Source organism: Lampris incognitus, chromosome 14, assembly GCF_029633865.1.
Source record: "Lampris incognitus isolate fLamInc1 chromosome 14, fLamInc1.hap2, whole genome shotgun sequence".
NCBI lineage: Eukaryota > Metazoa > Chordata > Actinopteri > Lampriformes > Lampridae > Lampris > Lampris incognitus.
The window spans coordinates 27349959-27471854 of NC_079224.1; the positions used below are offsets into that span (position 1 = coordinate 27349959).

Genomic DNA, 121896 nt, shown 5'->3' on the forward strand with positions numbered 1-121896 from the left:
TGTGTGTGTGTACATTAATGACTATGGAGTTTATAATTACCATACATAGATGTTAGAAGGACTTGGAGTCAAATGAGAAGCATCATTAGGATGTGTGTGTGTAGGTGGATGACGTGTTCCTGTAAGGATGGGAACACACACACACGCACACACACAAACACACACACACACACACACACACACACATACACACACCTTTTATCTGCATCCTTAGCTTGTGTGAGATAGCTCTGAGAGGCGACGGGGGGGGGGGGGGGCAGGGAATGATCCATGGTGTTTTCCTCGGTATGAAAGATTGCTCTACCTCCTTGCCTCACAGCAAGAAGGTCCTGGGTTCTGTGTGGAGTTTACATGTTCTCCCCATGTCTGCGTGGGTTTTCTCTGGGGGCTCCGGTTTCCTTCCATCATCAAAAAGACATGTGTGGGGTGTCCAGGTAGTGTAGCAGTCGATTCCATTGCCTACCAACATGGAGATCACCGGTTCGAATCCCTGTGTTACCTCCGGCTTGGTCGGGCATCCCAACAGACACAATTGGCCATGTCTGCGGGTGGGAAGCCGGATGTGAGTATTTTGGATTTTGGATTTTCAAATACTTTATTAACCCCCGTAGGGAGATTACATTCTGCATTTAATTAATCCTAGCTGTGTAGCTAGGAGCAGTGGGCAGCCGCTGTGCAGCACCCAGGGACCAACTCCAGTTCGTCTTGCCATGCCTCAGTCAGGGGCACAGACAGGAGTACCAACCCTAACAGGCATGTCTTTTTTGATGGTGGGGGAAACCGGAGCACCCAGAGAAAACCCACAGCAGACGCAGGGAGAACATGCAAACTCCACACAGAAGATGACCTGGGATAACACCCAAGGTTGGACAACCCCAGGGTTCAAACCCAAGACCTTCTTGGTGTGAGGCAACAGCGCTAACCACTGTGCCACTGTGCCACCTGTGTGTGTGCCTATGTGTCTTGGTCACCACACTAGCGCCTCCTCTGGTCGGTCGGGGTGACTGTTTAGGGGGGAGGGGGAACTGGGGGGAATAGCATGATCCTCCCATGTGCTACGTCCTCCTGGCAAAACTCCTCACTGTCAGGTGAAAAGAAGCAGCTGGCGACTCCACATGTATCGGAGGAGACGTGGTTGTCTGCCGCTCTCTCTGGATTGGCAGAGGGGGTGGAGCAGTGACCGGGACAGTTTGGAAGAGTGGGGTAATTGGCCAGATACAATTGGGGAGAAAAAAGGGGGGGAATCCAAAAATAAAAAGACATGTATGTTAGGGTTAAATCTCCTTCCTCTACCCCTGACCAAGGCAATGGAATGAAGAACTGGAGTTGGTCCCCGGGCGCTGCAGCTGCCCACTGCTCCTATACAATAGGGTGGGTTAAATGCAGAGAATAAATTCTTTAGAATACAATTCATGGGGCACCCTGGTGGCTCACCTGGTAGAGCGTAAACCACATAAGGCAGAGTCCTTACCGCAGCAGCCTGGGTTGGAATCTGGCCCAGGCCCTTTGCCGCATGTCATCCCCGCTCTCTCCCCTGCCTTTCCTCTCTCTCTCTCTCTCTCTCTCTCTCTCTCTCTCTCTCTCTCTCTCTATCCAATAAAGGCGGAAAATGTGGAAGAAAAAAAAAACGATTCGTTGTAACAATACAAATAAAGAGGCTTTCTTTTTTTCTTTTCCCAGATTTTCCTGACCCTTTCCAAATACAAGCAGTGGGGTGCTGGAGGCCACAAGGTCAAGTTAGCAGTAAGCATGTCAACCCCCACTCTGTTTAAATGAACCCTGTCCATTCTGAAATGGTTTCGTTGCTCCCAGAACAGGTTGAAGTTGTCAGTGAAGCCCAGTTTATGAGCAGTGCATGTGGAGGAAAGCCAGGTATCTAATGCCAGCAAGCGGCTGAAACATTTGATTCCTTTCCCTAAAGTGGGGATTAGACCTAACACAAATAGCTGAGCTGGGACTTGTTGTAGAATGTCCATTAGGTGTATGAAGTCTGTTCTTATCAGCTCTGATAAAAACAGACTTCATGCACCTAATGGACATTCTACAACAGGACGACTGTCATCTACAACAGGACGAATGTCATTTGTTCCAACATGCACAATAAGTGTGTCCATGCCTGGATGGTCAAATAACACTTGCTGCAGTGTTTGGACCATGTCATTAACTGTAGCGTTGGGTAGACAGACAGTTTTCAAAACTTTGCTTTTGACATCTCTTAATAAATAGTCACCTACCATCAGAGTCTTTGATTTGATGTCTTGTCTAGCTTGGTTAACTTCTTTTTCGAATGTCCAGTGCATGTTCTGCTGTGATGCTGTCTTTTTTGATGATGTGACATTAGCTTTAGTGACTACTGATCTGTTGTTTACCTCTGGGTGCTGCCGAGAGACGTTCCTCAAGGGCTTAGCTGCATCACGGGCTGTGGCTGTATGGGTCTCAGCGTTAGCTTCTGAGCTGGCGGTGCTAATGCTATCTGTGGCATTGCCATTGTGCTCACTGACAGACAGATATCCAAAATAATAAACCTGTTCCCCTGCCGAACCTCTGGTGAAACATTAGTGGAACTGTCCTTGTTGTGTCTGACTCTTCTTTTACTCCAAACAACGTCTGTCCAGAGCTCAGGGTTTAACAAGGCGTGGGTAGAACAGATCTTTGGTCTTGCTCCCTGGTTTAGCCAATAGCACATAATCCGATCCGTTGTGGTGTTGGTCTCTTCTCCTGGATCGCCACCTTGCCATGGTGGAGAAGCTTGCGGGTACCAATGATCCCAAGAGCTATGCCGTCTGGAGCTTGGCTCCTGGTAGGTCACCCAAGGCAGATACGTCAAGGGGGAGGTTCCAGATGAAACACGATCCAACAAAGACCTCAATTGCGGAACTGGTGGAAGATGTCTCCAGGTCACAACGGCAGTGAAGGTGGATGAAGGCTGCAACAGAGGGTGGTCCCCAATTGTCTTGGTTCTCCATGCCATTGGACTCTGGCCACCCCCTGCCAAGGACCATGTGGTGGCTGCAGGCGCATCAGCCACTCCGCATAAAAAGCTGTCACGTGCAGACGTCCTCCCATTACGCGGCTCCAGGATTGGCCTCTACGCCCACCTGAGGACCCAGAGGGAGGGCGGTCATACTCGACCCCGAGTGACCACCGATGATGATGATGGTGTCGGTCTCAAGCAGGTTCAGGCTGGACCAGGGAATAGTGTCCACATAGTCATCAGCGTGGGGCTCATTATGCCCAAAAACCACTTAACAACGCGCTTCATGTCCCTGATTGACTGTCACCCGGTCCCAGGAAATCAGCTTGGGAAGCAGCAATCAGAACGTCAATAAGTTATTCATCCTCTTGTATTTGGTAGAGCATAGAGATTCTTTTTTCAAGCTCTGTGATTTTCTGGCTGAGCGTGGCACAGCTGGTGTATTCAGTAGAGGGAGAAGAGGGGAGGCATTTTTCCCAAAGCAAAACAAAAGCCTCCAGCTGTAAAACAATCTCTACAAAGTAAAGCCAGTATGGTTCCCAATAGCAGCGGGACTCATTGTGTTTCAGCCTCAGTGCCATAGACAGACAGCCTCTTCTCTTCAAAGAGATGAAATCTGAAAACTCAGTGAAAACCATGGTAACTTTTACAAATAATGTAAGTACTGCTGTTAAGTACTGCTTGTGGAGAAGTAGCAAAAAGTAACAAGAAAGTAGGAAAACTTGGAAAATCAAAGAGCAAAGCAGAGAGCAAGTGCAAAAACATCTGCACCGTAGCGTGAGCAGGAGCGTAGGACAGAATGTAATTTAATGTAATTCATCCATTTTTCATAAATACAAAAGCCCGAGTGAGATTAAATTATTTAGATTTCATCCAAGTCTTATTTTCACCCTAAATGTGATATCAGACTCTGGGATTACTGAGAATACATTAACCTGTAATAAGCTCTGTGAATCACCCACATTCATTTTCAACATAAACAATGTGACTGTTTAAAGGGAAATTTCACTACAATGATTAATACATAGAAATAAGCCTGAAAATCGGTGAAATTTCCCTTTAAATATTTGCCAGTTGTCTCTCCCGATGAAGCAGCAGGGAAATGGGTTGATTGCCGGGTCAAATGAGTAAACTGACTGGACCAGTTATGGGGCTGGGCACGATTAGGCTGTTCTTTGATTCTGTTACTGGTCAGGAATTATCTAGACCAGTGGTTCCCAATCATTTTTCTCATCGAGCTCCATGTGTATGCAGATTTTCAATCCAACCAGACACCCCAACAACACATTTCACTAACTGGCACATCAGGGTGTCCGGGTAGCGTAGCGGTCTACTCCGTTGCCTACCAACACAGGGATCACCAGGTCGGGTCTCTGTGTTACCTCCGGCTTGGTCGGGCATCCCTGCAGATACAATTGGCCGTGTCTGCGAGTAGGAAGCCGGATCTGGGTATGTGTCCTGGTTGCTGCACTAGCGCCTCCCTGGTCGATCCGGGCGCCTGTTCGGGGGAGAGGGGGAACTGGGGGGGATTAGCGTGATCCTTCCATGCACTACGTCCCCCTGGTGAAACTCCTCACCATCAGCAGAGGGGGTGGAGCAGCGACCGGGACTGCTGAAGAGAGTGAGATAATTGGCCAAGTATAATTGAGGAGAAAAAGAAAAATCTAAAAAAAAAAAACCTAACCAGAGAGGGTAACCAGTTGATGAAATCAGATGGTGCAGTGCCCAGCGGGCAACAGAATATGGGACTAACCGTTGTCTAGAAAGGGGACTGGAATATCCCCATTTAAGATGACAAAATTCAGGAAAGCAGCCATAAAAACAGCTGTTTCAGTTTGATGAAATGCAAAACTCAAGTAGTCACACTGGCACACATGTAATTACAAGAGGATATGGGAATGAACAGGGATTAAATTCCATATAGGGTATAAATACTGTGACGAATTGCTGTCCCCGTGCCTCCCCAACAAACACGTCCCCATGCCCCATGTCTTCAGTGCTGGCTAGCAGAGATCAGGGGCGGCAACACTGTTAAAAGGTGTATCAGGAATCTCTCATGTTGCTCCTCATCATCTTATGGAGGTTCAATATTCCTGTGTTTCTGCCAGAAAACAGACAGAAAACACTGAACCTTACACAGGAACTCATACAATGATATAACTCGGGGCAACAGCACACCTGAATGTGTCATAACCAGTCCACTGTCATTCCAAGATAATCATCACAATATTCTTTAAACTATAATCTATTGCTATTACCAATTAACACATCATTGCTATCTTTACCTTCCTCTTTTTCTTTGGATGTTTTTCTTTCTGTCAACTTATTCTCTGTCCCCTACTTTGTCTCTCTGCTTTTTTTTTTAATCTATCTGTCTGTCCACCAGATTCCGGTCTAAAGTTTGGTTTCTATCTTGTTTCTTAACTGCATTCATTAACCTTTATGCAGCCTGAAATGAATTAATGTTGCACGATAGTACGTATAGTCTTATGTCCATTCGTTTCAGGTCGATTGTGTTTGAGGTCCTTTTTTGACACCTGTTTGACACCTGTGTCATGTGTGTCAGTAAGTGTTGCCAGTTAATAATTGGTTAGTTGTAATGCCGACACCAATCTCACCAAAAGGACAACTCCTGTTGGTTTATTGAATTTAGTGGATAACTGATTTGGACTGGTGGTCACCAGGGCCAGGTGACAGCAGACAGACCCGACTGTTATGGCAGATGTCAGGTGACTCCACCAAGATGAACAACCTGTTTTCTCTCTCTCTCTCTCTGTTCCCATCCATCTCTGTCTCTGCCCCTCTGTCTTCTCCATCAGCCCCTTCATCCTCGCTGCTCCCCCCCAAGGAGGAGTCATTCATCAACCTCCCACTCAAGAAGAAGAACCAAACACGCTGGTGGGTTTCAATAGACTCAAACAGGATTTAAATCTCTGGGCAAATTAAAACAAAGCCAAATCAAGTTTTATCAAGAACAATCAGCACTTTATGTAAATAGCATTTCTTTAATAATCTCCTAAAAAACAAGATATTAAAAGTACCATGTGATATGTTCAGTATTGATTTTTTTTTTTTGCCCCCTTTTCTCACCAGTTGTACCCGGCCAACTACCCCACTCTTCTGAGCCGTCCAGGTCGCTGCTCCACCCCTTCTGCTGACCCGGGGAGGGCTGCAGACTACCACATGCCGCCTCCGATACATGTGGAGTCACCGGCCGCTTCTTTTCACCTGACAGTGAGGAGTTTCACCAGGGGATGTAGCACATGGGAGGATCACCCTATTCCACCCAGTTCCCCCTCCCCCCCGAACAGGCGCCCAGACCGACCAGAGGAGGCGGTAGTGCAGCGACCAGGACACATACCCACACTTGGCTTCCTACCCGCAGACACGGCCAATTGTATCTGTAGGAACCCCCGACCAAGCTGCAGGTAACACGGGGATTCGAACCGGTGATCCCAGTTTTGGTAGGCAACGGAATAGACTGCTATGCTACCCGGACTCCCAGTATGGATTATTTTAACATATCCTATTCAGATTTTATTTAGCCCTCAATGGTTAGCTTGATTTGTTTGTTAATCTGACAAAAGCAATATTTTCCTAAGGAGGACATTTGGTTTAAATCAATAAATCAAAAGAGTCTTTACATAAGGGACATCTGGGTGGTGTGGCGATCTTTTCCGTTGCCTACCAACATGCGGATCGCCGGTTCGAATCCCCGTGTTACCTCCAGCTTGGTCGAGTGTCCCTACAGACATAATTGGCCGTGTCTGCGGGTGGGAAGCCAAATGTGGGTATGTGTCCTGGTCACTGCATTGGCGCCTGTTCGGGGGGGATAGCGTAATCCTCCCATGCGCTACCACCCGCTAGCGAAACTAACCACTGTCAGGTGAAACGAAGCGGCTGGAGACTCTTAATGTATCGGAGAAGTCATGTGGTAGTCTGCAGCCCTCCCCGGATCGGCAGAGGGGGTGGAGCAGTGACCGGGACAGCTTGGAAGAGTGGGGTAATTAGGCAAATTCAATTGGGAGAAAAAGGGTGACGAAATTATTTAAAAAAAATGTTTTTAATCATTACATAATAAATAAAAAATGTCAGTTGACAAGACCAGAGAGGAAGTCAGTAACGTAATATGGACCAAATAGAGTCACTGATTCAAATACCATATTTTCATACAGACAACAGGTTTCATCATTAGGTGCAGCAAATAAGCAGAGTGCAAAGGTCAAAGCAAAAGTTCACAGATATATAGTAAACAATATTACTGCATCTGCTACAAAAATCTATGAATAACAGAGATGCTAGTCATAGCCATTTTCATAATTCATATTCATCTATCAGACATGGTGGGTTTTGACCCCACGTTTGAGCTGAATTTGTTTTATTCAGGTAATCACAGGAAATGACAATCAACACAACCGTATATGAAACTCAAATTCAAACTCAGCATACAAACAACCAATGAGTTCAAGGGTCAGTAGTGTCAATAGAATACACAAGTATATGAAAAAGAAGAATAGTTTGATGATTCTTTTAACAAACCATAAGAAGTGAGGCTCAGCATGACCTTCTAGTCTGTTCTGAAGGTTTAATCCCATTAATTATGATGATAAACACACCATCTCATTCCCAGCGTAGATGCCTCTCTAAAATATTCAGTGTGGTGTCATTGTTTTCATCCAAACTCCACTATCACAGCCCGGCTGGTGAAACCAACTGTGGACGGAGAAGTTTTTAACTACTTAATATTCGTCAGATGTCGGTTTCACTTTGACCTTTCAGTTGTCTTTTTACCTCAGTGAATCATAAATGATGGACAGCATGTCATTCTCTGAGTAGACATGGTAACTCTCTGTGGATCCACTTTATCTCCTGCACTATAATGGATGGTGAATAAAGAATTCAATACAGCTGTTAACTAAGCAGCAACACGCCATAGTCTCTCAAGGTTTAATTATCAGCCGTGTAACAAAGGGAAGCATCTTATTTTATCTGTACATTCTTGCTGTCTGTCTGTGCATCCTGTCTTCTCATTTCTTTTCTTCCTGTTTGTCTCAATAGTCTGTCCTCTTAAACAGATTCTGATTGACTCTGATTATTCTCCCTTACCTCTCCTTACCTGTCTGTTTGCACATCTCTCTCAGTCTGTTTGAAACTCTCTTTCTTCCTGTAAGGACATCTGTCTGTGAGACTGTCTAATTGTTTGTCAGTCAATTAGTCAGTTTGTCTGTCTTCATACAGGTGGTCTGTTTACTGTCTGTCTGTCTGTTTGTTTGATCGGATCATGTCATGAAACCCCAGTAGAGTAAAACTAACTGTCCTGTTTAATCCACTTCTCAGTGCTGCTGACACTGAACCACATGTAGCCATGAACCCAGTCAAACATGTTGACATATCTGAGCACACAATAATGCAGAGAATGGAGCTCAGCTGTGTTGTGTGTTGGGAAGTTTACAAAGGTCTCTCTCAAATTAAAAGAAACTTTTAAGCACCTCTATTTCAACATTCCTCCAACGCCACATATCAGACTTGACCCATCTCTCTCTGCTGTGTTATTGGTGGTGTATATTTTGAGTTATAATAATAATAATAATCATCATCATCATTACATTTATGTAGCACTTTTCTAGACACCCAAAGTGCTTCACAGTGAAGGGGGTAACTCACCTCAACCACCTCTAATGTGTAGCACCCACCTGGGTGATGCATGGCAGCTATTTTGCACCAGAATACTCACCACACATCAGCTTGAGGTGGAGAGGGAGGAATCACTGAGTCAATTACCTTGGTGATGATTAGGTGGCCAGATGAAGAAAGCTAGGTTGGGAATTTGGGACCCCCTCCTCTTTGCGATAAGTGACATGGGATCTTTAATGATCACAGTGAGTCAGGACCTCAGTTAACGTCTCATCCGAAGAACGGCATCTCCTACAGCACAGTCCCCGTCACTGCACTGGGGCATTGGGATTTGATATTTGTTGTTTTTATTAGGACCAGAGGGAAGACAGCCTCCTACTCGCCCATCAACACCTCTTCTGGCAGCAACTCAGTTTTTCCCGGGAGGTCTCCCATCCAAGTACTAGCCAAGCCCCTACCTCCTTAGCTTTCATGAGTTGTGTAACTCATGTTCTTACAAGTTTTGTATTACTACCTACATTTCTAACATGGGCATATGAACCAGCGAACCCTGTTGTTATAAGTGTTGTTATGAATTGAACAGAATTAGTTTTATTGTTATCCTTTTATGGGGTCCTCAGACCCTTTTAGGATGTCACACAGGAAGTAAATGTGTTATGTCCGTCAGTCTATTGGTATGTGCCATGTTAGTGCTTGTGGACTGTTAGTGCACCGCAATTCGGCTATGTATTGGTCCTATCCAGTTAAGTAAAGCGTTCTTATTATAAAGTAGGCGTGTCCTTCAACTTACTACACCCGTGTTGGTAGGCAACGGAATAGACCGCTACCCAGATGCCCACAGGCTCATATTGGTAAGAACACTATCCTGAAATAGTGGCATATTTTGGCCACAGATCCAGTCCTCACCCAACGTTTTAAGGATCCATATATCCATCCACACACACACACACGTGTGTGTGTGTGTGTGTGTGTGTGTGTGTGCACGCGTGTATGCTTGTCTACATCTCATGACATGACAATTCCTAACAAGGCTATTCCTTTTTATTTTATTTTTTTTTTTTAAATAGGCCTAGGTATATCCCACAATTAAGTATATGATTGGGTTGGAACAGTTCCCAACCCAATCACTGAGTCTGGGTCATGTGAAAAAAAAAAACTTTGCATTTCATTAATACTGTTATCATTATTATCATATCACTACTATTATCATTAACACTACACATCTACAAGAAAACTAAATGCAACCATCAACATTTCCGTTTTGTTTAGTTTGTGTTGACATAGGCAATTGCATGTTCTGATATACGGTATGCAGTGGAGAGTTAACTACACTCACCAGTGGGAATAAGACAATCCTATCCCCTCACTGCTGTGACAACACATTCAGAAATCACACTGCATAATTTGAGTTAATTTTTTTGTCATGACAGTAAATATATAGTCATTTCTCTCCAGGCTTTCACAAATACAGAAACCTTTGAACACTTCGATTCAACCAAATGAATAAAAATTAAACTAAGAGCAGATTTTCTTTGCATTTACTCTTTTACAACAGCGCAGCACTATATCTGCCCCACCTTATCTTTCAAAAGTTGACGTTTGCTTCCTAAGCTGCTTTCTCATTCTTGCAAGTACCATAAGAATATGCAGAGACAAAAAATATTAGAAATTTATTTTGCATTATTACTCCTTTTGCTTCATTTGACTTTAAGTGTCACAACCTCTAAATGCAATCTCTGACACATTTGACATTTGGGAAACACAATAGCATGTGCTTCTTAGCAGACCTTGGTTTGTATTTATTCCATAGTTCAAGGCATTTTGCCATATAGGCTAAATCAGATTCTTGAATCTCATAATGAAGCCGATTAATGTCCTGAGATTTAAAGCTATCCTTAGACCGTTTTAGTTAGGCAAAAAGAAAGATATACATAGTCAATATTATAAATGGCTGTCAACAGAAAAAACGATATGTGAAAACCAAGACTTAACATTACACTGTTTCCTAATGAGGGTTTCTTAGACTTCAGCCTTCCCTTCAATTAACATAAATGCTTGGATGAAAAAAGAAACTGAGACACAAAAAATGTTAAATTCTACTAACCTGGTGGGATGACTAACATTTTGATTAAAGCGTATAATTATCAGTTTCAAACAGTAACAAGTGTTTCAGTCAATGAAGCAAGCATTTTGTATCTACCCTCAGTGGAGCTAGCCCTGTAGATGCACTTTTCAGGAATGATGTCTGTGGCTGCAAAAGCAAGTTGAAAAACTGCTTGTTACGCCCCTGCCCATTCTGTCATCTGAGGTGGTGCCTGAGAAGGCGGAGCCAGTGAAGTGGTGCTGATTGCTGCACTGATTGCATATGGGCAGCACCTGAGGTCTTCCCCTACTGACTCCTATAAAAGCTCACAAGTCCATGGACATGGCGAGGCTTCTTCACATTTCTGAATGCTGTTTGTTTGATTTTTGTAAACTTCCTAGCTAACTTTGGCTTGGCACTCATGCTTATGTTCTAGATCCTTTTTTGATTTTGGGGTTCATACCTGCCTTTAATTTTTATTTGGCTTTGCCAGGCAGGGCGGTGAGTGTTGTTTCCCTTGTCTGTTTGTGTATTCATCTTTAGTCATCATAGTTTGCGCTTATCACCACCCTGCCTTAGTTATCCATGAGTTTGCTGTTTTGTTTGTTTGGGTTTTTTTTTAAATGCACTGGCTAAGTTGTAATAAAATGGTAATAGTGGCTCTGACCGTTTTCTTTAGTGCTTTCTTATGGTAAAGCTCTTGCAGCACTTTTTTTTTGGTCTTAGTTCAGCTGTAACACTGCTGAATACTGGAGGAGGTTTGTGCTGTCCAAGTGCCTTCAGTTTCTGTTAAGACAGCCCCAGAGCATTGGTCCTGTGTTTTGTGTCTTGCAAGTCCTTGGTGGGTGGAGCTGAGGTGCCAATGATGATCAGTTGCGACCGGCTCATGGGCCACAACAACGAAGGGAGACGCGCACTGAATTTAACAGTAACAAACTGATTTATTAAATTAAAGAACAATAATAATTAAGAATAATTGCAATGTGTGGAAGTCAGTCAGTGGTGCATGAGGGCAATGACTAATGTGAGATGTGTGTTGTCAGTGTAAAACAAAATGAGGTTACACAAAAGAAACATGCACGCAGAGCTCGGTGAAGGGTGACTGTGTTTTGAAGTCTGGGTTTAAGTAACTCGTATCACTGGCCAGGTTTTCCCAGTTATTGTGATGACACCTCAGCTCCACCCCACCAAAAACCTGCAAGAGACAATACACACACAGGACCAAGGCTCGGGGGCTGTCACACTGCGTAGTTGTCAGTTAGACCCTCTGGTTCTATTCACCCATCCATCTAACCCACACAGATAACCACAGAGATGTAGATATATTGAATTAAAACATTGTGCTAGGTTGAGGAGGAATGGTAGGGGAAACATGTTGACTCTGTCATTGACGATGTCTTCAAGATGGTCATGGAGCAGTTTAGGTCAAGAAGGAACCAAAGATCTAGAAAAAACAGGGTGAAGGTTACAATGATAAATGGGGAGAACACTGCTGAAAAGAACTATCTGCCAAATCCATAAACCCTCAGAGCAGAGACATTGAGGTGGGAACCTCAATCACTTAAAATTCACTATAACCACTAGATCTGGCAGTAACACTTGTATAAAATGTCATGAGGATTGGTCTGATGGCAAATTCCATTTCAAAAGGGCATATGCCACTTTGTAAAGTGATTAAAAAAATTACTTCAGATCAGTTATCACATTTGTTAGTATCTTGCTTGATTTAAAAAAAAAAAAACAACCCTGTTCAGTTCACTCCGGTGTTACCATAAAGAAACATTCCTAGATGACGTGTCTCCAAAACTGTGGGGGGGGGGGGATGCTAATAAAATACTAAAGTTGCAAACCCAAAAAATTAAATGTCAGTATAATGTCATTCAACATTGTGATGAAACTGTTGAAGTGTTATCTGCAAAGTTGAAATGCAAGGATTTTGACAGGCTGGAGCCAAGTTGAATCGCATGCAATCAGTGAACACACAAACCTGTGCAGCAAGTGTGTACATGTACTCGCGTAGTGTAAGCAAATACAAATGTGTCTCAACATGACAATATGTAAAACATAATCATATACATTGATACACCACCTATGTATAGTGCTAATTCCACTGGCAGTGGCAGGTTTGGGCTTCCTGTAACCGCCCTGGGAGGATGAACAGCCTGAACCGTCAACTCTGCTCTGTTCAGTCTCCTTATGGTGTGGTCTGTGGTAGCACCAAACCATGCTGGAGCTGTACAGCTCAGCCACAGAGCAGTTCTCTGGGGGAACCAAGAGATAGCTAGTGGAAGTCTGGCTCTGGTCTGATGCTGTGGTCAGGATGGTCCTGGTGGGGGTGTAAGGGTACTCCTCGTGCTCTGCTATGTCTGGCTGGACTCAGGTCTGAGAGAGAGGGAGGTGGAGATAAACAGTAAGTTTGAGAAATCCCCTTTTTCATCTAGGGTTGGCTTTAATCTTCTCATTTTCCTTTAAATTCAGGAAGTTTTCTCTCTTAAATGATCAAAATTATAAGACTTTAAAAAAATATGTATCCTAAATTTAATGAATATGAAGGAACAGAAAATCCTGGGTGTGTGTAAGACTCATAATATTGGCCATACATGAGAACAAGGCAGTTGATTTTTGTTGTGATTACGATAGACAAGACACTGAAAATGTCTTAAGTTTTGCTTACAAAGACACATTTAAATTGGGACTTGGGAATTTAAAGACATCTGACAACTCACCCAGGTCTTGTCAAAATGTTTTAAAAGTAGACTGCTGATTATAATGACAAACATTTTCTGTATTTGATAACAACATTGAAATATAATTAGACCCGAATAGTGACAGATGTGACCAAAAACAAGAATTATTTGCCGAAGCACCACAGCGTCATAGAATTGGAGGAAACGCTGATCCAACTTCCTCACCTCTGTGTATTGTCTAGCGGTTCTGTAATGAAGCAGAGACTGCTCCTCAGCGAGGTCAGCAATGTATGTGTGTGTCTGTTTGAACAGTTTGTGTGTCTGTGCACGTGTCTGTGCGTGTGTGTTTGTGTTTGTAAGATCAGACTGTGAGCAGGTGTGTAGTTTGTAGTTGTGAGTTATACATGCTTTTGTCAGTCTCATTTTGACCTGAGGGGTTTTCAGCACTGTAGTACCAAAGTTCCTCCTAGCTTGGCGTCTACTGCAGTACAAGCCCCGCACTACCTGCACCGCTGCTGTCTTCCCTAATGACCCGTGTTTCACTTTATGTGAATTACCTTCCCTCCGTGGCTGACTTGACTCTAATTGTCGCTGGTTACCATTACACCATTGTGCCATGCAGGCTTGATAGCAAATTGGCATTTACCACTCCTGTGGTCTATACACTTGTGTTAATAATGTGACTACATGCACAGTCTCAGTTCAGGACAAACAGTCAGATTTTCCTGGATAATACAGGACAGGTTTTACAGGTTACCAATGCAAACACGTTATAGTAGCTTTATATAATATATTTATATATATATTATAATCCCACCTGAGGGCAGCACGGTGGTGCAGTGGTTAGCGCAGTCACCTCACAGCAAGAAGGACCTGGGTTCGAGCCCTGGGGTAGTCAAACCTTGGTTATCCTCTGTGTAGAGCTTGTGTGTTTTCCCTGTGTCTGTGTGGGTTTCCTCTCACAGTCCATAGACGTGTAGGTCAGAGGAATTGGTCATACCATATTGTCCCTAGGTGTGTGTGTGTGTGTGTGTGTGTGTGTGTGTGTGTGTGTGTGTGTGTGTGTGTGTGTGTGTCGGCTGGCCCTGTGTTGGTCTGGCGGCCTGTCTAGGGTGTCTCCCAACCTGATGCCCAATGACTGCTGGGATAGGCTCCAGCATCCCCGCGACCCTGAGTAAAGAGAAGCAGTTTGGATAATGGATGGATGAATGAATGTAAATTCGATGTGCTTAGTGTTTCTTGACTTTGTCCATAGACACTGTGTCTTTAACTTGTAGTTCACTAGGACTACAATTCCCTTGGTGTTTAGTCACACAAGTCCAACTGATTGACACAAGTGTTCTGTATTAAGGCTAATCGAGTGATGTTCTCTCAGCCCTTTATACTGCTGTATTCACGTGCTATCTGTTCATGCCTTGAAGAAGGTCGCTGACCGAAAGCGCGCAAATAGAAAACTATTCTTGCACCGATTAGAGTGTGCGGATGCTTTTTTCATTCACTCTGATTTTTTTCCCCTTTAGCTCCAGTACCTCTGCTTACTCTGTTACCAAGTGCATTTTTCTCTATTTTTGATTCTAATCTAAAAAGTATGTACTGTCCAACATCTGCACTGATGCAAAACATAAACATTAATCCAGTCAGTCCTTTCCTAAATTCAAAACCATGCATCAAAGTTATAAACTAGTATCCATCCATCCATCCATCCATTATTCGAACCGCTTATCCTGCTCTCAGGGTCGCGGGGATGCTAGTACTCATATTTCAATATCCATGGTTCATAAGTTTGTTGAGCTTTGTGTGAGCTTTAAGCAGACAAGTTGAACATAATATAATTATATGCTTGAACTAAGAATAAACTGAGAAGACTGAAGTGAGAAAGGTGAACTTGATGAATGTTTAGAGGAAAAATGGGGGGAAAAGAGAGATTTGATTCATCAGTCCAATCCTATCTCCTTCATAGCACTGTCGCATGGCTGCCTCACGCCTCTAGGGCCTTGTGCCTTGCCTGCAATCCTTCAGGGTTTTTTTTAAATATATAATTCTTTTATGACTGTTCTTAAACCAATGTGCCCCTGAAATGAAATTCCTGTGTGTCAGTTCCACTATGCATAGTCAAAGTAACATGAAAAAAATCTTAACAAATTATTCAGTTGCGTTTTTTTTCTTCATTTTCAACCATGACGTAGTCCGCGCTCCATCTCACTGCTCACTGCAAGGAAGAAGGAGAAGGTGAAACAATGTTGGCTGCACGAGAGGGCGGCTGATTTCGTGAACACTAGTTGGGTGTTGAGAAAAGGAATAAAATTAAAAAGAAGAAAGAATTTCACAAGTCACTGCCAGGATCACTGGATAAATTTGTCAACAGAGATGTGGTGGCTGAGCAGGTGTCCAAAGCTAGTGGGTGCATGGGACTGTGACTTTATGCTACATGTAATGACCGGTCTGAAAAATGATCTAAAATATGAATGAAATGTAGGCTACAGACCTGAAATATTGAATTGTAACATGCTGTCATACGCCAACATGCCAAAATATAGGGACAGCTGAGCTGACTTGATGAGTTAAAGCCAATACTTTCACAGTTGATTTTTTTCCTTTGAAAGACTGTCATCTCATCTCATCTCTCACCGTCAGCTGCTTCTCCAGGGTCGGGTCGTGGAGGCAACAAGCTAAGTAGGGCACTCCAGATGTCCCTCTCCCTAGCAATGCCCTCCAGCTCCTCCTGGGGGATCCCAAGGCATCCCCAGGCCAGATTGCTCATGTAGTCCCTCCAGCGAGTTCTGGGTCTACCCCTGGGTCTCCTCCCACTTGGTCCTCCTGGACCATCTGCGATGACAGAAGTCGGCACGCCCCAGTCCCCGCCTTTGCCTGCTGCCGGCCTGCAATGGACCCTACCCCAATGCTCATCCCCATGGGTGGTGGGTCCATGGGGTGGTAGCTCTGTGTTGTTTTTTTTCGGGCTGGGCCCGACCTGGCCCCTTGGGCCAAGGCCCGGCCACCAGACGCTCGCCGGCAAGCTCCCTTCCCAGGTCTGGCTCCAGGAGGATAGACTATAACAGCAAAAAGTAAAAGCCTTGACTGTGCATGTTGATGCTGTATTGTTCTACTTCTTAAAAATGTATTGCACTGAGATTACATGCGCAGCAGAACTAGAATAGCTACACGCGTGACCATGATTTATGAGCATGTATGTCAATGAGCAGGACCTCGCACCCCCGCCCCCTGCACCTTTGCCTTTCATAACTGACATTTCCAAACATTTGTATGTGTGAGTGTGTGTGTGTGTGTTTCCCTGTCTATGAGGTGTGACTGGAAGCTTTAAGACCTTCATCTATTTCGTCACTATTGGGGGAATATTTTTTCCCTTCTCTGCTTTGTGTTGCTGCCCTTCAGCTTGCTATTTCCGTTAAACGTTGCCTTGTGGTGGACAGATCGTGGCCCTAATGTCTCATTACATGGAGATCAGCTGCGGCTCACAGCGGCACTCAGCAGCACAGCTACTTGAACATTAAGAGCTGCTTCAGTTTAAATATTGTATAAGAATCTCTGTGTGCTGAAATGCAACAAGCAATTAATCATCTCATTTAAACATGCCCACTGTGGGTCCATCTCCTTATAAATATAATCAATGCCAAATTATTTAAAGGTTAAGATTTAGCAGCCTAAAAGCATGGCTGAAGGTTGTGGAGGTCAAGGGAAGGTCACTCTGATTGTGGTTTTGGATTAGGCCATTTAAGCTCCAGCGTTAGTATTCAGACGCTCAGTCTTGTCATTGGCTTCAACAATCTGTATTTTTGAAACATTAATGAGAAACGATTTCTCGCAAATAAACTCCCAGTGGAAACCAATGAGAATTAACAACTTGGACCTTCAAAAGTTTCATAAAAGATCACCTCAAATCTGAGGGAGCGGAAACTAACCTTACTCTGATTGGGTTGAGGTGTTAAATCTGTTTACTTTTTCTTGTTTCAAACATGTTTAGACAGCCCACAAAACGAAACCATTGTTTAGATAGCAGTTATGGGATTTCAGTTTTGTCAGGGTTTTGTTTTTGTGGAAGGGGAAAGAGGGTTGGCGTTATAGCCTATGCCTCCTCCGATACACGTGGAGTCGCCAGCCACTTCTTTTCACCTTACAGTGAGGAGTTTCACCAGGGGGATGTAGCGTGTGGGAGGATCACGCTATTCCCCCCAGTCCCCCTGCCCCCGAACAGGTACCTCGACCAAACCGGGGAAGCGCTAGTGCAGCGACCAGGACACATACCCACATACGGCTTCCCACCCACAGACACGGCCAATTGTCTGTAGGGACGCCCGACCAAGCTGGAGGGAACACAGGGATTTGAACCGGGATCCCTGTGTTGACAGGCAACGGAATAGACCACTATGCTACCCGGACGCAAATATTCTGATTTTGTCAGGCTTGATTGGCGACATTTCCCTTTTGTGTTTGTACTCTATTTGCACCTTACATGGATTTCCCCCTCCCTTTATCAGATATTTACATCCTCTTCTCTTCCTCTGCATGTCGGTGGTTCAATATTGGCAGTGGTCTCATGCGCTGTAACTAGTAATGATCTTTGTAGCCTTCGGGTATGGAGAGCAATCTAATCTCTACTAACCAGATGGTTTCTCTTGAATAGACATTGGTCATGATAATCTGTATCATTAGCCTTCAGGAGCACATCAACACACTCCATCCATCGCCCCAATATAATTTCTAAGCTCTCCTGAAAGATACTTATCTCAGAAAGTGAATACTTCCATTGGTCACCATCCCTTGTCCAAAAAAGGTTAATCTATATAAGGAGGAATAATTATGCCTGAATTTGGTGAGAAGTCACTCCCATGTTGCCATGTTAATCAAAGATTTGTTCAGAAAACCTCAGATTGCTGAGGAGGTCATCAGAAACGACTGATTCATTTCCTCCTCACATTTCTCCACTGCCAGGAGCTCATTTAAAATCTGTCATGGTCAAATCAACATTCATATTGGCTTTGGTCTCATGCATTAATAACCTGTGATGATAGTAGCCCGTAGCCTGCAGGAGAACAGAGAAATGTAGACTCTTTTTCTCCATGTATTACAAATCTATGGCTGCTGGAGGAGCCTTTTGTGTTTCTCATTTCCTGGCCAGCTGGTTTCTCCATTAAAGATGCATTAACAATGTTGATTACTATGCATTGGGCATGCTATAATGAGGCAATTTTTGGCAAGGCCAGCTTTTGTTATTAGGGTTTTAGTAGAGCTTAGGTCTTGTTGCTGAACTTGTCACCACTTTCTCTTAAGAAGGCCAAAATATTTTTGTCAAAAAGTTTCAACTGCTTCCATCAGCGCTAGTGTCCAATCTTCATCCTGTTTAAACTGTTTCCAATGCAGGTAGTGAGGAAGTTGAGAAACTGGGTGAGATGGAGACAGCGAGAGGGTCAAGGAATGGCTGCTAGCAAGAAAAAAAATAGACAAGACCATACTTATCTTCTTTCATCTAGTGAGAGGTGCCGGCAGGTCCCTGCAGAGAAAGGGGTGGGGAACCAGAGAGGTCCCTGTAGAGTCTGAGACAGTTAGTCAGTCTGTTTCACACCTCTTAGTGGCTTGGCTCTCTGCCAGCCCGGGACCCATTCTCCTCCTTCAGACCTCTTTATTCTGCAGCTCGGAGGAAGAAGACTATCGCTTACATCAGTGGATACCTATTCAGCTGGGTACCCAGAGTCACCTGAGCAGCCCTCCCCCCAGTCTCCACAACTCTCTAACAAACTATGACAGAGCAGAGAAGAGTGCAGGTGAACTCTTGAACCATGACATGAAAGCAGAGCTGGATCAAAACAGGAGTTAACTCTGACAGGACTCCGCTGCCTTTCTGGATAATGACAGTGGGATGAGTGAATTCATTTTACAGAAATGTGTTTTAATTTAACGAGCATACATTTCCTCATTAATGTCCTTGTTCGTACAAAAATCTTGAAAACACTCTTGAGTCCACCTACGTCCCGAAGAGCGTCCAGGGAGCTGAACTTAAATACCCAGCTGCCGCCCAGCACTGAACTGGTTTCCAAAAGAATACATTGTTGTAGTTTGTCATTTCTAAATAAAGAAAAGTAGTCACAGACATATATATAGTATATGTATAAATATGTATGTATGGTAGCGAAGTTGCTACCAATGTAGCGAATTCGGGGGGCAGTCCGAGATACCGTCACCACAGCCGGGACGCGAACCCTTATCTCCTGCACCGCAAGCGACAACGTTAACCAGTCAACTAAAGGGTCCGATCCGTTAGTCAAGGACCAACGTGTCTTCTTATCCATGCACGTTACACTACCCCCCCTCCTTCGGGAAGCGCGTCCCCGCGCTTAAGCATATCAGCTCCTTCACGCCTCAGGGCGCATACGCCTCCGATGGCCTTACGGTAACTCCATCCCACTTCTGACACCAATGTAGCGAATTCGGGGGACAACGCAACCACAGGAACTGCCGCGGCGCGAACCCGTATCGCCCGCACCGCAGGAGGCATCGCTAACCGCTAGACTAAAGGGTCAGACCCGCCAGCCAGCGGCCAGCGTGTCTTCTTATCCATGCATGTTACACTACCCCCCTCCTTCGGGAAGCGCGTCCCCGCGCTTAAGCGTATCAGCGCTTAAGCGTATCAGCTCCTTCACGCCTCAGGGCGCCTACGCTTCCGATGGCCGTACGGTCGCTCCATCCCACTTCTGACACCAATGTAGCGAATTCGGGGGGCAGTCCGAGATACCGTCGCCACAGCCGGGACGCGAACCCGTATCTCCTGCACCGCAAGCGACAACGTTAACCAGTCAACTAAAGGGTCCGACCCGTTAGTCAAGGACCAACGTGTCTTCTTATCCATGCACGTTACACTACCCCCCCTCCTTCGGGAAGCGCGTCCCCGCGCTTAAGCGTATCAGCTCCTTCACGCCTCAGGGCGCCTACGCTTCCGATGGCCTTACGGTCGCTCCATCCCACTTCTGACACCAATGTAGCGAATTCGGGGGGGCAGTCCGAGATACCGTCGCCGCAGCCGGGACGCGAACCCGTATCTCCTGCACCGCAAGCGACAACGTTGACCTTTTAGTCACACAAGTCCAACTGATTGACACAAGTGTTCTGTATTAAGGCTAATCGAGTGATGTTCTCTCAGCCCTTTATACTGCTGTATTCACGTGCTATCTGTTCATGCCTTGAAGAAGGTCGCTGACCGAAAGCGCGCAAATAGAAAACTATTCTAAAAGGTCCGACCCGTTAGTCAAGGACCAACGTGTCTACTTATCCATGTACGTTACAATATATTGTAGCGAAGTTGCTACCACGTCAGAATTGTGCCAATTGTCCTGTTTTACCCATCAGGCACTGCGTGCAGATTGTCAGTTGTTATTAAATGTTTTGTAAGTGTTTTATGTGGTTTTATTTGTTTATGTGATTATTTGTTATGGTGTAATTGTAGTTGTCATTCTGTTGTGTTGTGTAACCTTGTAACTGAAACCCTGAACAACTTTGTTGTTCGAGTTGATTACGTCCATGTATTGTGTCACATTTCGGAAAGTTTTTCTGTGTGAGTTCAATAAAGAGGCTGCAAAGTTAACTTTGTCGTCGCTTCTACGTTCGCCGATATATATACATATACATACATATATACATATACATATATACATATATACACATATATATATATGTGTGTGTGTGTGTGTGTGTTAGTGATAGCAAATTCGGGGGCAGCCAGGAATCCGCCACAGCTGGGATTGACATTATTTCTATGTTGTAGTATCATAATATCCATAGCTGTTCGCTGCCTGCGGAGGGCAACCTCGCCTTTTGCAGGAAGGAAAGGTGCACACGTGACATTAAACCGGAAGTAAATACGTACCGTCGGTGGGTTCCCGCGCAGTCAAATCGTATCCACTACAAGACCGAACTACGCGATGGATGACCTTTATTTAGATAACATTGACGAATTCATCAACGACCACAATAAGATAGTAAGTCGGCTTTTGGATCAGGAGACGTCTTGTGACTTGTGCTAGTTCGCTTTTTAACAGGTTATAATCACGCTAATGTTACTAGTTCGCTAACTAGCCTAACGCTTTACAGCGAGACCATATTTATTGATGAATAGCGTGACAAGGTTCAAATAGTTATCGTGTGCAAGTAACATGTATTTGAATCAGAGAAGATAGAAATGTTTTTTGTGTCTTGGTCGTAGTTTATTTTGGTGGCTTGTAAGAACAACTAACAATGGTGAAATGTTAACCGTCTTGTCTGACTCAAACAGGTGACGTATAAATGGCTAAGTCTCACTCTCGGGGTCCATGTCAACATAGCAAAACAGTGAGTGACATTTATATCTTAAATGGGAATATAGTCGTTAAAGAAGCATACTCAAAGCTGGACTTATTAATCCTAACTAATCAGCTACTTTGACTTCGGTTGGTGCTGCTCACTTTCACTTTGACAAACATTTACGCTAGTAATTCCTCTCTCTCCTCACATTCATTCACATTGCTAAGAAGAAAAAAAACCTACACGATTATATCCAGGCCATGTCTCTGCAGGGACAACTTAAATTTCACAGAATCTATAAATGTCCCACAGTGTAGACTGGTAACCACGGTGCAGGTAGAATAGTACACCTACATATAGTACTCGATACTGTGAATGGCAGATGTGCAAAGTAATTATACATAACTGTGCATATCTTGCCCTCACTGTTCAGTATGAGAGAGAATATAGTGTTGTTTCCTTCATCACAGATAGATTAAATAAAATCGGAGATAAACTGATTTTTTTTTGTCTTGTTTTCAGAATGCTCTTCCATTACCTGGATCACAAGCGGAAAGAAAGTTCAGCTCAGCTTCATGCCACATATCTCGTGTCTGGAAAATTTATTGAGAATGGCCAAACGGTAGGATTAATGAGGACCATTTCTGCACTGTTTCATGTCGTGTTCATGTATCACTGTTTTCAGTGTTTCTTCCATGCTTCTTTTTCAGACTCATAGGGTGTCAGTTGTCAGAGAAGAGCAGTTGGAAGGTTGGTTGATAGAGCATGTCGTCCTGATGAGCTGTTTCGTCTTTTTTTCCCAATTCAGGCAATTGTGGGGAGTTTTTTTTTAATTATTATTATTATTCCACATTCTTTCCCCTTTAAGCTCTAGCCCAGTCTGCAGGGGTAAAACTTCTGAATTGTAGATTTGAATTATAAAGGTGCAGTTTCTGACCAGTTTGTTGTTCATCAAAAAGGTGAATTGCAGTTTTATTAATCTCAGGTCATTGGCAGCAGTCATGGTGTAGTTCTTTATGTGGTGGTGCACATTTGCTGAATGTAAAGACTGTAAAGAAAGCTCCTCTGAGAGGTCTGGAGCCATCAATTGTTAAATTGTGAGCAACAACTTGACACTTGTTTTTAAGAGAGGTACTAATAATAGCTTTTCTTTTGATCGGAAAATGATCAAAAACATTTTTGCATGAGCATATGGTAGAAGATAGATATTTTTTATATCACATGCCTGATGCTCTTAGTGAATCAAAATTACAAAAGAAGTCAGTGCGCTGAAGAGGTTGTCCTGGGTAATATAATCATAAATGCATTCTTTTGCAGATGTAAAGTCCAAAATGAACTTAACCGTCAGTGTTCATGTGTACAGCGTGCAGAAAGCTGTACTGAAAGACAGTGGTCCTCTCTACAGCGTTGATTATGATGCTGTGAAAGACAATCTGAAGAACTGCAGCAGGTACAACTATGTGTGCATACAGTTTCCTAGCCTGGGTTCACATGCTGGTCGGCAAAGTGGAACATTTTGCTAATTTCTAATTCATTCTGAGTCTTAAGAAATAAAAGAATTGCTGTAAAAGGCTGATAATATTTAAACTGGTACTATCTCAATACTATTATGACTAGAACTAACACATTGTAGAGCAGTTATGGAATAATATGGGGCATACATTGATAGATTCAGCATACATTATAATGACACTAATTCTAAATTTCCAAGAATAGCAATGAAACTTTGAAATTGAAAAAGTCATGAGGCATCATCATCACATGAATTTTTATAGATTGTTTAAAATTGTTTACAATTGGGGAGGGGAAAAAACAAACTGAATAAAAAGGGGAAAAAACAAACAATAAAAAACACCCCTAATTTCAGGTATTGGTGTAATGAGTAGAGAAAAGCATCAAATGATCTCAGGTGATTTTTTTTCAATCCATTTGCAGATACAGTGCCATACAATGTGCAAGTGCAGTGCCCATGTCCTCGGCAGAGGTGGAGCAGGCGAGGGAAAAGATGCAGACTCCTGTACCAGAGCCTCAAATTGTCAAATCTGGCACAAACGGTCATGCCAGTCTGGCCTCCAAACCCTCCACCAAGCAGCCTAAAGGCATCATGGGAATGTTTGCAAATAAAACTACCACCAAGAACCAGGATGGTGGTAAAGAGATAAAGCTTGAGTCAAAAAAGGATGTACCTGTGGTATGTTGTTGTTGTTGTGTGTTTGATGTCAGGTTGGCTTTGAGGTGCTTGAGTAATACCCATTTCAGAGTGAACTGCAATCCTAGGTTTAACAGGGATCCGCTTTTGGTCTGAAAGGGTCAGTGGCCCCTGAAAAAACGGTCCAGGATGAGCCACGGCAGTGTCATTATTCTCTTAGCAAAAGCATATTTTTGTTTTAGTATTTTCACATATTTTCTTTTCCCACAATTTCTTCTTCTGATTCAATACTGTAGGTTGAGACACCCAAGAGCAAACCAGCAGGGAAGACCAATCCTATGATCAACTTCTTTGGAAATCAAGCAGCAAGTAAGTTATACCCAGATTATGGCAGCCCTTTGTATGTTTGTGTGTGCGCATCTGTGTGTTTGTATTGTTTTTATAATACGCACAGAAATGTTTTAAGTCACAGTTAGAAAATGCATACATTAAAAACAAAGCATAAGCACTAAAAATTATAAAACAGTAAATAAAATGATTGAATTGAACTCTGACCACTGGAGTGGTCAGAGTTCTGCAGACCACTTTCATTTCATTTCATGTACTTACGTTCATTTCAGATGTACTTGCATTCTACACACCCCTGTGCATGAAGTGAAATGACAAATAAAGTGTTCCTGATTCCTTCCTATATCTGGTTTTAAAGATCAGATATCGACATGAGCCAAAATCCAGTGTTTGGTCTTCCTGGCATGATCCTAAGTGATGAAAGTTGCATTGAAACGAATGAAATCGTAACCATGGCTTGAATTGGAATGTCGTTTGTAACCATACTCCCTGTCCATCCCATCAGAGAAACCTGAAAAAACTGTGAAGAAGGAAGAAGTAACCCAGTCATCCCCCTCTGTGGAGCAAAGACCTCCAAGGTCACCGGTGGGAGAAGTACAGGAGCCTGTGACAGAGGATCGACAGGAGGGGAAAAAAGACACACGAAGGTGTGTGTGTGTGTGTTTCCCTGTAGGTTACAAATTACCTTCATGGATTGCACATTTCAGTAAAGGTGATGGCTGAATTATAAAATAACGATTCAAATCTTGTAGAAATAATCGTCATTTAAGCGAGTACACCTCTGACGGGAAGTTATGAGCAATCGTCTTTCAGCCTTTCGCTTTTATCACAGGCATTCAGAATTTATTGTATTCCAGCTCTCATCAGTGATGGTCTAAAGCAGACACAAGTACATACTACCTGCATATATTTTTTCTCCTTGTGTTTTACATGTAATTTTACAGAAGGTTCTGGGGGGGGTTTTTCTTTTTTTTTCCAAAACGAATTAAGACTCCAAATTGGAGGTTCTCAAAGCTGCCACTTCTGGTGCCTGACTGGTCATAAACTCTTTTAGGAGCTACATGCATGAGAAGAATGCATTTATCCTACTAAATCCATTGTCACTTTCAACTTAAATAAATCTTTTTTTTTTTTTTTTTTTTGGAAGCAAAACCAAGCGAACAGACGATTTTGACAGTGAGGAGGAAAAAGTGGGGAAGAAAAAGAGACGCAGGATTAGGAAGCCTCAGCCAGACAGCAGTGATGATGAGGGTGAGTTCTCCTCAGCCCCCTTGTCTAGCTTCATCCTCTCACTACTTCTTCCCAAAATGATTTTCATGTCAATAATTTTTGGAAGTGTTGAAATATGATTCTACAGCTTAAATAAAACTACCTGATCTGTTCTTTGGTCCTCATACCAAACCCCCCCCCCCAAAAAAAACCTTTTTCACAATTTTATGCTATACTGTCTTTTCCAACAAGGTTATAGTTGCTAGGAAGAATAACGCTCAGCTGTAGACAATTTTGGTCTTGTTAAGTAGTGTTCAGCCAAAATTAACAAATTGCAGTCTTGACAAGCATGGAATCGTATGATGTAATATGTGTAATGCAGTATGGAAAACTCCTGGTAAAAAGACTTTTTTTTTTCTTGCTCTAGTCATTCCAGATTCCCCGCTACAACAGAAACCGAGAGAGCCATCACCAAGTCCTGAGAGAGAAGGGAAGAAGGAATCTCTCCCTCATCCTAATGTAAGTTTTGTGTTTAAGTGTTAAAGTGAACATGCAGACTTTTGGAGTCTATTGTTATTTTCTACTCGCTGCTAATGTTGTCAATCAGTAGATTCAATTTTCATGTTCATCCAGCCTGTACTTCATACTGGACATGCAACTGCAGCTCCAGTGCAATGCAAGTCAATGGGGAAAATTCTCATGTAGTGATCATGCTGTGGCAGTTGGTCATTGTCAGTTCAAGTGGTTATTTGCTGGATCGATTGTCTTTGCTGAATATTTATATACAGTGGATATAAATAGTCTACACACCCCTGTTGAAATTGCAGGTTTTTGTGACGTAAAAAGAAAAGGAAACTAAGACAAGTCATGTCAGAATTTTTTTTTTTTAATTGCAACCCATAAAAATATAGTGAAAAACAATCAAAAATTTTAAGGGGAAATAAAAGAAAAATACAAAACTTACAATAGCCTGGTTACATAAGTGCACACCCTTTCATAATTGGGGATGTGGCTGTGTTCAGAATTAACGAATCACGCTTTCAAACTCATGTTAAATAGTAGGTAGTATCCACCTGCCATCAATTAAAGTAACCATATATGCAAAATACGAAAAGGGTTATCGCAACTGGCTCACCGTTACAGGTACTCACCCCTGACCATCTGTGAGCCAGTGGCATTGCTTTGTTCTTTTTTGCCTCCCTCATGGCACCTCCCTCCAAACTGGGCTGAGCTGAGTGGCTTCTGCAGGTTTTCAAATGGGTACCCCCCCTTCTGCAATGTTTTGTCAATTTAAACCCATGACATCTTGGAGGCCTCGATAGTAGTACCACCACTCAACTCTGATGTTGTTAGCCCGTCACCAACTTGGTTCTGCCACCACTCATTCCGCTTTATCCAGCTCCACTGGGTTGCCGCCTCTGCCTGTTTGGTGATGTTGGCTACCAGCTGCTTTCTAGCTAGGCCTTCAATCCCAAGCAATCCAAGAACTCTCCAGAGCGACTGCCCTGCAAAGCCCCTGCAGCTGACTTCCACTGGCAGATTCCAGGCTTTCCATCCATTCCACTGGTTCTTGAAGATGAGGGCCTGATATTTCTTTAGCTTGCGCTCGTGCACTTCCTCTATCCTCTCTTCCCATGGCGCTGTAAATTGGATAAGAACCACCTGCTTGGTACCTTTAGACCAGAGGACAATATTGGGTCTGATACTAGTATGGGTTATTGCCTCTGGGAATTTGAGCTGCTTCTTAAGATCCGCCCACATTTCCCAATCGCTTGCCATGGCCAGGACCCCTTTGCTCCTCATCTCTGCTGCTGCACTCTCCCTTTACCTGAGGAAGTGGATGAAATGAAGGCCATTAGAAAGTTGTTTTTGCTTCTTCCTTGCCTGCGCCGCACCAGCACCCAGCTAGTATGTTAGAATCTGGTCGTGTTGCCACTGGAATTTCCCATCTGCCAGACTTGACCAACACATGGAGAGGGCGTGCTGAAGGTTGGCTGGCCTTCCACAGAATGTGCAGCCTTGGGCTCTCTGCCAACCCCCATGTATGGAGGTTTGATGGAGTAGGCAGGACATCATACATGGAACACAACAGATTAACCCCAAATAAAGCTCAGCTGTGCCTGTAGAATTTTCCTGACATCTTCTTGGTTGCATCCAACTATAATGCCATAATCCAAAAAGAGCTTACAAAGCATAAATGGAATGTTATGGTTGAAAGGTATCAATCAGGAGTGGGGTACAAAAGAATTTCCAAGGCATTAGATATACCACGGAACACAGTGAAGACAATCTTCAGTAAGTGGAGAAAATATGGCACAACAGTGACATTACCAAGAACAGGACGTCCCTCCAAAATTGATGAGAAGACAAGGAGGAAACCAGTCAGGGTGGCTGCCAAGAGGTCTATGGCAACATTAAAGGAGCTGCAGGAATTTCTGGCAAGTATTGGTTGCTCCCTACATGACACCAATCTTCCTTATTCTTCATATGTCTGGGCTATGGGGTAGGCTTGCAAGATGGAAGCCTTTTCACATGAAAAAAAAAATCCAAGCCCAGCTAAATTTTGCACAAGATACATCCAGTCTCCCAAAACCATGTGGGAAAATGTTATTGTCTGTTGAGACTGCCATTGAACTTTTTGGCCAAAACTCCAGAAGGTATGTTTGGCACAAAAACACAGCACATCACCAAAAGTACAGCATACCCATGGTGAAACATGGTGGTTGCAGTATCAGGCTTTGGGGCTGCTTTTCTTCAGCTGGAACTGGGGCTTTAGTCAATGTGGAGGGAGTCATGAATAGCTCCAAATAGCAATCAGTTTTGGTCAAAATCTTAAGGCATCTGCTAGAAAGCTGAAGATGAAAAAGAATGTCACCTTTTAGCACCACAACGACCCAAAGTATGTATCCAAATCAACAAAGGAATGGTTTCACCAAAAGAAGATCTACATTTTGGAATGGTCCAGACCTAAATCCAATTGAAAATCTGGGGTGACTTGGAAGAGGGCTGTGCACAGGACATGCCCTCACAATTTGATGGCTCTAGAACGTTTTGCAAGGAAGAGTGGGAAAATATTGTCAAATCAAGTTGTGACAAGCTGATACTCCTATCCATAAAGACTAAGTGTTGTAATGAATCAAAACCCTTCAGTAGTAGGTATGTGCGCCCATAACCAGGTAATTTTTTAACCAGGTAAGTTTTGTATCAAATAAGGTTGAATCAGTTCATCTGGATACATTTATTGACAGATGTGTTTCGTCACTCAACTAAGGGACATCTTCATTCTGAACTGACTGCAGGTATCCCCACCCCTTATAAACAAAACAGTACAATACAGTTGCCTAATGACCAGTTTCATATGCAAATATGGGTGTGACCTTTAATTAGAGTTTCAAAGAAAACTCTAGTTAAAGGTCAACTAAAGGAAACTCTAGTTAAAGGCCACACCTATATTTGCATATGAATCTGGTCTGTAAGTTTTGACTGCAAGTTTTGTATTTTTCTTTTTCATTTTATCTAAAATGAAAAAATGGACACGCCCCCCAAGGTGAGGAGTGTGTCTGTTTTGGGAACCTCAGAATTGCATCTCTGCTCTTCGCAGATTATGAGGTTTTGTTGGCTTCATCAGAACGCGACCTCCAGCGCGCACTGGGGTGGTTTGCAGCTGAGTGTGAAATGGCTGGGATGAGAGTCAGCACCTCCAAGTCTGAGGCCACGGTTCTCTACTGGAAAATGGTGGCTAGCTCCCTCCGGGTTGGGGATGAGTTGTTGCCTCAAGTGAAGGAGTTCAAGTATCTCGGGGTCTTGTTCACGAGTGAGGGTAGGGTGGAGCGGAAGATTGACAGGCGGATTGGTGCAGCATCAGCAGTAATGTGGACGTTGTACTGGACCATTGTGGTGAAGAAGGAGCTGAGCCGGAAGGCAAAGCTATCAATTTATCAGTCAATCATCGTTCCAACCCTCACCAATGGTCATGAGCTTTGGGTAGTGACCGAAAGGGTGAGATCGCGGATACAAGTGGCTGAAATGAGTTTCCTGCGTAGGGTGTCTGGGCTCAGCCTTAGAGATAGGGTGAGGAGCTTGGACATCCGGAGGAAGCTTGGAGTAGAGCCGCTACTCCTTCGCGTTAAAAGGAGCCAGTTGCCTCCTAGGCGCCTTCCTTTGGAGGTTTTCCGGGCACGGCCAACTGGGAGGAGACCCCAGGGTAGAGCCAGAACTTGCTGGAGGGACTACATGTCCAATCTGGCCTGGGAACGCCTTGGAATCCCCCAGGAGGACCTGGAGGGCATTGCTGGGGAGAGGGACGTCTGGAGTGCCCTACTTAGCTTGCTGCCACTGCAACCCGACCCCAGAGAAGCGGCTGATGATGAATGAATGAATTTTATCTAAAATGTTTGATTGTTTTTCCACTTTATTTTTATAGGTTCCAATTTAAAAAAGAAAAAGTGGAAAAAGTTCTGACATAATATAGCTTGGTTCCTGTTTTCTTTTTCTTTTTACATCACCAAAACCTGCCATTTTATCAGGGGTGTATAGACTTTTTATATCCACTGTATGTCTTTGCTGATGGGCTGCTGTAGCATTATGTTAGCTTTGGGTGAACTTTGGGTGCTTTGTGGAACTGAATGAGAAACGTCCCCCATGACTGGCATTGAACTGTAGCTGGCTGGCAAGAACCACATTTCCAGTACAAAGTAGAGAATGGATATGAACATAAAAATAAAATCTACCAATAGACAGTGTTAGTGGTAAGTAGGAAAAAAGGAATAAAGTAAAAAAATTCTTAACTATATTTACTGAACAACTCAACAGCTGCTTTCAGTGTCCTCTGCATCTGTGCATTCGCCACTTTAGTTTTTAGTGTGAATGCTGGGCATTCACACAATAGCTTTGCAGTTCTTTATTTATTTATTTTTCATCCGCCCATTTTTTGACACTTTGTAGCTCCTTCATACTTTTAGCTACTGAAACCATTCAACTATCAAAATGTTCAACTCATTAAGAACATTAATGCTCCCCTTTCAGATTTTTCATACCTTTTGAACTTTTTGAAATATTCAACTTTTTTCAGCCATTTTTTGAATGGGAGTCAATGGGGGACTTTTGCAACCTTTCCACCTCTTTTACTCCTTCATACTTTTAGCCACTGAAACCATTCAGGTATCAAAATGTTCATCTCTTTAAGCCCATTAAGGCTCACATTTCGGTTTTTTGAAATCTTTTATACTTTTAGACATATTAAGCTTTTTCTACTTTTTCAAAACAGTGGAAGTCTACTGGGAAAGGTTGAAACCTTTATCACCTTTGAACTGTATCTCCTCCTTCATTTTTTGAGCTAGAAACCCCATTTAATGCTTAAACAGTTCAGGACATTCAGCTCTTTCAGAATCCTATTCAGATTTTAAAAATGTTTTATAGTTTTTTAACAATTCAGCTCTAGCGTTTAGCAATTCTGCCATACACTTTGCCTGTTAGAATGTTCAGTCCTATTGTGACATCACATATCAATTTGAAACTCAACTGCCAGCCTAATTACTGTCAACTCTCAACACCTGGTAGATTTGATCAGCTTCTGCCACTTCTTAACTGCTCTTCCTCCCTCTTCAACCTTCCTACCTTCCTTCCTACCTACCTTCCTTCCTTCCTACAACCTTCCTACCTTGCTTCCTACTGTCTTTCCTACCTTCCTACAACCTTACTACCTTCCTTCCTACAACCCTCTTACCTTCCTTCCTACCTTCCTTCCCACAACCTTCCTGCCTTCCTACCTTCCTACAATCTTCCTTCCAACCTTGCTTCCCATCATCCTTCCTACAACCTTCTTACCTTCCTACCTTGCTTCCTACCATCCTTCCTACCTACAACCTTACCTTCCTTCCTACAACCTTCCTACCTTCCTTCCTACAACCTCCCTGCTATCCTACCCTCCTACAACCTTCTTACCCTCCTTCCTACCCTTCCTCTTCATCACTACTCTTCATCTTCACCACTACCCTTCCTCTTCATCGCTACTCTTCGTCTTCATCACTACCCTTCCTCTTCATCACTCTTCATCTTCATCACTATCCCTCCTCTCATTCAACCCCTCCTCTCATTCTACCATTCCTCCTCTCATTTTACCCCTCCTTTAATTCTACCCCTCCTCTTATTCTACCCCTCCTCTCATACCCCTCCTCTTATTCTACCCCTCCTCTCATACCCCTCCTCCTCTCATTCTACCCCTCCTCCTCCCATTCTACCCCTCTGTGATTTCTTTCAGCAGCTCAGCATTCACACGCTTTTTCTGTGGAAAAGCATTTTTCTAGTTACACTTGCACCTCATTCACACCTGAAAATGAGGCTTCCACATAACACCACAAAATAAGATTTAATGTTATGCTTAACTGAGGCATTGGTTTTAAGTCCTTATGAAATGAGTTTAATAAATGGGACTTTGGGGGAAATTGTAAGAAACAGACCCCCCCCCCCCCACACACACACACACACACACAATTTAAGCTGATTCCTGAGGTCTGATGTCTTGGGGATGGTGATAAATAGCCTTGTTTGAAATTCCTTTTGTTACTTCAAATTAAAATTAATTATTTCTTCAGCAGGAGAATTCTCAAGGCAAGATTAGGAAGAGGAGGCGTGTCCTGAAATCTCACACCTTTTTGGATGACGAAGGATGTATAGGTACCGCCAGAGCTATTTTATGTTGATCAACTAAAACAGAATTTTACCAAACAACAGGCTAAGGTTTACAACAAATTGTGTCCACAGTGATTGTTGTGTTGGTGGTAGTGGTGGTGGGATAGAAAGGCCAATCTATCGTCACCTTGGATTAAAGCTAGCATGTTCTGCGGTTGATTTATAGCTTTATCTTCATTTTTAACCCAATATGTCCTGTTTCTTTTAGTGACAGAAAAACGCTATGAAAGTGAATCATACTCTGAGTCGGATGATAATGATTTCCAGTCCAAACAAGCTCCGAAGGCCACTATTCTGGCAAAGCCACTAGCAAGCAAGAAAGAGGAGAAGAAAAGCCAAAAGAAACCGGCAACAAACGCAAATAAAGGAACCAAACAAGCTTCAATTATGGGATTTTTCCAAAAGAAATAACTGAAGACTGTTATAGACACCTCGACTGGCAAAGAGGAAGAACAACATGTGTTATGTTGCAGATTTACTGTACTGATCTTCTGGACAGAATACCACTGAGCTGAATACACACATTACCTGAACAAGTACAGTCAACACATTGAGATTATTGTACTGCTGAGAAAAAGCTGTGCTGTTTTCCAACACAGCAGTGTTTTGTTAACAAAAACAAGCATTTGCTAGTTTTTAATACATTATTTGCAGCACATGCTGTATTGGAAGGTGTCCTTAATATCTGGTCTTAAGTGTGGTGAATGGTACATCCTTATGTGTGTTCAGTGCCAAGTATTTGGTAACGTGAGAATTCTCAAGTTCTCTCCAGAAAGAAACTTTCAAGGGTTTCAGTCCATCACTGCTTTTCTGTTAAAAGCTGCTTTGTAAATGGCATGTTAACTAGTCTTGTGTTTTAAGTTGGATCCCTGGGCAAACAAGGTGTTTTTATCAAATGCGTTTACCATCAGTTTAAATTCATTAAAATATTTTGTATGATCCCTTATGTGTTTCTTTGTTAAATGTCAAATTTATGCTGGACAATCATCAATTTTTTTTTTCATTGACAATATTTCAAGACATTTTATTCAATGTACCCTGGAGTGAAAATATTTTTGCACCGGTGGCCCTTTGGAGAAACAATCCTCCAGAGCTGTCTGTGTCTGACCCATTCACCCTCACACACAGGACCACAATTGTGTGCATAATTATGTTTATCATAATTGTGATTGGACTGACAATTCTAAGAAGTGTAACAAATTTACAGAAGGTGAAATAATGTATGTCAAATGTATGATTTTCACAACAGCAAAATCCATTACTTTTGCTAAGTTTTTTAAATGCAACTTGATTTATTGATTGATTTTGCAATTTCCTCATCTTGCTATGGCACTCGTTAATGTGATCACAATAGCTTCAGGTGTAGAGCACACTTCTAGCAAGGAGGGATTACTCTCTCAATATATAAACATAGTATATATCAAATTTTTTCCACACTTACATGTAAATGAAAAATGTCTGAGGCATCAAATGTCGAGTTTCCCTTTAAAGTCAAACTATATAAATGATTGAATACATGTAGAATTCCCCAAGTAAACCAAAAGATAAAGGTGCTTTGCTGCAGCAAAGCACCTTTATCTTTTGCAGTGCAGCACTATGATACGCCTTAAAAAACAGCAGGCAGCTTAGATAAATATTAATCCACAACTTGTCACTCTTGAAATAAAACATCCTGGACTTTGACAACTTGTAAAACACTCACTCGGCTGGTGGAGTGTAAAGGATATTTTTAGGGTTGTAATGTCTCTGACCTCACATTTTGTGTTCATGCCAATGTCATCGTAACGCACTCCTTGAGAAAACATGGCAGTTTGATGTGTGTCAAGAGTCCAGCAGGTGTCAGTAATACACTTCACTTCCTGGTGTAACTTTGAAATATGTCTGGATCGTTTCCCCTATCTGGAAATGAAAGCTCAATTGCATTTAACTGTATGATAAATTACTTGGGGTCTCAAGCATGTGACAGAAATCCAATGAGAAAAAATACCAGAAGAAAAAGCTGCAGTCAGTTAAGACTGTGCTGTAACTTTGGAGGTCAAGTCAATTTTATTTGTGTAGCCCATTATCATAAATTTGCCTCAGTGGGCTTTACAGCAACACAACATCCCAACTCCCTGGTTCCTCAGATAGGGACAACAGTCTTGAGATATTCTGAAGCCAGAAAAAGAGAGGAGCAGGTACATGTTATTCATTTGAAGACAGAAAGACGGGAGAAAGGTTGAAGACTGCAATAATAAAATAGTGCAGACTGAAAGTTAAAGGAAATGTGGTTGGTGTTGCTGGTGGTGGAGGTAAACGAAGCAAAATTACATTCAATGAATGTGGGGTGTTGTAGTGGGGTGTTGACACTGGTTACATACTATTGGAATCTACAACATAAACTGTCAGTGGATTACCATTCTCGTCAATGATCCCTGTATCAAAAGGTATATATTAAAGAGTGTGCGTGATCTGCAGCCATACCAACATGTACACTGGCTCTGCCAAATGACGTAAGCTAAGCAGGTATGGGCCCTACTGGCCAACCAACACCACTTCCGGCAGCAATTTTCCTGACCTCCCGGGAAAAACTTGAGTTGCTGCCGGAAGTGGTGTTGGTTGGCCAGTAGGGGTCAGTCTTTCCTCTGGTCTTCATAAAACAACAACTATCAAATCCCACTGCCCCGGTGCAGTGACGGGGACATTGCTGTAGGTGAGGTCGTCCTTCGGATGAGACGTTAAACCGAGGTCCTGACTCACTGCTGTCATTAAAGATCCCACAGCACTTATCGCAAAGAGTAGGGGATTCCCCGGTGTCCTGGCAAAATTCCCAACCTGGCTCTCTCCATCTGGCCACCTAATCACCCCCCCCCCCCCCATGTAATTGGCTCAATGATTCCTCCCTCTCCACCCCAAACTGATGTGTGGTGAGCGTTCTGGCGCAAAATGGCTGCCGTGCATCACCCAGGTGGGTGCTACACATTAGTGTCGAGGTGAGTTTCCCCCCTTCACTGTGAAGCGCTATATAAACGTAATGATTATTATTATTATTATAATATTAGCTTAATTATAGAATTATTATTTATTCTTGCAATAGTTTAAAAACCCCTTTCAATCACCCCATTTACTCCTGGTATTGCCATGCCCTCTGTATCCGAAGGTGCTATCTGGATAATAAACAATCAAGAGTTTGAATCTCGTACTTTTCAACAGAGTGAAACGATTGTCACAATAAATATCTAGTAACACAATAAATGTGTTTTGTTATTTAGAGACAGTTATGAACTATCTGAACTTTTATGTGAATACAGTAAAACTTGTTTAACGTAGTCGCGTCATGCTAGTTGACATTGTTCCCCCATCACGTCTACACACCAGCGTGGGTAGCAGTAGACAACGAAGAGTTTCTGATGCTTTTATTTGTTTAAGTCTAGGCCCTGCACAGCTTACTGTATTTAATCATGCCTACATGCACTGTGTGTTTATAGAATTTGCTTGTGTAAATGGCTTTAGGTCATCAAAAAATTATATTGTAACGTGCATGGATAAGGAGACACGCTGGCCGCTGGCTCGCGGGCCTGACCCTTTAGTCGAGCGGTTAGCGACGTCTCCTGCGGCGCGGGCGATACAGGTTCGCTTCCCGGCCGCGGCAGTTCCTGTGGTTGCGTTGTCCCCCGATTTCGCTACATTGGTGTCAGGAGTGGGATGGAGCGACCGTAAGGCCATCGGAAGCGTACGCGCCCTGAGGCGTGAAGGAGTTGATATGATTAAGCGCGGGGACGCGTTTCCCGAAGGAGGGGGGTAGTGTAACGTGCATGGATAAGAAGATACGCTGGCCGCTGGCTCGTGGGTCTGACCCTTTAGTCGAGCGGTTAGCGACGTCTCCTGTGATGCGGGCGATACGGGTTCGTGTCCCGGCCGCGGCAGTTCCTGTGGTTGCGTTGTCCCCCGAATTCGCTACAATATTTTAGGCTGCATTGCAATATTAAGAGTGATGCCACTTAGATATGATTTGAGTCAAGTTTTATTGATTTTGATTACCTTTGACCAGTTGCGGACAAAATAAACTTTTACAATGATATGTAATATTTTTTATAGTTCATAGTTTATTATTGTATATCCCAAAAAGAACCAAAGAACGAAACCGGTGGTTCTCTGAGCTGTTACAAATGTCTCAGAGGTGACGTTCATGAAATTGTCTACAATGAGGAAATTCTGCTTACAAGTGGATTTTCATAGACGGATTGTTTAGTTGCATGAGCTATGTATTATTGCATCATTTGCATGAATTGTTAGTTTTTATCATTTTCCCTAACTGTATTTTTACAATGCGTTTACTTTTTCTTTAAGAGACAGAGATAAGATTTACTTTATTGATTCCCATGGAGAAATGCATCCTCTGCATTTAATCCATCCCAACACACACACACACACACACACACACACACACACACACACACACACACACACACACACACACACACACACACACACACTGGACGCTGTGAGCAGCCATGTAGCTAGGAGCAGTGGGCAGCCACCATGCAGCACCCAGGGACCAACTCCAGTTTTTCTTTCCTAGTGTCTTGGTCAGGGACACAGACAGAAGTATTAACCTAACATGCATGTCTTTTTGATGGTGGGAGGAAACCGGAGCACCTGGAAGAAACCCATGCAGACACGGGGAGAATATGCAAACTCCACACAGAAAGGACCTGGGATGGCCTGGGGTTCAAACCCAGGACCTTCTTACTGTGAGGCAACAGTGCTAACCACTGGGCCATTGTGCTGCCCATTTAGTGCAAGAAAGGCCTCTTTTCTTAAAATCCTACCATCAAGGTTTAGTACATTAGTCTGTAAACCCTGTGGTACTTCATTTAGAACAATGGCATCAACCCATGTGCAATTAAGAGCAATGCATGTGTAGATTTTCACTCCAAACACTTCACAGGCTTATTTCCTACAACCTTCAGTCAGAGAGGGTAAAGCCTATTTGCAAATAGCAGTTGGTGTAGTGTTTAATTGGCATGAACACCTGCTTACATATGTTTCTAAAAGACAAATGTTTGGACACCTTGAGGTCAAAAGCTAGACTCTTTAAAGTCAAATACTGTTGTATTGATCATGTGTGTCTTAGAAATTAACTCAAGGCATTAACAATTTAAATATGGCTTAGTGTAAACAGGATACAACTAAGGGGGACGAACCAGGAGAAAAGCAACAGGATACAGGGATTTATATCAAAAAGAGTGGCAGCAGCATATGCAGAAAAATATCTTTTGAAGATGAACAGACAGAAGGAAAGACAGGAGAAGAGTTAAAGATAGAGGACAGTGGTACAGTAAAACAGAGTATATTGTAGTGTTTGCAGGAAGTGAGCTTGGTCTTGGCAATGTGTGGCGATTCCCGTACCTCTGCTATAACAGTGGAGGAAGTAAATGATACGAATTCATAAAGGAAGTAATGTAGTGATTTTGTGGTTTTCTAGGGTTTATAGGGTGTCCGTTCTGAAAATAACAGCTACAACCTACAGGCTATAAATATTGTTTTTTTTTTAGCTTGCTTTTTAAGCTTAGCTTAACTTGATATTTTATCATAGGGGCATTTCTGATACCATATGGGGTGCTGGCTTTGGTGTGTGGCATACCTTTGTTTCTGCTGGAATCTGCAATTGGTCAGTACACCCAGGAAGGGACTGTCACCTGCTGGAGGAAAATTTGTCCACTGGCGCAAAGTGAGCAGATTTGTGTTGGACTGCAAGCCATAATCACTATTGAGACTATTGGTAAAGATGCTACATGTACGGGTGGCATGGCGGTCTATTCCGTTGCCTATCAACATGGGAATCGGCTGTTCGAATCCCCGTGTTACCTCCGGCTTGGTTGGGCATCCCTACAGATACAATTGGCCGTGTCTGCGGGTGGGAAGCCGGATGTGGATATATGTCCTGGTCGCTGCACTAGCGCCTCCTCTGGTCGGTTGGGGCACCTGTACAGGGGGGAGGGGGACCTGGAGGGAATAGCGTGATCTTCCCACATGCTACATCCCCCTGGCAAAACTCTTCACTGTCAGGTGAAAATAAGCAGCTGGCGACTCCACATGTATCAGAGGAGGCACGTGGTAGTCTGTAGCCCTCCCTGGATCGGCAGAGGGAGTGGAGCAGAAGAGTGGGGTAGTTGGCCAGATACAATTGGGGGGGGAATGGAGGGGGAGGGGGTCCAAAAAAAGAGGATGCTACATGTATAAAGTTATGATTTTAAAAAGCATTAAATCTGTATTTGTAATTCCTTTAGGGATTGGATATGAGCAGCTGCTGATCAGACTGTATGGTTTTAGCTATGTTATAATTGAAGCCTGAGCTCTCCTCTGCCTGGTCTTCTCCTTTAGAGCGAGGCTCCCCTGGGCCAGCTGTGAAATAGCTGGAACACAGGTAAAATTTGCTCATCTCATGATATTGTAAAGCTACGTAATTACCTGAGATAAGATTACAACTGTCACGTATCGGGAAAGAACCCAAAAGCAGACGGGACAACAAGGTAAGGGAAGAATCAAGTCTTTATTGAAGTGACCGATCTCGGGGGTAGAGCAGGAGTTGGCTCTGTGGCAGGTAGGCAGGCAGGCAGAAGTCCATGAATGGCGACGTTCCAGCGAAGACTGGAGGCTTTTTAAAGGTGAGGGCGATTGCTTGATGGCTAGCTGGCGTGCCGGGGTGAAGGGGGGGTCAGCAGGTGTCAGCTGGTGTAGCAGGTGTCAGCTGGTGTCGCAGGTGTCAGCTGGTGTAGCAGGTGTCAGCTGGTGTAGCAGGTGTCAAGGGTGATCGCTTTGATGTCAAGGGCGAGAGGCTGTGACAACAACCATAAATTGGTAAGAGCTTGAAAAAAAATGCTCATTGATTTACCAGCACTTGAAAATATTGAAATGGACTCTCGAAGGTACAATGATAGTTATAAAAGGCTTGAAAAGTTCTTGTAGCTATGATTAAGTCATTTCCTGACAAATGCAAAGGTGCTTCTGTAGGTTTATGTTTCTATGAATAGTGCAGAGAGTTAGCTCTGTAAGGTCTTTGATTCCTCTTGTGACATCTTATTCATTTCAATTGACAAAAAAACAAAACAGCCAATTGTGGGGATCCTCGTATGGCTCCAAATGAGACAATATTGGCTCCAAATGAGACCACATTGGCCAACACTACTTCAGCTGCTATTGAGTTCTGGCAGTAAGTATATGTCTTCAACTTGAGACTCTGGAGAACTGAGATGGTATTAGAACTTGGGTCTGACACAGTGTTGCTTTACTCCAGCACTTAATTATATATATTTCCCTACTAAGGAAGATCATATCACATTGTATCTAAAATTCATCTACAACGCAAACGCCATGTGCTGGCCATTTCTGGAGGAATTGAGGAACTGGGGAACATAAGATGGGACCTGGCCTTGTGTCTTCTGGCCTGCTGGGTGTTCTGTTACTGTAGTATATGGAAAGATGTCAGATCCTCAGGAAAGGTCCTGTGGTAATATTTTATCTATAGGAACATAAATAGACCAGACATAGGAATCTACAACATATCTACTGTATTATATATGTCATCATGCATTTTCATCCATGTAACATTAGAAATGAAAGAGTTGCACAAAATGTTACATAGAATCTTTAATCGGCATGTAATGTTGAATTATTTAACATCAAAATAATTAATTCCACTACTGTTTAGGTAGCATACTTCACAGCCCTTTTTCCATGTGTATTTCTCCTGGTACTACTGGTGAGGGCATTGATTCTACCTGGAGCTTGGGGGGGGTTGCTTCTACCTGTATCCAGACTTGGATCGCCTGGCTGACCCTGCAGTACGCTGTTTACAAATACATACATTGTCTAAATTCTGAATCCACCTTAAGAAAAAATTTTCAACATTAAAAACAATTGGGCATCTGGGTAGCATAGCGGTCTATTCCATTGCCAACCAACACGGGGATCGCCGGTTCAAATCTCTGTGTTACCTCTGGCTTATACGCAACATCCCCCCCCCCTACAGAAATCACCAGAACAGTGAACATGAATGAACTGTATCACAACTAGGTAAACTGGGTGGACTACCAGTTACCAGCGTAGCCATGTGGATTATTCTGCCACGTGACAGGCCACGCTCTAACTAACCTAAACGTCAGAAGTCCGTAACATAGTCTTTCAGATAGCCTGGTCGAGCCTGAGCTCGAGCTGGCTGGGCCTCATGATCAGCTGCGGGGCCCTCACCCTCAGCTGGGTGTCCCTCTGCAGGTTCTGGCTGTGCTATGGGAAAGTCACAGTCTGCCGCCATGGAACCCCAGTTCTCCGAGGCATTGGGGTGTGTGGTGTTAGGTGGAGTTACCTCGTGAAGTCGGCTGGCATGCCACCGTGACCCATCAGAGAGGCGGAATGTCGCTGCACCTAGCTGACTGGTGACCTGCAGTGGTGCCGACCAGAAGCAGAGCAATTTGTGACCCCGGTGCGGCCGACGGACCCGGACCCAGTCCAGAACTGTGAACTGTGGCGCACGCACTTTACTCCTCCTGTCAAACCGCTGTTTCATCTGACATTGACGGCCAGCGACCCTGCTGCTGTGCTGGACCGGCATTACCGATGCAGGTGCGGTAGCCAGCTGTGCTTGCAGGCGATCCAGAGGAAGTTGGAGCTCCCGGCCTATCATGAGGTGGGCTGGTGAGCTGCCTGTGGTTGAGTGTGGTGTCGCCCGGTAGTGCAGCATGGTGTGAAGTAAAGCAGCTGAGAAAGGTAGACCGTCAGCCAGATGTGCCCTGATGCCGTTTTTTAGTTTTTGGTTGAAACTTTCCACACCCCCATTGGCTTCTGGGTGGTAAAAGGCAGTGCGAATGTGGTTGATCCCTTTGTCTGCCAGGAAAGCTGCAAACTCAGCTGAGTTAAACTGCGGGCCGTTATCCGTAGTGATTCTGTTAGGGATCCCCCATCTGGCGAACAGAGAGGCGAGGAAGGCAGTGACCACCTGGGACGTGACCGAACCTGCAGTGATCACTTCGGCCACTTAGAGTGGAGGTCATATGCCACCACAAGGAAGCGCTGACTATGCGGGACACCGTGGAGTGCCCCACAGTTATCCCCCTGGATGTGCTCCCAGGCAGTGGCAGGCCAGTGTACTGGTTGTAGTGGGGGTGGGGCCGGCGGGCCGGTCTTCCCACTGACCAGGCAGGCTGTGCAATCTTTTACCATGGCCTCGATGTCCCTGTCAATGCCCGGCCACCACACAAGGCTCCTGCAACGCTGCTTCACCTTCACAATGCCCAAATGACCTTTGTGGGCCATGGCCAGGATACGTGCCCACAGGCTGACAGGGACCACTGTGCAGAGCCCCCGAGCCACGCAGACATCATGCCAACAGGACAGCTCCTCCCTGACCCTCCTGTACGGTATCAGCTCCTCAGGGACCGTCAGGGGCCAGCCCTCCCGGATGAAGGTACGCAGTTGGGAGAGGAGGGGGTCCGCCTCCGAGGCAAGTTGGAGGTCCTGGAGAGAAACTGCAGCTTGGAGTGGGGCGTGCAACATCTGAATGAGGTCTGGCTCCGTTAGGTCTGGGCCTGGGTCTGGTGCGGGGCCAGGGCTAGCTCTGGAAAGAAGGTCCGCCACTACGTTATCCCGACCTGGGGTGAACTGAGGAGAGAAGTCGTACTGCTGGAGCCTCTCGGACCAGAGGTGGACCCGCAGCGGTTTGTGTCCTGACCCCGACGAAGCTAGTAGGGACGTGAGGGCCTGGTGGTCAGTCCGCAGCGTGAAGTGCCTCCCATACAGGTACATGTGCCAACGCTCACACGCCCACACACATGCCAATACCTCCCGCTCCCCCACGGAGTATTTCTGTTCAGCCGCAGTGAGTGAGCGAGAGGCGAATGCAACAGGGCGCTCGATGTCGTGCTGGAGCTGGGACAGCACAGCGCCCACTGCTGTGTTGGAGGCGTCACAGGTCACTATAGTGGGGCTATTAATGTCAAAATGTGCCAGCACTGGGGGAGATGTAAGTTTCACCTTAAGCTGGCGCACAGCTGCAGAACAGGCCGGGGTCCATGTCCAGGCCGCATCCTTTTTTAGGAGTTCCCGTAGTGGGGTTGTGGTTGAAGAATACTGAGGCAGGAAGCGCAAGTAGTAGGCCATCATACCCAGGAAGGAAGCGAGCTGGGTCGAGCATGTGGGTTCAGGGAGGCGTTGTATTGCCTCCACATCAGAAAGGAGCGGGCTGACGCCATCAGCAGTCAGGCAGAAACCCACAAACTCGATGGCGGGTACTGAGAAGGTGCACTTCTCGCCATTCAGCGTGAGATTGTGGCTGGCGAGGACATTGAGCACCCTAGTGAGGCGCTCATCATGGACGGCTGCAGTCGGGCCGTGCACCACAATGTCATCCAGGTAGATGACCACCCCAGGAATGCCGGCAAATATGGTGGACATAAGTTTCTGAAAGCAACTGGGGGCAGAGCTGAGGCCGAATGGCATACGTGTGTAGCGGTAAACCCCAGTGTGTGTCACAAAGGCAGTGAGGTCACGGCTGTCTGGGTGTAGTGGGACCTGCAGGTAGCCCTGGCGGAGGTCGAGTTTTGAGAAAACGGAGGAGCCGTGAAATTTGGCCGTCAACTCCTCTACTGTCGGTAGTGGGTACTTATCCGGAATCACCGCCTTGTTCACTGACCTGAGATCGATGCATGGACGCAGCCCTCCTGACTTTTTCTTTGCCACCACCAGGTTGGAGATCCAGGGCGATGCGTCCACGTGCTCGATTATGCCTGCGTCTAGCAGCTTCCCCAGTTCAGCAGTTAAGTCGTCACGCGGGGCAAGAGATAGGTGGCGCAGAGGCTGGATGACTGCGCGCACCTCAGGATTCAGGAGGGGCTGGTGGTTAAAAGCAGTTAGGCAGCCCAGGCCACTGAACAGAGAAGGCCAGCACTGCTGCCATGACAGGCCCACAGCCAGGATGGTACAGCCAGCATTGTCCATGAGAGAGAACCCTAAATCACAGAACAAATCCAGACCCATAAGGTTAGCTCCATGATGGGACACCTGGAAAGTGAATGAGGTGAGGGCTTTGGTCCCATGCCGAACTGAAAAGTCTACGGTACCCACCATACCAATCTTGGAATTGGCATAGCCGTACAGGTCCTCTGCATCAGTCCTGATGTGCCGCAGGGGAAAAAGCCGTCGGACTGTGGACACGTTCAGTAACGTCTTTGAAGCCTCTGTGTCTAGCAGGAGCGGCAAACACACCCCGTCCAATTCCACAGCGCACCACTTGAAGGGCCGGGCCTGGGAGCTTACTGGATGGATGGTCATTGGCGCCGGTGGGCGGGAAACACTTTGCGTTTGAGGGGAAGCAGCAGGGTTGGAACGACAAACCCTCGCAAAGTGGTTTAACTTGCCGCAACGTGAAGATGTCTGTCCTTTGGCCGGGCAGGTAGGGCTACGGGTGGGGTGATTTGAAGAGCCGCAATTACTACATGCCGTGCGTGTTGGTGCTCTCTGGCGCCCAGCAAAATTCACCTCTGCGTTGCTCACCTCGGGTTCGGGTGGAGTCAAGGCGGGCTGTACAGTCTGTGTTGCCAGCATGGATAGTGGGGAACATGCTAATTGAGATGCTTATCCAGCTGCAGACTCCACCTGGAATGCTATTTCCACTGCCTTCGACAGAGTCAAATCATCAGGGGACATGAGCAGTTTCTCTCTGACTTTATGGTTATTGGTGTGTTCTGCCAGCTGGTCCCTTATTAGTTCATCTTCCAGAGCCCCGAATTTACAGAGGCTAGCCAGACCCCTCAAGTCAGCTATGTAGTGATGTACTGACTCACCCGCGCGCTGCTGGCGCTGACGGAAAACAATCCGCCGGAGTATGATGCTCTGTGGAGCGGCAAAATGTCCAGCGAGCTTAGCAACACAAGCCGCGTATGTAGGAGTGGATCCGAGCATCCTAAAGATCCGCTGACCCTCGCTGCCCAAGTTGTGTATCAGCAGGGCTCTCTGCCGTGAGTCTTCCGCGTCCACCAAACCCGCAGCCGCGATGAATGTCTCGAACGATTCATGCCAGCGAGTCCAAGGAACCGGTGGTTCGACGGGTAGAGCCAGGAAGGGAGAGAGAGGCGTGAGTGAAAACTCCATCTTCGTCGCCAATGTTGTGTCCAGCAAAACTCGGACCACGACTTTGAATCAAGTTGTGTTTATTGCTGCCACAGTAAACGTTATATACACGTACAGTAGAGTATCAACAACGTCTTGTATCACTGCCGTAAACCGACTGCCGTAAACCGGCTGTAGTAAAACTTGGACCCGAAGATCAAACTGGCAACCCTCCAGTTTCTAGACGACCTACTTTACCGTCGAGCCACTATCGCCCGAAAATTCGGGAGATATGTTCCTTTTCAGGCATCTGTGGCTATCCATAATTGTTTAATCTGATTTTTGATTGTTTTATGTGGTCATATATTCAGCAAGCTGTGAAACGATATCCAATCTCACAGTCATTTAGTCTTGTGGTTGCAGGCAGGGTTAAAATTCACCAAATATTTTATCATAATAATTTACTATTTTTTTATGAATTTGCAACTTAACAAAGTGTTTTTCTCCCTTTTAAGTGATTATTAAAGCTTATTTAGGTAGCTTCAACCATTTTTAGGTAATGGCTGGCCTGCACCGTCCTTTGGAATGACTGCTGAAGAGGCCTTTGTTGACTTCATCAAAGTGTTACACTCATTTTCTCATCATTTACAGTGGCCGTATGCAGAGGTGCAAAAAGGGGGTATGCAACACATGCAGCGCATGGGGGGCTACGCGAAGGGGGCCGCCAAAACAATGGGGGGGGATACATATACATTATACGAAAATTTGTCTTTTTTAAATTTAATTCATTTTATTTTTTTGCTCATTTAAAATAGGTACAAGCTGTCCATCCATCCATTATCCAAACCGCTTATCCTGCTCTCAGGGTCGCGGGGATGCGGGAGCCTATCCCAGCAGTCATTGGGCGGCAGGCGAGGGGACACCCTGGACAGGACAGGCTGACTGTATTATAGACATTTTTGAAGTTACAACCAGGTCTAGGCTGATCACACGGACAAGACAGGCTATTTATTAGTTACGGCTGCGGTCCAATTACTATCGATCATGAGAGTTCAAATGTCATAAAAGATACCACAGCACGAGGCTTTGCGGCACCCTGTGATCTAAGGCCGATGGCACATGACACTTGTTCACGCAACTTAGTACCATGCAATTGAGTTTCACCAGAGTTGCACTGTGTATCAGCTCTTGCAATTAACTGAAAAGTTGCGACAACCAATCAGAACATACCTGTCGTTTTAAGTCACGTCACTCCGCAAATCTGACCCGTTCTGCTTTCAAAACCCGGCGTTAAAACCGCGATGGCAAGACTGCTAACCGGGGCCGCAAGGTCGAACCCAATAGGTCATTTTCCACCAGCGGAACTACCCGAACCTCTTAGGGCCCGGCAGCTTTGCTCGTGTTTCCACTAGAGGAACGACCCCTGACCGGAACCCTTCCTGGACTTTCACGGGAACGTCTGTGGTCCCTACTCTGAGGTAGGTACTTCTGAGCGGCCCTGAAAATCTGCTGGGCGGGGCTCGACGCTGATTGGTTGAACGTCGGAAGCAACCAGCCTACTACTTCGGCGTTCAAAAAGCGCCATTTTTACAAGCCATCAACCAACGTGTGTGGTAGCAAGCGCCGGAGAATTAGCCGAAAAATGGACAGACGAGGAGGTGCAGGCTTTGTTGGCTTACTACGCCACCGACGAGGTTCAACGGGGGTTCGAGTCCTCGAGGAGAAACAAGAATATTTACCTTGACATTTCTCGCCACCTGGATGGGCTAGGGATACAGTAATGTGCAGTGAGGTCCATGGCTGGGTAGGCAGTGAACTATATTTATGCGTATGATAGTGTTGTGTATAAGTCACAACAGTGTGACCGTAGTCTAGGACACTGCAGCTTTAAGTTTTACTACAGCCGGTTTACGACAGCCGGTTTACGGCAGTAAGACAAGACGTTGTTGATACTATACGTGTATATAACGTGTACTGTGGTAGCAATAAACACAGTTTGTTTCAAAGTCGTGGTCCGAGTTTTGCTGGACACAACAGATAGTCAATTAACGCAGCAGCCAGTGCTCAAATCGCATAGCGCTTTGAAACGTTATAACCTCACTGATTGATTCGATAATGTCATTCTGAATCCTATTCGAAGTGCCCATAAATACAGTTGAAGAATTTAAATGTGTGGCTAATTTGTCATCTTTTTCTGCCATCAAATGTAAAAGTTCAACATAATTCCCACGATTGACTCTCATCTGTCCCTCGAAAGGCCAACTCTTGTTTGGCAAGATAGCATGTAGCGTCAATGAGGCTTTTTAATATCTCCCTGTCAGCCTTTACTTTTTCATTATGTGCAGTAACATTCAGCCTGTGTCTATGCGGCTCTTACCAAGCGTTTTCAAGGCTATCTGAGAGCAGGCGCGGATCTACGGGGTGGCAAGGGGTGGCAGCTGCCACCTCTGGGGACACAGTCTTGCCACCCCTGTTGCCACCCCATTTATAAATAAGATTATGTTTTTAAAGTATATTTTATGTACATGCATGGTGAAGGTCAATGAGACCCACACCAAACTCATCTCAAACAGAAGTCGCCGATTTAGAATCCCCCTCCCCCTCACAGGCGCGGATCTACAGGGTGGCAAGGGGTGGCAGCTGCCACCTCTGGGACACAGTCTTGCCAACCCTTTGCCACCCCAGGAAAAAATCTCTAGATTCACCACTGTCTGAGAGTGTATATGGGACGTGGAATTTTCGTGCTTCAGCAAAGCCCTTGGTAAATTGTTCAAGTCGCAGTAACCCCCTTTCACCCACACGCTGTCACTGGTCGAGAACAGTAGACACGGGAAACAGAACAGCTTGCTAGCCTGGCCACAAAGCCAGTCCTTCTTTGATACTGTAGCGAATTGGGGGGGGGGGCAGCCCGGGAATCGTCACAGCCGGGACGCGAACCCGTGTCTCCCACTCCGCAAGCGACAACGTTAGCCAGTCGACTAAAGGGTCCGACCTAGTAGCCAAGGACCAATGTGTCTACTTATCCATGCACGTTACAATACCATTCCGTTTGAAAAGTCCGTATTATCTTCTGTCCTTTTTTTTGGGTGATTTCCGTCAGGTCAGGTGTTGGCTTCCCATTTGCGATCACATTCCTTTTTTCTTCAAAAGTAAATGCTGAAAATATTTTTAAGTAATATTAATTTGACAGGTGAAATTAGACTGAAATAATAGCTAGCGAAAACGTTACGCGCGCGAACAGCAGAAGACGGCAAGCCAGAGGGTGGGAGGGAGTCAAAACACATCCGTTCACAAAACGCGAGGCAGGTTAGCGATGTGCCTCATCGTTGACACTGTAAGAACAGACTACGCATGCGCAAAACTACGAAACCATTTGCTTTCATTCCACACGCCAGAGAGGCGCAAGCAGACTCTGCTTCGGCAGCCTGCATTCACGAATGCTAGCTTTGGGAGCAAGCCATCCTGAATAGGGCATGCCTTTTATTGCTAGAACAAGTTTTACATGATTTTTAATTATTTTTTACAACAATCTTAACAAATTAAAGTTAATTTTTTTTAACTATCATATTTCTTTTTTTTTATTATTAGCCTGTGTGAGGCACTGCCTACCCTGTCTCCCCTGACTGTCGGGATACATCATACAGCCAAGCAGTGCCGGGAGAAAATAAAGAAGCTACTGCAGTTGATCTGTTGTTGTCGTAGGCACCAGGGCGCGCTGTAATTACGTCGCGGTGAAAGCTGTCGCAAAATGTTGACGTCAACTCATGAGCCCGGTGGTTCCTACATCGCTGTGGAAACACTTGTGACACTCGAGAGGGCCGACTACGGGGTAGTTCCACTTGTAGTTTGCGCCAGCCCAGGAGTTCGTGTAGTTCTTCCTATGGAAAATCGCCTAATATAGCAGAAAAGACAGAATCAAAGTCAGGGGTTATGTAATGATCGCTGCCTAGGCGTCCATTTTGTGACGTAATACTTCCGTTGCGGGACGCTCGTGCGAACCGTCGTCACCAAGTTTGGTCATAATCCCCTTTTCGGTGCTGAAACCATGACCTGTATCACAACAACTTCTGTCGTCAATAAAAATATGAAAAGTTTTGTCGGGTGTTCATCCATTCCACTGTAATGTCTCCGCGGAGATCACCCCGATCTCTACAAATGGCGCCCGAACTGTGTCGTGATCACATGAGTAAGATCGGACTGTTAAAGTTCAGGTGGATTCAGCGTGTTTACCAGAGACTGTTATGTCCATGCTGCGACTGTCACTAAGTGGATATACACTCACCGGCCACTTTATTAGGCACACCTGTCCAACTGCTCGTTAACGCAAATTTCTAATCAGCCAATCACATGGCAGCAACTCAATGCATTTAGGCATGTAGACATGGTCAAGACGATCTGCTGCAGTTCAAACCGAGCATCAGAATGGGGAAGAAAGGTGTTTTAAGTGACTTTGAACGTGGCATGGTTGTTGGTGCCAGACGGGCTGGTCTGAGTATTTCAGAAACTGCTGATCTACTAGGATTTTCACGCACAACCATCTCTAGGGTTTACAGAGAATGGTCCGAAAAAGAGAAAATATCCAGTGAGCGGCAGTTCTGTGGGCGAAAATGCCTTGTTGATGCCAGAGGTCAGAGGAGAATGGCCATACTGGTTCGAGCTGATAGAAAGGCAACAGTAACTCAAATAACCACTCATTATAACCGAGGTATGCAGAAGAGCATCTCTGAACGCACAACACGTCGAACCTTGAGGCAGATGGGCTACAGCAGCAGAAGACCACACCGGGTGCCACTCCTGTCAGCTAAGAACAGGAAACTGAGGCTACAATTCGCACAGGCTCACCAAAATTGGACAATAGAAGATTGGAAAAACGTTGCCTGGTCTGATGAGTCTCGATTTCTGCTGCAACATTCGGATGGTAGGGTCAGAATTTGGCGTCAACAACATGAAAGCATGGATCCATCCTGCCTTGTATCAACGGTTCAGGCTGGTGGTGGTGGTGTAATGGTGTGGGGGATATTTTCTTGGCACACTTTGGGCCCCTTAGTACCAATTGAGCATCGTGTCAACGCCACAGCCTACCTGAGTATTGTTGCTGACCATGTCCATCCCTTTATGACCACAGTGTTCCCATCTTCTGAGGCTACTTCCAGCAGGATAACGCGCCATGTCATAAAGCTCGAATCATCTCAGACTGGTTTCTTGAACATGACAATGAGTTCACTGTACTCAAATGGCCTCCACAGTCACCAGATCTCAATCCAATAGAGCACCTTTGGGATGTGGTGGACCGGGAGATTCGCATCATGGATGTGCAGCCGACAAATCTGCAGCAACTGCGTGATGCTATCATGTCAATATGGACCAAACTCTCTGAGGAACGTTTCCAGTACCTTGTTGAATCTATGCCACGAAGGATTAAGGCAGTTCTGAAGGTAAGAGGGGGTCCAACCCGGTACTAGCAAGGTGTACCTAATAAAGTGGCCAGTGAGTGTATACTGGGCTGCGCTACATTTTCATTAGCCGCTAACGAAAGGGGCTTCAATCACGTCCGCTAGCGGGCTGTTTTTCGGTAGTTGCTGGATCGGATGGGAGTGAGGGGTTACTGAGTAACTTTCAGAGTGGATTTCGAAAAGGAAAAGGACGATCCACAATAGATGCTCTTGTTAGAGTAAGTAATGAGGTGGAGAAGACGCTGAAGATGAAAGAGTTGATGACAATAGTATATTTTGACATTGAAAAGGCATATGATTCTATATGGAGGGAAGGGTTGCTTATCAAATTAAGTAAAATGGGTATTGGAGGGAGGCTGTATAATTGGATTATGGACTTTTTAACAGGCAGGAAACTTAAAGTCAAGGTTGGACCAGATGTATCTAAGCATTATGGAATAGAAAATTATATTCCCCAGGGGAGTGCAATCAGCACTCTATTGTTCAACATAATGATTAATGATATATTCACAAATCTAGATGGATGTGTCAAATCAGCACTATATGCAGACAATGGGGCCATATGGATGAGGAGAAGGAATATACCATATGTGTTAAAGAATACAGGGAACGCAATAGAGAAAGTGGAGAAGTGGTCATATGAGTCGGGGTTCAAATGATCAACAAGCAAGTCTTGTTATATGATGTTTACAAATAAGTGCAAGATTGATGCTGAGAAGTTAACATTATATGATCAGCCGTTGGAGAGGATGGCTGAATTTAAGTACCTGGGCCTACGGCTAGATAGCAAATATACATGGAGAGCATCTTAAACACCTGGAAACAAAATGCAAATAAAGTCATAAATTTATTACGAACTGTGGCTGGCTGCGACTGGGGGGCAGATAAACGGTCATTACTTGACATTTATAAGGCAGTTATGAGGTCAACAATGGATTTTGGTTGTGTTACTCACTCTGATGAGATTCTAATTCTTGGTGATGTCAATATTCATCTGAATAAGGCTGCTGATCCTCTTAAGTAAAGCCTTTCTGGCACTAGTTGATACTTTTGGGTTCACTCAGTTTGTTTGAGAGTTGACTCATTGCAGTGGTAACACCCTTGATTTGGTTTTATCTAAAGGGATAGCTGTTTCTGATCTGAATGTCTTGCCAACCACATCTGCTGTGTCAGATCATTTTCTCATCAAATTTGAAGCAGTATTGGCCTGTCCAGTTAATGTCAACACAGATGTTATTGCCACTCGCCACATTGGTCCCTCCACTGTAGCTGCATTTGGCCAGCACCTGCCTGAAGTCTTGGCTCCTTTCACTGTGGTAACTGACTCTGTTGAAAATGTCACTACTGACTTAAATGTGGCCCTCTCTAGTCTCCTTGATTGAGATGCACCTCTCACTACCAGAGCTAGGTGACTAAAGAGGCCTACACCCTGGTTTAATGATGAAACACGTGCTCTTAAGCAGACCTGCAGGAGACTGGAACGTAAATGGTGCAAATCCAAATTGGAAATGTTTTACCTATCATGACATGAGTGTTTATTGAAATACAAGTGTGCTTTATCTGCTGCAATAACAGTGAATCTCTCTCACTTAATCAATATTAATAAACATAACCCCAGATTTCTCTTTGACACTGTATCTAAACTTACTAAAAAGCAGCCGCCTATTAGCTGCTCACCATTCACGGCCCATGAATTTCTAGATTTTTTCTGCAATAAGGTTGATGAGATCTTAAACAAAATTAGTTCTTCAACTCCAGCTACTCCTGCAGATCCTGTCTTACCAAATTCATATCTATACAATGAGTCACTGACAGTCCCAGTTATTACAGCTTCTGAGACTATCTCTCGATACTTTGACTAAGTTCATGTCAGCTTCTAAACCAACTGCTTGCCTGCTTGACCCCTTACCAGCAACACTTTTTAAAGACCTCTGACCTTTTCTGGGACCTACAGTGCTAGACACTGTTCATCTATCACTTATTACTGGCATTGTTCCCAGCAGTTTTAAGACAGCTGTGGTTAAACCTCTACTTAAAAAAACACCTCGATCCAGGGTCTCTTAATAACTATCAGCCAGTCTCTAATCTTCCATTCTTTTCTAAAGTACTAGAGAGAGCTGTGTATCAACAATTTTCAACCCATATAAAAGAAAACCATCTATATGAACCTTTTCAATCAGCTTTCAGACCCTGTCACTCCACTGAAATTGCTCTGACAAGAGTGGTGAACGATCTTTTACTGGCTATAGACTCTGATTCCACTTCGGTGCTTCTACTACTGGACCTCAGTGCAGCCTTTGACACCCTTGATCACTGTATGCTATTAGATAGATTAAATTGTAATTTCGATGTCTCTGGCTTTGCTCTCTCTTGGCTTAAGTCCTACTTATCTGGAAGAACACATTTTGTCTGCTATAGTAATATATTTTGGTGATACACGATGGAGGATAGATTCACCAGGGGCTGCTGCTCCTTTAAGGAAGACGTTCAGAGTTCTGACGTAGGCACTGTTTAGAGTTCCCCAGGAGGTGGAGCCATGTTTTCGACGGCCTAGCTGTTAGCTTGTTGCCACGAGAGATTGTGCTGTGTCGGTGTTGTTTTGTGTGGCGAGTTAACAGAATTCGCTCAACTCGATCTCTCCATCTCCTCATTCCTGCACTCCCACAATATCAAATTTTTCTGACGTTAAATATTGTGTGCCTGAGGGCTCAGTTCTTGGCTCTCTACTTTTCTCTCTTTACATTACACCTCTTGGCCAAATTATATGCAGTTATGGAATAAATTTCCATTGTTATGCTGATGATACTCAGCTGTATGTGCCTATAAGGGCTGATGATCATACTCAAATGACTAATTTAGAGGCCTGTTTGGCTACTGTGAAAAACTGGATGTCACTTAACTTTTTGCTTTTAAATTCGGATAAAACCGAGATGCTAGTCATTGGCCCTGCTAGACACAGACACCAATTTGATTAAGTAACGATAACAATTGACAACTCTGTGGTTTCACAAAGTGTGGAAGCCAAAAATCTTGGTGTTACATGTGATCCCAGCCTTTCCTTTGATAAGCACATTAAAGAAACCACCAAGACTGCCTTTTTTCACTTACGTAACATAGCTAAAATTCGGTCTTTTCTCTCCATGGCTGATACAGAGACTCTAATACATGCATTTGTTTCATCCAGACTTGATTACAGTAATGTTCTGTTTTCAGGTCTGCCACATTCTAGTACTAAAAGTCTTCAGATGGTTAATAATGCTGCTGGTAGAATCCTAACTAAATCTAGGAAATTTGACCATATTACACCAATTCTTGCCTCCCTTCATGGCTTCCTATCCATGTTAGATCAGAATACAAGGTGCTTCTGCTGACTTATAAAATCCTAAATGAGCTTGCCCCATCTTACCTGTCTGATCTCCTTAAACCTACATTCCATCTCGAGCTCTTCGCTCTCAAAATACAGGGCTCCTGTGTGTACCCAAAGTTGAAAAGAAGTCATCCAAAGGAATTGAATCAAGTGCAACTGGACTTGGTATAACCATTTGCACTTGATTCAACTCCTTTGGATAACCATGACTTGGATGAATGAGAACATTCACAGACTTGAAAAGAAGTCCCTTTTCCTATCAAGCCCTGTTCTTGTGGAATAACCTGCCTGCTGCCATCAGACAATCAGAGTCGTTTGAATCCTTTAAATCCAAACTTAAAACTCTATAGGGGTTGGAATGAGAAGGGTTACCATTGATGGACGATTGCATGTGTGAGAGACATTGCAGCAGTTCAGCAGCTAAGAGAGACCACAGTATACAGCTTGCCCAGCTCAACATACTGGTACTTAACGGGAGGCCCAGGGCCCTCATCCAGAGCCACCAACATAAAGGTGGTGGGGACACTCAGTTTTAGGAGCTGAGTCTTTTCTGCCAGGCCCAAATTGGTGTACATGACAAAGAGTTGAAATACTGCTGCAGGTGACAGCCATGTTCAGAAACCTCTCTCCTGAGCACGTTGAGTACAGCTCTCAGCAGGTGGTCACTCAGACTCAGGTTATCCCCCTGAGCAGAGGCTCTGGGGGAGGAGGTGGGAGAGGGACAGGGTGTATGCACGTCATAGTTAGTGCCCCCAAATTTATAACGAGAGCTTAATCATGTTGTGGCTGTTCATTGCTATAGGAGAGATATTTAATTTTGCAAATACAGAACTCTCCTTTTTGAATGTGAGGAGATGGAAAATCCCACAACAAACCACTGGGTGGCACATTGACCCAGTGGTTAGCGCTGTTGCCTCACAGCAAGACGGTCCTGGGTTCAAACCCCAGGGTTGTCCAACCCTGGGGGGGGGGGCATCCCAGGTCATCCTGTCTGTGGAGTTTACATGTTCTTCCCGTGTCTGTGGTGGGTTTTCTCTGGGTGTTCCGGTTTCCCCCACCATCAAAAAGACATGTATGTTAGTTAGGGTTTATACTCCTGTCTGTGCCATGGAGGTGAACTGGAGTTGGTCCCTGGGTGCAGCACGGTGGCTCCTAGCTACACAGCTAGGATGGGTTAAATGCAGAGAAAGAATTGTCCCACGGGGATTGATAAAAGTAGTAAAATCAGCCCAATTTGACAAAAGACATTTTTATCACACTAGTTCTTTCTAGACATTTCCATAGTTCCCTTTTAAAATCTACCCTGTTGCTGACAAGAGACTCTTTTTTTTTTAAACTTTATTTTCCAATTTTCAAGTTTTTTTGGAACAGGTATACAAAGCACACGAACAACAACAACAACAAAAATAAACATGCAGGAATCCCCCCTCCCCCCCAAGGCTAAAAAAAAAAAGGACTACGCAGGGATTTCTTATTCCAATTCCACATAATAACCATATTTTTGAAGACAATATAAAGTTGTACACATATATCTATAAGTATTTTCGTTACAACCAGGTAAATAAAAAGTACATTCAATAAAAGGGAAACCCTTCAATAAAGTCTATGAAAGGACTCCCGGTCAAAGTAAAGTTTTTGCGGGTTTTACATATTTTATATCGGAGCTTTTCTAAAGGTAGAAAGGACAGCACCTCCCTCAACCACTGCAAAAATGATGGCGCTTTATTTGACTTCCAGTTAAATAGGATAAGTCTGCGTGCTAGTAATGAGGCAAATGCTAGAACATTTGCCTGCAAAGTTGTGACCTTACAGTTAGTGGGTGGTATGCCAAAGACGGCTGTGTGAAAATCAGGGTTTATGGTCTGTTTACAGATATGTGAGAATACATTAAATATCTGTCCCCAATAACTGTTGAGGGAGGGGCATGCCCAGAACATGTGTCCCACCGAGGCTGGACTATGACTGCACCTCGGACAGCTAGGGTCTGTGGTGGGAAAGATTATGGCAAGCTTGTCCCCCGAGTAGTGAAGACGGTGAAGCACCTTAAACTGAATTAATCCATGTCGTATACACAATGAAGACGTATGAATACGAGTTAAGCTGTCCCGCCATGCCTCTTCAGAAAGCTCTACACCCAAATCTCTCTCCCATGCAGTTTTTGTTTTGTCCCAGGATATCTGTTTCAATCCCTGTATCAGTGTGTAAATTATAGAGACCCGTTTTTTCCCAAAGGGATCCTTCTCTAGAATAACATCTAATTGGCTCCTGGTTGGCAGATACGGAAATGAGGGAAACACTTTCTTGGCAAAACTACGGATTTGAAGGTATCTAAAAAAATGGGATCTGGGTATGTTATGGTCTTTGGTAAGTGTTTCAAATGAGGCGAATGTTCCATCTTTAAATAGATCACAGAAAAACAACCAGTCCATTTCTATGCCAAAGTTGAAATGTGTTATCTAACACAGATGGCAAGAAGAATTGATTATTTGCTACTGGAAAAAGACCGCTAGCATGCTTTAATCCAAAATGCCTCCTAAACTGGAGCCATATCCTAAGTGAAGCTTTAACCACTGGGTTTGTTATTTGTATGTTACGATTATGTGGTAGTGGAGAGGTGAATATCGGTAAAGGATTGGATAAGAGTTCCATGTGAACCCAATCTGCACCCTGTTGATTCTCATATGTAAATGCCCAATGTAAAAGTTTTACAATGTTCGCAGCCCAGTAGTAACAAATAAAGTTAGGCAAACCTAATCCCCCTGTCTCCTTAGGGACCTCCAAGTATATTTTCTTCATCCTGGGGTTTGAATTGTTCCAGATGAATGATGAAATTAATCTATCTAATTGTTTAAAAGTTGTCTTAGGTATGAATATGGGAATCATTTGAAAAAGATAGAGAAATCAGGGTAAGACTGTCATTTTAACTATATTAATGCGGCCCGCTAGTGAAATTGGTAGCGCTGATCACTTTTTAAAATCTGGTTTTGTTCGTTCTATTAGTGTTTCAAAGTTATGGTTATATAACCTCCCCATTGTATGAGTGACTTTGATTCCTAAATATGTAAATACATTATGTTCAAGTTTGAATGGAAAGCTAGAGTAGTCTCTATCAGTGTGGTTAATCGGAAAAAGCAAGCTCTTTGAATAGTTTATCTTATAACCTGACAGGCGACCAAAGTTATCCAGAGTAAGTAATAGTCTTGGTATAGATTCTATTGGGTTGGATATATATAACAACAGGTCATCTGCATAAAGTGATACCTTATGCAATTTACCACCTCGTGAGATACCTTTAATGCCATCCTCTGCCCTAAGAGCTATAGCGAGTGGCTCAATTGCCAAATCGAACAAGTAAGGAGAGAGGCTGCAGCCCTGTCTGCAGCCCCTATGGAGTGAAAAATAATCAGAAATAATATTATTCGTCTGCACTGCGGCTGTCGGTGAGCAATACAATATTTTAACCCATGCTAGGAATGTGGAACCAAAGCCAAACCTTTCTAGAACAGCAAATAGACATTGCCATTCGATGCGGTCAAATGCCTTCTCAGCATCTAAAGAAATCACTACTTCTGTCTGTTCTACGGAATGTGGTGTGTACAGTACATTAAATAGGCGGCGCATGTTATAGAATGACTGCCTGCCTGGTATAAAACCAGTTTGATCAGGGTTAACAACCGTTGGGACAACAGTTTCAATACGGGTGGCCAAGATTTTTGTAAGGATTTTGTAGTCGCAATTCAACAAGCTTACAGGACGGTAGGAGCCACACATTAGGGGATCTTTTTCTTTTTTAAGTAACACTGATATGATTGCCTGCATCATAGTTTGGGGCAATTTCTGTTGGTTAAAAATTTCCTGATACATCAGGTTAAGTATTGGTGCCAGCTTGGTAGCAAATTCTTTATACATTTCAATTGTGAAACCATCCGGACCTGGTGCTTTGTTACTCTGCATGGATTTAATTGCTTGTATCACTTCCTCTGTTGATATCTCTCTGTCTATCTGTGCTCTGTCTTCAAGGGCAATTTTTGGTGTGGTCAGACCGTCTAAAAAAGTTAAAATATGCAACAAGTCGCTGGGCAGTTTTGAACTATAAAGGGTAATATAAAATTGTTTAAACTGGTTATTGATGGTGTCAGGGTCGGCAGTCTTTACCCCAGCTGCTGTGCAAATTTCAGAAATAGTGTTAGCGGCTATGGACTGTCTAACCTGATGGGCTAATAGTTTTCCAGCTTTCTCTCCATGCTCATAAAATGTCTGTTTTGATTTAAAGAATAATTGTTCTGTTTGTTTAATGGAGAGATTGTCGAATTCTGTTTTTAATAATAATTTTTTCTTATAAAGTTCAGGTGTTGGGGAATCGGCATATGAACGGTCCACTTCCGCTTTACTATGGGACAGTTCTGTTAGACGTTGTTTATGTTTCTTTCTCTCATGTGCTGTGTATGAGATTATTTGGCCTCTAAGGTAGGCTTTGAGAGCCTCCCAAACAATAGTTAGTGGCATATCTGAAGTATGGTTGAATTCCATAAAGATATCTATCTATCTGCTGGGAGAGAAAATTTTTAAAGGAGTCCCTGGACAGTAATAGAGGATCAAATCGCCAGGTGCGTTGGGGTTTAGGGCAGTCTATGAAACCTATATCTAGATGTACACAACTATGATCCGAAATAACAATACTATTATATTGGCTCCCCCTAACCATAGGAAGGACCCTACTATCCAGGAGAAAAAAATCAATCCTTGAGTAAGAATGGTGCACTGGGGAAAAAAAGGAGTATTGTTTAGTAGTTGGGTTGTTTCTTCTCCAGGGATCAAAAAGAGAGTAGGATTCCATAAATGAATGGATAACAGCACCTGCCTTCGAAACTTTACTATTAGGTCTTGGGTTTGATCTGTCCAAATATGGATGCAATACACAATTAAAATCTCCCCCCAATATTAATCGGTAATTATTTAAGTCTGGGAGGGCTGCTATGAAACTAGAGAAAAAAAGTGGTTCATCCCAGTTTAGTCCATATACATTGCCAGTGCCACAAGTGTACCATACAGGTTACCCGTCACTATCACATACCTTCCCCTGGGGTCAGAAATAGTCAGTAGTGGAACGAATGGGATACCCTTCCAGATCAAGATGGCCGTGCCCCGCGTTCTGTTCTCATTCCTGGAACAGAAAATTTGTCCTATCCAAGCTTTTTTTTAGTTTTGTGTGTTCACTTGACCGAAGGTGGGTTTCCTGTAAGAACATGACATCAGCTCTCAAAGATTTTAAATGTACAAAAACCCTACTACGCTTTACTGGATTGTGAATTCCCTTTATATTCCAGCTCAAAAAACGAAGATAACCTGTATTCTGAGTGTCAAACATTTTTTCTAAAAATGAAAAGAGAAAATAAAATAAAAAGTCCCTGCCTACTAGCTACAAAACAAAAACAGAGCCTTGAGAACCCATGCTGATCTACTAATTCCCTAGAGATCGCACCCCCCATTTCTAGTATAACCTGGCAAATAACCATATAAAAACCCTCTAACAAGCCCCAACCAGGGTGAACAGTGGTCTTGTTAAGATTATATTAAATCCAAAAAGTATTTATATACCTAAGAACTATATATCAACACCCATATTAAAAATTTAAAAAAAAATTAAAATTAAAAAAAAAGAAAAGGAAGGAAAATATATATCTACACCCATATAACAGCAGTTATAATACAGTTCCTTTGTAGGTAAGTGACACTGACCTGGGTGTCGCCCTAGCAGTCGTCACCAAAGCACTGTTAAGGGTCTCATAATAATTAGCATCCATACACATATATATGGTGTCGAATCCCTCCTTTATCCCGACAATGCGTGCATTACACCGGCGTTGTCGCCCCTCCATACCGTCTACCTTCTGGCGTAGCATAGCGACTTCAGATGTTAGCTGGCCGATGTCCTCCTCCATTTTCGTGGTCTTGTCTTGAGTATGTGTTCAGGCCGTCCTCCACGTCTTTCAGACGGGTCTCTTGTTTCGCCATGCCGGCCTTTATAGCGTCTATTTTTGCATTCAGATCCTCTGTGAATGAATCTATCCGTGCCAAGATCTTGCTCTCACTGCTCGCGATGGCAGCCATCACCCCAGATAGGTCTGTAGACTCCTCGTCCGGGGCTTTCACAGAGCCCGAGGCTTTAGCGGCCTGGTCACTGCTGGATTTGTTTTTGCCCATCGCGTCTTCGAGATGATCGATATGCAAGTACAGGGTTGTGAGTCCGGTGTGCTAGCGGTTAAGTATCGTGTGTGTTAAACCTAATTTATCTGTGTTTGGTCTGAAAAGTTAAAATATTAATGAAAAGTTCGCCCTGATCAGGAGCTCAATCTAAAGACGTCCTCACATGTTACTGCTCACCAGCGCCCCCGGAAAAAAATTTGCCAAGAGACTCTTACCCAATAATTTCACTTTAGGAAGTAATGGCTTAATGTCGGTGATGCCTTGTGTTTGTGACGGTGCATGTCTGGATGGAGACGGGATCTCAAATAATTTTCTCCAATAGCTTGGCAGCAGAAACTCTTATTGTCTCGGGCAGCTATAGTGAGCTTATGAACAACTGTTACAAGTAAGACTAAATTGTTCTTTGTGATTTTTATCAAAATAATAAATTGTTCTTTGTGTTTTGTTTTGTTTGGGGTTTTTTTTGCTGTTGTTTTTGCGAAGAGTTACTATTCTCATAGCTGTCTGATGTCCATACTGTAGAAAATGGTTGTATGTTCATAGCATACCCTCAGGCAACAGCTACGATGCTTTTTCCTCAATTCTGGACTGTTTGCTTTTTTCCTCATGTTTGTTCTACTGAGCGTTGACACACAAGTAAATTTTTTTTATTGCTCATCAGATGTTTATTCAATCATTTTTTAAGTGCATTACACTAATTTCTGTTTACTGATGTCATTTTTTTTTCATTTTGTGATAGTGGAGTGTTTTATCACATGTACTGTTCTCTTTATGTTCTAAACTTCCAAAGTGTTAACATAAATAAACAGCCAAACTCCTTTCCAAGAGCCAGGAGAGTGAGCGTCCTTGCTCCTCTATTGACTTCGTACATCAGGTAAGTCAAGATGGCACATTAAATTAGAGTAAAACTAGAAAAAGAAAGATACAAAAATAGACTTAAAGGACTGCTATGTAAACAACAGGTTGGCTAAATATGAACAGCCTAGCACTAACATTGTAGACAATTTTACTTTAAGAAGACTAGACATGTCTACACAACATCTATTTTCCATACAGAATGAAAACAGATCCAGCATCAAACAGCACTTTTGGGTAAGTATACAACAGCTTAAGTATGAAGACTGACATTAATAGACAACTATAGGACTAGCTAAGTAGCAGGTAAGTATGGTATTGCATAGATACAACGTATTAAACTATTATTTTCATACAAACAAACAATACCTACAATAATCATTAATATCAGTTCTCTAACATGCAAGGAATATTTTAAATTTACAGCCATTGCTTTCTGAAAGATATTCACAGCAGATTCCTTTTGATTACACTTGACAAACCATGACGATTCGACTATGCCCTTTCACAGTTTACAGCTAACAGCTACTTCCTGCTTTTCCTCTATTGTGTGGTTTCAAAAATAAAAGCTCAGTTTCAAAATAAAAGTTCCCCAATCATTTGCGCATATAACACTACAAAACATACTTGAACAGTCAACTTAATGTCTCTTCAGCACACAAACATATTCGGGGCAGAACATCACATCTGCGTGACCTGTTTCCTGAGCTGTTCTGTACACCAGGACGACATGAGCTATTTGTCCTTATCTGGTTATTCTCTTACCTCATACAGTTGCCTCTGGTTTCTGAGGTGAGCAAAACATTATCATGAAATAAAATTTAATAATTTATCACAAAATGTAAAATGGCTCCCCATATTAAATTTTTCTCTCCTGCATGATGTAGGAAGGAATCTACATATTCTAACTAATTCATTTTTATGCATGTAATAGAGTTTGTCTGAATTTAATGGCTTTGTTTGAATGTTTGGCTGTGGTTCCCTTCGGTTCAGGTGCTTCTGTTAGACCAGGGGTCGGGAACCTTTTTGACTGGGAGAGCCATAAAAGCCAAATATTTCTAAATATATTTCATTGAGAGCCATATAGTATGTTTAACGTATAATAAATTAAATATGTCTTACTTTTAATGCGACTTCTGGTGCTGCATGGTTTTGCTGATGGCCTTGTAGTCTGGTTCATACGTGGTGAGGTTGAGCTTCATGCAGGCGTTGAGGCTTCCATCAGTTAAACGTGAGCGCAGGTTGGTCTTAATGTTCCTCATATGCGAGAATGACTGCTCACATGCATATGTAGAGCCAAACATGGTCAATACGGCAATACTCACACGCTGCATTGTGTGGTATGTCACAGGAAGCTCGTTCCAAGTTTTAAGAATCAGCTGGTCTTCAGGTTGAAGATTTTTAATTTCTGTCCACTTGTGTTCCCTCGCCAGCTCTGCTCGCTGTCGCGCAAGACTTTCCAACTCTCCATTAAGTGACTTGAACTTACTCATCCACATGTCTGATGCCTTCAGGTCAGCAACTTCCAGCTCAAAGTCTCCGATAGAGACCCCGGGGATGCATGTCAGGTCGATTTTGTCCACTGCACACTCATGTGGATGAGTGATGAACTTGAAAAGACCAGTGCGCGCACGAAATTCTCCAAAACGTGCTTTGAATGACTGCAGGAGATTGAACGTAAAGCCAGCTAGCTGCTGGAGATCCAGATGTTGAGTGGAGTCACTTGCTAAGCATGCATCTCTAAATTGTTGCAGTCTTTCAAAGTGCAGAAGACGACCTGTTTCAATGTCCCTGAGGAAGACTTCCAGCTTGCTTTCAAATGCAAACACTGCTTGTTGAAGGGATGAGATTGTATTTCCAATACCTTGCATTTTCACATTGAGCTGGTTCAGATGGCCAGTTATGTCCACGAGATAGTGAAACTGCAGGAGCCAGTCAGTGTTGTCTAGCTCAGGATGCTTGACGCCTTTCATTTCAAGAAAAGTCCGGATTTCACTCAGGCAAGCTGCAAAACGGCTGAGCACCTTCCCCCTTGACAACCAACGCACGTTGCTGTGTAAAAGCAGACCGGGATAATGATTCCCAACTTCTTCTAACAGAGCTTTAAACTGGCGATCATTTAAAGCTCGGGCAACAATAAAGTTGACCGCTCGAATGACCAGAGACATCACCTCGCCAAGCTCCTGGCCACACGTCTGAGCGCAAAGCGCCTCCTGGTGCAGGATGCAATGAAAACTTAGGATGGCTCTCTTTTCATGTTCACGGAGAAGCGCTACAAATCCTTTGTTCTTCCCCAACATACAGGGTGCACCATCAGTACAGACAGAAATAAGTTTATCCATCGGTAGTTTTTTTTCTTTAGCAAACTCCATGAAAGACATGAATAAATCCTCTCCTCTTGTTGTCCCTTTCATTGGCAAAACAGCCAAGCTTTCCTCACGCAGTGTGTCACCTGCAGCATACCTGGCAATGATACTGCACTGAGATAGATGGCTAACGTCTGTTGACTCATCTAACGCGAGAGAAAAGTATGTCCCGGCGTTTATGTCCTTAATTTGTGTTTCCTCGACTTGATTTGCCATCATGATGCTACGATCGTGCACAGTTCTTGCTGACAGGGGCATGTCTTTTATTCGTTTGATTATCTTGTCTTTATTTGGGAAGTCATCAAACAGTTCATTGGCCACATCAAGCATGAATGTTTTGGCATACTCGCCATCTGTGAATGACTTTCCATTCCTTACTATTGCCAAAGCCCCCGCAAAGCTAGCGGAATTCCCGTCACCTTGCTTGGTCCACACACGTAGTTGCTGCTGACTCGTCTGCACTCTCCGCTGTAGCTCCTCGCATGCCCTTTTCCTGCCGTCCCCCGCTGGAGATTTCGATGCAAATGAAGCATGGTGCGTATCGAAGTGCCGCTTTATATTTGACCGTTTCATCGATGCAATTTTATCATTGCATATTAGACATACCGCAGATCCTGCTCTCTCCACAAATGCAAATTCCTCTGTCCACGCAGCCTGGAATGCACGGTAATCATCGTCTTTTTTTCTTTTCGCCATCTTTTCCGTTACAAGGGTTGAAGCGGATAAACTAGTTGGCTATCTGATAAAATTGATTTCTTCACCTTTACAATGACCCGGACATGCTCGCGAGCCATTGGTTCCCGACCCGACCCACGGGTGAACCGTGAAATTCATCTTCAAAACTAATTTCTGTTTACTTTAAAATGACACAGTATTATTAAGAAATATCACAAGGATTTTAAAATCAGTTCCAAACTGATTTTTAAAAAAAATTATTTTTTTTTCAACTCAAAATTGTCTGGGAGCCATATGCCGTCACCGGAAGAGCCATATATGGCTCGCGAGCCATAGGTTCCCGACCACTGTGTTAGACTATTTGGTCCATATAGTGGCCCTGTATTTGAACAAGGGAGGATTTGACACTAATGAATTCTCCCCTGAGGCAATCCCAATTTGACTATGTCTCACATACTGCAGAAATTAATAGAATAGGGAACGGTTCAAACAAGAAAAAAAAAAACATTAGCAATTAGGGCTGGGCGATATGGACTAAAAGTCATATCTTGATATTTTTTAGCTGAATGGCGATACTCGATATATATCGATATTTTTTCTGTGACGTAATTGGGGTTTTCCCCAAAGCATTATAGCATATTAGATTTTTTTTCCAGAAGCAAACCCTTTAAAAAACAAACAAACAGTCAGTTATAAGTTTAAGCCATATGCCAAATGTCACACAGGCACCTTTATTAACAGAGGTCACTCTGCAAAATATCAAAATGTATAAAACAAATTGAACAAAAAACTGTCATATATGAAATAAAAATGCTCCTTGTATAAAATAAAAAAATCCCTTGCCTGCATGACAAAAATATACAGTGATTAATTCAAAAATACAACACTGTTATAATTTAACAGTAACAATAAACACTTTTCCACTGAGGTTTACAGTTCTGTAAATAATACAACATGCCAACAGAACCTTAAGTGCATCTCTTTGTGCAAATCTCAACAAACGTGTAAACAGGGCATTCTTTCTTTGTGCACATTTCAAATAAAATATGTATGCTCCCCTGTATGATCTTGCGGAAAGTAGCTGGTCTGAAGACAGGCACTTTTCATCTCCCAGTCCGTCTCCATGTTCTCGCTGAGTGTGAGAGTGGGGGGGGGGGGTGCTTCGGCTTGCGCTCACAGAGTTACGGAGGTGGAGCTGCAGAAAGGTTGTGTGTGTACTGTAGGGACACAACGGGGAGAGGAGGAGAAATAGGTGCGAGCTTGCAGCCCATGTATTGTCATTTTAACGCAAACTTAACTATCGATACAAGCGATATTGTCCCGTGTTATATCTCATTTAGAAATATTTCGATATATATTAAAATATCGAGATATCGCCCAGCCCTAACTATTCTGGTATCATAAGATATAGATCAGATACGGGCAAGTTCTTCATTTGGAAATGAACTGGCTAAGAAGGACAGCCGAAAGAGCGAGGAAGGTTGAAGGCAGAGGACAGTGGGATAGCAAAAGAGAATTTATTCTAGCTGTTGCAGGAAATGTCGTTGGTCTAGGCAATGTGTGGAGGTTCCCGTACCTCTGCTACAAGAATGGAGGAGGTAAATAAATTGCATACTTTGGGAAAAGATTGGTGCATTCCATTGGAGAGGATATATTAGGTTTATGGTCCATTCATTTGAGATAATTATAGACATATCACAATTTTTCAATAACTGTGGGCAAATATGTCTTGGTGTGCTTTTGTCTCCAGGAGCCTTTCTGGTGCCATATAGTTTGATGGCCATTGTTTTTGGGATACCTCTGTTCTTGTTGGAGACTGTGATTGGTCAGTACACCCAGGAAGGACTGGTCACATGCTGGAGGAAAATGTGTCCACTGGCACAAGGTAAGCAATCTGATATGTGACAGTATTGGTGTAGTCAGTCAGTAAAAATACCTTAATTCACAGTAATATACATGAAACCATAGTAAAGCAACAAATAGTGTTGTTTTTTTTTAACTGAAAGTCGAGCTGAAATCAGTTTAAACAGCATGACTCAAGTTCTGAATAAGCCGAAGAAGTTTGAACATTTATTTTACTAATTGATTACCTAAACAAGTGAATGATGGCTTCATTGTTTTATTTTTAGGAATTGGATATGGACACCTGCTGATTAAACTTTATGACTTCACCTTTATTGTAATCCAAGCATGGGCTCTTTTCTACCTGATCTTCTCCTTCAGTTCTCAACTCCCCTGGGCGAGCTGTGGAAACATCTGGAACACAGGTAATACCAAGTCCAGGGCAGTAGCTCTCAATTCAGTCCTCTAGGGACCCACAGTATTGCTGTTCTTCTTGCCAGCTAAATAGTTACAGGGGTAGCAAATGTAACATAAATACATACATGAGTTTGTAGCTTGTAATACTGATTTGCCGTAAGACAAGATTCTCTGGCAGAATGTGACTTGGAAGGAAGTGAGTAAAAATTAAACTCACAATTTCTTTTAATGCAGGGTAATAAGTGTAAAACAATTGATTCAATAGAATTTCAGGGAATTTCTCAGAATGGTTAAAAAAGTTTCAATGGTGACATTCATGAAATCTTAAATTCTTAAAAATGCACTTTCGGTGCCAGATATTTTAGCTGTACGAACTCTTTATTTTCAATCATTAACATGAATTGTTTAAATATATCCCAATCTACATCACCTGATTGGGGAGGGGTAGTTAGACCTGGCACAGCAGGTTAATATCATTTATTAACAGGCAGAACAAGAAACCAGCATGGGGGCATCCGGGTAGCGTGGTGGTCTATTTCATTGCCTACCAACACGGGGATCTCCGGTTCGAATCCACGTGTTACATCTGGATTGGTTGGGCGTCCCTACAGACACAATTGGCCGTGTCTGCAGGTGGGAAGCTGGATGTGGGTATGTGTTCTGGTTGCTGCACTAGCACCTCCTCTGGTCAGTCGGGGTGCCTGTTTGGGGGGGAGGGGGAATAGTGTGATCCTCCCATGCACCACATCCCCCTGGTGAAACTCTTCACTGTCAGGTGAAAAGAAGTGGCTGGTGACTCCACAGAGGTGGTGGAGGAATGACCGGGATGGCTCAGAAGAGGGGGGTAATTGGCCAGATACAATTGGGAGGGAAGGGGGGGGTAAAAAATAAGAAACCAGCAGCATTGGAAGTACCGAAGACCAGAGTTGCAAAGCTCTGAACTAGGGTGGTGGTTCTCAGTCATGTGCCTTTGAGGACCGTGTGTATGCACATTTTCTTTGCAGCCAAACACTACATCAGCATATTTCACTGACTAACACACATTCAATGGGACGGAGTAGGACTAATCAGTGAAATCTGCTGGTGTAGTGTTGGGTTAGAAAGGATACCTGCATACCGTTGGGTCTCTGTCACATGACTGAGTACCACTGAACTAGGCTGTTAACTGTTTGAGAGGCCGATAATGAATTAAGATGTCTAACTCAGCAGCACCTGGTGCTTTCTGACACAGGGGAAGTACAGTTGTCAGTTATCTAATGGCAAGAATTTGATAACTGACAATTGTATTCAAATCTATTCTCACGCAGTTTTAAATCTAGCTTGTCTACCTGTGTGCAAATTCTGCCCTTTCTTTCTGCATGAAGTTGGCCATCATAGGGCCTCTTTTAACCAAATATTACACACATTTGATTCAGTCATGGTGGTGAGAGGGGACTTTGAAAAAATCTTATATATTTTGAGTCCAATAAGTCTGGAAAACCATGGTGACACTTTCTTATGAAATAAGACAACTCTGGAAAATGTTGACCTGTTTTACCAATTACACTTAAACAGTCTATTTAATTAATAGGTTACTGAGGTCATTTTTTCCCCAAATAAATAAATAAAACATAACTACACACTCATTTGCCTGCCAGACTAATCTAAATCACGAGATTATTAATTTGATTACACAAGTTTTAGTTTACTCTTTTCCATGTCTTGGAAAACTCTGCAAAAGTAAGTAAAATGATTTACTACATCTACCTCGTGTTATCATTTTGCAAAGGTATGTACATAGTCTGTAATTCACCATATTGAATGAAACGCCTGTTGATATTGTCCAAATTCCAATCCCGCTATGGCCGGGCTGTTACAACTGGGAGGGTTTGGAATGGAAAAGCGGACACAATTTAGGCGAGTCAACACAGGCTCTTTTATTTATAACTGTCCGTTTCGCTCTGTGCACTCTCTATATGGCCAGTACGCTCAGGTGCTGGAGCCGTTTGTAGCCTCGCTGTCTCTATCTCTGCTGGAGAGCGCCGTCTGGCTCTTCCTGTCCGTCTCCTTGTCTCTGCGGCTCTGTGGCTTGCCTGTGTCAGTGTCCATGTTTGTTTCAGTCCACCCAGGGCCCAGCTTTACTGTGGTCTAAAAGCATAGGCTGTCAGTTAAGCACACCTGAGGTTGCCCACTACCACATACCACAACCGCCTGACTTAGGCTGAGGCTACATCCAGCTAACAGCTAACCCCCTCCCTCCTTCCCCCCCTTCGCGAGAGAGGAAATCAGTCCCGACCATCTGTATCCTTGGTCTATGGACCACCTTGAACTTAAATGACTGTAACGCCAGATACCAATGGATGATCTGCATGTTGAAATCTTTCGTGCAGTCGAGCCACTGGAGTGAGGCATGGTCCGAACAGAGGATGAATTAACGCCCCAGGAGATAGAGGCAGAGGTTGCCGACCACCCATCTGATGGCCAGGAACTCCTTTTCCATGGTGCTGTACTTCCGCTCTCTCTCAGCCAGCTTGTGGCTTATACACAGCACCAGGCGATCGACTCCTTCCGCTCCCTGGGACAAAACGGCCCCCAGCCCTCTGTCCGACACATCCGTCTCTAAGAGAAAAGGGAGAAAGAAGTTAGGAGTCTGAGCAGCGGTTCCCGAAAGAGGGCATGTTTAACCCTCTCGAACGCTAACTGACACTGCTCTGTCCACTGGATTGGATCTGAGGCAGCCTTTTGGGTGAGGTTGGTCAGGGGACTGGTTAGCTCTGCAAAGGCAGGGATGAACCATCTATAATAGCCAGCCAGTCCCAAGAATGACCTCACCTGCTTTTTCGTCTCAGGCTTAGGGCTGGCTGCAATTGCTGTGGTCTTATCTATCTGGGGGCGCACCAGCCCTCAGCCTAAGTGGTACCCCAAATACTGTATCTCCCACCACCCAACCGTATACTTCGGGTTGGCCATGAGCCCCGACTGTTACGGGGACTCGAGCACCACCACCTGCTGCATATGCTGGTCCCAGCTACTACTGTGGATGATAACATCATCCAAGTAGGCAGCAGCATAGGCAGCGTGTGGCTGCAGCACCATGTCCGTGAAGCTGGCTGGAGCTCCGAACAACCCACACATAAATGTCACGAACTGGTATAAACCATCCGGCATAGGCAAAGTTGCCCCCCCCCCCTTAGACTCTGGCAACAAGGGAATCTGTCAGTAGCCCTTGGTTAAATCCAGTGTCGTAAAAAAGCGAGCAGAGCCAAGCTGGTCCAGGAGTTCATCGACCCATGGCATAGCATCAAATCTGGATACATTATTCACCTTGCAAGAGTCTACACAGAACCGCAGACCCATCAGACTTACGCACAAGACTGGGGCTACACCAGTCACTGCTAGACTCCTCTATTCCTCCCATTTCCAAAATGGCCTTGACTTCTGCTTGAACAGATTGTTTTTTTTTTTGTTCGGGCAGTTAGTACAAACATGAACGCACTGTAACACCCGGAGATGTCACTATGTGGTGCTGTAGGAGGTTTGTGTGTCCTGGCAGCGGGAGAACACATCAGCAAAGTGCTGTTGCAACGCGGCAACCTTGGCTTTCTGGCGGGACGAGAGTTGGTTGTCACAATGGAAGGAGGCCGTATTATTTGATTTATTGTACCACCGGCTCCAACTCATCTCTCTCTGATACCACCGTGGCCAGAGAAACAGGGACCACCTCTCTCCGTGCTTTTAGGAGGTTGAGATGGTAAATCTGTGTTGCACCTCCCCTGTCATTATACACGGCATCATAGCTGACATCCCCCCCCCTTGCTGTGTGACCACGAAGGGTCCTTACCACTTGGCGAGTAATTTGGAGCTGGACGTTGGAAGTAATACGAGGACTTTCTTTCCCAGTGTAAATTGATGTAGTTGTGCTCCTCTGCTCTAGAGGCACTACTGATGCTCCTCCGATACATGTGGAGTCGCCAGCTGCTTTTTTCACCTGACAGTGAGTTTTGTCAGGGGGACGTGGCATGTGGGAGGATCACGCTATTCTCCCCAGTTTTCCCTCCTTCCTGAACAGATGCCCCGAGAGACCAGAGGAGGCACTAGTACAGCAACCAGGACACATACCCACATCCGGCTTCCCACCCGAAGACATAGTCCATTGTGTCTGTAGGGATGCCCGACCAAGCCGGAGGTAACACGGCTAACATGGCCAATAAATTTGAGCAGTTATTTGGCTGAGTGTTTTATCGTAGCCAAGGTGACCTGCCATGGCATTGTGATGGGCTGCTTGGAAGATCAGTTCCCGGCGGCCTTTTCATACTAACAATTGCGTGGTTTCTTGCCTGGTTTGATTATCGTGACTCACTCAGTATAACTGGTGTCTAATAAGTGGTGTGAGCACGACGTTTGGGTGCACCTGTTGACCATTGATGGTCATCACACGGTCAAAGGCGAAGCACAATTGTGTCATCACAAGTCAGCTTGATGGGGAAATCTTCCACTGAGTGGATCACCAGAGGCATTGTCGACTCGATTCCCCTCGCCTGACTCGGATGAGCTGATTTAGCACCACGCACCACTCACACCACCCTGGCTGTCGCTCTCGTGGCCTCGCTGTCTCCCTAACCACTTAATCAAACCCCAGCCAATCCAAGCCTAATAAAAAGTGGCTGCGACAGGTAGGAACTAACTGCAGCCTGGACTTTATGCTTTCCCCCCCGATATCTTATTTTAATGGCCACCACCGGATATTCTTGAATATCCTCGTGCACACACTGAATTTCAACCCATAATGCCTGTGCCAGTGCCCCGGGCCGAACCAGGCTTTTGTTGATTAGCGTCTGCATGCAGCCTGTATCCATCAACGCCTGATATAGTCCCCCTTGCTTATGTAGCGGTATGCTGTATCTCCCACCTGGACCGGGCGGGGGGGATAGCGAGCCAAGAACCGGGACATCCTACCCCATCATCATTAACGGACACTCCTTCTGCTAATGGCCCAATTTTTCGCACCGCCAGCACTCCTGGCCTGATGTTCAACGCTTCCCCTGTGGGTTCTGGAAAGTTGGGCCCTGTGGACTAGGGAAGAGGGAGGAGTTAGTACGGGGGATGAGGTGTGGGGGGTATATTTTCTCGTGTGTGTGTGTGTGTGTGTGTGCGCACGCGCACGTGCTACAGTCTGCTCTCCTCCTCAGGGCTGGGATGGGGTGAATTGCTGGCTCGCTGTGTCAGTCCCGGGGAGGAAGGTGAGGTGGTCCTCCGCTAGGACGATAGCTTTGGCCAGGCGAGGAATTGCACCAGTTCCACTTGCTGGATGATGTTGTCACTGTCTTCTGGGCCTGGCTGCAGCCAACGTCTCACCGCATGGAGGAGCTGCTGTGCTAGAATGTAGGGACGACCGGTGTCATCCAGGCTGAGCATCCTGAACCGGCAGCGATGTCTTTCCAGCATGAGCCCCGCTTCGTCCGGGACGGCTCACCGAATTGCGTAGTAATCCCCCGTGAGGACGCAGGTAGGCTGTGCGTGGTGGATTGCACCTCCCCCGTGAGCAGGGAAGCATGCTCACAGTGCATTCCTCCTCCATCCACCCATACGCTGACACCATCCTCTCAAAGATATCCAGAAACTTTCCGGAGTTGTTGATGGTTGTCATCTTCGGGAGGGTGACCTCAATGAGATGGTGAACTGGCCAGACCACCCCTGCGGGCAGCCGGAGGGGAGTGCAGCAGCTCCCTCAGGAGAGCCTGATCCTGAGCGGCCAGTTCCCACAGGGCTTGCATCTGCCGGCGCTGCATGCAGGCCTGGCAGGGCCATCTTAACAGCATTATAGGCCCCTGGGCAAAGCAGTGCACTGGGGCCCCTACCTACACACCTACACAACCACTCACCGTGATACTAAATCAGAGGCGAATGCCAATGTCCACTTGTTATCATAAAAATTAACATTAATATTGTTCATTATCTTTAGTAAAACACATGCTAAATATGCATTTTCCAATAACTAATATTTATAGTTTAGTATGGTTTAGTATTTATTTATTGACAGCAAGTCACAACATACATATATTAGCATGGGGCCCCGGGCAACTGCCCAGTGTGCCCATGTGTTAAGATGGCCCTGAGGTCTGGCTCTCCTGGAGCTCGCCCTAGTGGAGATTCTGTTGGCTGATTTATCTGCTGGTCCATTTGCACCTGGACGGGCCACAACTGTGGCAGGGCTGTTGACACTGGAAGTGTTCCGAATGGAAAAGTGGACACAGTTTAGGCAATTCAACTCAGGCTCATTATTTATAATGTCTCTGACTGTCCGTCTTGCTCTGTGCACTCTCCATATGGCCGGTACACTCAGGTGCCGGTTGTACCCTCATTCTCTCTCTGCTGGAGAGCGGCATCTGCTCTTCCTGTCCATCTCCCTGTCTCTGGCTCTGTGGCTCGCTTCTGTTGGAGTCAATGTTTGTATCAGTCTAGCCAGTACCCAGATAGTACCCAGATAGTATCCAGATATAAACGGATAAGTTCAAAACTAGCACGTTCAATGCATTCATGCAAAACTCTGTGTGTGCGCGTGCGCGTGTTTATGCATGTGTGGGTGCGTGTGTGTGTGGTTTATGTGGCTATGTTTAAGTATGTCTTCCTCATGCTCAGGACAAGATAATCTCCAAAGCCAGCCCCCCGATCCTGACCGTGCACAGGTCTCTGACTGGCCATAACACACACACACACACACACACGCACACACACACACACACACACACACACACACACACACACACACACACACACACACACACACACACACACACACACACACACACACACACACACACACACACAGCGCTTGTTCCATTTGCGTACAGCAAAAGAACGCTCCTCTCCCACACACTATTTAATCCAAATATAGGCTAATTAAGAGGGTAGCCCCACCACCAAAATTCAGTCATATTAGAGACAGGCTATCATTCCCAAATCCCAACTTTAATGCTTTGAAGTTGTCCATGGAAAATTTATAACAAACTCATTATTTAATGATCTGAACATACATCAGATTTACATGGAAAAAAAAAACATAATGGGATCTTAAACAGCCCCAAACATAGGTGGTGTGTATGTAAACCTCTTTTCTAGTCTGGACTTCAATTCCCGAACATGCTCGCGCAGGTTCCCCTGCGCCAGCTGTGCTATATGGCATCCATCATCATGCGCTCCGAGGGCCGACAGAGCGGCAGCAGCTACGGGAGCCAATGGAATTGGACTTCACCTTGACCCAGAGCCCAGGACAATTGACCTGGTGTTCCCCCAGTGTCAGCGGCCCTGTGTCTACCTCTATCCATATGCTTGATTAATAATGCGGTTGCGTCTGTCAGCTGTGTGTGTGTGTGAATATGTGGCCACTGTGCCAGGCTATGTGATGCTGTTAATATTTGTCTTGGTGTGTGTAACATGACCTCTGATGATGTATAAGCCTCGAATGATTAAACTGTGGTGCATTCAAGCAAGTGTAGTTGTAATGGCTTATTTTGGTTAACATATTCATTTCATAACCTATTAAGTATGATTGGTCTTGGACAGGTTAGGACCACCTGATTTTCTCTGTGCCCACCCACACTGTGATTTCTGCCTACACTACAGGTCCAGATGAACTAATTCAACTTTTTGTGAACAATAAAAAAAACAAAAAAAACCCCACATAAGACAGGGACATCTTTTATTAATACTTAATAATATAGTAATTTCTCTAACTGCTGTAATTATTCTTGTGACATCTGTTTTTTTTTAACAGCTAATTGTATCGATCATCAGATGTGGCAGTCACGAAATCTGACTACCAACTGGACCATGTTGACAAATGCCTCCTCCTCTGCTACTGAGTTTTGGGAGTAAGTCAAGATTTTCTTCTCAATGTGGAGTTGAAAATTGCAAAACACTTTGCTGTTTGGACAGTGAAATATCAACAAGTGCTTTTTTTCTTTTCTTTTTTTTAATAAATGAACCTGAGCTATTAATGTGGTATCTGGTTTAATTGTTTTTTAATTGAGCCGTCTTGAAAATGAAGATTGACCTCTTTAGATGTTTATCACAGTCATAAGTCACAATACATCTCTCCTCACCTCAGACGCCGGGTGCTGTCAATATCTGGAGGAATTGAGGAACTGGGCAGCATAAGATGGGAGCTGGCCTTGTGTCTGCTGGCTTGCTGGGTGTTCTGTTACTTCAGTATCTGGAAAGGTGTCAGATCCTCAGGAAAGGTCCTGTGGTAACATTTTATCAAAAAGGAATAAACTAGTAGTACATAGAAATCTGCAACATCATCTGCAACACAGTCTCATCAGTTTCCATTAATAATCTCCAATAATTCAGGCATTATTACATAGCCTAATCTTCCCTACGCTTCCATTTAGGTGGTGTATTTCACAGCTACTTTCCCCTATGTAATGCTTTTGATCCTACTGGTGAGGGGGTTGACTCTACCTGGAGCTTGGGAGGGGATTTGCTTCTACCTGTATCCAGACTTGGACCGTCTGGCTTACCCCAAGGTGCACTATGCTATTACTTCTACTAAAGAATAAACATATACTTCACAATTCCCAAAACAAAGCTACACAAAATCAACCCAACACTTTTGTTGGCAGTCTTTTTTCCCCCCCTGATATATCTTTTTCATGTAGGGGTGTGCTTTACATTTTATATCTAAGGCATTTGGCTGATTGTCCTCCTTAAACAATGCTTACAAAGAGTGCAACAATAGAATTGGCTAAACTGACAAAACTCACTAAAATTACAAGGAACATATAGGAAAGGTAGGCGGCACGGTGGTGCAGTGGTTAGCACAGTCGCCTCACAGCAAGAAGGTCCTGGGTTCGAGTCCTGGGGGTAGTCCAACCTTGGGAGTCATCCCGGGTCGTCCTCTGTGTGGAGTTTGCATGTTCCCCCCGTGTCTGCGTGGGTTTCCTCCGGGTGCTCTGGTTTCCTCCCACAGTCCGAAGACATTTAAGTCAGGTGAATCGGCCGTACTAAATTGTCCCTAGGTATGTGTGTGTGTGTGTGTGTGTGTGTGTGTGTGTGTGTGTGTGTGTGTGTGTGTGTGTGTGTGTGTGTGTGTGTGTTGACCCTGGCGGCCTGTCCAGGGTGTCTCCCCGCCTGCCACCAAATGACTGCAGGGATAGGCTCCAGCATCCCCGTGACTCTGAGAGCAGGATAAGTGGTTCAGATAATGGATAGATATAGGAAAGGTGTCCACTGAGGAGTAGGTTCAGCTTCAACTGTTACTAACCAACCCCCCAAAAAACTACAAACAAAATTTAGATAAAAAATGGCCCTCATCCTCTGGCTTGGTGGGGCGTGTGGGTATGTGTCCTGGTGCTGGAACTGGGGGGAATAGCGAGATCCTCCCACGTGCTATGAGCCCCCTGGTGAAACTCCTCACTGTCAGGTGAAAAGAAGCAGCTGGCGACTCCACATGTATTGGAGGAGGCATGTGGTAGTCTGCAGCCCTCCCCGGATCTCGGCAGAGGGGGTGGAGCAGCGACCGGTACAGCTTGGAAGAATGGAATAATTGGAGAGAAAAGCGGGGAGGGGGGGGTACCCCCCCCAAGAAAAAAAAAACAAAACCAAAAAGATTGTTGCAGAGTGTATGGATGCTTTTCTTTTCATTAAGACAGAAAATCCCACAATCAGCCTAATCTGACAAAAGACATTTATACCACATTCTAGTTATTTCTAGACATTTCTATATTTCCCTTTAAATTCCACCCTGCTGCTGTTAAGAGACTTCTGTAGTTATTTCACTTTAGGAAGTAATACTTACAGCTTAATGTTGGTGATGCCTTGTTTTTGTGACTGTGCAGGTCTGGATGGAGGCAGGATCTCAAGTATTTTTCTCCTATAGCTTGGCAGCAGGAACTCTTATTGTCTTGGGCAGCTATAATGAGCACACGAACAACTGTTACAAGTAAGAATAAAGTGTTCTTTCTGATTTGTTCTGGCCCTGTTTTTATTTTATTTTTTATTTTTTTGTGAAGAGAGACTTTATTCTCAGGGCTGTCTGATTTCCATACTGTAGAAAATGGCTGTATGTAAAGAGTATACTGTAAGTGGAAATCAGTAGAACACAAAGAAATAAATACAATTTTTAAACTTACTTTGGTTTATTAAACTTCAATAGCCCATGGCGGCAATCGCTGATTTACTATACATACAAACAATAAACAGCTACTTACAATTTCAAGAACTTTGTAAACCACATCACTGTCTTTTTCTCTGAGAAACTTTTATCGCTGTTATGTGACTTTTTAGGGACACCTTTTGGCTGTGTCTGCTCAACAGTGGTACAAGTTTTACTGCTGGATTTGTGGTCTTCTCAGTACTTGGATTCATGTCTCAGAAACAACGTGTTCCTATTGACATGGTGGTTGAGTCAGGTATAGTCAACAGTCATGCCAACTTTGTTTGGTGGAAAAGCCTTAATTTTCTCACATATTTCCAATTATGTTCCAAAACGCAGGTCCTGGTTTGGCGTTCATAGCATACCCTCAGGCAACAGCCACGATGCCTTTTCCTCAATTCTGGACTGTTTGCTTTTTCATCATGCTTATTCTACTGAGCGTTGACACACAAGTAATGTTTTTTTATCGCTCATCAAATGTTTATTCAGTCTTTTAACTGCATTACACTCACTCCTGTTTACTAATGTCATTTTTTTCTAGTTTGTGATAGTTGAATGTTTTATCGCATCGGTGTGTGACCTGTTTCCTAAGCTGTTCCGTACACCAGGACGACATGAGCTATTTGTCCTTGTCATCTGTTTATTCTCTTACCTCTTACAGTTGCCTCTGGTTTCTGAGGTGAGCAAAACATTATCATGAAATAACATTTGCTAACTTGTCAAAAAATTTAAAATGGCTTCTCTTATTAAACCGTTCTCTCCTGCATGATGTAGGGAGGACTCTACATATTCCAACTAATTGATTTTTATGGATGTAATCGAGCTTGCCTGGATTTCATGGCTTTGTTTGAATGTTTGGCTGTGGGTTGGATTTTCGGTAAGCAAAAAGCATTTAGTTTTTTTTTTTTAATTGTAGCCCCTTTTGCACTATCTGATCTTAATAACTGCCTGCTGTTGTTCTTTGGGCTGTGAGGTTTTGAAATTAGGAGGTAAAAATATTTAAGTATTGCTCACATTCAAACAAGGATAAATGCTTTCAATTGCATCATGCTGGTCACACTGTTTAGAGCAACCAAATCTGACCAAAATGTTCTGAAATTCCCTCTGCCCCCCCCCCCTTTCATTCACAACCCAACATACTAGGGCTCACATTCTGGATATGAATAGAATACCTAAATTGAACATTTTAAAGTAATTCAATTCAATTCAATTTTATTGTCATTAAAAACAATGTGCAGGCACATGTTAAAAATGAAATGAGGGCTGTGGCTTCACCAATCAGTGCAAGACAGACACAGACAGACACAGCAAACACAATATAAGATATACACACATGAAGACCAAAGCTAAAAATAAGTTAAAAGAGCTGGAGTACAAAATATTTAAAAATATCTACAGACATTCAGTGGGTAGCCAGGTTCAGGTGGGCAACAGCTTGTGGAAAGAAGCTGTTTTTGAGCCTGGTAGTGCGGGCTCTGAGGCTCCTGTAGCGCCTCCCAGAGCGCAGGGGGGGAGAACAGTCCATGGTTGGGGTGGGTGGGATCTCTGCTGATGCTGAGACCCCTTCGAAGGCAGCGTTTGTGATAAGTGTCTTTTATGGCTGGGAGCTGGGTACCGGTGATATGCTGGGCTGCCTTGACGATCCGCTGCAGAGCTTTCTGGTCTACTGAGGTGCATTTGTCGTACCACACTGAGATGCAGATGGTCAGGATGCTCTCTATGGTGCAGTGGTAGAAGTTGGTGAGAATTTTGGGGGGTAGACGGGCACTCCTCAGCCTCCTCAGGAAATGCAGGCGTTGTTGGGCCTTTTTCACAAGGGCCTGGGTGTTTAATGTCCACGAAAGGTCCTCGCTGATGTGGACTCCAAGGAATTTAAAGCTGGAAACACGCTCCACTTCCACCCCATTGATGTGTATGGGGGAGTGGCTGCAGCTTCTAGACCTCCTGAAGTCCACAATCAGCTCCTTTGTCTTCTGCACATTAAGGACAAGATTGTTGGTAGTACACCATGATGTGAGGTGCTCAATCTCATCTCTGTAGGCCATCTCATCATTGTTGGTGATACGGCCAATGACTGTGGTGTCATCTGCAAACTTAACTATTACATTTGAAGGGTGAGTTGGCAGGCAGTCGTGGGTAAAGAGGGAGAAAAGGAGGGGGCTCAGAACACAGCCTTGAGGGGCACCTGTGCTGAGGGTCGTAAAGTTGAGAATGTGCTAATGAATAGGACTAATGAACAATTTTAATCACCTCTAGGGCTTAATCGTTTTTATAACATCATTGAAGGAATGACAGGACAGCGACCAAGTGTTTTCTTCAAACTGTGCTGGAGGTATTTAATTCCTCTTTGGTCACTGGTAAGTCAGCCACGTTTTCAGACTGAAGATGGTGGGGGAAATATGTGTCCTTACACTGCACTCCAACATTTACAAAATAACAAAGATTGGCCCAACAGAACACCCCCTGCAACCCAAAAAAGATCCCAAACTTGGTTGGGCGTCCCTACAGACACAACTGGCCGTGTCTGCAGGTGGGAAGCCGGATGTGGGTATGTGTCCTGGTCGCTGCACTAGCGCCTCCTCTGGTTGGTCGGGGCGCCTGCTTGGGGGGTTGGGGGGAATGGGGGGGAATAGCATGATCCTCCTGTACGCTACGTCCCCCTGGTAAAAATACTCAATGTCAGATGAAAAGAAGCAGCTGGCAACTCCACATGTATTGGAGGAGACGTGGTAGTCTGCAGCCCTCCCCGGATCGGCAGAGGGGGTGGAGCAGCGACCGGGACGGCTCGGAAGAATGGGGTAATTGGCCAAGTACAATTGAGAGGAAAAGAAGGAGGGACATTTTAAAAAAATAATTAAAAAAAAAAGCAAAAAAAACCATTTTCTCACACAAGCTTGAAATGTGATACACACATGTAGCCCATCTGAACATTTCTGATGCTTGGAGCATTAGATTTGTCTCCTTTCTGCTAATTTGAATGACCTTTTTTTCCAGTCCATAGCCATTATCGCAATAAAGGGGTCCACATCATCATTTGTAGGTGATGATATGTTTACTTTTGTCTTGCTTTTACGTTGTCTTCATTCATCTCATCCGATGTAGTTACAGAGTTTCTCTGGAGTTAGCAGTTGAAAAGTATTTAAAAGTATGATTTACTATCTAATAAATGATCCAGGCTGCTACACAAGGGCCAGTTAATTGAAAGACACAGACAAACATGAGTTGAGGGAGGAACTAACTGATTCTCCACACCTTTTGCAGGGTTCTTTTATACTGTATCTGGTGGATTACAAACAGCTAAGCACTGACAATTCATATGTTTATCCTGACTGGGTACATACACTGGGATGGATGATGGTACTTTCCTCTGTTATAATGGTGCCTCTATGGGGGATTGGACAAATTTTCTTTGGAACAGGCCCCCTAAGACAGGTCAGTAAAACATGTTCTAGTTATACGAGATATAGGGCTGGGTATTGTTAAAAAAATTTGTATCGATACCGGTATCGATACCTTCACTTTGGTACCAGTTCCTGAGCAATATGTTTTTACTATCAATTTTATAAAATCAATTTTAACAAAAAGAAAGTCACATTATACGTCATGGTACAAATCTTTAGTTTTATTTTTCAGCTCCTTGGCATTTTAACACACTCAAAGCAGTTTTACAACATAAAACATATAAACCTATTTACCACAATGTGGTTTAACTTAACGTTGTCTGTTTCAAATCTTGGGTTTCATGTTTCAGCATCTTGGCATTTTTCCACTCAAAGCAGTTTTACAACAAAAAATAAACCTATTTCCCACAACTTTAAGTTGTCTGTTAACATAATATTGATCAGTCACTATCAATCTTAATGCAGTTCAGCTTTTAATTTAGCTAGCTATCTATAGCCATGAACTAAAGCTACACACAGATGATATCTAATGTTACACGGGCCCCAATTTAAGTCACCAAACCTATTACAGTAATGTTAACTTTTGTAAACAACCATGTACAAGTTGGCCAAATGTTTATGTTTGCTAAATGTTACCTGCTAAAATTCCAGTCATTATAGCACCATACTCGGTAACCTCGGATGAGGGGGAATCCGGTGGTGGAAATTTTGAAGGAGGCTCTAATGTAAGGGGGACCTGAACGCCGAGAGGAAGACAGCTGCGGTCCGTTCTTCAAATTGTAATTTCCCTCTTAACACCACGGCGGATTTGAAATTCACTCTCACTCATCTCATGTGGACCCATGCACACCACACATTCAGGGATACCCTCTCCTCCAGAACAATGACAACAAATGACCACGGGTCTTCACATTACAGCTGGCCACAGTTTTAATGAAAGATTACCTAGTCTTGTTCATCCGCTAATCAGCTGTTTTACCGGTATAGTTTTCCTGCAAGACATGCAGTTTCCACTGAAAGAGAAGGCGACCGGATCCCTTGTATTTCTTAAACGTTGATGCAATCGCAAATTAGACTCCTTCAAGATCATCAAACAACAGATGGCGCATTTAGGAATTTAGAGCTGGTGGGAGAAAAAAGACTTGTTTTCCGTGGACCTGCGCTTCGATGCCGGACATCAAAGGACACATTTGTTTAGTCACATTCAAAACATGTCATACCCCTGTTATGCCGATGATCTACTACTACTTCTACTTTCGGCTGCTCCCGTTTGGGGTCGCCACAGCGGATCATCCGTTTCCATTTCTTCTTGTCCTCTGCATCTTCCTTTGTCACACCAGCATGTGCTCTCTCACCACATCCATAAACCTCCTCTTTGGCCTTCCTCTTTTCCTCTCCCCCTGGCAGCTCCATATTCAGCATCCTTCTCCCAATATACCCAGCATCTCTCCTTCACACATGTCCAAGCCATCTCAATCTTGCCTCCCTTGCTTTGTCTCCACACCGTCCAACCTGAGCTGTCCCTCTAATATAATCGTTCCTAATCCTGTCCTCCTTTGTCACTCCAATGAAAATCTTAGCATCTTCAACTCTGCCACCTCCAGCTCCACCTCTTGTCTTTTCGTCAGTGCCACTGTCTCCAAACCACAAAACATAGCTGGTCTCACAACCGTCTCATAAAACTTCCCTTTAACTCTTTAACTGTTATGCTGATGATACTCAGACCTATTTCTTTGCCAAATCCAATAACCTGAATCCACTGTCCTCCCTCCATGATTGCTTAGCTGCCACCAAAGACTAGATGTCCCTTAATTTCTTCCATCTAAACCCTGACAAAACTGAAGTTCTGTTCCCACCCACACTGTGATTTCTGCCTACGCCAGAGTTGCACACACTGATCCACACAGAGTTGCTAGACACACCGTCTACTTTCGTTTGTTCATTTTCTACTTTCATTTTGGGTCTTTTTATGCATGCAATTTCTCTACCTCTCTCACTCTCTCTTGCCTGCGCGGCTGCGGCCCGGGCAACCTTTCTCTCACAAACATATTTACACACACACACACACACACACACACACACACACACACACACACACACACACACGCAACCTCCCTTTGTTCTTTTGCACAATTCCCTCACCGCGTGCAAAAATGCACACAGACACACACACACTATTTAGACAGCCTTGCTACCTCATATTACCTTTTGTGCCACGATCATTACATTGGTGCTCATCATTGATTGTACCTGATCAGTATTAGTTAATTAGTGTTCATCCGTATTAGTTGATATTTAATTGATATTTTTGATAATTGGTTTTCACTGAAATAAGCTGTTGTCCTGTCTGTTTTGTGACAGTACTCATTGATGCCATCCTTTGCCAGTTAAAAGTACTCCAACCGGTGCTACATTGATTATTCCATCAATTTTAGTAATTTGATTACAAAATATTAACACCAAAATTAGTGGTTAATAATTTTATGAGACTGATTCTATGGGACTGGTTTAATGAGACTGGTTTAATTATTCTGTCACTTTTAGTAGTTTAGTTATAAAATATTAAACACCAGAATTAATGGTTAATATATGTATTTATGAGACTGATTTGATAACCCTGTTGCACCCATACTAAACATGCTCTTTTCCCACCCAGCGTTTGTCCATCCTGTGTCAGCCTATTGAAGATCCAGCCTGGATGAAGGGACGATTTGGAGAGGTTGAGACCAATGTGGAATTGATGTCCAAATCGTAGTTTATCGCGCTCCAGGATAAAGTTATCCACTGTATTAGCAGCTATAGTTGTATTGTTAGATCACTTGCTATGCCAGGTTTGACTTTCTGTGGTGTTTTCTTCTTGTTTAGATTTTAAATATGCATTGGAGCTTTCAGTATGTTTTTAAGTCTAAGGTGGACTCTTTAAATAACCTAAAAGGTAGAGTGTGGTGTTGACCTCACATTAAGTTTTTGATTTTTCCTTTTGGCCCATCACTAAGGATACTTATTTTTGTATTTGACGGGAAAATACGTTTCAATCAATCAAGTTACATTTTTTATAGCGCTTTTCTAGCTGCAACAGCCACTCAAAGCGTTTCTATTGTTAACATAGGCCCTCATCCCGAACAACTGGTGGAGACAGAACTGGTCAGGATTTAGTAAATTGCTCAATGATCCATTAGCGAGGCACATACTAACTGTGTTGGTGATCGAACGTACAACCTCAAGTTTTTAATTTCTTTCACCTCTAGACCAGCCTGAAGCCTTACTTTGATGACAACTTGAACCCATGGATTCTTACAGCTGGTTCATTTTTCTCATAGTTTAAACTGTGGGAGAAAGAGCAATGGTATATCTTAGTTTCAGGGCAGTTTTAAAGGGATACCATAATGTGTAACATGGGTGGAGAAAAAAGTTTTGATTTTTTTTTTTGACTAAGCGTACTTATCCAATGCAGTACAATGTCACAGTGAACAGGGACACCTCCATTTAACTGGGGTACCAGCCGGGTATATGCTCGCTGTCTTATAAAATGCCTTGAGCAGCACACTGAAACCAAACCCCTACCAGTTCCAAGGACGCTCTGCTGTAGGCCAGTGGTTTTCAAAATGGGGGCTGTGGGGGGCGCCAGAGGGCCCTCGGCAAATTAGATGATGAGGAAAAGTTGTAAAAGAAAATTGTAAAAAAAAAGATCGAATTATTATTATTATTATTATTATGTGTATTATAAAATATAAAATAATTTGTATATTATGTTAAACTAAACTGACAAACAATGATTATAATGGAAAACGGAAATATTTAATGGAATGATTAAAGGTTTGAAATACAAATGTATTGCATTAATAAAAGTAAGTGAATATATTCAATATATTTACTGTAGTATTGTAAAAAGGAGGGCCCCAGCCAGAAGCTAATGCTATTGGGGGACCTTGGCATGGAAGAGTTTGGGCAGCTGCCTGACCCCTGAACTCCCATTGGATTGGAGAAAATGAAAAAAATAATTTCCCCACAGGCTCAGTAACATATTAGTTAATCACTAGTGTACTGTGTTTTATCTCCAAAAAATATGTTTCCATTTGCAAAACAAGAACTACAATGCACTGCAAAAACATAAATTGATAAAAACTAAAAAAAGAAAAAATTATGGTACTTTGTGAAGAATATTTAGTAGCTTATGTCATTGATTAACAAAGAGGTAAAAACCGTGTAAATCCCTAATTTTATTTACCATTCAAATTCATCCAGCCATCCATTATTCAAACCGCTTATCGTGCTCTCAGGGAGCCTATCCCAGCAGTCATTGGGCGGCAGGCGGGAAGACACCCTGGACAGGCCGCCAGGCAGTCACAGGGCCGGCCGACACACACACACACACACACACACACACACACACACACACACACACACACACACACACACACACACACACACACACACACACACACACACACACACACTACTACTACTTTCGGCTGTTCCCGTTAGGGGTCGCCACAGCGGATCATCCGTTTCCATTTCTTCCTGTCTTCTGCATCTTCCTCTGTCACACCAGCCACCTGCATGTCCTCTCTCACCACATTCATAAACCTCCTCATTGGCCTTCCTCTTTTCCTCTTCCCTGGCAGCTCCATATTCAGCATCCTTCTCCCAATATACCCAGCATCTCTCCCCCACACATGTCCAAACCATCTCAATCTTGCCTCTCTTGCTTTGTCTCGAAACCGTCCAACCTAACCGGTCCCTCTAATATAATCATTCCTAATCCTGTCCTCCTTTGTCACTCCCAGTGAAAATTTTAGCATCTTCAACTCTGCCACCTCCAGCTCCGCCTGCTGTCTTTTCGTCAGTGCCACTGTCTCCAAACTATACAACATAGCTGGTCTCACAACCATCTTGTAAACCTTCCCTTTAACTCTTGCTGGTACCCTTCTGTCACAAATCACTCCTGACACACTTCTCCACCCACTCCACCCTGCCTGCACTCTCTTCTTCACTCCCCGTTACTTTGGACAGTTGACCCCAAGTATTTATACTCACACGCCTTCGTCACCTCTACTCCTTGCATCATCACCATTCCATTGTCCTCCCTCTCATTCACGCACAGGTATTCCGTCTTGCTCCTATTGATTTACACACACACTTGCTTGCTTGCTTGCTGGTTGTCCATCGTGCCCGATGATGACCATCTTCTTCTATTTGTGGGTCCTTTGAGGACTCAGATAGCAGAAGATACCTGCGCAGAGATGGTTTTTAAAGTGGCATGGGGAGTGCGCTTCTCCCAACGCCACATGACTTGATTGTAGAGGAGATGGTTCCGATGGCAAGGGGGATCCCTAGACGACTGGCACCTCCACACAACTGCAGGGGGCTGCCGGAAATCCAGTTTTTCGGAAACCGCCTCGAAGCGTGCCGCCACAGCTTGCTTTTCTGTTGGGGTAAGCTCCCTTAGCCTTATGTCTTCCAGACTCACCCACAAGGCAGCGGGGCAGTGGTTGATAGGTGCCAGGGCGTGTCCACCAGGGTGGGCCTGCACACCATATCTCTGCGGCCCACTGCTGCTCCGAGATCCCCTGCCAAGTTAGCCTGGGGCCGCAAGACCCCAGTTACCACGTGTGGCCACGGGGAGGCCTGGCAGGAGCCTTGGTGAAGGAGAGGCTATGTACTGGCAAGGGAAGGCTTACACGCTAGGATGCTTCCCTATTCGCCACAAAGGCTAGCCAGCGGCAGCAGGCTAAGGGCAGGAAGAACACAAGCAAGTTGGAAGAACACATGCACCTTCCCTCCAACTACACACTGCTGCACTAGACGCATCACAACACCCTGTGTGTATGTACACACACACACACACACACACACACACACACACACACACACACACACACACACACACACCTAGGGACAATTTAGTACGGCCGATTCACCTAACCTACATCTCTTTGGACTGTGGGAGGAAACCCACGCCCAATTACTGCATTATATTCAAATTTGATTGTTGAACGTTTAAATGGATTAAATCTATTCAGGGACACTTCCGGTTTGCCGATGGAGTAGTCAGACGCATAGTGAAAGCGCGCTCCCAGATCAATCGCAAATTTCCCATCAAATAACACGTTATCTCGATATTTCCCAGCGAGGGATAGATGAGTGGGAGAAGAATCACCAAAGGCCACAAAATAGAGGAAAGCGTGCCGAAAGCGGCTCGGCCCCGGCGCTGAAAGTTAGCAACGCCGACCCAGAGCACGCTAACGAAGCGAAGCTGCCGTTGTCCAGAGGAGTCGGGGAACGAACACAGGCCCCTAAGACATAATTAGGGCGATAAATGAGTTAAAAACTGAACTCAAGGGAGACAATGGCTACATGAGACAGGATATTAACCACGTGAGACAAGAAATCAACGGCAAACTCGATAAACTTGAGACTGAAATGCAGTCTGTCTGACCGTGGCCGAGCGGAGACCCGATTGAACCACGTGCACTGCACCTGCCTAGAACAACAAAAGTCCTGCAGGAAAAATGAACGGACTTGGGAGTCTCGGTCCAGGAGAAACAACATACGCGTCTTTGGAGTGGCAGAGGGAGAGGAGGGAAACTCGGTACCACAGTTTATTGTCAAACTTCTGAGAAGCGAGCTGCCATTACCACAGGACCTGGATCTGAAAATACACAGCGAGCACATCGATCTCCTGCGCAAAAACACCGAGACCCATCATTCACAACCAAGGAGATGATGTTGCGAGAAGCTTGGGAAAAAGGGTAAAATCCAACGGGGCAACAGGTCTCGCAACTTCGACCATGATTATGTGACTTCTCCAAAAGAATTAATTATGAATAAGAATTAATATTATTATTAATTCTTATTGTTATTATTACTAACTAAACCCACAGGAGAAGGGCAGCGTATTACTATGGGGCAACAAATGATATTGTCATGACAGCTTTCCACTGACAAGTTTAGCTGGAGGCTGAGCACCACTAGGTCCCTGGTAAGAGATGAGGTGTCTCAAATAACTCACATCTCTCCAGTTAATCTCGTTTTCTCATTTCACAGCAACACAGACGATCAAACACATGCAAGGAAGGGCCAATAAAGAACAAAAACCTGTCCACGGCTGTCAGTGACTCCATTATCAACCCATGTCTTTTTATTCTGTCGGTCCCATTGACAGTGAACACTGTCGAGACATGGCAGTCTCTAGGGGCTTGTTCCTCAATGAGAGCAAGGCTACCCACACAGAAGCACCACACCCATTCCCTCCGACTGAAAGAGAACACAAGTGTAGTAGTAGAACTGGTATTTGGATGAGGTAAGAGAGCAATCCTGAAAAAGGATAGCCTTCGCTGTTTCAGGGAGTGGCCAGAACATCTCTTCAAACACTTGCTGAATTGTGGCATCTGCTGAGTGAGGTCAGACGTAATGCACTTCCATCTGTTGAACGTTTTCACAGTTCAAACTCCTGCTGCCCATATCCTGAAAGACAAATGAATCACTGACTACAGTAAATTCTATTTTGATTGTGGCAGAGTTTGAAAAATTGTAGCTTACATATAAACAATAACCACAGATCCCCTCCCCCCAAACGTTTTTTTTTCGTTCTACTCTACTTTTTTTAACCAAACTATACTGTCTATACTTTTCTGAAGATTTTATACGAGAAGGAGCGTATGCTATGATACCCCGCGTTCTAATCTCACAGGGAAGCAGGTCTATTCGATCATCATGATGTTCCATTTGAGGGCGTTGAGGTGACGTCATCGTGATCCACATCCACAGCAGGAGGGGTGAGGTGGCCCTCCAAGGCACTTATCCACCGGTATCATGGCTTCCAAACAGGGGAGGAAGTGATTTGGATGAAAATAAGGATATTTTTTACCAAACACAACAGATAACTGCCATATAAAGACACTGTAAGGCTGTCAGAGGGGCTCGGCCTTCCTCTTTACTCACCGGCCGCCCCTAGATCCAGGTTCTACTTTAATTTTAGTGTAAATTTCCATCCGTAAGCCGCGGAAGATGGCCGACCCGGCGGAGTGCACCATCAAAGTGATGTGCCGTTTTAGGCCCTTAAACAGTTCAGAGGTGACCAGAGGGGACAAATACATTCCCAAGTTTCAAGCGGACGAAACTGTGGTCATTGCGGTAAGTTGTTATGTCTTTGATTTAGCCTAGCTGCCCACTTGGCGTTGTCCTCCGTGACTGTCAGCAGATCGCGTTTTGTCTCGTCTAACCAGAGATGTTAGCATCTCTAGCTTGCTAGCTAACGCTAGCTGCTGCTTGACCGGTCCACCGTTGCGTTGTTTCGTTTGCCCCTCATCGCAGCCGTGCTGGTGACCTCAAAATCGTCGACTTGATTGAACTATACCCTTTCTTCTAACTGTGGCCAGTCGGCAACAGCATTGTGTATCTCTTTCAGAACATCAGGTGTATTGCTGCGGACCGTAAAATGTCAAGTTTACGGTTGTCCTGTCACGGTTAGCGAGCTGTCATTCAACAATGCCACAAACACAACGGCTGGCACAGGTTCTCTACTTTGCTAACTTGCCAATGAGCAATATAGCATAACAGTGGGTTTTCAGTATTTGACTAAAATATTCATATCTATATTTATTACGACAAAGTCATTAATTGTTTACATTTGCGTCATCATAAAGCCTATGCTAGTTCGCAACAGTCTGAGTTAAACTGTAGTTTGGTGATGGCTAACATAAATTTAGCCAAGCTAGCTAGGCCAGCTGGCAGATGACAGATTAGCTGGCCTTCACTAGCCAGCTAGTTTTTTTAATACCGGTGTCAACGAGGTTGGCTGGCTAGTTGGCTACGTTACCCACCCTCCTGCAGACAAGACAAAATAAGACATTGATCTGCCAGTAAATTCATATAAACTGCATATATGAAGAGTACACTTTTATTAGTCAATTGCATACATGCACCTTTGTTTGATTGATATGCGTTAATAGATTTGAGAGGACACTATTCTTGACCATCTTTTAGCTTTCTTAATGATCCTTATCAGCCACGGCACAGGCCAATTGGAGATCAGTTTCCCAACATGATCAAAATTAAGTATTTTCCAGTAATATTATGTTAACTGTATGTTTTCTTTTGTTTATGGTTGTGATAAAAAACCCTCAGCATTTGATAAGAATTGCACAGGCACTGCTGCTCCGTTCTGACAAAAGGAGGAAATGATTTGACTCATGTCGTGCCATGCTACCTCCAGTATCCTGAATCAACAAATCCTTTTCCAGCAGTTAGGACCGCTATTGCAGTGCACTTAATAGACTTTCATTAAAAAACTGAGCATTTTTAAAAGCCAATGGGTAGAGTTTGTGTAATTTCTTACCTCTTCACCCTATCTGTGGGGCAGTCTTAAGCATTTAACAGATGAGGACAACTGGGATTTTCTATTTTAATTTTCTAATGATTACTGTGATTAGGTTTGAACATCAAAGGCCAATAAGCATTGCGTGTTCTCTTAAAGTATGGTTAAACATTGTTTCCTCAGCAGCAAACCATACTGTTTTTCATGGACTTTGGTGCCTACTGAATGGTCACACCTTGGGATATACTGCAAAATGGTTGAAGGCCTGACACCTCTTCACATTGCAGTAGACATTGCCATTTACACTGTTTATGCCATCGTAAATTTTAGTTGTGTTGATTTGAATGGTGCCTTTTGTTGCTAAACTGGCTCTTTAGTTGATGGATTTGGGATACAATATGCCTATTCATTCCTTGTCATTTTTAACAAACAAGGCTGTTATGACTGTGGTGACTTCATGAATAGTTTTGGTGAAGCAGACGGTGATGGAAGTACAGTAATATCCATGGCACGATGTTGCCTAGCCCAGTTCAGAGTGCCAGTCATGGTGCCAAAATGCCAGTGCACATTGTGAACAGCACAAGTGTTGGGAAGCCAGAGGGCCTGTAGCCTCCGCTGCTGCAGCTGTTGCAAGAAGCAGCACACTAACTGTACCCATAAGTAAGCAGCCGCAACAGAGGTCTCATGGGTAATCCCTTTGTGTTCTTTCTCCTGGTAACCAGCTGTTCCACCAATCAGAGCAGGCATCAATCTGGGTGGGATGGGTGATTATTATAATGATGTATGTTGTTTTCTTATCTGGGATGACTGATTCACTTTAAGTCATTTTTTTCTGTCTATTTTGAAACAGTCTAGGGCGTGGGGACACTATTGGGGCTAAAGCCTCAGTTGCCTGCTAGACTGCCTATGTAAAAACTTAGGATGGGCAGCTTCTCTGGTTCAGTTCTTGGTAATCTGCTCTGATACTCTTAGTTCGGAGTTTGAGTGTGTGTTTTCCTGCTCATATTTACTCCTGTAGCACACCCTCACCCAGCTGTGGCTTACTTCAAAGTCTTGCTACATTTGTGCCAGGGTCCTTGTTAGCTAGCCTGGTGGGTTTGCCACTACGGCAAGACTGTCTGCGTGTGTGCACCATTATTCATGCAGCCATTACTGCTCCGTCACCTGTGCACAAAAAAGGATCTTGTCAGCCTCCCAGGGTATGCTGTCACATTGTCCATTTACATGTAGTAGTTCGGTAGGCCCTGCAGAAGGAGACTGTTACTTTTGGATCGGTGTAGTGACGGAGACAGAGGATGGGAGTGAGATAATGGTAAATAGAATGATGACAGAGACGTGTAAAAACTCTCCTAACCCAATCACCTTGCGTGAATATCCCAGTTTTAGAATCATATATATAAACCAGCTATTTATATTTTGCAGTAGTGACCTAGTTCGCGTAGCGACACAAACTAAATTAGTAGATTGCATTCATCATGCATTTAGAATCATTGTGTGGATGGTGCAAATAACCTTGGACTTTGCTTTATTGCTTTCACTTAAGTTCTTTCCTTGTCTGTTTCATAAGAAAACAATGGGGAACAAGGGAGCTTAGAATCACTGTAAGCGAGTACCAGAAAATATACTGTCAAATTGGTTGCTAGGCTAATGGAACCAGAAACAAAGAAGGGTTGACCCATTGATAATGAAGGATAACAAAATTTCATAAGGCAGGTTGAATCGCTAGGTTGTCGGTAGCTAGGATAGATTGTATTGTGATAATGTGGGCTGGGTTGTACCGACCAGAGCTGAAATTGTAGCTGCTATTTGGGTGGAGTCATTAGCTGGGGAATACATTGAAGCCTTGATTAATGAACTACAGTAATTTGTATAGCTATGATGGGATTAAAACAAAGGATATCTTTGTCTCAAATGACAAATTTCTGTTTTCCCTTTCAATTCACCGAAACTTGAGTTAGAAATGTGGTTACTTGTTTCAGTGGGCCCAAACCAGGAAGCCCCAAGAGGTGTGCGGTCTCTATAGTGACAATGGAAGGAGGGAGTTGTGTGTTAACGTCGTAGTCCCTTGGGGAGGGGCCTTTACTAATTCATACAGATACTGCCATCCAGCCTGACAGTAAGCCCTCCATGCCACCAAAGCAAACTACGACAACCTCGGTTGGGTGGAGTTGCCCGATTGACTATGTTTTCATTGATCCACACAAATGGAACCCCACCTGCTGAAAAACCTGATAAGTTGAAACCCTGAAAAGCTTATAGAATCAGTTTTATTTTTTACCCTGAACTGAAATTGGCTCCATTTGAATCCAGTGATTGATTGCAGCCTCGTTTGAATTATTATTATTATTATTATTTATTTTTATTTTTTGGGACTTGGGGCCCAAGGGACATCAGGATCAGCAGCTCTCTCCCTGCTTGTTTGAAGAAGGCCTGGGATAAAGCCCAAGGCCTGCTGAAATATAATGTTTTATTATTATACAGACAGTGCAGAGACAGTCGAATAGTGTAGGTGAGATGTGAGAATCTGTCTTACACACAGGTATCTGCATTCAAAGGTTAAGTAGAGAGGTTGAATTAGGTGAAGATTGTCAAACAGTAGCACATTTCTTTTCTGTGGAACACAGCGTTGTGATTTTGGTAATTAGATGTCAAAGGGAAATAAGATATCAGTAGTTATCTCCCTAGTAGGGTGCTTTAGTTTAGTCGTTTATAAGCAAACTTCATGGACTTTTAAAAGGACATTAAAATGATGAGTTTTGTAATGATAATAGAGAATGAACTATCCTCTCTCTTCCAGAGCAAACCATATGTGTTTGACAGAGTGTTCCAGTCTAATACAACACAGGAACAAGTGTACAACGCCTGCGCCCAAAAGATTGTCAAAGGTGAACTGCTTATGTTTTTAATCACTAAATTCAGGCACCTTACTTGCGCAGATGCACCTTTGCACAGAAATTAGCCCTAGAGTTAAAGCCATCACTGTTTTGAATTAACGTTTTTGAATCTTTGCTTCATTAAGTGCTATTTTGTGTCTCTCAGATGTTCTGGAGGGATACAATGGGACAATTTTCGCATATGGACAGACGTCCTCTGGCAAAACGCATACCATGGAGGTAAAGAGTAACTTAACATATCAATACTATATCGAACGGACAGCAGTAGCATAGGAAACTGTGAAGTTATACCCTCTTGTTTATCAGTTCTGTATTGAAAAGTTCAAAAGGCTGTTTCTATTTTCTGAAGACGGAAAAACATTATTGCCTAATCAAAGAAGGTTGAATCAGTTCATCTGAATACAATGCTTATTGAGAGATACGTATCATCACTCAACAAAGTGACATCTTCAGTCTAAACTGACTGCAGGTATTCCCACCCCTTATAAACATCCATCTATCCACTATCTGACCCGCTTATCCTGCTCTCAGGGTCGCGGGGATGCTGGTACCTATCCCAGCAGTCATTAGGCGGCAGGCGGGGAGACACCCTGGACAGGTTGCCAGGCCATCACACAGGGCCAACATACACACACACACCTACACGTTCATACCTAGGGGCAATTCAGTATGGCCGATTCACCTGACCTACATGTCTTTGGACTGTGGAAGGAAACCCATGTAGACATGGGGAGAACATGCAAACTCCACACAGAGGACGACCCGAGATGACCCACCCAAGGTTGGACTACCCTGGGGCTCGAACCCAGGACCTTCTTGCTGTGAGGCGACCGCGCTAACCACTGCACCACCGTGACGCCCCTTATAAACTGCAGTACAATACAGTGCGTAATGACTGAAACCAACGACTAGTTTCATATACAAACATGGGTGTTCATATGGGCATATGAAACTGGTCGTTGGTTTTTGTCGTTGGGCACTGTATTGTTTATAAGAGGTGGGGATATCTGCTGTCAGTTTAGACTGAAAATGTCACTTAGTTGAGTGATGAAACGTATCTGTCAATAAATGTTGTATCCAGATGAACTGATTCAACCTTCTTTGATTTTCTTACCTGGATTATTGAGCATGCATCAAGACATTATTGCCTAATGTTTATTATCCAGTATATCTAAAATATAATTTGCAGGTGTTTATTATTAATCTTTGTTTATCTTTGCTATGGTGCTAGCCTCAACTGAGACCAGAAGTTTTCTTATTCTATATTATTTATGAGTCACATTAACATGACTAACTTGCAACATCATTTTATACATAAAACACACAACTGATTACCAATGACCAAACTTTCACTAAGATTACATTAGACTTTAGGCCTTTTCTATGTTCACTAACGTTGCAATTGGACACTGTTTGTCAAAGGTTTAAGTTTTGCATTCTAGCTTGGTGGATCACTTCACCTGATATTATAATAAAACAAAGAATTACTTTGTTGGCTTTTAATTTAGCTTGTCTAGCCACCCTGGTGTTATCATAATAGCATTTTTAAAACCAAAGACTTGGAATACCTATTCCATTCTCAAAACTTCCACTACTCTCTAAAGGACAAGTATATAATTAGAGTGACTCTCCCTCTTCCCTTGCCAATACATTTTTTTTCTTTTTTTTAGGGAAACCTTCATGACACAGAGTCGATGGGCATCATCCCCAGGATAGTGCAGGACATCTTCAACTACATCTACTCCATGGACGAGAACTTGGAATTCCATATCAAGGTGAGTAGAGGGGACACTCTCAAACTGCCCTGCTATGTCCACAAAATAGTTGGAGAGACAGTCACTAGTCACTAGAGTAACTGTAACTAGGGACTTGTATCTTGTAACTGAGAGGTGTCAGGGTTGATCCCCTTTGACTCAGGGGAAAAAGATGAACTGGCAAGGAAAAAAATATCCTATAAGAATTAGCAGAACTAACAAAATGAATATGTTAACTTGCATCTCTGTTCTATGTTTATTATACTTCACAAGTTTTGTTTTAATTACTTTGTGTTGTCATTGCATAATTGAAACTAAAACATCCTTATTGGTCCAGTTGCTAAGCTCTATACCCCTGTGTGTGACCAGCCTACTTGTCTCTAAAATTGATTACTATGTTAAATGTTTGTTCCTCTTTTCACAGGTTTCATATTTTGAAATTTACTTGGACAAGATCCGAGACCTTTTGGACGGTAAGTGGCTAAGTCAGGAGAGCAGACGCTATGTTCCTTTCCTCTTGTCTCATTGCCTTTGCAGACATGTGGATAATTGGCTTGTTGACATAATGAGTTGTTGAGAGCCTGTGAGATGCAGGGCAAATTGATGAGCTGCTGCATTAGGAACAGGATGGAGAGGGGAGTTTGACGTAAATGGCAATGACGGTGTAATTAAGTCACATTTTGATGTCAGAATGTTTGCTTAAGGACTGGAGAAACACCGTATTTCTGCATTCTCTCTTAGCAAACTTTATGAACACAGTTGTGTGTCTTCCTATTCAACACTCCCCATTTATGTTTGCCCTGACTGTCAGTCTTACATTTATGAAACAAATTCAGAAACGTTGTAGATCTGAAAGTGAAATTATCTATGTTTTGGTATATTTAAATCCTACATTACCCTAAAGATTCCTTTAGCCAAGCCATAAAGAGTCGGATCAATATACCAGAATTTGCACTGATGAGCCAAAACATTATGACCACTCACAGGTGAACCAAATACCATTGATCATCTCCAAACAAGGGCACAAGTCAAGGTCTGGATAGATTAGATAGTAAGCAAACAATCGGTTCTCGTAGTCAACGTGTTGGATGCAGGAGAAATGGGCAGGAGTAAAGACCTGAGCGACTTTGACAAGGAAAGGCCAAATTGTTATGGCCAGACGACAAGATCAGAGCATCTCTGAAATGGCAAGGCTTGTGGGGAGCCTCTGGTCAGCAGTGGTGAGTACCTACCGACAATGGTCTGAGGAGGGATAAGCCTCAAACCGGCGACAGGGTGTTGGGCGTCCAAGGCTCATCAATGCGCGAGGGCAATGAAGGCATCCCATCTGGTCTGAACTGACAGAAGGTCTACTGTGACACAAGTCACAGAAAATTTTAATGATGGTTACGGGAGGAATGTGTCACAACACACAGTGTGTCAGAGACCCTGCTGTGTATGGTGCTGTGTAGCCGCAAACTGGTCAGAGTGCCATGATGACCTCTGTCCTCTATCAAAAGCATCTACAATGGCCACACAAGGGTTGGAACTGGACCTTGGAGCAGTGGAAGAAGGTCACCTGGTCCGATGAGTCCCATTTTCTTTAGATCACGTGGATGGCCATGTACGTGTGTGCGCCTTTTACCTGGGGAAGTGATGGCACCAGGATGCACTGTGGGAAGATGACAAGCCAGCGGAGGGAGTGTGATGCTCTAAGGCAATGTCCTGCTGGGAAACCCTGGTTCAAGCCGTTCATGTGGACGTCAGTTTTACATGTACCACCTACCTAAACATTGTTGCAGACCAGGTTCACCCCTTCATGACAATAGTGTATACCCTGGTGGTAGTTGCCTCTTTCTGCAGGATAATGCACCCTGCCACACTGCAGAGGTCAGCAGTAGAGATATCTGCACACCAATGTCCCTCGGCTGGAAAGCCTCAAAAAACAGTCCACATGCTGAGGTCAATGCAATAAGTATTGTCTTTAATTTGAGACATCCATGCTATAAACCGTGCTCAAGTGCAAAAAAGTGACTATAAAAAGCAGCAAACATTTCAATCTTAGACTTTCATCAGTCCTGGCACATTGCACACATTGTTTGGGAATGGTTTGAGGAACATGATGAAGTCTTCAAGGTGTTGCCCAGGCCTTCAAATTCTACAGATCTCAATCCAATTGAGCATCTGTGGGATGTGCTGGACTGAAAAGTCTGATCCATAGTGGCTCCACCTTGCAACTTACAGAACTTGGAAGGATCTGCTGCTAATGGTTTGGTGCCAGATACCACAGGACACCTTCAGGGGTCTTGTAGAATCTATGCTTTGGCGGGTCGGTGCTGTTACGGTGGCACACGGGGAACCAGCAGCATATTAAGCAGGTGATCATAATGTTTTGGCTCATCTGTGTGTGTGTGTGTGTGTGTGTGTGTGTGTGTGTGTGTGTGTGTGTATATATATATATATATATATATATATATATATACACTGCTCAAAAAAATAAAGGGAACACCTAAAAACACGATATAAATCTCGACGAATGAAATATTTCAGCTGAAAATCTTTATTTATTAGACCGAGGAATGTGTTTAGAGCAAAATAACCTAAGAATGATCAATGGAAATCAAAATCATTAGCCCATTAAGGTCTGGATTCAGAATCATATTCAAAATCAAATTGGAAAATGAGAACATAGGCTGATCCAACTTCTGTGGAAATTCTTCAAGACGATTCAAAATGAGGCTCAGTAGTGTGTGTGGCCTCCACGTGCCTGTATGCACTCCCTACAATGTCTGGGCATGCTCCTGATGAGACGACGGATGGTCTCCTGAGGGATCTCCTCCCAGACCTGGATCAGGGCATCGGTCAACTCCTGGACAGTCTGTGGTGCGACATCGCGTTGGCGGATGGTACGAGACATGATGTCCCAGAGGTGCTCGATTGGATTCAGGTCCCGGGAACGTGCAGGCCAGTCCATAGCATCAATGCCCTCGACATACAGGAACTGCTGACACACTCTGGCCACATGAGGACGAGCATTGTCATGCATGAGCAGGAACCCAGGGCCCACTGCACCAGCATATGGTCTGACAATGGGTCTGAGGATCTCATCCCGGTACCTAATGGCAGTCATGGTACCTCTGGCTAGCACGTAGAGGTCTGTGCGGCCCGCCAAGGATATGCCTCCCCAGACCATCACTGACCCACCGCCAAACCGGTCATGCTGGAGGATGTTGCAGGCAGCAGAACGTTCTCCACAGCGTCTCCAGACTCTCTCACGTCTGTCACATGTGTTCAGTGTGAACCTGCTCTCATCTGTGAAGAGCACAGGGCGCCAATGGCGAATCTGCCAACCAAGATGTTCTCTGGCAAAGGTCAATCGGGCTGCACGGTGTTGGGCTGTGAGCACAGGCCCCAATTGTGGACGTCGGGCCCTCATACCATCCTCATGCATTCTGTTTCTCACTGTTTGAGCAGAAACCTGCACATTAGTGGCCTGTTGAAGGTCGTTTTGTAGGGCTCCGGCAGTGCTCCTCCTGTTCCTCCTTGCAAAAAGGACCAGATAGCGGTCCTGCTGCGGGGTTGTTGTCCTCCTGCGGCCCCCTCCACGTCTCCTGGTGTACTGGCCTGTCTCCTGGTACCTCCTCCATGCTCTGGACACTGTGCTGGGAGACACATCAAATCTTCTTGCCACAGCACGCATTGATGTGCCATCCTGGATGAGCTGCACTACCTGAGCAACTTCTCTAGGTTGCAGATACCGCCTCATGCCACCTCTAGTGGTGAGGGCACTAGCAAAATGAAAAACTAACCAAAGATCGGCCAGAAAAGATGACAGGCAAATGGTCTGTGGCCACCACCTGCAAATCCATTCCTTTTATAGGGGTTGTCTTGCAAATTGTCTAATTTCCACCAGGTGGAAATTAGACAATTTACCAACAGGTGAAATTGATTCACAAATCAGTGTTGCTTCCTAACTGGACAGGTTGATATCTCAAAAGTGTGATTGACTTGGAACTACATTGCATTGCTTATGTGTTCCCTTTATTTTTTTGAGCAGTGTATATATATCGGTGGGGAAAAAAGTGGAACTTTTTGCCGTTTTTACTGATGGCCATTTCCCTCCCCTCTGTAGTTTCAAAGACCAACCTGTCGGTGCATGAAGACAAAAACAGAGTGCCCTATGTGAAGGTAAGAGATTGCTTCCTGTCTTTTTTTTTTTGACCAGGTTATGGCATTACCCTATGTTGGATCCATATCTGATATCTTAATGTTTTTGTTTACAGGGCTGCACTGAAAGGTTTGTCTGCAGCCCAGAAGAAGTCATGGATACCATTGATGAGGGCAAATCTAACAGACATGTTGCAGTTACAAGTAAGATGCAGCCTTCCTCTTAATATGGAGAACTGTATAATAATTCAAGATTCAAAGGTTTAATCTTCACATACAAGTACAATAAGCATTGATTTTTTTGTTTTGTTTGTTTTTGTTTTTTGTTTTGGACAAACTCTGAAACTGTGCAACAAAAAAGAAATTGTACAGTAATAACAATAAAGTGAGGATAAAATAAAATGTAATAACATTTTAAAAAGTTAAAAGAAAAAAAATATCCACTGAGTATACAGAAGGTATATCCGGATAAATATCTCTGTACAATGTGGAGTTACTATACAAATACATCTGTGTAATGATGCAGCAATGCAACTTTCAATCTGGTGTTTTGTTGAAACCTTGTTGCTTAGTGCGTAAGACGGAAGTGTGCTGAGATTCTGTTTTCTGCATTGTGCATACATATTTCAATGGTTTCCACTTACAGCTGAATATCCTGTTGTTTCTTATGACCATATGATGAATATTGGCACTGTAGTGGCGTTATATAATGTAATTCTTCTCCCAGACATGAATGAGCACAGTTCCAGGAGTCACAGCATCTTCTTGATCAATGTAAAGCAAGAGAACACCCAGACAGAGCAGAAGCTGAGTGGAAAGCTCTACCTGGTGGACCTGGCTGGCAGTGAGAAGGTATGGACAGATGAACACCATGCAACTGTCAAATGCCAATAAGCATCCATCCTGGGTTAGTGCTGCAGCATTTACCTGTATGATATATGAAGGATGTGATGTAACAATTGACCTTTCGCAAAGTACTGCCCCAGAACGGTGCTTGTCCAATTCTACCTTAGCAATGGTCCGTCAAGCTTTCAAACACAACAAATGCTGAAACGGTGTGCCTATGGGATCTGCAAATCGGATACTAGATATCTGAAAAGTTTGGAGGGGGTGTCATTTTCTTTCCCTTCCCAGAACGCAAGAAGCGCAATGTCGGCAATAGATTTCGCAGTATAGCAGACCCCATGGCCAGCTTAATCCATCCAAAATCAAAAAAATTACCTGTCTGCCCCAAGCTAAGCTTGCTACTAGCTATTATTGATAGCTAATACAGCTAACGTATTATTACTGTTACTTTTACCCACACAATGCGCTGATTTCTTCCTTCATGTTTTGGTGTTTTCCGGCTACTTCCTGGATAGTTCTGAAATGCTTGACGGGCATAGCAACAGTAACTAAGGGGGCGGGACTTTGCGAAAGGTCAATTGTTGTGAGTGAATGTTCAGACAGAAGACCAATTCAGACAATGAGCTAATGCACTAATCCATGTCCTGACCCAATTTACTACTAACCTTTAAGCATTTACCATAGACAAGATCAGGCTATGCCTCAATGGATATACTTGGCCATCTCATATGTAGTGTCATTAGGGCCAAAGGTTTTCACTGTAGACGTATCATTGGGATTATAAAGTTGGCACCTTTCCTACAGGTGTTTTGTCAAGGTTCTGCATCCTTAAAAGATATACTAAACTATATTATTGTCAAATGAAACTAATTCTCTTTGTTACAGTTGAAAACATGAATTTTCTAAGTGAATTCTGTTGGGGATGGAAGAAATTGCAGCAGTGATGCAGCATGTATGAAGAAAAAAGACTTCTACAGTGGCTATATCTACAGTTTTGTTTTTTTTTTGACTCAGACTTATTAACCAAAATTTGGGGCTTCTCCAAATTTTGTTTACCATTTTAACTATCCATTAAAATGGTATATATAATGAAATTGACTGATTTGTTTTCGTATTCACATACCACTGTGACATGTAGACAGAAAAAAGGTAGTTTGCCACAACAGAGACACTCGTTTATCCTGTGAGTGCTGTGTATCTCACAAACAGAATTACCTTCCATTAACTGGTAATTCTTCCCTGGTACAGTCATGATCTATAGCAGTGATACCTAGTCATATGCCTTGGAGGGCCATGTGTATACAGGTTTTCTTTTCTTGTTCTACACCAGATGATTTCACTGATAGACACACCTTCAACTTGACAGGGAAACACTAATTTGTAAAATCAGGGATAGATATGACATTGATATGAAAATGACCTACAGGCACCACTACTATGTAAAGTCAGAGGAAACACTGTGATTCCAGACTCTCCTTCAAACCTCATCATTTCCTCTTTAGGCTCCTTCCATGACATGCTACAGTAAGCTAATCGAGGTGTTGCAAGGAGAGCCTTACTTACTCCAAGGGTTGTAATTCAGAGTAGTATTATGTCCATAATATCCCTCATATCATTTTCCTAATCTGCTCTTTACCTTGAGCTAAACCACCTTGCACTGGCATGAGTGCATACATACCTTTTAAGCATGGGTGGTGGTCGGAGAGGGAATTGTACTGCAAACCCTGGAGATGTAACTGCCATGCTCTGCCCATAGAGCCACACAGGGCCGTGTTAACAAAAATTCTGTTTGATTTCCAGGTCAGTAAAACAGGAGCAGAGGGCGCGGTCCTGGATGAAGCTAAGAACATCAACAAGTCTCTGTCCTCCCTGGGGAACGTCATCTCTGCTCTAGCTGAAGGAACTGTTAGTACCTACCTCTACTCCAACACAATACATACACAGACACACGCACGCAAAGACATGCCGTCAGAAGCTGGGTCAAGGGAAAAAAATGTACAAGCAGGGTAGACACTGTCACCTGATAATGGATTTCCATTTCAAGAACTTTTCTATTTTTGCATTGCCTGAGGTCCACATTCATTCATTTTGTATTTTGTTAGCCTGTAATGAGGTTGGTTATGGCAACACATTTGCCAGTCATTGCTGTGAACACACCTCACAAAATAGTAAAAATTTTGTAACTCTTCATACAGCACGAAAGAGACTAATGGCATAGATAGTCTTCTGGCAGCATCCCACAAGGACCTAGATGACCTGTCTCTATTTGTCCCCAGTCTTGTCAGCCTGCATGTACCTACCAGGTCATTCTGTTTTGATTAGTTTATTTCATAAACACAATGAACAACCATTAACCAAGAGTTCTACTTGGAAAAGTAAGAGACCCACCAATTAATAAAAGTGGTTTGTCTTGGTTGATATAGCAAGATTATATTATAGTAAAACACCGTAGGTGACTTTGTAATAAAAGTCACCTACTGTGTTTTTTACAAAATTCACCTAAAGTGTAATTAAAGCCTTAATTAGGTTTTTCAAACTGTAGATGAGTCTATACGCTTTCTATCTGATGAAACTTATTAGTACTGACATTCGTGGGCAAAAACTTAAAAAAAAAAAGATGACAAACTGTCAGTCATGTTATTACCTAACTCTCTCTCTACACCATAAGGCAATGCTTTACATAACGTGACGAGCTGAAAATGTGTATTCCATTATCCTTTAAGTTGTGTTTCCATTCTCGAAGAGTAGATTTTCATGATGGGGAAATTTGAAACACACACACACACACACACACACACACACACACACACACACACACACACACACACACACACACACACACACACACACACACACACACACCTAAATGAACAAACAAACAGCATCACGGTGTAAGCAAGAGAGTTCTCAAAAAAGTTGTCTCAAGCCTGTTTTTGAAAGCCAGCTCTACCCACAATATAGCCCAGAGCAAGATGGGAACGTGGAGAGTAAATGTTTAGTTGAGCTATTCGACTGTTAAAGTCCCATTGTCATCCTCAGTGGGTCTTTTCAGCCTATAATAGATAAAACTGTCCTCCAAGCAATGTTTTTGTTTCAGTATTTCAAATATTTCATGCCTTTTAACTTCGATTAATAGTTGGTTTGTTTTTAGTCCTGCTGCTCAGTAAAATAACCTGGGGACCTTTTGATATCTTGACAGTATCCAGAAAAAGGAGGCTTTTGTGAAGAGCCATCTTACACTGACTAGAGCAATTTAGCAGACAGTAGCAGACGGTGTAGCCACTGGCCTCCATATGGTGTATATTTCATCATGTCATATTACGATGTGTAATTGCTGTAAGCATGTCCTGTAAGGTGTTTAAGTGCAGAGAATGGGAACTTAGAGCACCATGGACTGTGGACTCAGTGCAGGTGAAGCCTCAGGACGTATGTTCTCCGGTTTCAAATTAGCGGCACCGTGTTGACTAGTGTGTTTGTTTTACAGGTGTATGTTAGCCAAGCTTAGAGGAAATGATGCTTACCTTGACCTGTCTACTCTACATCTTACAGGCTTCCACTCATATTATATTAAGTTTGTCATCATTTACCTGGCCAAATTTGACAGTATTTTTCCAGCAAATACCAGAGGGGAATCACTTCTCAGGGAGTAAATCATAAAACCTGACAGTAAAGTCATTGTTGTATCTGGGTAACTAACAGTTTCACTGGAGAAATGTGGATTTCAGCATCTTGCCTTTCAGTACCAGAGCCCTACTTGTTCACAACATCCAACCGTGTGTGTGTGTGTGTGTGTGTGTGTGTGTGTGTGTGTGTGTGTGTGTGTGTGTGTGTGTGTGTGTGTGTGTGTGTGTGTGTGTGTGTTTGCCTGCGCACTAGGCCTACATCCCTTACCGAGACAGCAAGATGACCCGTATCCTGCAGGACTCTCTGGGTGGGAACTGTCGAACCACCATTGTCATCTGCTGCTCCCCTTCCTCCTACAATGAGTCTGAGACCAAATCCACCTTAATGTTTGGACAGAGGTTGGTTGGCCAGCCAAACAGACACTCCATACAGCTGTCTTCAGTTGTATGCCCTACATTTTAAGATGTCTACATTTTCCAATGTACCTTTCTGCTTGCAGCTTAATTTAAGAGTTTTAAGAGTTACAAATATGGAGAGCTTATGGAAAGGGAAATCTGATGTCAAGTTCTTAAAAGGCTTTAGGAAATTTTACTTATGTGACCTTGTTAATAATCAATTTTTGAACTGGTTCAAATTTAAAATTTCAGTTTGATAGTTGGTACATTCATGTACCTGTTGATGGAGTAATCCAGTGAGTTTTACATGTGTAATTGAAAGGATAATTCAATTTTTTCACAATCCAGGTCTTATTTTCGTAGTTTTTGCCATTGTGCATGTCTGTTATGATTACATTTTATTCATAGGCTTTATTTACGAGATCTTGGACACTGGACACAGCTTTACAACAGTGTCTTGGTGTCATCGGATATGAAATCCCTTGTCAACAAATTCTGTTTAAGGCATTTATCTAAAATATGTATTTGGAGGTGAAAGTTACTCAAAATGTCCAATAGTAGCAATGGTCAATCACATTGCTGAGGTACTTTCTGATTCACCTGGTAGGAATGACCAGCCTATATTTACCACATTGTAAATATGTCCTTAACACCCAACTACCCAGCCAGCGCAATTTAGAAGTCATGGATTATGGGGAATTATGTTCAAAGTCTAACTGAGACACTAGAGGGTTTTTGATGTTGAAAGGACAGCTTTAAAGATTGTACTCTGTGGCACCATAAAATGGAGTTGTAAAGCTTCGTCCAGCGGTGGTGCCGTGTCCAAAATCTCCACAGTTAAGCTAGCGAGTAAAATGATATCATTACTGATAATGCGTGATGGCAAAATTTTCAAAAATAAGACCCAGGTTGTAAAAAACGGAATTACCCTTTAATTGCTATACGAAGCGGTCATCGGACCTGGGACGCATAAATCAGATCAGAAATGTCTTGCAATTTAATGTTAATTTCTCTAAATCTGCAATTCTGTAAATTTCCAGCCCAAATTAAAATCAGTATTTTGTAGTTCAACTTTGCTTATTGAAGCTCTTTTCAATGTCTCCAGAGCAAAGACCATTAAGAACACAGTATCTGTGAATGTGGAGCTGACTGCAGAGCAGTGGAAGAAGAAATATGAGAGAGAGAAGGAGAAGAACAAGACCCTGCGGAACACCATCACCTGGCTGGAGAATGAGCTCAACCGCTGGAGGAATGGTGAGGTCACGTGACCCAGGAGACCCCCTCCACAATGTATTCCAATTTTGGGTGACTCTGTAGGCATATTTTCCATTGGATTGTTCCAAGAATGTAGCTGTCTGAACCACCATACTTGGAATCATCCTGGATGAACTGAGCACATTCTTTCTCTTTTATTCCATGGCATTTAAAGAACCACAATGATGAGGAAGATATGGAAGGTGACATTTCAAATGCATCATTGAGAAACTGATGTCATTTGGCACATGATGTTATATTTGTCAAACATTGGAGGGGTTTACATTAATTATCTTGTGCATTCTCAAAATTTGTGTGAAGATCTGTACTTCTTGAATAAATAGTAGATTTGCAATTTAAATAGTAGATTTGCAATTGATTTGGGATTTCTCCCCTTTCAATTCCAATTTGGCATCTCCAATTCTCTGTTCTCCTAAGGCCCCACCATTGCATGACACATGTGACGGTTGGAGAGGGTAGAGATTTCCATATATTTCCACACACATGGAGCCAGCCCAGCACTTCTTTTTACCTGCCAGCAGCAGGTTTCTCTTGGGTAATGTAACATGTGCAGAGAGGCTCATGTAATTTCAACCAAATTCTCCCACAGCTGTACAGGTGCCCCACCACCTGCATGAGTTACTAACTGCTATGGTGCGACACCCAGGAACACTGCCAGTTGTGCTCCTTGTGATGCCTGGCTGAACCAGAGGCAACACCATAGTTCAAGCTGTGGGCTTCTTAGGTATATTAACAGGACTCGATATTAACTCATAAAAAATGATTTATGAGTTTATCTCCCAGAGAAGAAGTATTTTCCCTATTCTCAGCCGTGGCCTACAACAATGCTGTGGTTGAATCAAGATGGCTAGAACAGTGTCTAGCCAAGAACAGTGTCTAGTGCTTTGTAACCCCCCCAACACACACACACACACACACACACACACACACACACACACACACACACACACACACACACACACGCATACTTCCACTCCCACTTAATGAGCTTTTCCATCCCCTGTCCGCAGGTGAGAGTGTGCCAGTTGAGGAGCAGTTTGATAAGGAGAAGGCTAATGCAGAGGTGCTAGCCCTGGACAACGTACTTAATGATAAGCCAGCCTCCACACCCAATGTGCCGGGTGTACGCCTCACTGACGTGGATAAAGACAAATGTGAGGCGGAGCTGGCCAAACTCTACAAGCAACTGGATGACAAAGTGAGCAAACACAGAGACCCAGTGGGATGAGAGAAATGTAGACCTGCCAATCAGAATGCTCTTCACACACAATTTATGTATTTCAGGATTAGTCTGGAAGTAAATAATGTAAATGAACACAAACTAAGTTTTTGTGTTAATTTAGTGACCCAATTTCTGAAAGAAATTAAGAAAGAAACCATGAGCAAAGCAAGAATTTCATAGGATCAACATTCTTCTGATGTTAGTTGACTTTTCAGCACCATTCATCAACACCAAGCCGTCCCAGGTCCTTTCTGTGTGGAGTTTGCATGTTCTCCCCATGTCTGCGTGGGTTTCCTCCAGGTGCTCTGGTTTTCTCCCACCATCAAAAAGACATGCATGTTAGGGTTAATACTCCTTCTGTGCCCCTGACCAAGGCAGTGGAAACAGCTGCCCACTGCTCCTATACAATAAGATGGGTTAAATGCAGAAAACAAATTTCATTGTAACCTTCAATGACAAAATAAAGCAGCTTTCTTCTTTATTCATCAACACCAAAAAAAACACTCGGAAGTTATCCATTGGGCATTTACAAATTTTTATGTGCCTCTTTGTGCGGAAGGTGTTTTCTCCTCAAAGATCTGCTGCTGACATGGTCGAAACTCATGGTTCACTGGCACAACCTACGATGATCCACTGTGTTCTTAGATTCAGTATGCCCTGTAGTGCTCTGTGTGAATGCTAATGTATCTGAGTTTCTGTCCACTGCCCAGGATGATGAGATCAACCAGCAGAGCCAGCTGGCCGAGAAGCTGAAGCAGCAGATGTTGGACCAGGAAGAGGTGAGTGTTTGAAGGGGCATTAGTGTCTTTTTATGGTTGAGAAATTGTAGAGAATTAAGGTTGTATGGAAGCTCTAATGATATCGGCGCCAAATACAGTACAGTACAGTACAGTCATTTATATTTGACTGTACTGAAGTACAGTCAAATATAAATTGGACCCTATACCAATTGGACCCTTTACCAAACTAGAGTTTGGTAAAGGGTCCAATTTGTTTTTTGACTGTACTTCAGTACTGTAGCAGGTGTGCCAGGTCTACAGGGGTTTCTGTTCAGACTTTAGGGAGGAGTAGTGGTTTGGGAAACTATCCTTCCAACAGACAGGTGTTGTTTAAGATCTTTGTCAGCAGGCAGCCACTCTATTAATGTGTTCTTGAGTAAGGCAGTGAAGCCTGTTTTGATTGGTATTTTTCTGTAACTTAACCTCTACCCTGATATCCTTGGAAGAAGGAAAGTAAAAGTTGAATTTCCCTATGGGCACAATGGCTTTGACTGGCACAGTGTCTAATGTATTTCTAAAATGTATTCATAACGCTTATGCTCCAGTGTGTTCATATAAAATCATATCAATCATTGTTATACTGCTCTCCTCCCTCGCTAGCTTCTAGCCTCTTCCCGTCGTGATCACGAGAATCTGCAGGCAGAACTGAATCGTCTGCAGGCGGAGAATGAGGCTTCCAAGGAGGAGGTGAAAGAGGTGTTGCAGGCCCTGGAGGAACTAGCAGTGAACTATGACCAGAAAAGTCAGGAGGTGGAGGACAAGACCAAGGAGTTTGAGGCCATCAGCGAGGAGCTGAGCCAGAAATCAGTGAGATGGATGCTTACGTATAGAAACCCGCTTAGTCTGTCACTTGGGGTATTCCATGGTTTTCACAGTCAAACTATGGGAAGACTTTGATTTTTGTGGCTTTTTAATAGCATGGAATAATACATAAGCTCAAGAGAAAATTAAAAATTTACCATCACATTGTGAATTGTTTGACCCTAATCTAAACTTTATTATCAGCCAGTCTGAGCTACAACAAAGGGCTTAACCAGATCAGCAATAAATTTATGACATCTGCCATTGCATGTCTGGAGTGTGACTGAAGGACTGATAACTGAAATAATGTCTCTTTCATCAATGAGTTACCAAATTATCTTTTTTGAAAGAACTGTCCCTAGAGGTGAAATAGATTTAGAAGTGTAACCCCGCTCTCTCTCTTTCTATTTTATCTCTGTGTCCAGTCAATCTTGTCATCCCTGGACTCAGAACTTCAGAAGCTCAAGGAGATGTCCAATCACCAGAAGAAGAGGGTGACTGAGATGATGTCATCGCTGCTGAAAGACCTGGCTGAGATTGGCATTGCCGTGGGGAGCAACGACATCAAGGTACCCATCCGGCTGCTATGCTGTCACAGTGCTAATGCCTCACTATCAGTGTGACCAGTAAGCTACGGGTGGAAGTTGTTAAAGAGATGATACATCAGTTGTGTACCGAAAGGTTGATGGATTGATAAGATAAAATATCAAGAGATGGTTGCATTGTCCCTAAGAGAGTCGGGAAGAGTATGGAAATAGCTTTGGTTTTCAAGGTGTGAGCATGTTTGGAAACTGCCCCCCCAACCCAAAAAAAAAAAAATTAGTTGAGCCCAGATGAACATTGTGAGCAATCATTTTGTTCACATTTGCAGACCCACTTTAATTTCTCATACGATCTTTGGCAGTTTCAAAAGCTTATATATTTTCTTATGTAAGCTTTCTTAGATATCTATCTTCATCTTTAGAAATGTATTTCCAGGTTGCCTGTCATATTGCCCAGCTGCATTCAGCACGCATCAAATTCAGATTAATAGATTGATAAGTTAAGATAAGGTGCATATCTATCCACCAAATATCTGGGGCAATAATATGTATGTTCATTTTAAAATGACAAAATACTGGTAGAGACAGTGTATAGTTTATACCAACACTGTTGCTCTAATAAACTATTTTGCCAGGGAAACTGCCCACCACAATGAGCCTGTAGTAAAGAATTTACAACAGAGAAATGTTCTTCTGTGTCCAGTAATCCTCCTCCCTCCATTTTCTTCCACTTCCTCAATTTTATTCTACCTCATCACCTGTTTTTTGTGTTTTCATTCCATTTCTGCATATTCTCCCTTATCTTTATACGTCTTCCACTTGCAGCAACACGAGGGCAGTGGTCTGATAGATGAGGAGTTCACAGTAGCCCGTCTGTACATCAGCAAGATGAAGTCAGAGGTAAAGACCATGGTGAAGCGCTGCAAGCAGCTGGAGAGCACCCAGTCGGAGAGCAATAAGAAGATGGATGAGAACGAAAAGGAGCTGGCCGCCTGCCAGCTACGGATCTCTCAGGTGGGTTTTAACAGCACTAGTACAAAATGTTTAAATGGTCTTAGAATGCCAGATAAAGATGTATTTACTGTGTCTTTGACAAACTTTTTTGGAGCAGCGAGGTTGTACACAGGCCTATGTAGAAGAATGTAAAGTTGTGTCTTTGTCGAGCATCCAAGAATGAGTTGGATAAGATCACATCGACTTATTTCTGAATCAGTTTGGGAAACTGAATGTGTTTGTATCTCTCTTATACCAACAGGGAAATGCCCTGGGTTTGATTATAGTTCTATTGCCCTCAATTTGTTTTCCTTGAAAAAAAATTAATAATAAAAAAAAAACGTTTGGCTGTTTTCATGCCACAGCTATTCTGTCAGAAGTTTAGCACTTTACTGACACTCAATACCTTTTTATCTGGATTTTTTTTTGGGTTCATGTCATTTCAAATATGTAAATACAGGAAGGTGACATTTTCTCAGTGCACACACCTTAGTTAGACAAGCAAATGTCCAGTTTTGTGTAATTATCATGACTGTTAATAAATTTATGTTAAAACATTTTTATGAATAGTCACTATTTTTTCCTCCTGTCTCCAGCATGAGGCTAAGATCAAGTCCCTAACAGAGTACCTGCAGAATGTGGAGCAGAAGAAGAGACAGCTAGAAGAGAATGTGGACTCTCTGAACGAAGAGTTGGTGAAGATCAGTGCTCAGGGTATGAAACACTGCTCATTTAAGCAGCAGCAGAAATGGCATGGACACAAACACTATAAGATGACTATAGGTCATTTTAAAGAACAAACTGTTAACAGTTCTGTATACCACAGATCACGCAAGCTAATGGAGTTAAAGTCAGATATCCCATCAGTTCTTGCCGTATCCTGAGTTACCCAACTTATTTCAATAGTGGAGAACACTTAACTGATTTTCTTATCTATTGATTATAGTGAATATGAACCTTGCTAAGACTGTCCTTGATCAGACCTACTTTGAACCAGTTTGAACCAAGACTGCCACCTACTGACCTGAAGCCACATTTATTTATATTACAGAGAAAGTCCACGCCATGGAAAAAGAGAATGAGATCCAGACTGCCAATGAGGTCAAGGTATGTCCCCCTGTCAGTCCACAACACAGGACCACCTGTAAACACATTAGATACACTTGTATGTTAATATTCTTGGGAGTTTTTGCACCTTGATTTCACATGTTTTCATTTAATCTTGAAGAGGATCCTGTGTTTTAGTCAGTAGCTGTAGGTCCAAGTCAGTGTTCATATTAATAGCGATTTGAAATTCTATAAAGGTGAAGAGCAGCAAACGTACACCTTTAAAGTTTTAAAGTGTGAAAACCGAATATTCAACTCTGAACCAAAGAAAAGATTCCACTACACTGACATATATCATAACAATGCTGAAGTTAGACTTTTTGTTGAGTAGTTTGCTTGATTTTATATGGTCATACTGTGTCCAATATGTTTTTATACTGTCAGATTTTTTCTATGTTTATCTGATATGTTTAACCACGTTTTCCTCAGTTAACCAGTTTTGTTTTTACCAGTTATTGTTTTTACATTTTTTGACACACTGTCAACTTTACTTTTTTGCTTGATAAATATTTATTGATATTCCAAGTTTTCTTATGTTTGAAAATTTGTCTGTGATGTGCTGACCAATTTTGTTCGTGTGTGTGTGTGTGTGTGTGTGTATAGGAGGCTGTGGAGAAGCAGATCCACTCCCACCGTGAGGCCCATCAGAAGCAGATCAGCAGCCTGCGGGATGAGCTGGACAGCAAGGAGAAACTCATCACTGAGCTGCAGGAGTATGATATAATTTTTACCCTGTCTGTAACTTAGGGGCTACTGTCTCAGTGAGAGAGACCCAACATCTCAATAGGACTAGTGCTGATAAATGCTAAATATGTGTATATCAGAAATGGGGATGGATGGATGGAACAATTGAATGATGGATGGATGGATGGAACAATTGAATGATGGGTGTGTCGATGGAACAGTTGAAAGATGAAAGGATGGATGAGTTGAGCAATGGATCAATTCATAATAGGCTAATGTATGTATATGATTAATTTTAGATATTTAGATGGATGGGGGGGAAAATTAAAGTGTAGATGGTCAGATATATGAATAGATGGAGGGTAAATAATTGGATATAGAGACCGGCCATTAAGTAATAGGAACACATGGACAGTGACGAGCACAGACAGATGGACTCTGTGCCTGACATACCACGGTGACGGTATTGATGTCATCCCCAGTCTGAACCAGAAGATAATGCTGGAACAGGAGAGACTGAGGGTGGAGCACGAGAAGCTTAAGTCCACAGACCAGGAGAAGAGCCGCAAACTGCATGAGCTCACGTATGACACATATGCACACACTCACAAACATTGGGGAAATATATTCATTTGCACTAGATGCCACTTAATCCTAGAAGCCTGGAACTTGTGAACTCTTAAAAATGTTATTATTTATGTCAGTGTTATGTATTGTAGAACGTTATTAAGAGAGCATTTTTAAATTGAATTAGATTGCTTTATAAATGAAGTTATAAATGTTCTGAATGTATGAGAAGCTCATTATTTACGATATGTTCACATTACGGCCAGTTTTTATGCACCAATTCAAATGATGAAACGAAAAAAATGACAGTGCTGATAAAATAAACAAGTGGCTTATGAATGATAAACTAATGACAAAGTAAAACAATATCAATATCAAGTACAGATGCTTAAATCCCGCTTTGCCACTACTGGAGGCTTTATTGAAAATAGCTACAGTTTACATAGTTTTTGTTTATTTTCTCCTTTCTAGAGTGATGCAGGACAGAAGGGAACAGGCCAGACAGGATCTGAAAGGACTAGAGGAGACTGTGGTGAGTTGGACACAACCTCCAAAATGATATGAGATCAATGACCACCAATACTGGTTTACCTCTGGTCCATTCTGACATTTTCATCTCCGCAGGAAACATTGCTTACATTGCTTTACCAGCCGAGTTTACTTTTAGAATAGAATACAACCTCTTACAGTTGCTGATTGCCTGCTACAGTGGGATGACATTGGAAAGAACACTGATTCTCACTCAAACTGTCCCTCCGTTTTGGCTCTTACCAGTGTTGATTTCTTTGTTTTAATCTCTGCTCCTCCCACTGCAGGCTAAGGAGCTGCAGACCTTGCACAACCTGAGGAAGCTCTTTGTCCAGGACCTGGCAACCAGAGTCAAAAAGGTAATTCACAAAATTGATTGCTGCCTTCTTTTATGTTAGCAGAATAAAGAAGTATTTTGCTTACCCAAAAAGGAATTTATCTGGCTTATACACAGGCCAGCAACACATGAAAACAGACACTCCATTTTCCATCCAAAACAATATAATTTGCTCATTCGTTACATTTGATGAAATAAAGAAGGCATGGGTTCATCTATGCATTACACAGAAGTTCAACCAGAAACCATAATAGTGACCCAAATGTTGCAATTACTGACATTTTAAACTGAATTCTGCAGCTTAACTAGGATGAGGTAACAAAGCTGATAAAGTTTGCTTAAGGGCTGGGTTTTACACTCTGATCCCATGTCCTTTGGTCACTCGTCCCTGTTGTTTTCATTGTCTAATATATCCTGTGCTTTGTGTGTGTCTGTTGTTTTCTGCAGAGTGCTGAGATGGACTCTGATGATACAGGGGGCAGTGCAGCCCAAAAACAAAAGATCTCCTTTCTTGAGAACAATCTTGAGCAGCTCACCAAGGTTCACAAACAGGTAAGAGTTCAACATACCTTAACATACTAAGATCATTCCTTATCCAATCATATCCAGCTGGATATGACCCTTCACTGACCAGTGTTTCCTTCACCCCTTCCCTCTCTTCTCATCCTCTCAGTTCCTCTACTCTTCCACATAAGGCTTTTGCATTTCTCTTTGTTTAGTTGATACTGTCTCCTTCACCAGTGTAGCGTGTTGTTAGTTGGACTAAAAGTGTGAATGAGGCAAGCTAAAAATACAGTTTAGCGACTTCAGAGGTAAATTAAGGAACATTAAAATTTGATCACTTGAAGGGCCCCATCGTTCTTATACAATGAAATGCCCCATTCATTCAAATCAGTCTTACAATAATGAAGGTTAATTCTCCTATTCGGGGATTCTCAAATTCTACATCAAAGCAAATACAAACATTCACCTGATTCGTCACTTTACCAGTGAATTAATGTGTTGACTGATAAACAGGTTAAATAACATCGTACAACTTAATATATTGAATTAATTAATAACATGAAACAGACTTTCAAATCTTTAAGAAGAAGCTAAAGACCCAGCTTTTTCATGAACACCTCCACACCCGATGGTATTAAAAAAAAAAGAAGAAAAAAAGCTTCTATGCACCCTATGCATTGCCTTTGTGCACTGCCTGTTAACACCTATGTCCTATTGGACTTGAACCTAGTTTTTTGGCACTTAACTTGCGTTGTTGTCCCTTGACTAGATCCTTGCTTGTGTTGTATTGACACTCAGATGTACGTCGCTTTGGATAAAAGCATCTGCTAAATGAAATTGTAACATTGTAACACTTAACTACTAAGTAAATGGAATATTTGAACGAGGTAGTGGATTGAAAAATATGAATTGTAATATTGCAGTGATGATCACCGTCAGGATTTGGCTTAATCTTGCAGCAGAAAACTCAGGAACTCAGGTTAAAACTGTTCAGGGACACTGAAAGGGGTTTTTTGACATCTCACAAGTTGAGATATGCTTATACAGACTTGACCGTAGCCCAACACGCGTCTGTAAGCAGAGTGGCTCGGATGCGTAATTGGAACAACTGAAAATATGAGAGAGTGAAAGATGGGGAGAATATTGTATCTAATCATAAATATCAACTTGGCGCTTGAGCTATGCACCAGTACCAATTACAGAATTGAATGTGTAAAGTTCAGCTCATTTATTAGTCGTAGGGATAGTTGACTGTTCTTATGTGTTGCTGAGGCAACAGCATCAGTAGGAGCTTTTGCTGTAGGTTGGTTAAAGTGGTAATGATATCTACAGTTGCCAGAAGGACCTTGAAATAGTAGACTTGAGAAACCAGCTAAAGCATGTCAAAGAAAGTTGAGTCAGTTCATCTCGATATGTTTATTGACATATCTTTCATCACTCATCTAAGTGACCTCTTCAGTCTAAACTGACTGCAGGTATGCTGTGATTGCAAACATTCCCAAATCCTCTGTGAATAGTACACATGGCCATTGTAACTCTAGTTAATGGACATGCCCATGCAATTGCATATGAAACTGATCGTTGGTTTCGGTCATTATGCCGCTGTATTTTTTATAAGGGTGGGGATACCTGCAATCAGTTTAGACTGAATAGGTCACTTAGATGAGTGATGAAATGTGTGTGTCAATACACATTGTATCCAGATGAATTGATTCAACTTTCTTTGATTTTCTTACCTGGATTACTGCGGATGCATAAAGACAGCTCAAGCTTGATTGAATCTCTCTCCTTAATTGTAAATTGTAAATGTTACGTTGTGTTCACAGGGCTTGCATGTGGCCTGAGTAAATCTGCATGTCACACATCTGAATTTAGAACTTTCTACCCCCCCTTTTCATGATTTAGGATTAATAATGTCAAGATTTTTTACATTTTTAATTTGACACATTTCCCTCAAATATTTGCTCAGACCCTCATGACCTTTACATTAGGGTTGTAGTACCTGAGTATGGACTTGCTCTGGAGTTTCAAAGGTGTTGTCTTAGACGAATGACCCAGACTTGACTTGGTCTCGGACAGTGCGGACTCATGATGATTTTTCAAGACTGGTTGAGTACAAGACTTCAATTTACTTTTTTTATTTTGGAAATGAATATCAAACTACCCCTCAGGACATAGAGTGTAATCTAAATACTACTGCTACTATTAATGATAACAATAATGATGATGATGATTATTATTATGATGATGATAATAATAGCTGTTGTTCAAAGAAGGTTGAATCAGTTCATCTGGATACTTTTATTGACAGATACGTTTCATCACTCAACTAAGTGACATCTTCAGTCTGAAGCTGTCACCTAACAATAAACGTATTCAGATGAACTGATTCAACCTTTGATTTTCTTACCTGGATTATTATTATTATTGTTATTGTTGTTGTTGTTGTCATTCATTAGGTTATTATGTCTCTGAAATATTGGAAAATTAGAATCTGAAGCAGTCCTTCCTTGGTGGGGGGAAAAAAAGCCTAAAAATGTCAGTGTATTGAAATTTTAACTTATACTATGATGGTAGAATACTATAGTTATAGTCGTGTTGTTTAATTGGACTTGCACTTTTGTCAAATTTCGTAATTTTTTGCCCTGTTGGTCTTGAGTTGGACTTGCCACTTTAAAGTCTTTTTGTTTGGACTTGCTTTCGAAAGGCTTGGATGGTTTCGACTGCAGTGCTACTTTACTTAAATAGAAAACATGATAATGTGATTGTTTAACATCTAGATATGTAAAAAAAAAAAAAACCCAATTCACTCCCACTTATGATAGTTTGCAGACACATCTGATGTGCTGGAAGGGTCAGTGTGAGTTATTCATGATTAGTTTTAGGAACCCCAATAATAATAATAATAATGGATTACATTTATATAGCGCTTTATCTAGACACCCGAAGCGCTTCACACTGAAGGGGGGGAACTCAACCTCAGCCACCACCATAATGAGACCTACCTCTCATAATGAGAGGTAGCACTTAACAGTAGTTACCAAACTGTTAAAAAAACATTGTTTTTGACCGGTGAAGTAGTTGAAAAATTCTCACACCTCTACTTGCATTCCCAAATGTTTTAGAGTGAGTTTTGTCATGGAGAGGATGCTGAATAGTCCGCAGCCCTGTTCTGTCTTTCATCTGGGTTGTTTTCGCTACACTAGTCATGACTTTTTTCATCTGCCAGCCAGTTCTCTCTAAATATTCTCCTCCCAACCTCTCTCTTTCAGTCTTCCCCTTTCTGTTAAGAGAGAGAAAGAGATGGATAAAGATATAGAAAAAGAGAAACAACAAAAGAAAGGGAGAGTGGAGCATACACATGCACACACGCACGCACACACACACACACACAAACCCCTAATGGAAATTGGGTGGAAATAACTTGTTCGAAAAGAGATTTGATAGACATGAAATTACACAAAGGTAAAGAGAAGAAACAAAAGATTTAATTGTAGTGAACTTAACAATTCCCATATTAACATTAGGGATGGGTACCGAAACTTGGTATTAAACAGGCACCGGTGCTAAATTATTAAAGACTGTAGTATTGATAAACTGCGACATTAATGGTTCTGCTATCAGTATTGGAGAAATTCAGAAAACAAATTTCCTATTTATTTAGGCTACTTGAATGTTATCTTGCACCTTTTATCTCACCAACTCCGTTTGTAATTTGCAATAAGATTAAGAAATTTGTCTGTGATGCATTTTCGCTATTCCCAATCCAAAAGAGAGATCTCTCTCTCGGAGCCTGTCGTATGTGCGAGCCGAGGGACGGGGCTAGCTCTCTCTCTCTCTCTCTCTCTCTCTCACAAAAACACACTGCAGAGAGAGAGAACCACAAGCCTGCCCTTGGTGACAATGGCAGAGAGAACTAAAGTCTGGTTATACTTCACTAGAGTCGATGCTGACAATGCTCGTTGCAACAAGTCTTTTGCATGTAAGGGCAGAAGCACAAGCAGTCTTTCAAAACATCAAGCAAAAGTGCATCGAATACAGGTGTAGCAATGCACTGTTTTCGACTGCCTAGCTCGTAGTTAATCTCTCGTTGCCCCATCCACCTCAGGTATATTATGTTTGCTAGCAGCCTAGAGCCCACATGGAGTTAGCTAAATTATACAAACATGGGTTAATGATGAAAAGTAACGCTCTGTCCAGACATGAGAAAATAAAACAGCGTTAATTCTGTTCTTAATTTGTTTCTCGTAAAAAACCCCAAAAAGAACCTATAAGAGTACTGTTAAAGTACTGGATCGATAAGCTGTAATGGTAAGAGTAGTAGTACTGCTAACATCTTAATGATACCCATCCCTAATTAACATTGACATAAATCATACAAATTGTACTCAAAACTGTGAAATCTACATCTCTTGTCAACAGCTGGTGCGTGATAATGCAGACCTGCGCTGTGAGCTTCCTAAACTGGAGAAGCGTCTTCGCGCTACGGCTGAGCGGGTCAAGGCCCTGGAGTCTGCTCTGAAGGAGGCCAAAGAGAATGCAGCACGTGACCGCAAGCGCTACCAACAGGAAGTGGACCGCATCAAGGAGGCCGTCAGGGCCAAGAACATGGCCAGGAGGGGACACTCAGCCCAGATCGGTTAGTAAGGAGGGTCGGGACAGCAAATGCAAATCTACATCTGCATCTGTTGGGAAAATATTTTGCTGTTTTGTCTGCAGGCTACAGTAGCTGATAAATTTCAAAATTCACTTCTGCTGCTACTATACACTTAGAATTGAAGCATAAAATAGGACTGCCAGACAATTAAACCGCATTTGAATTGTAGACGATGGTATAGTTTTCCTTTGATTTGTACAACTGTGAATACAGTCTTTCAGAGGGATGCACACAGTGACATCTACATACATACAAACAACCTGGTCATAAACTGATTAAGGCATCATTCCAACTTTAGATAAAGTCATGTAAACGGCTTTAACTGATTTACCGTTATCAGGGTAATTATAACCTAATTATGGCACCTAGACTCTTCTTTTGATGTATTAATGTATGTAAATGGCATTGTTAGCTTATAAGCAGCTTTTGAAATTGTGTATGGGAAAGGTCAACAGAAACAATTAAGTGGATGTTGTTTGAACAATGCAAATACGGAAATGCCATGTTTTTTGGGAGTCTTGAAACATGAAACCACTATTAACTAGTTAGGTTTATGTACCATCACAAATTGACCATACAGCATTGTATTCAAATACAGTCACCGTTGCCATGGCGCATCAATAATTCAAATACAAGTTCATTGGAAGTTAACTGGAAGAGCCAATATACTATAGACTAATTATTCAAAGAAGCAGTTTATATCTGGGTTTTAAAGAAATCAGGTGTATATATTTAAATCATGAAAGCCCTTTAGTTGAAACATTGCCTTAAACAGATTACTCCCACTAGTAATCGGATCATTGTTTTCCATGTAAACATGCTCAGTGGCCACACATATGCATTCCTAATGATGTACTATGATCTTGTAAAGAGGTGCCAGCTGTTCCTTTGGAAAAACAATACACACAAGGTGTCATGAAACCTGAGAAGGCCCATTTCACTTCGCCTACAAACAAGTCAAGCTTGTTTTTGAATAATAGCAAAATTCTACTTGAGCTGAATGACTGAAACCATTTTTACCCCATCTGATTTTTTTTCCCAGTTAGTTAATTCACCTTGGAATTATTGACAAGAAAAACTGAAATATACAATTTAGATGAAGTGGAATGCAAAACTCATCAATGTGATGTGAAACATCATTTTGCATTGAATCCCAGAGGAGCCTACTAGCTGGTTCTGAAATCCAGAGCCTCTCTTGGTTCATGACAGAGTTGCGTGTAACTTTGAGCTCATCCAGAATCATCATGATCTAAGTTGGGATGTTGGTCTTCTTAAACGCCTTCTTAAATCCAATGTATTCCTTCCTCTTCCTTTCACCAGCCAAGCCCATCCGGCCCGGGCAGCAGCCAGTGGCGTCTCCCACCCACCCTAACATTAACCGCAGCGGAGGAGGCTTCTACCAGAACAGCCAGACAGTGTCCATCAGGGGAGGAGGCAACACCAAACAGGACAAGAAGTAAGTAGATGATTTCCTTGTCCAACCAAACAGATCAGTAGGCTGAAACAAACCGCAGACGTTTATTCAATGATCTGGCCCAGGGCTGTTTATAACTGCTTCCATATTAACCTGCAGTTGAGTTAATGAATTTTGAATTAACCCATCTAACCTCTGTACCGGTGGTAGTGAGCCCTCTAGTATTGCTAGCGGTGAGGGGAACCAGGGTGTCAAGTTAATTTTATTTGTATAGCCCAATATCTCAAATTACAAATTTGCCTCAAGGAGCTTTACAGCAACACAACATCCTGTCCTTAGACCCTCGCATCAGATAAGGAGCAACTCCCTAAAAAAAAAAACAATAAAAAAAACAACCCTTCAATAGGGAGAAAAAATAAGAAGAAACCTCAGGGAGAGTAACAGAGGAGGGCTCTCTCTCCCAAGATGGACAGCATGCAATGGATGTTGTGTTTACACAATTTACAGAATACAACATTGAAAGAGGATAAACAGAATTATAATGGAATTATAAAATTTATGGAGATTATGGTGAGCAGGATGCCAAGCAGTGTCCAGACGCCACCGGAACAGCCCAGGACCCAAGCCACGTGACCAGCATCACCATGTAAAAAAAAAAGAAAAAGAAAAAAAAGTCACACATCTTAGTGACTTAGGGTGTCAGCTCTTCTCTGTACCTGACCTGGCTTGACTAGACAGACAAACTGACAGGAGAACTGTAGACAGGTGAGATGTGCACACTGAGAATTTTAATTATAGTCAAGACACAATTTATTTCAAAATGAGATATACACTATTTGAGATATTGAATACTGCTCTTACAAGGTGTTGGAATGAAATTAAAACATCATGGTTCTTTTTAAAGCATTGTACAGTAGATAAACAAATTACCTGGTTGACAACTTACCACTTAGTATGTCATTCTCATATATTGAAGAAATATATTTAAGATGAAGGTTATAAAATTGTGTGTGTGTGTGTGTGGTATTAAACTATTATTTTATATATAATATAGTGTTAAACTTGATTACCTCAAAACACAGTTGAGATTGGTAGCAAGCGACATTATGCTAGGGTTATGTTGTAAATTTGTATCTTCTACTTTCAAACATGAGACAATGCGATGAATTGCTTCAGTTTCATCTTATCTGCTGCTCAAGTATGAGGTGTAGTTATATTTCTTATATCTTATTTTTGTTTGACACAACTTGATAAAACATACCAATGTCACGATGGATGTTAGTAGTCCTATCTGTCAAAAGTATAACATAACATCCACTTAACAAAGCTCTCCCTCTTTCTCTATATCTCTCGATCTTTTTAATCTCCCTCCCTCCTATTGTCTCTGCAGCTGAAGAAGAGCAGAGGGACAAAAGAACCCACCACAGAAGAAGCCGATATCAACCCTGACAACCCGTCATTCCATTACTGCAAATGGCTCCTTGCCGCAGCTTAGAGGTCACGAAGGAGCTCTGAAATATAAATATATATATAAATATTCCTGGCCTGTACAGCTCCACACCCCCGTCCCCCCGTGTCTCCTCTTCTTTTTCTCTCTCTGGATATAAAAAAACAAAAACAAAAACATGGCAACATTTAATTTACAATGGTAAAAAAAAATCAAATTTACAACCTTTAATTTACAAAACACGAGATATTATTCTTATCCACCGAACTAACCGCAGTCTTGAGTGCAGCGTTGGCAAGCGAAACCACGTGTGACTGGAATGTGTAGCTTCGGTTTTCGTTATTTGCACAGTTTGTCGTCATCCGTCATTGTGCGAGTAGTTCTTCTGCACTGTGCCAAGCTGAATGTAATGGTAGCAAGATCTGAAAATAAAAAAGAAAGGAAGAAAAAAAAAAACCTACCACAAGACTAGCTAGGCCTAGGCTAACCTCTGTACATTTCATTATTATTACAGGTTGTTAACCACAATATCTCTGAATAGATTTTACATGCTTCTTTAAGGAAAAAAGAAACATATGGTTTTAAATTGACTAGATGGCATTGAGCACTACTGTTCTGTCCAGTCTTGTTGTACAAATGTAAAATTGGCACAACTGCACACGCTTCCTGAAGAGTCTGGGGGGGGGAAATGCCAAGATGTGCAACAGTGTAGATGTATTTAACTAAGTACCTGTGGAGGCCAATTGTTTGTATCGCTAAATTAAAAAAAAAACACAAAAAAAAAAACAAACAGACCTATACTTGTTATTGGTGACTTCACAAGAAGGATTTATTGTAAAGAATGACGTAGAGACGAAGCGGGGAAGGAAGAGAATGATCCGGTTTAAAAAAAAAAAAGAAAAGAAAAAAACTTATGCCTTTAGCCTATCCAAGTAGCTAAATGTACTGTTTTTACTTCTCTCGGTGGTTTATAATGCCATGTTACTGGATGCTATTTATATCTCTCTGTACATTGGAGCACATAGACCACAGGCATAGAGACTGAGATAGAACACAATGATTGTCCTGTCCCAGCTAGGTCGGTGTCACTCATCCCAAATCTGCCCTATTTGCGTGAACATTCAGTGGACGGTGGGAGCGATTTTCTTTTTCTTTTTTTTTTTATTGTAAACTTAACTGTTTAGGAGTTGTCTCTCGATTCATTGGGTCCTCGTAGCTTTCCCTGCCATGTAACGCTTTTTCTATCAAGGGTGCCTCTCTTCAAAAGAGTCCTTTAACTCAAAACTGCCCCGCTTGTTTGTTATTAGACTTAGGACCTAAAACTGTATGTGCCCCATTGACCGTAAATTGCAAAAGCGATATATTTTGCTGGATTTATGTACTGTATCTTTTTCATTGTTCCATGACTGATGTGTAGATTGGTATGCACGTGTAATAATAGGTGGGCTGCATTTGATTGACAGGACCCTTGCCACTGATCAGCCAATCAGAAGAGCAGGGTCCAGATCAAGGTGCAAGAGCGATGAATCAGGAACAATCGTCTATCATGTCAAGGAGGGGGATTATTTAACTAAAGCTAGTCAGGGGCTTAGGAATTTGTTTTATGGTTGTCTTTGTGCATTGTTTTAAAATGTTTTCCCTGCTTTAAATCATTTTGCCCCTCGTTCTCTCACCACACCTTTTGTTAGTCCTGTGAACCTTAAGCATTTGCATAGAGCTCGCTGTGACTGTAACCCCAGCATGAAAACACTAACATCTTGTGCAAGTGCAATATGAGTATAGAGAATACATCAGTTAACATTTAGGTGTGACCGGGGTGAGTCTTTGTAGTGATAGTCCTGCCACAGTTAAGTGTCAAACTAAATTTGTTGTCTTTGAAGAGGAACTGTGCAATCACAAGCACTTAAGGATCCTTCTTCACATTGAAAACACTCCATATAGTAAGTGGCTATTTTAAATGTTGGAAAGAATTTTCAAATGCCCAGGAATGGAATAATGACAATTTGTAATAGTTAACAGTGATTTTGATATAGCACTGGCATTTTTAAAAGCTTAACGCAGGAGGAGTAGCTCCCCTATATCTATGACGGGACAATGTTTTGGTGTCTATCAGGAAAGGCTTATTCTATCTGTAAAAATTTAGATGTATTAAGACTTGGCAGCATGGTCCTCAAAACGTATCTTTATCTTTACCTCCCACCAATACCAGATATGAAAATGGAAAAAATTATTAAAACGTTTGTTTATGGTGTTAACCAAAATTGAAATTGTTTGCATTAATTCTAAAGGAAAAAAAGTGTATCCACTTTTTATTACTGTGTAATAGTTGCTCAATTTCTTAAAGACAGTTTTGAGGATTGCATTGGTGGATAAAGGTACTGGATCATTCCTAGAGAACTGGGGCACGGTAGCAGGGCTCTGATGAGAGGGAGACGGGGAAAGTTAACGAGATCACCGTTTTGGATTGACTGCATGATGTAAATGTATGTGTGATTAAATAATTATGGGAAACGCTCACCTGTCTTGTTTGTTTGGTTAACACACCTTATATCTGTATGGAAAACTGAACACAAGCAAGCACTGACGCTGTTAGGGACGTCAGAATAGCTGATCTGCATTTTTAATCACTGAAACTGCATTAACTTATTAATAAAAAAAATACGCGCCTGCATATGAATCATATGAGGCTGCCATGTTGTTTGCCAGCTGCAGTTGTGGTTCCACTTTATTTACGTTTGTGCAGCTGCTGGTGAAGCAAAGTGAAACTGTCCCTCTACACTTTCCTACCGTGGTCCAAGATCTATTTTTGTACTGATCTAGATCTTGGTGTCGGTGGCTCTTATTTAGCCAAACTTTGATACAGATCTGGGATGACCTTAATGCTTTTACTTGACTATTAACGCAGTATCTATTACTAGTTATATCTTTTTGACCCATGCACTTTTAATGTACGAAATGTGCTATATAGCTTAAGTTTGACTGATAAAATAGATAATGAATCCTTGGGTTCCGGTATCCTTTTTTTCCCTCCTTCAAATTGGGACAAAATTCACTGTGTTGACCATCTCAACACAGATCATGTATGGCAAGTATTACATTACAGTCATGCGTTACATGTACAAGGAACTTGACGTTGTTGGTGCGATTAAGAATACAAGAGACATACAAATCAAATCTTTATTCAGACACATAGGTA

At 43.0% G+C, this 121896-nt stretch overlaps 3 protein-coding genes and 1 pseudogene across 4 annotated transcripts; all 4 read left to right on the forward strand.

Moving 5' to 3' along the window:
* Nucleotides 1-21252: 21252 nt before the first annotated feature.
* Nucleotides 21253-33115, forward strand: pold3 (polymerase (DNA-directed), delta 3, accessory subunit). 2 transcript variants are annotated; one of them, XM_056293431.1, is made up of 12 exons: nt 21253-21366; nt 21660-21715; nt 22190-22289; nt 22378-22417; nt 22985-23117; nt 23603-23858; nt 24113-24185; nt 24670-24811; nt 25312-25415; nt 25801-25892; nt 31967-32048; nt 32272-33115. In XM_056293431.1, the coding sequence occupies exons 1-12, from the start codon at nt 21310-21312 to the stop codon at nt 32472-32474; spliced, it is 1338 nt and encodes a 445-aa protein (XP_056149406.1). In that variant the 5' UTR covers nt 21253-21309; the 3' UTR covers nt 32475-33115. The 2 variants fall into 2 exon arrangements, with proteins under 2 accessions (XP_056149406.1, XP_056149407.1); XM_056293432.1 differs by having other exon boundaries at nt 31970-32048.
* Nucleotides 33116-39178: 6063 nt separating this feature from the next.
* LOC130124392 (sodium- and chloride-dependent GABA transporter 2-like) lies at nt 39179-60937 on the forward strand (annotated as a pseudogene).
* A 3574-nt stretch (nt 60938-64511) lies between these two features.
* LOC130124393 (sodium- and chloride-dependent GABA transporter 3-like) lies at nt 64512-81620 on the forward strand. Its single transcript, XM_056293850.1, has 14 exons — nt 64512-64668; nt 64821-64955; nt 65200-65337; nt 73083-73179; nt 73416-73548; nt 73702-73836; nt 75148-75251; nt 75596-75720; nt 75804-75916; nt 76006-76143; nt 76239-76341; nt 77721-77821; nt 78726-78896; nt 81522-81620. Exons 1-14 carry the CDS (start codon nt 64512-64514, stop codon nt 81618-81620), a joined length of 1749 nt encoding a protein of 582 aa, XP_056149825.1.
* Nucleotides 81621-86653: 5033 nt separating this feature from the next.
* On the forward strand, nt 86654-121217 carry LOC130123429 (kinesin-1 heavy chain). The gene is made up of 26 exons (XM_056292587.1): nt 86654-87001; nt 90982-91069; nt 91224-91297; nt 92749-92853; nt 93257-93305; nt 96944-96999; nt 97095-97182; nt 97706-97830; nt 99625-99729; nt 101701-101846; nt 102949-103097; nt 104129-104316; nt 105051-105119; nt 105720-105926; nt 106346-106489; nt 107288-107476; nt 108052-108169; nt 108507-108562; nt 109166-109275; nt 109729-109830; nt 110285-110345; nt 110629-110700; nt 111126-111230; nt 115605-115821; nt 117160-117295; nt 118644-121217. Exons 1-26 carry the CDS (start codon nt 86876-86878, stop codon nt 118645-118647), a joined length of 2889 nt encoding a protein of 962 aa, XP_056148562.1. The 5' UTR covers nt 86654-86875; the 3' UTR covers nt 118648-121217.
* Nucleotides 121218-121896: the final 679 nt, after the last annotated feature.

What these genes read in the sequence shown, in the direction of transcription:
- pold3 (XM_056293431.1), top strand. Translation starts at nt 21,310, where the DNA reads ATGGATGACCTTTATTTAGATAACATTGACGAATTCATCAACGACCAC. An exon ending in CATGTCAACATAGCAAAACA is followed by an intron (nt 21,716 to 22,189) that starts GTGAGTGACATT and finishes TCTTGTTTTCAG; the next exon opens with AATGCTCTTCCATTACCTGG. An exon ending in AATCTCTCCCTCATCCTAAT is followed by an intron (nt 25,893 to 31,966) that starts GTAAGTTTTGTG and finishes TTATTTCTTCAG; the next exon opens with CAGGAGAATTCTCAAGGCAA.
- LOC130124393 (XM_056293850.1), top strand. Translation starts at nt 64,512, where the DNA reads ATGAACTGGCTAAGAAGGACAGCCGAAAGAGCGAGGAAGGTTGAAGGC. An exon ending in TGACATGGTGGTTGAGTCAG is followed by an intron (nt 75,721 to 75,803) that starts GTATAGTCAACA and finishes TCCAAAACGCAG; the next exon opens with GTCCTGGTTTGGCGTTCATA. An exon ending in GGCTGTGGGTTGGATTTTCG is followed by an intron (nt 76,342 to 77,720) that starts GTAAGCAAAAAG and finishes AATCACCTCTAG; the next exon opens with GGCTTAATCGTTTTTATAAC.
- LOC130123429 (XM_056292587.1), top strand. Translation starts at nt 86,876, where the DNA reads ATGGCCGACCCGGCGGAGTGCACCATCAAAGTGATGTGCCGTTTTAGG. An exon ending in TGGGGAGCAACGACATCAAG is followed by an intron (nt 106,490 to 107,287) that starts GTACCCATCCGG and finishes TTCCACTTGCAG; the next exon opens with CAACACGAGGGCAGTGGTCT. An exon ending in AAGGACTAGAGGAGACTGTG is followed by an intron (nt 110,346 to 110,628) that starts GTGAGTTGGACA and finishes CTCCCACTGCAG; the next exon opens with GCTAAGGAGCTGCAGACCTT.